This window comes from Coturnix japonica, chromosome 2, assembly GCF_054131305.1.
Source record: "Coturnix japonica strain WE chromosome 2, WE-NBRP24, whole genome shotgun sequence".
NCBI classification, from domain to species: Eukaryota; Metazoa; Chordata; class Aves; order Galliformes; family Phasianidae; genus Coturnix; species Coturnix japonica.
The window spans coordinates 136,286,801-136,400,739 of NC_140664.1; the positions used below are offsets into that span (position 1 = coordinate 136,286,801).

General features: G+C 41.4%; 1 protein-coding gene across 1 annotated transcript; it reads left to right on the forward strand.

The window, feature by feature from the left end:
- The first annotated feature begins 55,499 nt into the window (after positions 1–55,499).
- On the forward strand, positions 55,500–89,367 carry MYL3 (myosin light chain 3). Its single transcript, XM_015852988.2, has 7 exons — positions 55,500–55,692; positions 77,488–77,515; positions 81,628–81,777; positions 82,939–83,112; positions 84,693–84,770; positions 86,217–86,252; positions 88,770–89,367. The coding sequence occupies exons 1-6, from the start codon at positions 55,567–55,569 to the stop codon at positions 86,243–86,245; spliced, it is 585 nt and encodes a 194-aa protein (XP_015708474.1). The 5' UTR covers positions 55,500–55,566; the 3' UTR covers positions 86,246–86,252; positions 88,770–89,367.
- The last annotated feature ends 24,572 nt before the right edge of the window (positions 89,368–113,939 follow it).

A 113,939-nucleotide genomic window follows, 5' to 3' on the forward strand; every position in this document is an offset into this window, starting at 1 on the left:
GCCATGGAGATGTGGCACTGAGGGACATGGTCAGTGGGCATGGTGAGGGCGAGCTGGGGTTGGACTTGATGATCTCAGCAATCTTTTCCAACCTTAATGATTCTATGACTATGAGTCTGTGAAAGTGCTGTGTGGTATCTAACTAAGAAGTGTTTAAGTAGAGGACAACTATGCTACTGGTATCTTTCTTGGATCTAGCTGATATTTAGAGATGGGCAATAGCATTCTTATTTCTCCTTCCCCTTGTTCCCCTCATTTAGACTATTAAACAGTCCAAAATACAACATAAATTAATGATTATAAGAACTTCACTTTTATATGGGACATTGTGATTCTGGTCCTAGGAGCTGAGAATTTGAGTGCTTGAATTTTCCAAATCTCACCACACAAATGCCTGCCTTTATTACATTTAATTACCAAGGGCAGCAGTTTGTCATGCTGCAAAACAAACAAAAGCAAACAGAGAAAACCCCATGCTTATATTTTAACTCCCTGCTCTACGCCTACAATTGCTGTAATTACATAGATACAACCCTAGTGTCTTTTGGGAGTGTGGTTTTATGTGTGTGCGCTAGAAAATGCAAGGCTTGTGTCAGGGTTGTAGCACTGGAATCTGAGTCCCTAAAGAGCCATTAGGGAGGCTGGAATTGTGACATTCAGACATTCTCTATCCCCGCTTTTCTGCTGTGTTGGCTAAACCTCAGTCTTATCTACAGGGAAGGCTGTGCCTCATGTGGAGACCTACTTCTGTTTGCTCGACAAACCACCACATGCTATGCTGAGTCTTAAAGTGGATGCATCCATCACCACAGGGGAATGTTTCCTCTAATGCTAAGTTAGAAAATATCCATGGAAATTGACAGTAGCACTGTCATCAATTATGGTGGACTGAGCTTGCACAGAATCAGAAGTAATAAAATAATACCAATGTTTTCATTTGTCTGCTGTTCACTTGTTTTTCTGGAACCTCTCTTCTTACCCTCATAAGTGTAGATTTGAGTATGAAAGGAATGGCATCCTTTTTAGGCTTTACAGGAAAGGTATGCCTTCCTTTTGGCACCATAACTTTCATCCCATCCATCTTCTCTCATATGCAGTTACCTCCCAGCCTTGGGGAGGCAGAATTGAAATCAGGGCTTAGTCTGCCTTAATTCAGACATTTCACTTCTGCACCATCAGGAGACATTAATCTCTTTCACTCCACGTTTTGCAAAAATGTTTGCTCTTTCCTTCAAATGCTGCTGCTGTCCCTGCTCAATACTGACACACCATGCAGAACACCATGACGATCTCTGCTGGGTGCAGCATCGCTACCTCTATTTGTGCATGACATATGGTTGTTTATGTACTGACTGCTTCAGAGGATGCTTTTAATTCCATTTTGTAAGGGATCTCAACTCAGTTTTGCTCAGCCACACAGCTCAATTTGTGATTCGACACTCAGATTTCTTTCTTGGTGAAAAACAGCATTTAGTAAGAAAATCCTCTACATAATCAATCAGTTAAGATTTATTTCTTCCAGTGGATAGATTTTTGTTATCCTTAAAAACTTGTTCTTTTGTATGAATCATGTCTTATGACAGCCCTCTAGCAAGCACACTTCCATCCTCTGTCTAGTCTGCATCCCCTCTGAACCACGCATCAGTTCTTCCATTTCCAGCCCAGATGTCAGTTTGTCACACTTTGAGGTTTCCAGGTACACGCAGTTAATTACATCAGATACTCTAAGATCTTCTGTCTCATTGATACAAGATTAGTATGTGTTAGACAGTTAGGTCATGGCAGTTTTGTGTTGACCACTGTTTAGTTCTGAGTTTTTCACTCTTTCAAAGGTTACACAAACTTGTATTGAGAGCTTTACCTTGGCACAGGGAGACTGTGGACAGCTAATGAGAATTACTCTTTTGGTTCCTCCCAACATTCAAGTTGCACACATGGAGACAACCAGATGAGAAAGGTCTTGAGATATTAAGTATTTTTTTCTAGGTGTGCAACACGCCGTTGAAGAGACAGTAGGGCATGGTTATAACTTGCTGATAGATCACAATTACTCTAATTGGTCCAGCAAAGGGACTTTCTCTATCCCCAGCTCATCATTCTATCTCCTGTCAGGTAAACAAAGGATAGCAGATAAATTATGGAGAACATTTGTTTCCATATTTGACCTGAAACAGTTGCCTTGGGATGAATTGTTTCTTGTACTGCAATGGACACTGAGCTGTAGTCTAAACTTGATGGAAATACTCAGAAGCTTAAAATTTGGGAGGAATCCCATCGGAAGATGAAGTGTTGAGAATAACTTATCCACCAAGGAGTATTTTTTTGCCTGGGTTTGGATGACTTGTTGGAAAATCCTGACCTCATTCACAGCCTTGACAATCACTACAAGACAGTAGAGGTATCTAGGACAGGATAGGAGGAAATGACAAGGGCCATTTAGCTGAATGGTCTTTGTCATTTCAAGGATAACAACAAATACTTCCCTGGACATCCCCAGAGAGATCATTTTTTTTCTACCTGGGACATGTATTTGGAAGGATTTTTATATTTTTTACATTTTTCTAGGGGAGTTACTGGAAACTGGCCAGGTTTTGAGTTCCTGTTTCAGTCTTCACAGTTACTTTAAGGAAAAGTGTGTCAGTATCTCTTTTTCTTCTTCCTCCTTTTGCTTTTTATTTTTTTTTTTTTTAATGACTGTTCAGATTGCAGACTCTACCACCACGTTGGTTTGTGCTTTCTTTCCTGAGATGTGTCAGTCTACCTGCCACAGGTGTCGCATCCATTTCTCTCCAGTGATTCATAGGGAAATTAGGGTCTGTAAGTCTGGATTAGAAACTCAGTGATTTCTGACTACCTAACTTTATCTATGTAAACATTAACAGTTCAGTGTCAGGAAGAGGTCCTCCTGATGTGGTCAAAAGGAATAGATGATCTTCACAGAGGGATGGGTTCCACCTGGAGTAGTCATCACAATAGCATCCCCTGGATGTGCCTCCTCATTGACATTAGTGGGTAGTTGCTACAGCCTGTGGCTTCATTGTGGGCGACATCATGTGAAATTGTCACACTGTCTGAAGGATTCATTGCCTGTAAATGCCATAGTAACCAAACTGAATGTGCTGACCAGAATATGGTCCTTGCAGCTTGTCTGTTGCCTGGTAAAATGGGTCTTCTGTGAACTAAAACATTATTAGTTACCATAATACAAATATTAATGTGCATGTTCTCACTGTTGATTTAGGTCTGGGAACACATGGGAGCCATGCATGGGCTGTTTATTACTTCAGTGTTCACTGCTGGAAGCAATGAGTCTTACAGAAAGGAAAAAATGCTGCAGGATTTTTCTCCTTCTCATGCTACTGCTAGACTGCATTCAAACAAGTGTAAATCCACGGAGCAGAGTTGGTGTGATAAGAAAAAGAGAACAATTGGGAAAAGACAGTTCTCATAACTACCTTTGGGTTCTTTCATCGCAAAGACCAGCTTTTGGGGCTTCCCTATGCTCTGCCACCAGAATGCTCAGTGATTACATGAAATAAACTGCCAGCTAAAATAATCTTTAAGAGCTTGTGACTGCAGTAAAGGGGATGGCTCTTGGCTTGCAGGGAACTCTGTGGTCTGGCTGAAGCAATCAAAGAGATTTGTAATAAGCAGGTCTAGCTATCTGGGATTGGTGGGTAATGCAGAATTTTGTTAGCTGAAAATGGCCTTTATTTACATTTCCACTTAGCTAGGTAGTTTCCTCAAGGCTCCAAGAATTCAAGATGCAGATGTGCCATTAAGATATTTAAAGATCCCAGTGTTTAACAAAAACATCAGGAGGGCTTGAAAAATCTTTGGATTCTTTCTCTTCATCCCTTTATTAATAAGGAGCAAAAACAAATAAAAGCCTAAAGCTCTTGCACAACTGCTAAGTGTCTAATAAAGGATTTTATTCCAAGCAGCCTGTCAGCAGCCTGTACACATATATTTTTATTGTTGCTTTTTTAAAGGAAATAAATTAACTTCTGGATTTTAGGGATCAGCCTGTTTGAAGGCAGATATAACTGTAACCCTTGCTGATGTACAAATCTGCAAGGCAAAGAGAAAGGCTTTTAGGTGGGTTTTATAGGTGACTTCAGTTGATTCCATAAACTGCATCATTGTGTTTTTTGCTCTGAAGGACTTCTCCCCATTTTAGGTGTTTAGCTTCATTTCCTGGTACCTATGCACACATCAACCACTGGTTAGGCTGTCACTTGAGTTTCTGCAGCACTCAGGCAATGCAGCATCCATAAAACTTAAACAAAAGCTCCAGCACTTCCCAAAACCAAAGGATCGAGTTGCCATACAACATGTCCAAAATAGAAGGCAAACCAGAAACAAAACAAAACAAAACCCCAGCCTAAAACATTAAAGGAAACACCAGCTACCCAAAAATGCAGCCAGCAGCACAAAAAGGAAGCCACACTGTGCCTTCACTGACTTCTGCTCTGTAATTAAGTGAAAATGCTGAAGGTTTGGTATTTTTAAAGCTGTTCTCTGGTTTCCTTACTGGGGGAGGAGGGCAGAGAAAAAAAAAAGAAAAAGAAGAAAAAGAAAAACATTTTGTGTTCTTTTCCTAAGTAAACAGCAGAAATTCAGGGGTTTAATTCTCCCAGTTCAGACAGAGATGGATTCTTTATACTTTTCCTTTGTTCTTTCTTTCTTTTTTTTTTCTTTTCTTTTTTTTTTTTTTTTTTTTCTGTCTGTATCTTCTAATTTTGCCCCCAGTTTGCACAACATTTTGTAGTTCCAGAACTTGATGTGCCCACAAAGGGTGCCCACAAGTTTTAACTTGATCTGGAAATAAAAGCTTGGTGTGCTGGATGAGAAACCTCTCGAATTTAAGGGACAAGAAGGGAAGGGTTGTTCATTAATCATTCTGGGGCTTCTAGTCCTCAGGCACTGCTTGTGCTGAGGAATTTTCCTATTTAATTGGAGAAGAGTAAGGGAAAAAAAGAAGATTTTTTTTTTCTGTAGAGAGTTGTTAAGAACAACAGAACTTTTTTTTTCTTGGGAAAGTGAGAGGGGAAAATGGCATTCTGTTTTGTTTGTCAAGATTTCGAATGCTAAGAATGCATCCACCAAGAACCAAATGTGTTCATGGAAAGTGGGGGATACCAGAGCTCAGGTGTTCCTACTCTTCTCTGTGGGCTGCACCCACGGGATGATGCAATACATCACGGCCAAAAATGTAAATGAATACAGTTGGATATAGGGAATTGTAGTTTAGCTTTGGGACCTGATTATTGAGGAAGCCAAGACACATTTTCCATCGCCAGAAAGGATTTCGTCAACCTTCCTCCATGCATATCTTTTGGAGCTTGTCCTAATTAGTACTTTTATCACAAGTTAAATGTCTGGGGAAAAAAAAAATAATAATCTATATTTTGCACTAAAAAAATGGAAAGATTGCCTAAAAAGATGATTGATAGCACAACTTTCTTTTGATAAAACAGAGGGCAAGTCTGAAGATCTGCTTATACCATTCTTAGTTACTTTAAGGATCGTCTGTATACCATTACCTGGAGCCATTACCATGATAATGAGCTGCTGCAGTTGTTCTTTTAGAAATAGATAGACCATCCTTGATTACTCAAAATGTGCATATGAAGTTTGATTCTCTATAGGAGACAAAAGAAAAATGTTGGGGCGGGGGAAGTGACTGTGTGTGGATCTACATCCAAAGTATGAAGTGAGTCACTGCTGTGTATTAATGATTTCACCAAAAAGCCCTAGGAAGGACTTGGAATGAGCAGAGAGGAAAGCCAGGAATGCAGAAAAGACAGAGAAGATGTAGGTTGTCTCAATTCCTTTTTCCATGATTGGAGTTAATATCTTGCCTGCAGTGATAGCCCCAGCTCATTTTTGGATTCAGGGTGAGCACTTTGTTCCAGTGAACATGCTTGGAGTACTAAATAATTTGTTTAATGGTTGTATTTCACAGTCTTCTACTGAATTTTTTCACCAAGGACGTGGTGATGTTCTGGAGTGGGCTGCCCAGAGAAGTTGTGGATGCCCCATTCTTGGAAGTGTTTAAGGCCAGGTGAATGGGGCCTGGGGCAAATTGATCTAGAGCCTGATTTATGGGTTGGCAATCCTGCCCATGTTTGGGGGTTGGAACTAGATGGTCTTTGAGATACCTGCCATACCAAGCCATTCTATGGTTTTATGGTTCTATGACTATGATTCTGTTATGAAGATCTTCTCCAATCTAGATGTTTTTACAACTGTATCAGCTGAAGTCCCATACAGTTATGAGACAGCAGGGACATCTCCAAGATTCATTCTTCTGTATGGAGGATGGAGATATTAGCTGAAGGCCAGGAGGTTTTAGGGTCTTTGAATGACCTTGTTGCATCAGACTCTGTGAAAGGGAAGAACAGCAGAAGAAACTCCACACATGGATCACTGCTTCCTTTACTTAAGCTGTCTCTTTTTAGACTGAATATAAGGAAAACTTTTTTTACAGTAAAGGAGAAGAACTGGAACAGGTTGCTGGAAGGGGTGGTGGGTGGTGGGTGCCCCATCCCTGGAGACACTGAAGGTCAGGCTGAGCACCTGGTGGAGCTATAGGTGTCCATGTTCATTGCAGGGGGGTTGGACTGGATGGCCTCTAACAGACTCTCCCAACTCAAAACGATTCTATGATTCTTCCAGATGGTTCAGAAAAGGTATCACAAATACATTTTCTGACTTCCCTGGAGGCAAAGAACATCTGCACAGAGCTGTTAGATACTATATGGTATCTTTTGGAAAAGCAGCATGGAGATTGGGATAACACCTTCAAAATAGACAAAGACTGGGAAGGGAATCAGAAACATGGCTTGCATAGGTGTTCTCCAGAAAGGCAGCAGCAGAGAGAAGTCCCAGGGACTTTCCTGCTGTAGAAGCAGATTCTCTTCTCTCTAAGAACGTGAGAACTGATCTCCAAAGGTGCATTATCTTGTTCCTCTGAGTCATATTTTCTTTTAAGAAGCTCTTTCTTTTTCCCTCTTCTTTCAATAGCTGTGCCAATAGATCAAAGCATCTATTTCCATTGAACCCAACAACTGCTGGAGGATACTGAAAAATGGAAAGTAGGAAACAAGAAAATGGAACCAGTAAAACATGACTTACGTTTTGCAAGGAGTAACAATAACACATATTGCAGAAGAATAGATGCAGAACTTCATTGTACCACTATCTGAACTTCCTCCAAACAAACAGCAGAGACATAGATAATGACAGAAGCAGGGTGCAGTGCAATATTTGGCTTTGGAGTAACTGTATTGCTGCATATCCATGTAATTTAAATCAGATCAGCTCATGTGAGCCAAACGCTCATTAAGATCATAACCAGTGATTTCTGTTTGTTTGTTTTGACTTTGAGCATAGTGGAAATAGGAGGTTTATTTCAAAGCAGCTTACGTCCTTCAAGATATTAGTGTCTTAATTAACCATGAGTGAAACAATGTGGAGTTCACCATTGTCTGCTTTAGGGAAGCATCAGGAAAAAAAAAAAGAAAGAAAAAAAAAAGTATGTACATGTGTGTATAAACATATATTCATCCATGTGCATGCTTGTATATGCAAAGAGTTTTATTCAGAACTTGAACCATTTTCTCACCCTGCTGACAAGGAATGTATGTCATATACTGTAAGACTTTGGTATACTGTAAGGACCAGGGTTACAGCATCAGTTGAGCAAATCTGGTTTAGCCAGAAATTTGCACACAGAAGTAAATAACAAACACATGTCAGTGTGCACATACTCTCATACATCTGCCTACATTAATACATAATCCCTGTGAATGTAAAAATATATTACTAGGCCCATAGAAGCTGTGAAAACACCATCCCTGGAGATGCTCAAGGCCAGCTTGGATGGAGCCCTGGGCCAATCTACTGCCTGATTTAGTGGCTGGCAATGGAACTAGATGATCTTGGAGGTCCCTTCCAACCCAAGCCATTCTGTGTTTCTATGATTCTATGTGTGCTTGCATACACTTTCTAGTGTTAATATATTCCTGTTTGGCTTCACATCCCTGTGGACTTGCAAGACTGGACCAAACTCCCAGGCTGGTATTCACACTCACACACAGGCCAACATCATATATTTCATGTGCAACTAGAAGCAACTCTGGAATTACTGATGTGAGGCAGCCCTGAATTAAACCTCTCCTGGGCCTGATAATAAGTATCAAAATATGGCACTGAAGAGATCTTCTGTCATCTGCCATCATCAACATTCTATGGGGAAATGGGGTTATTTTCCTTCCATTTCCTTCTATATACAACTGTGGCTCCAGGTGTATTGTTCTTAAAAGCCTGTGAAAAGCATTCAAGCTATGTATTGAACTGGATATGGACTTTGAAGAAGAAGACATTGCATGTTTACTGGACCTTGGAGATGTAAGAGGGGCTCAGCTTCTTGCCAAAACCAGCAGGAAATAATTAGTGCTCCAAAGTGCAACTTGCACTTGCAGAAGCCACTTCTTCCCCAGATATCTGTGTCTCCTTTAGAACTGAGCACACGCACACACACATAGCCCATCTGCTTCGACTCTGCAGAGCTGGCACAGCTGCATCCTTATCTTCTGCATCAGCATCCCAGACCTTTTTACTGCTGACAAAAGAGAAATATTTATGCAAGGAGGCTGTGGGAACACAGCATTCTCACTGGCACGTTCTCCCATGCCTTGTTTTCAGTCACAAATAAATCACGGCATGGATAGCTTATCTGTGTTTCATAGGCAATGGCTACAAACAAAATTATCTGGATTGGGGAGGTCAGGCCTTGGGCTGCTAGTCATAGCTGGCAGAGAAAAGTGGAGAATCTATTCCAATAAACTTCTTACGTACCCAAATCCGTGCCTCCAGCTGTGGGTCTGGTGCTGGGCAAATGATGTGAGTGATGTATTGCTTAGCAGCTGGCATTAATTGGTATAGCAGCGTTAAGTGGTGTTATGTTATTTTAGATTGACTGTGACTGCAGTCTAGTTAATACAGAATTATTACTATATTCTCATTATCCCTAAGGCTTGTATTTCAATCATCACTGAAAGGTGTTTGCTGAGAACTGGTTTTTAGAAACTTCTGGAAAATCTATCCTAGAATTTGAAAAAAAAAAATAAAAAATCAAACATTGCCAGCCTGAATATGAAAAAAGAAAGAGGACAAATCACTTTGGAAAGTGCATCTGAAGTCTTTCTCCCTATCCTATCAAAGGGTGTGTTAAGCTTTCTGAAAATCTATTTGTCATACAGCATTCATTCCTTGGAGTTATTGCATCCACTTGAAATTTGACTCCTGCTGCTCTTGCTGTAGTTGTTAAATAAAACTGGATGCATTATCTTTCTTTTGTTTATTGCATGAGAGTATGGATTTGTCCTCAGTAAACACTTAGGGATGAAGATTTATGTCTGGGGTTAAGGAATAGATTCTGGTGTTTGTGGAGGGCATCACTTGAGCACTCCGATGTCCATTCTAGATACCTAGAAACAGCAGGCAAGTTTCATGCTGTTCTTTGATCATTCCTAAGTGTATATACAGATATATACAGTTTCCTTTTATCACACTTTGTAGCCGAGTAGCTAAAGAGCTTCTAAGTATTTGAATATTAAAGAGAACTCAGATTTGCAATGACTGTGAGGTTGAGATCATCACAGTTTGCCTTTCTTATGGCACACTTGAACAGGGTATGTTTATGTCCTGAATGTATATTTATCATCTGTAAGTACAGAAATACTTTTTGCTGACTCAATGCTCTGTTATATGCTCCCTGTACAGTAATATCCAAGAGCTACAGCATGGCATCATTGACCTCCAGACTTCCAGGTCCAGACTTTGTAGCTCACATGGTTCTAGGCTGTGATCACTACACTGCATTTCCCCTTGTTCTGTCACAACAAACCCTGAAAAAAGTTCTGTCCCTTTCTTCATTATAGCTACATTTCAGATACAGAAAGGTGGCTGATTTGCAGGGTTTCCTTGTGAAAAATGGGGCACTCAAGATAGATCCTCTGGTGACAACACCGTGCACCCTAAGCCATGTCCCTAGCATTGACCGGCTGCGTGTACTTATATCCAGGTATTTTTAAACCTCTTCTAGAAAGGGAGCTTTGTTTTGTTCCTTGTTTTTCTTGTGACTGTGTGTTCTTCTATATGACTGCAGGATTTGTTTTCAGACACATGGCTTTCATTTCACTGCTACACCAGTCCTTGGTAATTCTGTTTTATTTTAATCCCTGATCCAAGCTCTCGATTTCTTTCATCCATTCTTCCAATTCTACTCTTCTCCTTTTTGTTTTCATTTGAATTGAGTGTCAGTTACTACATCTGGATCCCCACAATGGAGCCATTGGCCAAAATAAACCCTTGTCTTGTGTTCACTGGAATAACGAGCTCTTAGGACCAGTGGCTGGTTTTTGTTCTCTATTTGTCCAGCACTTTGCATGGCAGAGACCTGGCTAATCCCCATGGCTTGAAGTTATACTGCAAAACAAAGGATGGCTCATAGTTATGTAGTGGAAATGGAATACCACTGTGAAGAATTACATCCATGATACTGCCAGCTCCATACAGCATCACCTTGTTAACACTGCTTGTTACTCCAGCACAGCATCACAATCATTATCAGTCTCCATGTGCCTTCTCTAAACCTGGTGGAAAATGTCTCCATCAGCTAACACCCTACTAAATGCAGAGGTTTATATCTGATTTAGTCATACCAGGCTACATTATAGTTTCTGGAGTCTTGATTTCTCTTCCTCTTGTCCTAAACTGGACAATGCCAAGAGTCTCAACTATGATGCAAAAATGCCCCCTTCTCTACTGTCTATGACTGAACCCGGATTTTCCAACCTGGATGGAGATGTCAGCATTAAATATAGATGAAATAAGGCTCACAGTATGTGATTTACCCTCAAACACTTCCTAGTCAAGGAAGAAAGTCACTTCTATGGTGAGAGCAGACCTGTGCCTAGGCACTTGTGACATGAGATTAATTGCATCCCTGGCTGGATGAGTAGATCTTCACTATAATGAGGTTCAAAATAACTAAATAAGATGGAGATGCCTAAGATAATCCCATTCATGATCACTTCTAAAACTGTTCTGCTCATCTCAGGTAGTATCTCTCCTACTTATTACAGCTTCATCAGCTAAACCCTCCATGCAAACACCTGTAAACCACATTGGTGCAAACTCAATTATGTCTCCCATTCAACTGTATTTTAAACTGGGCTGGGTATGTGCTAGGCAGTAGAGTAGGATTCCTTAATATCAGACAGCTGTGTAGCAGTACCTTGCAGCTGACAGAAGGATAGGAAACAGCTGGGAGTGATGGCACAGCCACATGCTCCTGCTAGATCCAAAGTACAGCTCTGCATATAATCACATTTGAAAGCACTGCAAGGATCACCTTAATTAGATTCTTATTAAGCTTCTGTTCTACCAGTTGAGGCCTCATTGCATTAAACTAAATTGCTGCAAGCCAGGTTTCAGTTAGCTTGAGAACAATTACACACTGTTCCATAGTAGTTTCCATTCACTCATGTATAAAAGGGACAAAATTACAGTCTGGGCCTTGAGCTCAGCTCAATAGTTTGGAATCAGGATCTATAAATTTAAAATCTAACATGTGAGTAAGGGTAGATCTTACTATGATCCCAAAGTGAGAACTGCAAGGTAGAGAGACTTTAGGGACTCTGAGGAAGCATGGATCCTTTCAAACCTGTCTGACTGCCGATGATGGAAATAATAGGGTGTGCAAAACAGGGTCAGCAGCAAATTGGAGGAATTCTGTAGGCTACACAGGAGCTGTGAAACAAGTTCATTGCTACCATCACTCTGCTGCTCAGGACACACAACACACTTTGATTGTAATTCCTTGTATACCTTTTAATTACAAAATAGAGAATCAAAATTAAAGCAAAACTGGAGCAAACATGGATCTGTCCTGGCAGAAAGGACAAGAAATCTTTCCAGACAGAGCTTAGGTTTGTCACAAAGAACGAAGTCCTCTTCACCATGTAGCCTAGATAGTCATTTTAAGTTTTTCAGTAGTTAAAGAAATAAGCATTTTTCAGATGTGACTCTCCTGACAAATCCTAGGCCATCCAGGATCACTTTGACTGAGATGAACTCTTTTCAAGAGTGATAATGCTCTGTTTTGCTCTGAATTTCAGTAGCAGGGACAAGCTTAGATGTCAAATAGTATGTTTATATGCCAGAGACCAGATTTACTGGGAAAACAAATTAAGGCAGTGAAAGTCTTCACCTGCTTCCATGAGCACCATCCAGATGATGAAGGACATCTGTATTGGAGTGACCTGGGCAAAGGGGGGGATACAATGAAATAGACTGAAATTACACTGTGGTTAAAATAGCATAAGAGAAAAGATGGATGACATAGCTTTGCTCCTCAAAGTATATTTTTGAAGAAGTACTGTACCTCCTACCTGTCTGAGGGAGTAAATAGGCAATATTTATCTTCTCCCAGAACGAGTGATTTTATGAGTAGATGATCCATGCTCTAGTGATAGAAATAACAGAGAAGATAATAAAAACATACATAGAATCATAAGCCAAAGGAAGCAACAATATTTCATGTTCCCTGCCAAGGCAATGAGTTCTTCATATGCCATTCAAACACAGTTTGTAGGTCATCCACCTCTACCCAGTCTCATATTTTCTCACTCTCCTTTGCAAAGCCAATACTAGGATTCTTCTAAGGCCAGTAAAATTTAAATAGCAAAAGGAAAAAAAATAAAAATGCAGGCTTATGTTTTGAGACCTGAAGATTCTTTGGTTTGGTCTTTGTCTTTGTCTTTGTCTTTGTCTTAAAGAGTGAACAGCAAAGAAGCAAAAGCAGAAGTTGCTCAGGACCTGGGACTGAGGTGTGAACAGAAGGGCTCAAGTTCAAAATATAGATCACTACAAAGTGTTAGAGAAATCTGGAAGCCACAGGAGTGTAAACATTGCTAGATTGCTCAAAAAACTAATGATCTCTGTGCCAATTAAAGTTGTTTCTCCTTTTATATTGCATTATATATATTTATATTTGTATTCATGCTGAAGGGAAAACAAAACACATGACAAATTTTGACTGTGTGGTTCTAAAACTGCCCAATTCTCATGCATCTCTGGTCGTAGAAAACCATTTCTGTGTCCTTCATGCTCCCCAATAACTTTCTCTTTCTGTGTGTATGTGTGTGTGTGTGTGTGTGTGAAAAGGGTGTAAAAAGATGCAAACAAGTAGGTGGACCTTCCATCTGCAGAAGAGAGGTTGTGTAGGGTTGTCCACTCGGGAGAATGTAACAAGTACAAATAATATTTTCTGGATCTAACCAGGTCACTTTTGTTATCAGATGAGCAATCTCTGGTTTGAAACGAAAGCAGAAATGGATAGGGAAAGTTTCAAAACAAGTCTGAATAAAAGCCAGTCACACAAGGTGGCAGTGCAGATTGTCAGCAGGGGCTTCTGGACATCAGCAAAAGGCCAAATATAGTTCTATTGAATCAGACACAACAGGAGAAATTAGACACCCATCAATGTTATAGATTCATTGTCTTTACTGGAGCTTTGGCTGTGTGACTCAGCTGTGTATAGGCCATAGGAAATCACAACACTCATTTAATAAGTTTTATCATGGTGATTCTGAGTTAGTCAGTTGATCCGACCTTTTTTTTAATCATTCCTCAAATACAGATATCTGGACCAGGCCATTGGCAATTGGTAACTCAAAGACCACAGATATCTTTTAATGTCTCTTCAAGTGAATGCTGTCTGACTTCATTGCTTTGGTTTGTCACCCAAGAGTACAAATAATGAGATCCACAGCTCTCTGGTAGGGGGAGAAAGCTTTCAGCCAGCTGCCTATCAATCAAAAATCCAAGACTGCATATATTTTAAAGATGAAAAGCACATAAACAGAAAGACTAAATCATTCCAGAGACTGGATTACTACTCAGGTAGTAGTGGTGGAGTCCGTGATATGGGCTCCTTCCTGACAAGAACTGGACTGAATATTCATTTCATGTAAGAAGCCAGTCTAATGCCATGTGGGAAACACTTCTGATTTCTTCCAATATCTGGAAGAATATCTCCTGCAATTTAGGATATGCTACCTCTAATTTATCAAGGCATTCTTTATGGGTGTACCAGAGAGCACTAAAATACTCTCTGTGGCTTTTCTGGTGAGTCTGGACTTCTAATGGAACAAGAGTATAAATGACTCCTTTAACCTTGTGTTGAGGATGCATTTACTGCAGAGTTCAGAATCATTCTGCAGTTCATGGAGAGAAGCAATGACATTTCCAACTGTGGATGAATCTGTTCCTTGCTTAGTCGTACTGTAACTGGTGTTAGGAGGCCCTGGGTTTAGAATTTAGACCCCACTGCAAGATATCCCTGTTGCATTAGGTTTCAATCAGGTTGCAGCTGAGATCAGCATAAAAGCCACTTTTCCCGGCTCATAGCCATTACTCCTCCATATCCCCAAGCAAAGCTGCACATGTGATCAGACCCTCACCCACTCATGCCAAAATTATCTAGGTTAACTTAGAAACTTTAGAAGAGAACTTTGTTATTTTTGCTGTGGTTTAAACCCAGACAATTATGTCAGGAGTTCATTTGGAAGCAATTAGCGCACAGTTATACCATCTCGTATGAAGATGTGGTCACTCCTGGTGAGGAGGAGGAGGAAGGATTCGTGGGCAGCTTGGAAGAAACTGGGAATGATAGCCTTGTAGGACAGATCAGATGCAGCCCAAGTAATAGTTGTGGCCACAGACCAGGTGGTGTGAGTATACTGTGAGGTTCTATGGAAAATCCTACGCACCTCATGTTTCAATGGCGTTGGTTGCTATAATGGTCATTTCAGCTCCTCTGGAGGTCCCCGAATGAAGAATCTTCCAACCCTGAGGGCCTCCTAAACACTGGAAGGAGGAACAAGGTCTAGGGTAATGACAAGGCATTGGGAGTGGCCTCTGTCAGGGATGTCTTGCTGATGCCATTGTTCTGTTGTACAACGTGGTTGAGACACTGCAGAGGCCATGAGCAGTAAGAAGGAGGTCTCCTCTTGGAGACAATTCCAGGAGCTTCTCTGTTCCATACAAGGCTCTTGAAAGTCATTAAAGTCATCAGACAACAACAACAACCACCAAAGAGCCAAAATACAGAGAAATTCCAATAGCGGGAAACCACCTTCCTTTCTTCTCTGATTTGTTCCAGCTTCTGAAATCAAGAGCCAGGCATTACCTTATGACTGAGTTCCTCAGATTCTTATTCCTGGGCTCTAAGAAGAAATCCCTAATTTGTTGAAAGGTAGACAGAAAAATTGGATCAGCAGCACAAGTTTAGAATTTGCTGAGGAGATTGTGAAACCTCAAACATCCCCAAGAGATTAAGATGTTTATGCTCAACTTCTTCAAGTGTAACTTAACTTTTGGTTACTTGCTCCTGGTTTTACTGCCAAAAAAACATAAGAAGAATAAGAAGCAAAACAACTTTTGCTTGCACTGCTTTCTGGCAACTAGTCCAATTTATTTAAACCTTTTTGATTCTGCATCATTCTTTGGTTTGGGGCCAAACTTTGTGCTCAGAGAAGGAGCTGAAAGCTGAAAATGCTTCTACAGCAGCGCCCTCTGAACAGCCAGTGTGGAGACTGCCACAGTGCCCAACAGAAAGCTGAATTTATTAGGAGAGCAGGCTGCTGAAAAGAAGGAAAACAGCATTTCAGTGAACTCTGATACTCTGCCAGCAAAGGAAGATGTTAATAGCAGAAAGAGCAGCCCTGGCCTTGGAGGTTTTAAGTACTCTTTTCCATCTGATAATAAACTAGAATAGAATAAAATGGCAGGTATTCTCACTGGTACTTGTGCTAAATAAAGCTCTGACACATTGCATCCTGGGGCTGCTGATCTACAAGGATGGATGAAGGAAACATTATGTGTAGAACAGCCCTCTGACTGCAAGATGTCCAGGACCATAAAGAGCTCATGGAAGGAGAAATAATCTGGAAAGGCTTGCTCAGCCTTGCAAAAGTACTCAACACTTGCTGTTTTCTCTCTCTCCTCACAGCGTGCAATGGCCTGGATTAAGTCTGTGCTCTTCTACATTATCACTTACTTGCATCACCACCATTGGGTGCTCTTCCAATGGGGCTACACAGCCATTTGTATGGCTTACATTTTCTACCAGGGTCATTCAGATCTACATTTAGAACTGAAATATGACAGGGACTGATCCCCTAGCATGGAGATCAATTGACAGCATCTGGCCACATCCATGACATCAGCCTCTTTTAGCCTCCAGGAGAGGATGACCACATCCAAAGTGCTTGGTGGAAATCCACCTAGAAATGTGTAGATGTGGCACTGAGAGATGTGGCTCAGTGAGCAGGGTGGTGATGCTTTGATGGTAGGACTAATGATCTTAGGAATTTTTTCTAATCTTAATGATTCCACAATCTTCCAAACAGTGCCCAGGAATCTATCAGAGTGACTGGGCCAAATTCATATCAAAGTTTGCTCATACAATTTGACAGTTTAAACAGTCAAAGTATAGCTCCTGAAATCACCCTTAGATCCTACTGAACCAAACTGTGTAGGTATCTGTTTACTGTCATACTGCATTCATACTATCCCTCAAACATCCCTTTGGAACAAATACACTGACCCTCTTGATATTTTACTCTAGGATTTCCTCTCTACAATCTGTAGGGTTTTGATTTCTGCAGTGAGGATGCAACTGCCTTTGGAGACCAGGCTTCCTGCTACGTGGACCACAAAGACAAAATTAGCAAATGAGCAGGGAAAAGAGAAAGGCTTCAGGCTCCAATCATCCTTGTCATTTATTCTTTTGAAAAGTTGTATTTCCAAAGATCCTTCCTTCCTTCCTTCCTTCCTTCCAGCCTTCCTTCCTTCCTTCCTTCCTTCCTTCCTTCCTTCCTTCCTTCCTTCCTTCCTTCCTTCCTTCCTTCCTTCCTTCCTTCCTTCCTTCCTTCCTTCCTTCCTTCCTTCCTTCCTTCCTTCCTTCCTTCCTTCCTTCCTTCCTTCCTTCCTTCCTTCCTTCCTTCCTTCCTTCCTTCCTTCCTTCCTTCCTTCCTTCCTTCCTTCCTTCCTTCCTTCCTTCCTTCCTTCCTTCCTTCCTCTCTCTCTCCCTTTATCCCTTTCTTTCTGCCTTCTTCTCTTTCTTTCTCTCTTTTTCAATTCCTTCCATCTACTCTTATTTATTTTCTTTATGTCCAGCCAAAAATCAGTATCCCTATTCGGTACCAAATGATACCCCCCAAATGAATTTGGCTTGAAACTCTCCAAATATGCAAGTGCAAGTTTTAATTTCCATTAAATAAATAAATAATAACAAAAAAGAATGTCCAAGGGTGTTCTAGGGCATTTAATTTAATTATTCAGTTCTCTCCAATCAGGAAGTACATTCCCTTCTGTTGGCCTCAAGTCCATTTTCCAATTGCATGTTTAATTGCTACTGGAGTGGTCTCCAGGGAGTCTAGATAAGATCAGGTGAAGCTGTTTGGTTCTTTTTTTCAGAAATTTCCAAATCAAGGTTGTATTGCTTCCACATTAGGCTCATGCCTGGAAGATAATGAATATTGTTAGCCATATAAGAATGACCTCAAGTGGCCTTTGTGCTTCATTCTGTAAATTTATATACAGGGGAGGAGATGGAAAATTATGGTGTGAACTCAGGGAAAACTAAGGAAGGATATTTTCCTCCTCCACCACTTTATAGGAGGCATTCCCAAGACCACCCAGAGGAGCTGTGTCAGTGCTGGGTACCAGCTCCAAAGCTCCCACGTTCCCCCACCCAGTGTTTTTGTCTCATTTCCCCACTTAAGTCATTTGTGATTGGCTCACAACAGTGTACATGATTCTGGCAGTAAGCGGCTCAGTTATGATTTGGTAGCAAAATATTTGGACAAAGGAGCTTCCAAGCAGAAAACTTTCCAGTGCAGAAACCCTTTTCATCCTTCTACGACACTGCCCCAAATGGGCTGGTTTGATGTCTCCCAGCCCCAGATCACAACAGAGCTGTGCTCCCGACTTCCATTAGCCTTTTCAAGATGGGGCTCTCCTTAATTGGCCCCGGCTTCCGCTTCAAATTGGGTAATGTCTGGTCCATTAATATTAATGGCAAGAGGAGCTGCTTCTGTTTGTTCTACTTTAAAGTGGTTTCTGGAGGCCATCTCGCCGATAGCCTAGCTTAAAACCACAGAGCTTGAAACACAGACAGCCCAGGCAGCACACACACCTGCTCAGCCATAGAGTTTTTCCAGATGTTGACTTCCCCATTGATGGTAATACTGTATTGACTTTATTCCTGGATAGTCCTTACAGTTCTGTTTTAGTTGCCCAAACTGAAAGCTGTTACCAGACATAGCTACATCTGACTTTGCTGAAAACGATCATCAGACGTGTTTCCAGAGCTCTGGCTGTGCTTTCTGGGATTGAGATATATTTTTGCAGGGATATTCCCAAGTAAAAATGTACACCGTAAGATGAAATCCCTTCACCTCAGCTGTAATCTCTGAAGATTTGCTTATTCCTTGTTGCTGCTGGAAGGGCTTTTACCAAGACTTAGTGCATTGTGGGAAACTCCCTGTCACATTCAGTGCAGCATCAGATAAACTTATTTGGGGATGTATATATCACACATAGAGATATGGATGGAATTAGAATTGGACTAGATGGTCTGAGTAGGTCTTAATGTTTCTATGATTCTACTGTGCAAGTAGGAAGGAAGAAAGAAGGGGGAAAAAAAAAGAAAACCCAGGAAAGGGTAACATCTTGAATGGGTAATTTCATTTCATTTCATTTCAAATCCCAGTGTAGAATCATAGAGTCATAGAATGGCCTGGGTTGAAAAGGACCATGATGATTATCCAGTTTCAACCCCCTGCTATGTGCAGGGTTGCCAACCACCAGACCAGGCTGCCCAGAGCCACATCCAGCCTGGCCTTGAATGCCTGCAGGGACGAGGTTGTGGATGCAGCAAGTCCTCTTCAACCCAGGCCATTCTATGATTCCACAGTGTACCTCGCTTCTCTTTGATCTCCAGCATACGTACTGAAGAGGAGATCTTCTGTCCTCAGGCAGTTCCCACAGGGCAAAAATGCATCATGTTCCTACAGATGAAACAACTTGCATTTCATCAGCGTGGGACTTGGGCTGACTGCAAAACCTCCAGTGTCTCCATCTATATACCCCTCCCTGACTGGACAAGTAATCTAGAGAAAAAAAAGAAACAACAAAAAACAAAATGAAAGCACAGCGAAGAGAAGAAATTTGTCTAAGGGATTTGCTGAAAGCATCTGACATTATTCCCACGCTTAGAGATAAGCTGGGGTTGAGCTGCTCTCCAGAAAAGAGCCATGGCTCAGTTAGGAATATCAGAGATTTGGGAGACTTTCCCTTCTCATTTATGCAGCGCTCATTTATGCAACAGCTGAAGCAGATGACATGCTGCCTCTAACATTTCCTCCTTCTTTCTCTCAACTGTGGCCTCTGACCCATGACATTCCCCCTGCCCCTGAGCTCTGCGGAGATACAATGCAATTTGCAGGAGTATGCTCCAGTATGGGTAAATCAGGGCACCATCCTACAGGTTATTTATGGAAAGTGGAGGTTTAATAATTACATGAAACGATCCCTCTGGGTCATATCCATTAACTACTTTTGACAAAAGAGGAAAATGGAAAAACTGTATTAACTGAAGCTGGTTAGCTCAAATGAAAATGAGGTTAAAAGACACATGATCCAATCACTCAGTTACTTGCAGCTGGTTAAAAAATGTCTTTGCATTGCTTACTTGTGGCACTGATGGAAAATAGGATTTTTGTCTGATTTATTAACGGGTCAAATACCTGAGGACATGCAAAAGCACAGACACCCATAAAGAAACTTCCACGTCTCAATTAATCAGGAAAAAATCAGTCCAGGCTGTTTGGAAATTAAAAAAAAAGTCAGGAAATATTTGACTGTTTCACCCTGTTCAGGATTGAGTGTACTGGCAACACCATTCAGTAGAGCTAGGAGGACAACTTCAAATGCGTTCCAAGATCCTGATGTCTTTTGTGTCTTCACATTCCACAGTGATTTTCAAGCAGAAAAAATACCAGGGCAAGTCTTGTGTCTTCACCATATCCTGCTTCTGATCATTGCTGTCTACCTACCAGAACTCCTCTTGAATGAATTTGACATTTAAATTTACTTCATGGTTTCCTTCTGTGCTATTTGTCTGTATTAGAAACACTCTACACATTCCTGGATGGGGCTGTGAGCAACCTGGTCTAGAGGGAGGTGTCCCTGCCTATAGCAGGGGGCTTGGAACTATTGATTTTAAAGGTACCTTCCAGTCCAAACCATTTGATGATTCTATGGTTCCTGCCTGGAGAAGGATGTGTGAAGATACAGCGAGCCTTCTAGACATGATCTGAAAGATGGGAAGATAAAACTAGGAAGGCTCAGTCTGTGTGCTTGTGGTGTTGAGTAAAACTCTTCCTTTTCTCTCTTTTTTTTTTCCCCCTCCCTTGCCATCTGACTGTAGGCACTGCTGAAGGCAAAACATTGAGCTAGAGGCTTTGATCTTGCTCCATGATGCTGGTCATGCTGTTATGTCCACCTCCTGCCAAGACCTAAGGCTACACCTCTAATCTAGTGCTCATCAAAGATCTTTCATGTGCTATTCAGAAAGGGTTGTTGGAGTATTTTCTCATATATCTCACTCTGGTGTGTGTTCTTGTTGCCTCTAAAACCAAGGGTGAGAATTAGGACTCGCAAGTCCTAATTTTCCCTTTGGTAGAAGCCACAAAGAGAGGAAGCACTGTCTGATTCTTCCACTTTGGTTCATCCTGGAAAATCCAGGCAATAAAACCTCTATGAAAATGAGAGAATTTGAAAGAGGCACTAGAATGAAAGAAGTGCTTTTGGATTTTGAAATTTAAGTAGTCAGAAAATGACACAGTAGATAACATGAGTCCAGAGGGAAAGACATTTTCCCTGCATATCCAGTCATTCGTTTCTCAGTTTCATTTCAGTGGTTTCTGTTCAATGCTCCCAACCAGAATTTGGGCAGTTTCTTGTCTGCTGGTAGGATTAAATGAATTTCCATGGTGGTAGAGTGGAGAGCAAAACCATTAGTTATATCCTCAACAGTATCAGAGAACGTGCCATCAAATGAGATATTTCTATGCAAGTCATAGAATCATTAAGATAGGAAAAGACCACCAAGATCACCAAGTCCAACCCCAACCTATCCCACCATGCCCACTGACCACATCCCTCAGTGTCACATCTCCATGGTTTTGGAGCATCTCCAGGGATGGTGACTCCACCACCTCCCTGGGCAGCCAGTTCCAATTATCACTGTTTTGGAGAAGAAAAAGAAACTATTTCTCATAAACACTTTTTCCTTTATTTTCTGTCTGTAATTCCACGTTGATGCTTCTGCAGATTCATCTGTGGGTCTTTTTGCCTGAGAACCTTGAGGATAGAAGAAATGTCAGATGCAAAACAGGGATCAGACAAGCTGATGAAAGAAAAAGCATCTGCTTGCTTAAAGCTGAGATACTGTAGAAAGAGAGGGTATCTTCAGCAAGAAGCAAGAAGAATATAAGGACAGAATGATCGTATTCCTAGACAAGATAAAAATGTATTTATGATGAAGCAGTTAAGAGCAATAAAGGAATGAGACACATAATGAAAATAAATAAATGTTGTCTGGGAAACTCAAATGTGCCGTTATTCTGTGGGTGCTGTCAGCTCCTGGACAGACCACAGACAGACCTGGCCTTGCAGAGAGACAGATGCAGAGTGACAGCACCACATCCCTGCCAGACGGTCACACAGGAGCACTCTGTGAATTCATGTTAGCACAGGAATGTACTTGGAAAGAGGTCTGGCCACTCAACTCCATGCCGATCTATTTAAAAAGGTACTCAATGGCCTGGTTTTTCTTACCCTCGTTGTTCCTTGTGTTTTCTTTTCATGTCTGAGGTGTTTATTAGGTTTGAGGGCTGTACAAACGAAAACAGACAAACAACCATCAGTTGGAAGCGGGGTTGTTTAGCCAAGCAGAGGCTATTTTGAAGATCCACCATTCTGTCATTCAACGTTGCCTGGAATACAGATGTGCAGGAGCTAAATTGCATGCTCCATTTTTAACTTGTCCTCTCAGTCCTGGGGGTTGTTTGCACAGGTGAAACACTGAGGCTTTGGAGATCTGTTAGCAGAAGGGCTAACAGATATTGTCCCACCCTCTGACCACTGAGAAGGGATTCAGTAGGGCTGTGTTTGGGGGGAGATGCTCTGTGTATTTCTGATTTCTGCTTCTAGAAAAGGTGTTGTGGGTACTGTTGAGCCTTGTGGAAAGGGATAATTAAGGGAAGCTGGTGATGGGGGTGGCCCATTCTGGTCTTACTGAGGGTATTTTGGGTCTGCTCAAAGGGTAGAGCAGAAGAAAATTCACAGAGTCAGATGGCATTTGAAATGTCTATGCCTTTTTCTCCTGATTCTACTACAATCTCTTAATCTTCTTAAGTTTCAGCTGATCTGCTCTGGTGGAAATTCTGTATTCAGAGGGTGGTGAGGCCCTTGCACTGCTGCCAGAGCTGTGAATGCCCCATCCCTGGAGGTGCCCAAAGTCAGACTGGATGGCTCAAGTATATAGTTTGCAATATTTAGGTGAAATATTTAGGTTGTGGATGCCCCATCTCTGGAGGTTCTCAAGGCCAGGCTGGGTAGGGCCCTGTGTATCCTCACCTAGTGCTTGATCTAGCAGTTGGCAACCCTGAGCATGGCAGGGGGGCTGGAAATTGATGATCTTTGAGGTCCCTTCTAATCTACACCATTCCATGATAAAAGCCCATTCTGTTATATTTCTGAGGGATGCCAACCTCCACAACTACCTGCAGGGACAACTATGAACCTCCTGGATGTGTAACATGGAATCCTGCAGCAGCAAGCCACACTCCTGAAAGTCTCCAGTCTTTTTCTTCTCATTCAAGGAGCAATCACTCCTTCCTCACCATTTAGCCACTGAGTGTCTGTTTGATGAGGGCTTTTTTTTTTTTTTTTTTTATTTTTAATTAGTGAGAGCCCAATCAGACAACAGATGAAAGAGGGGAGAAATAAGAAACTGGCAGAGTCACAAGGAAGCGATGTTTCTCATGGCCCAGAACTCAGCTCGGGATGGCAGGAGATAAGAATGCAACTCAGATGCTCTAGGGCTTTGCAAACCAATAATCCTTTGATGTATTCCTTTGAGATCAGGAAGACAGCATGGGGGAAGCTTTGTGACATGGACTCAGCTCCAGGCTCATCTTCACAACTCCTTGCCTCCTAAGGGACCACTTTTTAGTGTCACTTCATTAGTGGCCTCTTGGTTGGGAGAAAGATCCAAGGAGCAGCTTGCCTGAACGATTTAAGACTTGAAGGCATGAGTGGAGCTGACAGGAATGCAGAAGGGGAAAGGCAGAGAAGGGAACTCCAGTTTTCATTCCCATTTGTCTCTTGGAGCAGAAAACATCTCTTGGTATGCTGGAGTGGGAAGCAAGCCCATAATGGCTCGCTCTTTCATCTTACACCTTTCTGCTGACATTAGTTACCTGCCTGATTCTTGCTTCCCTCAGCATTTCCTCAAGATGATTTCTAAAAAATGCTATGTATTTCTAAAGAGATGTGCCCAGAAACTCCCTTTTCCTCAAACCAGCTTTGACATAAATCTCCAATAATACAATAGATCACATAAATAGCTGGCAAGATATCAGAGCGTAAGTTGTGGGCACTACTCAGCACTTGTGTAGTACCCAGGGGCAGAGCAATAAATATCTAAAATCTGGAGTATGTGAGCAGAGAGACGTGCTGAAATCTTGCAGATAGGCATAATGCATGCATATGCTCTGTATGTCTGCATAGCTCTGGGAGGGGGGTCTATATAGGAAATTCAAGAATTGGTCCATACAACATCTTCTCCATCCCTGAAGAAGCATGACTTTGGCTGGGGCCACTTCTATTTGAAGCTTGAGACAGGCCAGATAAAATACTTTTGAATTCACCTTTATGTGAGGGTGTTTTTAAGAGAGTCACTCTGCTGAGAGTAACCACAGGCTAAGGAGAAAGTTTACCCAGCCTAAATGGGAGGGCTGGGCCCTTGCTGGCTGTGAAGAGCAGGTACTGTTCCACACCAATGCTATTTCTGGAATGCCTTGTAAGCACCTTGGTTTGTGCTAAAATAGCGTGCAGGCCTTGACTTACATCATGTTGTGAAAAGAGGTGAGTGCTTTGAGGCCAGCCTTGAGAAAGGCTGTGGCAGAAGGCACACACGGCCCTTTTGATTCCCCAAAAATTAAATCAAGGGAGAAGATCCACAAGGCTGAAGGTGGATAAGTATGTGTGAATTGGTGCCTCTGCTCCAGGGGGAGGTCACCTGGATGAGAAGTCTTGTAGTGTCAAAGTGGTGCAGGAGAGCATTGGTGCCTCCTGGCACTGCACAGAGAAGTTGATGCTGTATGTCAGGGCTGTCTTGACTCCTTTTAGACTAAGTTGGGTGATATCACCTAGAAATTAAAGCCTCTGTTTTCTCTATCACTTTATCATATAGCCATACCTAGCATCAAGAAAGGATAAAAGCTAAAACCTTTACCCTAGACTCCCTCATCTCTGGATGAAAAGCATGATTGCACCATATGTCACTGCATATAGAACTATACACCTGCCCTTGCTGGTGTGTTGAATGGTCCAGCATGCATCCATGAAGTGTGTGATGCCAAAGGTGGGCTGGGGAGAAGGTCAGAGCTGCTAAACTCGGGGTATAATCCATCCTTGGACTCTTTCTGTACTATTTTGCAGCATGTTTTTTAAAAATAAGTCTAAAAATCAGACCAGCCTGTGGTGAGAAACTAGTGCTCATTTTGCTTCAGAAGAAGCAGTGTTCAATGGCTCTGCTGATATCTGGCTGGCATGTGGTGTCAATCAATGAATCTCCCAGGCATTACCCCAAGACATGGCTCCTATTGTCTACAGTGCTGAGGATTTATGAGCTATTGCTCTATGTATCAGCCCTCTGGATACTTTTTCTCCCTCCCTTATCCTGTTCTGTTGCAAAGAAATTCAGCTGCTTTTGGAGGGCTTGGGGGTGTGTGAGGAAAGCAGGGGATACCTTGTTTAAAAAGTTAAAGATGTAGCTTCAGTTGTTTGTCTAGGAATATATAGTGATGGGGCTGAAATAAAGGCTATTTTGGACAGCTTCACAGAGCCTTCATTCACACTCTTTGACTGGATCACATAAAGGGCTACTGAGCCGATAAACTTTTAACGAATGTGAATTCCTCTCTTAATTAAATTATAGGAAATTAAAAAAGACCTGTTTCATGGACTGTTGGGGGAGAAAAATAGTGTTATTTGTCTCCTGAAAAGCCATCAGGTTTCCAGTTTGTTTAGTTCTGGATTTCTCTCTCCTTCCTCCAGAGTGCACAGGGGAAACATGCAGACATCTCTGCTTGCTTGGAGCTCAAGAGAGAGGTCTGTTCTCTGTGGGACAGAAGCAATTCTCTCACCAGTGTTACAGGGTGTATTCCCCCAATGACTGTGAGTCAGGAAGGGCTGCTGTATATTTGAGTCCCTTTTGTATGGAAACCAATGGCCATCTCTACCAGATGGCTTTCAAAAGACAGAATTCATTAAGGTATCTACTGGAATTTTATCTGCTTGCTGTAAAAACATTACTTAGTAAGGAAGGAGATGTGATTTCTTAGAAGGCTTTGTGCTTCATCAGAAAAGCATTCAAAGTCTGAAGGTGCTTCTCTGGATGCAGATGAGGCATCACCCTTCCCAGTGTCATACATCTATGTGTCCTCTCCTATGCCCATATGTGCAGTTGGCTGTTTTAAGGAACGGATCCCTCTCCAGGTTCAGCACAGGAGATCTCTGGGAAGGTGAGTAGTGACTCCCATCCAAAACCAGCTTGACCTCATCCAAAGTTTGCAGTGTGTTGCGTCTTTCAGTACAGCTAATAGCTCCACGCTATGTGCTCTCATAGAATCATAGAATTCTTAGAGTTGGAATGGGCCCCTCCTTTGTAAGGAATGCATTTGAGAAAGGGGGAACAGCTGGTGAGGGTATCAAAACCTCCTGAAGAATCAGTTTGTTTTGGAGCCTACCGAGGTCAGGTTTGATCACCTCAAAGCAGGGCTTCAGCCCTGGATACAACACTGATTTTCTCTACTAGCTGAATGATGCCTTGATACTCAAAGGGAAATTGTCCTCTTCTAGTGCCTGAGATCAAGGACACAGCTCATCTCTCCAACCCATGCCGTGATATTTGAACAGGGAAAAAGAGCCATGGGCCATGGCTGGCTGAGAGGATCTGATGCTGACGTGACCATAAATAGGTCAATTATCTGATGGGAGATGATTGCAAAAATCCCACTTCATAGTGTCTGGTGCTCTGTCTAAACCGACATAGACATGTATAGCTGCAAGGAGGAAGTTTCTTTAATTATGTTTCTTCCTTTTCCTTTGCTACTTATATAGTTTTTGATGGATATTTTTCAGACAGAATAGTCAATCATTTTTATTTTGGGAAGCATCCTCCCAACATGTGTCAAATGAACCAGAAAGCCCAGCTAAGAGGAAGTCTTCTCTTACATTGCCTGGGGCACTTCTCATAGAATCACAGAATCATTAAAGTTGGAAATGACCACTGATATCACTGAATCCAACCCCAACCCATCCCACCATTCCCACTGACAACATCCCTCAGCGCCACATCTCCACAGTTCATGAACACCACCATGAAGAATGACCCCACCACTCTCCTTTTCTCAAAGATGTTACTGAATGTAGCCTTAACACTGCACCAGCAATGGGGCCAGGTCTTCCTAAGTTTGAGTTTACACTGCAAGCCGCTGAGCATACCAACCAAATTACCAATGCAAGATGTCAGTCAAGGAGTTTATTGATAGTCCTGCTGCGACTACTCAGAGATGATCCTTTTTCTTCTGGAATTAGTTACCTTGCTACATGCTTTATCATCAAACACTCTGGATTCTCTTTCATTTCTAAGGAGTGAAAAACATCTGTGATCCTTACATTTTTTTTTTATCTCCCCATAGAAATTTGCAACTAACACAGACTTGAAAGGCAGAAAAAATACCTCCCTTTCAACTGCTCAGTATTGACCGTAAATATCCTGCAATTGATGATGGAACAGAAGAGTTTACAACTTATTTGAAACTCCAATAACTATGTTCCATCTACCTCATTGTGCTCAATGTTGGTTGTTAATGGTAACAGCAACCCTGAGCTCATCATAAGCCACACTGGCAGCAGTAGCAATCCTATCAACTGTCTGGACCAGTCACTAGAGGGACATTATTCCATGTGATTAAAACTTGAATGTCAGCTCTTCAATGCCACTGTGAAAGCTCTGGAAAGGTTTATATCAAAGGAGGTTATGTGAACTCATTTTTCAACTAGGGGATATTATTATAATTTTACAAGCTGGTACATGTCTCAAAATAATGTGCTGAAGTATTTGATAGGTTAAGATGAAGACACACAAACAAAAATCTGTTTTTAAGTAATAATGAAGATTATAATTTTATGCTTTATATTACTTAATAGAGATGTGTGAATAATAAATAAATGAAAGAACAATCACAGGCCAGAGAAAAACAAAAACCATTTGTTTAAGGGTTGTCATGGTACAATGTGAATGAAAATATTACACATTTTGAAATTCTACAAACTGTTTTGTTACAAAATGGGAGCTTTAAAACCTTTTCTTAATCCTTGAGGTTTTTGGACTGAAAAGCTTAGGCTACAGAAGGGAATCTGACAGACTTGTTTGAATCTGTGGCAGAGATTCCTCTACACTGAGGCAAGAAGGACAAAATTACCATGCCAACTATCCATAGACTATGCATAAAGGTGACAAGGGATGGTAGGCAGAGATCTCATCTGTGTCTCACAACCAGAAAAAGTTTTGATACAGCACAGTATGTCAGTGTGGGTGAAACAGCATTGGTTGTGCCTTCAGAAAAGAGAATCTAGAGGGAGCAGAAACCCAATGTCTTAAACTCTCTACCTCTTTAGAACAATAAATACTGAGACAAGAACTGGGAAATGTTTGGAGATAGAGGCAAGGATTACCCAAACCAAGGAGGGAGGACTGTGTGAGGAAAGACGTTTCAAGCTCTTGGACTTCACTTTCGTTATTGATGTATTAACTCATAGAGTTCAGTATATCCTTGAAGAATCCCAAAGATGTAGTCAAGAAACATGGAAACTTTGGACTTTTGACTCAAAACTCAATGCATATGGATTGAAAGATGTTGCAAAGTACAACTTAGGATTTCCCTGATTTTGTGTAGGACATGGTGATATCTTGGGTAATCAATGGGCTGTGGGTTTGTTTTGAATGAGACAACTGTCTTCTGGTCAGTGTTATTTGATTTCAGTGTCCTGCTGGATTACACCTTGCTTCTTTGGGGCGCAGCTCATGGGATCATCCATTGCTTTGTGGGCCCCCCAGAGTAGGCAGAGATGATGGGAAGAACTTCAGGCTGATGGTGAGATGTGTTCACAGAATGAGAAGCCATCTGTGATGCTGCCCTCTTAACATGGAAGATGCTGGGCTGTCTATAGAGATGTGTGGTGTTCACCCTGGTGGCACACAAGACTGTGGAGGGCAATGAAGAATCTGAGCCCTCTTCTCATGGTCGCAGTAACTGGACTAGATGCAGATCCAAGCCCAGCTGCATGTTCACAAGATGTTTTGTTTTCAAGAACACATTTGCTAAGGATTAGTGGCAAAAATAAGCTTCTGTGCAGCCCTGGAGGAAAGTAACAGAGGAAAGACTGAGAGCTGTGGGTCTTAAATTAGGAAGGGGGAGAAAACCATATTACAAAGGGAAGAGGTTTTCTGCCTCCTCCTACCACTCCCTTGATGGGGGCAACCACATATTACTTTGAAGTCCTGTCCTTGAGGCTCACTGCCATCATTTGTGCTCAGCCCTTCCAACAAAAGCACACTCTTGGTGGCAAGAGACTTGGCCCAGGAGCAGAAGGCAGGCTTTTTGCATTAAGGAAAGGGCTGTGAATGATTTTGCCTTTATCACCACAAAAAGAACTGTAAATCCCTTGGAATTATAGATTTTGGTCCTGCAACTTGATCCCCCAAAACCAGTCATTTAACTTAGGGTAAATCTTCTCATCGTTATTATTATATGGTTTGTTGCTTTATTTTAAAAAAGAAAGAGGGAGGGAGAGGGAGAAATTGGCTCTAACAGGACCTGAAAATAACATTTGCAGCCAGAGAGTTACTTTATGTATATTGCTTTGCTTAACTGTACTCCATAAGGATATGAAACAACCAGAAGCCTCAAACCAGATTGCTCCATTAAGACATGGAGTTAATATGAATGCCCACTCCTTGGCACTGGTTAGAAAGTTAATATTTTTTCTTTCTTCTTTCCTGACCAAATTTGGTCTAGCAGAAGGTCTAAGTCCCAGATGCAAATTAAGATCCAGGCTGGCAGGACTGCACATTAGGTCCTGGCTGTTTCTAGCTCCTTCACACTCATTTGGTTCCTGCCTAATCTTGCTGCACAGGATTGATTACAGGATTTGTAGAGCTTGAAAGCTTGTACACTTGCATCATCTCCAGAATGTAAGGTACTATTGCAGCTGTGTAACCTGCTTTTACCAAGTACTTTATTGGTGTTAGCTCATCAAGATTGCAAATAACACAAAACTGGGAATGTCTCATGCACTAGAGGATCATTCTGACATCTACAGGCACCCGGACAGGCTGGAGAAATGAGCTGATAGGAAACTCTCAAAGTTCAATGAGAAGAATGGTAATATCTTGTCCCTCAGAAGGAACAACCCCAGGCACCAGGACATGCTGGGGACTACCCAGCTAGAAAGACAAAAAGGACCTGGTGGTCCTGGTGGACACCAAGTTGAACATCAGGCAGTTATGTGCTCTTACCATAAAGGAGGAGGATGGTATCCTGAGATGCACTAGGCAAAGCACTGGTGTCTTGGTCAAGAGAAGTGATCCTACCCCTTTGCTCAGCACTGGTGAGGCCACACCTGGAGTGCTGGGTCCAGTTCTGGATCCCCCAGAGCAGGGGAGACCTGAACACACTGGGAAGAGCTTGGTAAAGAACCACCAAGATGATGAAAGAACCAACTCTACTGGAAAAAGAGGGTGAGAATGCTGGGGATACTCCACATGGAGCAGAGGAGATTCAAGAGAATCCCACCCACCCATGGCCATAAAACCCTGCAGGTAGATGTAAGAGCACAGAGCCAGGCTTTGCTCAGTGGTTCCTAGTTCTCGGACAAGAACTGATCTAGATCTAGATCTTCTGGATCTTGAATTCCTGATGCCACATAGTCATGTGTCCATAGCCTCAAGCAGAGTAAAGTGCAGTGACTTTCTGAATGGCTGTAATTGGTCTACCTGCCTTTTTGGAGGAGCAGAAAGGATAAAGATCTGCACCTGGACAGCTGGAGCTGTTCTTTCTGAACACTTGGACTGACCCAAAGCCAGAAATAACTAAAAGCAAAACTAAAATCTTAATGTCCTCTCTTGGGTGCTGGGAGGATCTCATTCAAAACAACGGCCCATGCTTTGCCAAAAAATTAATAGTGTTTTGAATTAACTTGTAGTGACCAAAATCTACCAGAAGATAAAATGGGTATGCAGACAGACTTTGACTATGCCACCATGCAATGAACCAGAACCACAAAATATTTCACTTCCTAGAAGTACTATGTTGCAACCAGGCATGTATTTATGAATGAAATTAAGGAGGAATAATTTCCTCCATTTACCCTCTTTAGTCACCCTCCATAGTACTTGCCTCATGCCAGAGGATGAGGAGATGACAACCACAGCTGTATGGCCACAGGTACCATGGTATCCATCATACCTGTTAGGCTCTGAGTTGCCTTTTTTTCTGGAAGCACTCTGTGAGGCTCTTTAGCTGGGTCCTACTTAGTTCCGTATTTCCCTAACGCTGACCAATTTCAGCAAGGTGTTAGATTTCTGCAGTGGTGTAAGGACGGGCAGGAGCCCTGAATTACTGCTGAGTTTTGACACCCCTCAGGTATGCTCAGAATGAACCCATTTCTGTGCTGAGACTGCAGTCCCCATCTTCTGGACCAGCGATGGGCAGGACATCAGAGTGTGGGTCTCTCTATACCCACTTGTATTGGTTCCTCTTTACGTGTTCATCAGACCCACTCTAACACTCTTCAAGCTAATAGTGAGGATCTTGCCCTCCAACAGAAACGTCAGCCACTTACTTGCCCAAATGCTTCCATCTCATTAGATAGTCAATCCTTATCTCTATTTTTTGAGGGGAAAGAAAGTCATGATTTTAGCTGGGAGACAAAGCAAACAATGCCCAACGTGCTATAGCTTACCCTACCATGTAAGTATATCCTAAAAGAGAAAATTAGAACCCATTGGGGTTTGAGCCCCTATTAGGGCTTTAATTAGGGCCAACCACTAGGCACATCTCTGAAATGTCAGACAGACAAGATGGGAATCTATTTCAGTAGCATCTCTTTATTCCCACAAAACAAACTTCTCCATAGATGTCATTATCTATCCATCCATCACTGTCATGGTAAACACAGCACAGTTGTACACACCCAGACATGTAGAATTCAGTACCCTTCAATCATTTTCAACTCGTTCAACATGTTTACTCTCATGTTCAGTCATTTCCTATGTACATACTCACTTAGCGATGCTTTGCAGAAATGACATGTTTCTTCAAGACAACTCCTCTCTATTTATATTATTTACCTGGCAGTAAGTTCACTGCAATCATTTACAATGAAAAAAAGTTATTGAGATGGATGTCTATACAGATGGTAAGAATACTCCCAAATCATTGTACTGATGACACTCCAGGATATCTGCCAGCTCTAATAGATGAGGTCAAGAGGAAAGCAAGGGGAATAAGTTTTCTTCAGCTTGGTGGATGAAGTAGAAAAATTAGAATGGCAGGAAAAAGGGATTCATCTTATCTTCACCTAAAATACAGTATTTTGTCATTTTTCCTAGTTTAAGGGCATTTAGGAAAGGGTGTCCTGGAAAGAGTGCTGGAAAATGTATGAGGTAAGCCTGAAGCAAAGCATTTCATTAAACACTCAAGATACTAACACTTCTCTTTATCTTCACATTTCAAGCACAAAGGTCACACTACAGTTAACCATAGGCAACTTTTACTTTTAGTTACCATTTGATCAGACAAGTGTATTTTTTACCTTTCCTTAATATTTTACTCTTTCCAATCATTTAAAAAGCTTTTTTTTTTTTTTTTTTTTTTTTTTTTTTTTTTTTTTTTCCCACTCATCTTCAATAGCCATGTGGATCTGAGTAAGTTTGGAAATCATTTCTATTCTTTTAAATGCCTATTCCTTGGTAGAGGTGTTATTCTCATAGAACTGTCCAGGTTTCAGCCAAAATCCATACTTCCTCCACAGACAAATTATCTCCTCACATTTCAGCACAGCTTCAGGCAAGTTATTCCCAGAACAGCTGGCCATTACTAGAGAGAGTGCTGAAAAGTCATTGGAGATACACTAAACTCCTTGTTTTCTCATCTACAGTCATTGTCTTTCTCTGCCTAAAAACTATAAGCACATTCAAATGTTTTCTTTGGCCCATCTGTTAGCAGAAATGACTTTGTGTATTCCATGGGAACTTCCATTGATATATGTAGCTCTACGATCCAAGCCATGTTGATTATTTATTATTCATTGTTCAGATTTATAGTGGTGTTAATGGAACAAATATTTATTAAAAAGCCCCTGTTGTCTAGGACACAGTAGTAAATAAAGAAGAAAACAGCTTGAATGAAAGACCACCCTCCACCCCAAAAACTTGCCCTAATTGCGGTTGGATGCCATGTTCCTATCTCCTAATGGTGTGAAGACCATTATTATAACAGATTAATGTGGTGATTTGTAGTGAAAACAGAACTCTGGACTTCGTTGTAATTGACACTAGGGGGGAAAAAAGACAAAATGAATTAGAAAGTATTTCTGTTTTAGAAATCCCTAACAAGTTTCCTTCCATTTTTAGAGATGAGTTTACTGGGAATTGTAAGGAGCTGATGTCCCATTGTGTCCATAAGACAGAAAATGTATTACCACCAGAAAAGCTACCCACAGCTCATTGCAAGATGGGCAAAAGGCTAATGACAGTGTTCAGGAACTCATACAGATTGAGTCTGTCCGCTACCTGCATCAGATGGATGCAGAGACTGATGACCCTGAGAGGACTGGAAAGTCTGTCTGCTCAGCTGCCAAGGATAACTTTTATTCACTCTCAGTAGAAGTGCTCTGAACCAAGAAGCACATAACTGAACCAGAGACTGAACATCACCATTCCAAAGTGAACACCCTTGCACATTGACCCACATCTGTCTTCAGGCTTGTTTATCTCTTTAGAATAACAGAATCATTAAAATCCCAAAAGACCTCTATGATCCCCAAGTCCAAACCCAACCCACCCCCATCATGCCCGTTGACCACGTCCCTCAGTGTCACATCTCCACATTCCTTGAACACCCCCAGCAACAGTGACTCCACCACTTCCCTGGACAATGTGTATTTCTTTAAAATGGCTTGTTTATGTTATGGGCCTGGTCTGACATTTCTTGGTGTTGGCAGAAAAGCTCTCAGTGACAGCAGTCAACCCAGGCTATAGGATGCTTATGGAGGGCCCTGTATTTACTATCTGTACTAATCTTGCAGAGGAGTCAATCCAACTGGGCTGCTGGAAATTGCCAAGTAGGAAATAATGGTCTGTGTCTTTAAAGAAGCAAATCAGCCTTTATAGACCTCAAACTTCCATCAACTTATCTGTGTCTTCTTTCCTTAGTCTAAAGTCTCTCTCTTGTGCTACAGTTCATTAAGAAAGGCCCAGTATTGCTCTCCCTAGTGTTTGATATACTCAGAGGGAACTGGATCCAGATCCATGCTCTCATAACTTGCTGTTGTTAGAGTCACCATGACAGGTTGGGAAAGGAGCCTAGAGCAGAGAGGTCCTGGCAAGCAGGGCAGAACATCTCCTGGGCTGTGCTATGTAGGAACTCAAATCTTTTCAGAAGCACTTGTTTATTTCCCCTTAGCTCTAAGCTCTTTTGGCCTTTTGCTTTATTTTTATCCTGTCTCCATCTGGTGTTGGTTTTTTCGCCTACACCAAGCTGCCAGGAGGAGGGTCTATTTCCAAACCACATCCTTGCCCAGGCAGAAGTGATGAGCTAAGATGCAGGAACATTAAAGGGATGGCAAATTTTGTGAAAGTCAAATGAATCAATTCAGGATCTGTGGTCTAAAGAAGAGGACATAATTCTCTGTCCCAGCTATACTGATATCTCCATCACTCCACCACTGCTCTAACTGCATCATCTCCTCATCTTCCCCTTTCCCTCCATCATGGTGGATGCCCCATCCCTGAAGACATTCAGTCAGGCTGGTTGAGGCTCTGAGCGCCTGATGGAGCTGCAGGTGTCCCTGCTCATTGCAGGGGAATTGGACCAGATGGCCTTTAAGGGTCTCTTCCAACTCAAACTACGATTCTATAATTCTTTATTTTTCAAGATATTTCACCATTCCTCTGAATCATCTAGCCTTGTCTTCCCACATATCATTAACACACTGCCTTGGGCCTGCTACACACTGCTGGGCTTTTCTGCCCATCCCTCCCCTTCCCAATCCCTACACCTGGATCCAGCATCTGGATAGTGTCTAAAGGAACAGGACAGCTGCTCAACAGACCAGTGTTATGTGACCTGCTATTATGTAGCAGAACTTACACTTTCCTTTGTAAAGGAAGGGTAAATTTGTGTTAAACTACCATGGGAAGCAAAATGTGTTTAGAGGAAAACCACAGGCAAGGAAAGACAGATGCACAAGGATGAATCCAGGCTTAAGTGACACCGAATACTTTCATTTACCCATCTTGATAGGTATGAAAGTTGATAGGAAGAAAAGTAATGGCCTGAAGTTGCACCAGGGGAGGTTCAGATATTAGGAAACATTTCTCCTCCAAATGAATTGTAATGCGTTGTCACAAGCTGTCCAAAGAGATGGTGGGATCACCATCCCTGGAGGTGTTACAGAACCGTGGCACAGAGGGATGCGGTCAGTGGGCATGGTGGGAGTGACTTTAGTGGTCTTTTCCAACCTTAATGCTTTTATGATCTAATAATGATGGAGACTCCAGATTTTTAAAGGTGGCCAATACACAGGCAAATGTGGGGTCACAGATGAGTTGTGTGCAAATGTCTGTACCACTGATCTGTTCTTTACTGACTGGTTCTGCCTGGCTGCTCAGGGAAGGGGGCACAACCCTCTACAGTCCCTAGCCCGTCTCTGAGCATGTGCTTGTCTGAGGGAAGTGGAGAAGCATCTGCCAAAATGCTTGAAGGCATTGCTTTAAGCCAGATCACTGCTAAGAGGCTTTGTCGGAAGTTATTTGTTATGCAAATTCACTGAGAACAGTTGGAAAAGATACATCTACATATACATGTATTAAGAAGAGGTAATTCAGAGCAATATCCAGATCCAGTGTACTTCGAGATGGGAACAAACTCAAATCTCAGTTGAGGCAGCAATGAAATACAGAGGTTATAACATGGATATGGGTTCGGCCATGGAAAACTCGCTAGAATTTATCCTGAGATCTTTACCAGCTCGCATCCCCAGTTTATGAAATACTGCTTTGCACTTTAAGATTTGGTGAATCTTCTGAATTCTCCTTTTTTGAATTATTCGTGCATGTATGCATTATTTACATTTTTTCTGCTCAGACATTTTTGCCTTGAAACCACAAACATTCCACTCCTGTGGTATATGAGGTTGCAGGCCTTCAAATAGCCCTGGTTCACATCCCTCACTAGGTTCACCTATATTTGCATTCTGCTGATTGAGCCTTCATCTAAAATGCCACGTTTTCAGGGTTTTCCCACCAATATGGAGTAAGAAGCTTCTTTTTCTTTTTTTTCCCCTGCTTTTTAATGAAGCACGATATTTTAAGTAGTCACAGGAATCCAGAAGCTGGAACTACTGGGGAAAAAAGGAGGCAGACTTGCAATAATAAATTGGCAGTTATGGAAAAGCAGGCCTGTGGTTTGCTATTTATACTTGTGTCTGATCTGTTTGGCTCTTGTCTGAACTAGATCATTGAGGGGATTGCTGTTTTATTTGTAATGCACCAAACATATCATTGGTATGAAAATTATCATCATACAGATGTGTTCCTTGGGTTGCATCCTGCGCACACATACCTCATAGCAAATCAAAAACAGCTTCAAGAAATGAAGCAGATTCACATGGAAGCAAAATTAGAGTCTATTTTCGTGCCCGATGTGTGTATTTCTATCAGACTCTGAGATTTGTTTGACTTCCTATGACTGAACACCGAGCTAATGTTGATATTAGCAGTCGATGCAGATGAAGTATTGCCAGAGCCACTGTCAGCTCGTGTTTAACCAAAGCTGATGGATTGTTCTTGGGGTGGGATTCAGCTCAGGTAATTTCTGTGTTTGAGTCATTCAAACTCAGACTCAGAAGAGGATCTGCACTCCGTGCAGTGATACGAAGAGGGGAACAAGGGTTTCCAGTTTAATTTTTCTTCTCCCCTTTATCCTCCTGTCATTTCTTCTGATAAACTGAAAAGTTTGATTGGACTCTCAGAATTTTAGCACCTTCTCGTGCATGGGAACATGATTACACTAAGAAAAAATAAATAAAAATAGAAATGCATTGAATTCTATGTATGTGCCCATTCCTTCGGAATTAAGAGCTTTTTGTTCAGAAGAGTGACAGGAATTCTGAAGGTGGAAGCCTTATGTTCACCAGTGAGATCTGGGGAGTTTTTACTTGTTCCTTCCTCTCCTCTCCTCTCCTCTCCTCTCCTCTCCTCTCCTCTCCTCTCCTCTCCTCTCCTCTCCTCTCCTCTCCTCTCCTCTCCTCTCCTCTCCTCTCCTCTCCTCTCCTCTCCTCTCCTCTCCTCTCCTCTCCTCTCCTCTCCTCTCCTCTCCTCTCCTCTCCTCTCCTCTCCTCTCCTCTCCTCTCCTCTCCTCTCCTTTCTTTTTCAATCAAGTGACTGTCTGAAGAGATCGATTTCTAAGATTAGCCAGAATACAACATGACAGAAAACGGAAATATTTATACTCTCAAATCATCTTTGGAAATGCTTTTTTATTCCAGAAGTTGGGGCACCTGTGATATTTTGAGAACTTTGTATTATCATATGGAAATCACTAAATAAAGCTTTCTTGTTTTCTCCCTGCTCTTATGGGAAGATCAGTTTTTAGTGCAGTATTATGCACACTCTTTTTAATTAAAATAGCTGTTATCTCTAATTCTGATAAGAAAAACAGATCCCCTGCTCATTAGTTTTTCTATGTTTACAAGAAATACAGAGAAAGGAAATTCTTCATTAACTTTGGATAGACTTAATGAAATGTAGAAGAATCCTCTTGCTCTCATTAGCTCATGAACAGTGTATTCAACTTGTAAATTGACATGAACATACATAGCTTGAGCAATATGTTTTATCAACCTAGTTTTCATCACTTTTGAGCTCTGTTCCTTTCCATATCCTTCTGCTCCTTGCCACAGATTTCTTTTGTGTTTTTTTACCCCTCTGATCCTAGTAACCCTAAGGACATTAGAGAAAGCAGGTGGCTGAGGGACCCCAAGAAAGAGAAGATGGGTTCAAAGTGAAAGCAGGGTCAAGTTCTCACTCCTTTGAAGACTTTCATTTTTTAATTCTTCTCATGAGGGAAATTACTCTAGGTTTGTTGTTTTTCACAAGCCTTCATCTTAGTGAACAACCACCTGCTTCTCCCATTGACCTGAGTCTCCACTAAGCTTTGCTTCTTGAAATATCAAACTGGATTAAGGAGTGGCTAATCCCTAGAGATCCAGCAGCTTTGTGAACAGCAACAGGAGAACAGAAGCACCACCACATTATCTACACAGTGGGTCAGCTATTCAGCAGCTGAAGAAAGAGGACACGATGTCAACAACCCCTTGTAAACAGTTCATTAAGTTCTTTACATCTCGGTTTCCTTTTCCCACTGGCTTCTCCCAGTCTAGCTAATTACTTTTATCGAAGGCTAAGTATGCAGTCAAGGGGTTACAGTTGCCATCAGTTGTGCTTTTTAAGCCTTTGCAGCTGACTTGTCTTGTTTAGAATCAGGCCTGTTCACTCACATCCTTGGTGATGCACTGGAACAGGTTTCCCAAGGAGGTTGTGGATGCCCCATCCCTGCAGGCATTCAAGGCCAGGCTGGATGTGGCTCTGGGCAGCCTGGTCTGGTGGCTGGCAATCCTGCACATAGCAGGGGGGGTTGAAACTGGATGATCATTGTGGTCCTTTTCAACCCAGGCCACTCTATGATTCTATGATTCCATGATGACTTTGCATCACCTGTATCAGGGAGGCAAAAAGAAGGGGAAGAATCCCAGTAAAAAAGAATCAAGACCAGTGTGGATATGGGATGGCTCCAGTAGAGAGGGAAAAGTTCTGAAAACTTCACTTGAGCCACAGGAACTGAATTCGGCCTGGATTTGTCAAGGAAAAGAAGGGAAGGAATGGGGTCTAAGAATTTTCTGACTAAAATTAAGAGAATGGTAAATTTCTATGTAAGGAAAAACATGCTTCTGGTCTTCTCTTGTTCTTGTGCATGTACTTCTACCTCTCTGACTCTAACTCAGCCTCATGTTATGTCAAAGCATCAGAGCTGCCCTATCTCTGAGCAAAAACCCTGAGCAGCAGCCTGATACTTCCTCACACTTTCACATTCTCCCTGTTGTCCACCAAAATATTTATGGATTTATCTTTCCTTCTCTTTGCACTTTCTTGTGTTCCTGCCAAGGATACTTTGCAGCAGAAACATTTAAGCTCCTCTTCCTTAAACACTGTTTGTTCCTCTTTCCCTCCCTCCAATATATTTGTTCAGGTTTCTCCAGAATGAATATTATTTTTCCTCAAATATTCATTTTAGTGAAGTTCTCAACATATGCACATCTGTGCATCCTAACTTCAGATGTAATGTCTCCCTACTTCATTATGACACTGGGATACAACACAACGTCTGAGAGAGGTGCAGTCAACTTTGTCAAACCTTGGACTGCCTGTGCCAATGCACTGCTACTCATTTGGAGAAGAAATGTTTCCTAACACCCAACCTGAACCTCCCCTGGCACAACTTAAGGCCATTCTATTCAAATCAGTACATAAGCTTCTCAGGGAACAACCGATGCTGCTTGCAGCAGAAAGAATGCACCTTAAAAAAGCTAAATGTCATTCAAATAAACACTCGTAAGATTACAATAGCATCCATCAGAGACTTGTTTCCAAAAACTTCTAAAGAAAATGCTGAGGAACAAAAGAGAACAAAAACATGCTTGAAAGATGACCTTATGATAAATGTTAAAGTTTAATATTTTCAATTTTATTTCAATGGCTGAAGATATTACACAGGTGAAACTGTGCTGGCTAATTGTGTTTGCATCTTACCCATTCATTTTTTATCCTCTAGGATTTCCTTTCATTGGATTCTGGGGAATTTATGCTATGCTAAGTACTTCCTTGGTATAGAAAAAAAGGAATCCTGAGGGAGTGTGTTTTGTAAACAGGCTTTGCCTGTGGGAACAAAGTGAGCACATGAGCTCGATGAATTTCTGTGTGCAATAGACTTAGCACTTCTAAAATTCTTCCATGTGCAAATATGTGTGTTTCTGGGTGCTTGGAACTGCTTAAGATGACAAGAACAATCTGAAAGGATGACTTTCTTTAAGTGAAACACACTACACAGTAATAGCCTGGGGACATTTCATATGCAGCTGTTAACAGCAGAAAGCAGAACAAATGAATGCAATACCCCTGAACACTGTTTGCAAGGGGGGAGGAACAGAGTTTCCATATCCTCTGGATTTTCTTGTCTGTAGGGGCATCCCACATGTTACAACATACTGAAGGTATCCATAGTTGCTAAACTCCCTCCTTAGTTCACCTTTAAATAGGTACTTGTAGAAACTGATTTACCCCACAACAGAAGGCCAATCACGGTGAACCAAATCAGTTTTGGGCATTGATTGTAGAGTCATAGATAACCCCAAATTGGAAGGGATCCATAAGGATCAACAAGTCCATCATTTACTGCTCTAAGAATCCTGCTTATCCAGGGCAAAAAACATCACTTTTGCAAGGCATTTTTCCACACACATTATTTTCTATTGCACTTCTTAGAGGGAGATATCTGTCTTCACAATCTACTGGTCCTATCCACTTTCCAGTTATCAAAAACATAACTGTTATTTTCCTGATTGCAGGGGGTAGAATTCATGTAACTCCCAAATTAAGCATTTAGTCTATGTGGGTCTAAGGTGCTTAGTAAGGCAGAATGCTCTCACCTGGATTTGACTCTTAAATCAACATGTCTTGTGTCTTTCATAGACCCAACCCACTGTTCCTACAATGCTTGTATTTCACACATATTGTAGACAACAACACATCTCATTCAAAGCCCTCTCTTAAAGACCAGACACGCTGTGGTTTCAAAATTCCTATTTCTCCTTTATTTTTCTAGCCACTGTTAGGTGAGATAAATCCTAACCCATTTGTTTAGGTAGCTGAAGATAGTGGCTGTAGATCTCACCTTTCATATCCTGGTTCCAGATATAACTAGCCTATTTCATGCCTTCTTTTTCTCATAGAAAGAACTGTTTGTGTTTCCTAAACCACATGTGGTCTTCCTTTGAGCGGTAATGCGGTCCTCATGCCCAGCACACTTGTTCCATGTGATGCTCTGGGAGACTCTCCTTCAGGGATTCACAGAAGGGCTCCTTTGTTCATTGAACTGTTCAGACTACTGCTTCAGCACACCATTTTCCACCACAGCTCCTATCCTGGTGGACAGCAAAGGTTTTGCCATATTGACACAAGATGATCTTCCATAGCATTTGATTAACGTGTGACAGCTCTTTTACCTCTGAAGCAAAGGTGGGTACACAGTAGTGAAAATAGTCTTCCTGAGGGTCATGTTCAGGGCTGAACGACAATGAGAAATGTTATGATGTTGTCCTTGCAGGAGATAGTGAGCACTTTAGTGATGGCTTCCAGAAGGTCTTTTTTTCCCCCCTGATTTTATACCAGGAAAGCTAAAACACACGATATTTAATGGATTGCCTTCTTAACCTCCAAGCCTCCAAGCCATGGGTTTGTACTCATAGGAATTCATTTCTGCCCATAATTTGACAGAATGTAGAAACTTATTCTTCTTATTATTTTTAAATCAGAAATATTGATTTCTTTATATAAAAACATTGAGGTCTCTTCCAGTCTCAAGATGAAGATGCCTCAACCACTGGTCATCTAGCAGAGGCAACAAGCCTGCCACGCTCAGGCTCCCTGCAGTATGTATCTGTCACACTACAACACAGCAATCCTTGTTCATTCCAAGCAATTTCTTTCACTCACCCAACAAAATCTCCTATATAAGTGGGATGGTGGGACATGCTGTTAAATGTTTATTGCTGAAAATTTGAGGGAAACCACATGGATTTTCTAGACAAGACTTATGAAAACAAGTTGCAATAAATACTTTATAGCATCTCCCCCCAGCACCCAAACATAGACTTCCTTTTTGTTCATGAAACATTTGCACAAACTGATGGGCAGAATATGTCTCTCGTTCTACACTGCAAATATCAATTCCTAGCTGTGCTCATATCCACCAGATGAAGAATTTTCCTGTTCCCAGAGCACATGAAAAATTAGCATTCAACACGCAGCAGAGATCAGCACTGCATGGAGCACATTTGCAGCATAAAGCAGAGAGAAATACTATGCTTGAAGTACAAGCTCCTTGTATTTTATTTCACTTATATTCCCATCCACTTTGGGAACATTTACTTTAATTGGCTTATTATTGTTGTTACTATTTTTGTACGTGTACGGTACTGTATTCAGTGGAAGCAGTTTTTTTTCACATGGCCCGGTGCTATATAACCTCAAGGTAGCTGACAGTTCCCAAGAAGAACGGAGAAAATCTCCAGTGTAAAAATGACACAGTGACAAAAGGGTTAAAAGATACTTTCATCTTCTCAGTCCAATTCTGTTAGGCCAAATAGAGGGATAAACTGCAGCAAGGATGGATCAGTTTAGGCGTCTTTACAAAAATGAACAAAATCCCCCCCCCCCCCCCAAAAAATGTATGATGACTTAAGGGACCTTCTATGCATTACCTGGAAGACAGAGAATTTCCCATCCCTTCAGATTTTTGGCTCACCTCTGATAGAAATGACAGACTCAGATCTTTCCTGGTGGAGGAGATGTGAATGAGATATTTTTCCCAAGATTTCAACCAACTCTGCATTTTCAGAGCAAGGGTTAGTTTTGCAAATACTTTGTTAATTCTGCATTTGCTTTTCTTGGCATAGGCAAGAAAATAAAGCCTTGTTAGGATGAAGATTTATAAATAAGATTAGGATCGGGCCTAATGTAGCAAAAGGGGATTCTAGTAGCTTTGCTATTTGACAGGTCCCATGCAACTTCCTTCCATATGTCAAGTAATGACAACAAAGAGTTTCCTGTTGGAAGAGCACTCTCAGGAAGTGCTGCTTGAAATAAACCTAAACAGAATAAATTGATTTTGTCATTCTCTTGGGGAAGGATGACGTCTTATAAACACTTTCTAATCACAGGCAATCGCTTTCACTTCTGTGTTCACATGTGCAGCAGTCTGCCTTTTACCTGAAGTTAACCATCTCTTGTCCCCCTCTGTCTGTTGACTACAGGTCCTTCAATGGAGTTAGCTGTCTTCTCAGTTTGCTAAAGATGAGTTCATACAGGTGTTACCTTGACCACATAGTTACTCGTCCTTGTGCTCAAGCAGATTAAATGGGGTCCACCTGCCTGCATTATGATCACCATGAGTTGAGGGGGCTCTGTGGTGATAGGTTGATGGCTGGACTAGATAATCTTAGTGGTCTTTTCCAACCTTAACAATTCTGTGATTCTGTGATTTTGCTTGAGGTAAATAATCAATGTCAACATTGCCCTTTCTGCTAGTGGGTTGCAGGAATAACAAACTTCAGGATGGAGGATATAAACAGACAGCAGAAGGCAGTAATACTTTCGTCCAGATGAACAAGGTCTGGAAGAGATTGCCCAGTGAGATCCCCCAGGACATAAGGGCTATCTGGTGTCCCTTCTCTCTATCAGTTGTGAATCCTCTCTGGCCAATTGTGTAATGAAATACGAGCTGCATGCTCAAAAAATTGTTCAGTATAGGAAGGACTATGAGGAAATGTGATCTGACATGAGACTTCAGCCCTTAGAGTATGGAAATATCTCAAATCCTTTTTCAGAAAAGCAGAGTTATGGGACTTAAATGAAACAGCTGTCTACTTTCTGAGTTTGGCATTACACACGTGTAAAAATTTCTTTGACTTCAGCAGATTCTGGTTTGGCTCATCTCAGAAACCACCAGTAAAACCACTTCAAGTTAGAGCTGGAAGAAATCTTGAGGTCGCACGACATCCATAACCATACCTCAGTGCAGAATAGGGCTGGCTCTAAGATAGTCTTCCAAGATGATTGAGTAGTGAAGGGGGTGGCAGAGCAATTCTTCATTTACCATTTTTCTGGCTTATGAGTCTTGCCATGTTTTCATAACCTGCTTAATCAGTAACAACTCTGGTCAAGAAAGCTGTTCAACACGAAGAGTCAAAAGCCATCTGTATGAAAGCTTCCCAGGGAATGTGAACAACCAACAACTTACCTGCCTGAATAGCAGATGCTATTTGCTGGCACACTGGGCTTATATGATCTGCATCATAACCGAGGTGATCAACAATAGGAAGAACCTGGAAGAGCCTTCAGACATATCACAAGTATGATTTACTACCCCATGTGTAATCCCTATTCAACATGCTGGAGGTCACCTTGAATATGGAGCCCATCTAGGTTTAACATGATCCTGAGCCCCAGGATCAGATGATGGACTGATCCCACTGCATCTAAAACACTGTGTCTCAGCAGAGAAATATGTTTGGAATGCACCATCATTGTATTACAGATGGATGGGATTTTGCTGCAGGGCATACAATAAGCCCCTCAAAGATTTTGGCTGATTGACAGGTCATGCCATAGAACTTTGCTTGGATTTCTTTTGGTGTGGCTGCACTGAGACAATTGTAACTAAAGCCAGCTGGCTTTAACTATATTTAGTGATATTTATTTGGATTTTGTTCCTCCTTTTATTTTATTTTTTTTTTTTTCCTGTTTAATTCATATGGCTGTAAGAAATTTCTAATCTTGCACGAATAAGCAACAGTTGATGTTTATTGGCTAATAAGAAAAAAGAAATGAGTGAAAAGTGTGGCAAACCTAAATGAAAGGCACAGTATAGCAGTGAACTGGCTATACTCAATATTGCTGTCAAGATTCATTTGTTGTAGGGCTGCGATTGGAAACCTAAGCAGCTAATTGTCTTGCCTGCATGAGAGAAAGAGTGGGGTTAGCATTGATTCCTAGAGGGAATCTCAGTGTCCTGGCAGATCCTGAATGACCATCCAGTCCCAAAACAGGAACAATTATGTCTATACTCTTCCTGACAGCCATTTATTTAAACTCACCTTAAAGCTTTCCAGCAGACAAAACTTTTCCATAACACCAATTCCTGCACACTGCATTCATCTTGACACAGAGTTTCTCCAAACATTTAAGCAGAAATATTGACTGTCCTGCAGTTTAAACTCTTGGTTGTCACAGTCACTGAGTATTTTTGTATGCGCTGAAGTATTTTTTGACATGCTTAAAGGCTGTCAACTTTTTACATTGTCTTCCCCTGTTTCCACCCTTCTTTAGTCAAGACAACACAAGTTCGTTCATTCTGTCCTCATAGTTAATATTTCCTGGATTTATGCTTTGTGGCAGCTTGTAGAGGAATCTCCCCTTTGACTGCACACAAACAACAAACTTACTTCTGTGTCTCTGTTGGTTTGCCGACAGGATTCAATAGGCTTGTCTACAGGATTTGATAGGCCGCCATGTGGGTGAGATGGATGTGCTGCACAGCACGTGGCTCTCCTCACTTCACAAAAAGAGAAGCTTGCCCCTTACCAACCAGTAATCATCAGATGATGATTTACACAACTGGAAGCCCCTTCCCTTCCTCCCTCCCTTTAAATCAACTTCTGAGCTACTGTAGCAACAGGTCAGGTGCTCGTATGGTTCCTATTACTCTAGGGTCTGAGCAGCACCCATCACTTCATCTAACACGTTGCACGTGGTGTCCAGGGGCTGATGTTTTGTGAAACCATGAGCATTGCAGCTGATGAACCAGAAGGGAAAATCTGGTAGACTTTGTGTTTTATGGGAATGGGTAGAACAATACTGTCATCATATTGCACTTAATCTTTCTCTCTCGGAAGACCAGATGTGAATGAGGGTGACGTGCTGCTTTATTTCAGCCTGTGCAGCGCTGTTGTGAGTATGACCATTCTCACTGCAGTTGTCATTCAACCTAACAGAAGTGGGAATAAACCTCAATGAGACTTGGAAAACTCACCTGGCAGGCATTCCATCTGACTAGTTTATCCTTCTCACAGCAGTTTTTCTCTGGTTTTGGTGGGTTTTTTTGTTTTTTTGTTTTTTTTAATTTTTTAATTTTATTTTCTATGCTATCTGTTGTGTACTATTGCCGCTAACACTGACTAAACAAAGTACGTGAATCTCAGAGGCACACGCAGTTGCAGGCTGTTCTCTTTCTATATAGATCTTTCTACCTCCTGAGGGTAGAGAACGCGATATAGCAGCACCCACTTCCATGCAGTACTCCGCATTCGTTTCATTAGGTTTACCTTGCACGGTTAGTTGAACCTCAGAAAACAATCATCATTACTTACCTTCTTCTTAACCAGAAGAATGGTAGACAATTCTCTTCCATTCCTTCTCTGCCAGGAATTTCAGGAATATTGCCTCTATTCTGTGTTCCTGGAAGAAAAATAAAGCATAAAATCCCTCTACTAAGTGAACAGAAATATTGACAGACAAACTTCAAATTATTTTTTTTAATTGACAATATAATTAATGCTTTTAAATTGATTGAGGCATTCAAGGCCAGGTTGGATGGGGCCTTGGGCAGCCTGGTCTAGTATTAGATCTGGAGGTTGGTGGCCCTGAATGTGGCAGGGGGGTTAGGGCTCTGTGATCCTTAAGGTCCCTTCCAACCCAAGTTGTTCTATGATTATACAATTCTGTAATTTGCACATATTTATGTATATGTATGTTCATAAATGTAAATGTTTCCATGACATTTTGGATTTTGGAAATACTTTAAAACTGTCAAGTATATCGCTGGCTTATTAATGTCAACAAGTGTGAATCTCAGTCGTTCTTTCCAGGAACCATCCTCTTATATTTTAAGCAGTGAAATAGGCTCCCCAGGGAGACAGTTGAGTCACCATCCCTGGATGTGTTTAAAAACCATTTGGATGTGGTGCTCAGGGACATGATTTAGTGGTGGGTTGTTAGAGTTAAGGCAGTATGGTTGGGTTGTGGTTGGACTTGAGGACCTTGAAGGTCTTTTCCAACCTGAACAATTCTATTATTCAATGTTTCTATGTTATTTCCTTGCATTATGTTGTAAACCTCAGATATGACTGTATTGGGCTACTGGGGATCCAGTGTCTCTTATACCATGAGCTGGAGTCCAAGACCTGCTTGAATGCTCAGTCTTAGCATACACATTTCTTTGGAATCTTTGAAAGGGATACCCAACATGTCTTCAACTGATGTCAGGTGTTATTCACTGATTAAAAATATATATATATACTTTTACTGGGGTCAAAGGCATTGTCTGTCATTGTGCTGGATGTAGGATTTCCCATGAACAATACATATTAGCTGCTTCTTTAATGGATTGACATGTCCTGTGGGTATCATAGCACAAAGAGAGACCAACCCATGACACCTTTTGGCCTTCTTCAGTACAGCATCATCTCTGGAATAATTCTTGGAGCAGAAAATGGGCGATATCAGGCTGATTTTATTTTTACACAAAAAAATGCAATCACATACACAGCAGGCATCCCCGGTATTGCTTTAAACAGAAAGTTAGAGGATTAAAAATTTTAAGACCACAACACCAATCGTGTTTTTCACATGCCTTTTAATAACCCAGTCAAAGAATGCTTGCAATACATAATCTATGCATATTGTCTTCCAACTACAAAGTAGTCATTTTGGTTTCATAGGCAAAGTCAGATGGACAGGCTTGGCAGATGTGTCTAGTCACTCTGAACAAGTGCATGAGGGTTATGGAGAAAGGAGAAATGAGTCTTGTGGTTGTACTCCCCATGCAGAAGGATATTCATTAGTAGACCTTTTCTGTGACCAACAGAGTCAATGGAAAAATCTTCAGTCTAAACACTCCAGAGATCATTGATATTACTGGCTTACCCAGTGAAAAATACATATAAAATAGAACTGACTCATGATACAGAGCTTTTCAGATCCCCAAAAGTTTGACTTTCCTACCTCATATGGTATCCACTGACTTTTACCTGTGTATCAGCTGGTCAACCATAGAGCTTGTTCAGTCTTTAATCATTAGATATTTGTTCAGATTGTATTCCAGCTTCTTCAGCCTGTATGTGGGGAATCTGTTAATTCAATTTTAAATAAATAAATAAATAAATAAATAGGAAGAAAAGGGAAGAGTACACAGAAAAAGGGGAAAAAGGGTAGTTTATGTAAACCAATACAAATGTCAGCACCTATGCATGGTGGAAACCTGTATTAAAAATGTCTCAAGCTCCTTAAGAAATGTGCCAACAAAGAAGTAATAAACAAGGGGACCAGAGAACAGCTAAGGCAGCGAAAGAAATGTTGCTAGAAATACACTTGAAGGCAAATCCTGGGTATGAATGCTGTAGGGTTAGCCTGGGATCATATTCCCTGTTCACAGGCTGAACTGTTACCTATGTAACACACTGATATAATTCCACAGTTCACATGTATTTCAGCTCCTTTCACACCTTTGTGGCTTCTTCAGGCAAGCAGTGCCTGAGGATACTTGTCAGGATTTCGAGAGTGCAGAGCAGAGCCAGCCCTGGAGTCCTTCATCGCAGGGCATTCCGGGCATTCCTCCTCCAATCCTCACTATGTGGCCATTGTTCCCATGTTGTTGGTACAGATTAGGTTACAGCTCTTCATGGTGGGGGTTGAGTTTCACAGTCAGGCCAGAAATTCCAGGGCATGAAATAGAAAGCTGAGTATTTTGGGAACTAGCATTAATGTTACACGTGTGACATCACAATAAAAGACTCCCTGTTCCCTTTTGATACCCCAACTATTTAGTAAAACAAATAACAACAAAAAAGAGTATTACCACCAATGAAACTGTTTACTCTTAACACATTGCTGCACAAGAGTATGTCCCCATCACAGGGGCTCTGTGCATAGAATAACATTCCTTCTTAGTATCTCATGTTGTGCTGATATATTCTGAATTGTTGCATTTTTAATTTATATATCTTATATAATATTTCTACATGCTTTCATTCTCCATATTGGTAACTAGAAGTCTGGGATTGTGGTTTTTGCTGAGGCCTCAAGACCTGGGAATCAAATGAAAAATCATAGACCACGTGACTCAAATTATAACCAAAAGTGGTTATAAGATGTAAAATATTTTAATCATTGCTGCAAAAGTTTCCTTTTTTCTTTGGTTATTGCCCAGAATTTAAGTTACTCTCAGAATAAAAAAAGAAATGGATAATGAGTGGCAGGTCCTGATCATGAGTCTTTATGGTTCATTTGAAGTTGACAGTTCTCATCTCTAAGCAGAGTTTGGCCTATAGGAAATAGAAATGAGATAAGCTGAGTATGTCTGTTTTTGGTGTTGTACAGAAAGTTCCAGCATAGTCCTGGCTTGCTGAAGGCTCTTTCCTGTGATGTGGGATTTCTGTCTTCATCTCATCACATCAAGGGATAACAAAAGCTCAGAGCTTCTCAAAGATGTACATGATTGCTATAGTTATGTACATCCAGGAAACTTCGTTTGATGGAGTCTATGTTGGGTATTGATAATTATTGGGGTAGAAAAAACTCTCTGCAAAATTAATGTGCACTGTTGGTGCGGTCACTCTGAGAGTGTTGGAACAGAGCTGTGGGGATCTAATGTAGGAACCTAATAAAAAAAAAATAATAAAGAGTATGTCTATCTAGAGGCAAGGAGAAAGGAAGGCAAGGTGACTTGTAGACACAGTGCGGAAGCAAGCTTGGCTTTCATGATAATGCACCACGATTTGGTGTCCTCCTACAAGCAAACAGTTAATTTCAGGCCCCAGTGAGTTGTTCCCTTTTAAATTATTTTATGAGCTTGAGTCTTAATTACTTGAAGTGGGTAACAGTAGCTGGCTATCAGAGATGACCTGCCATGGTGGTTCTTCTGCTGTAAGACAAAGGCACAGAGAGGAGTGAGATGGTACAGATGAAGGGTGAATTATTATCTTTGGTGCTCAGAGAAGTCTCCTGTGATGTCCTTTTCTGAGATGGTTGTGATGAATCTGGATAAATCCCTATACTTCTCTATCCAAAACAAGACTCACTGTCATTTCTCTAATACAGAGGTAGATCCTGTTAATGCATTTCAGGTTTCTAGAAGCTTCAGTTTAATGGTCTCTGGGGTGTTTTTTCAGCTAGTGTCCCTGAAGACAGCACTGCACAGGAGAAAGGAAGAAATCCACCTTTGCCCATCCCTTGTCTTGCAGCTGTCTCTGATAGTGGTTTAGAAACAACTTGAAACACTCGGCTTTGAAATTTACAGCAGCCACACTGCAGTACAAGTGGGGACAGTGAAGGCAGTAAAAATAGTTGCAATGCCATATGAGCTGCTGATCTCACCCAGCACCAAAAAGAGAGGGTGAAAGATCAGAAAGGAAGACAGCAAAACGCCACAGCTCCACTGAATCCAGTTGTGTACGTGTGGTTCTCCTCATAATAGGTTTTGTAAAGTTGAAAACACAAAGTAATGATGAAACAGTTGTGGTGGGTGGAATTTCTGGATAACTCAGTTTCCATCTACCTCTTCTGCCCTCAGGATCCATTCTAGGATCTGCAAAGTCACCTTGAGAAGAAGAATTTACTTGCCCACTAAGTAACCAGTGATCAGAGTATGGGTGGAAACGTGCTGCCAACCTGTCAATCTCTGAGGCTGATTAATTTACTCTGTCCCTGAGAAGACCATCAGTTGAATTGCTCATAGCCCATAAGTATCCCGAGTTCTCAGAATACCTATGGGCTGCTTAGCCACTGAGATAAAGGCAGAAAAGCCTGTGATGGATGGGGGCTGATATAGACACATTCCCTTTAGATTCCCTTTTAAGGACTGCATTATTATTATTTTTTTCTTTACTAGAAGAAAACTGAAAATTGCAATATCCCTGTGAATGAAATGAGATGGATAATAAGAGTATGAAAATGTGGAATTTCCTCAGTTTAAACATCTGAAAGCTAAGCTTCCCGTCTGAACTGGTGCGACTTCCTTTGTTGATATATATAGAGATAGACAAGTCATGAAGGACACTCATACTACTTGTTTTAAAGAACAAAAGTTGGAAAGAAATCACCATCTGGAAGTATTTCTTCAGTCTGAAGAAGAAAAGGTGCTCATCTAAAAGCTAGGCATGTATTTGATGCTAAAATTAAATGACATCACTGTTCCCTAATGTTTCTAACAGAAACTAGGTGATCTTCTGAAGAAAAGATATCTATTGTTTAAAAAAAGTGACTGATCATGAAGCATGAATAATAGCTGCTAATTCATACTATTAACTGCCTCTCCTCTCCTCTCCTCTCCTCTCCTCTCCTCTCCTCTCCTCTCCTCTCCTCTCCTCTCCTCTCCTCTCCTCTCCTCTCCTCTCCTCTCCTCTCCTCTCCTCTCCTCTCCTCTCCTCTCCTCTCCTCTCCTCTCCTCTCCTCTCCTCTCCTCTCCTCTCCTCTTCTCTCCTCTCCTCCTCTTTATAATTTCTTTTTTAAAATGAACAGCAAACATATGTTCTCCTGATCCTAATAGTCAGAAAGTAACTGATGGTTACTGCCAGACAATCTACTATTCTGGTCCATATCCCCAGCTGGTATAAATCAGCATAGTTTCCTTGAAGTCAGTGGAACTCACTGATTTATAGCAGCTGAAGAGTAGGTCCAAAGGCAGGCATCTGCTTGTCTCTCAAGCTGATGTTCCTATTGGGAACAGCAGTAATATAGGTTGGATGATTCACCCAAGAAGAAGTGGGAGCAGCAGCTGTAATGTCAGGAAACAATCTTATTTTACCTTAATTTCCATCCTCTTCCACCTTTGCTTGCATCAACTTCCCATTGGATACACACCCTTTCATTTTCCACTACATCCTTCTCTTTCCAAACAGACACAACCCACTCTGCAGCATCTTCTTGTCTTGTTTTAATCACTCAGGTCTTAAGGCACAAGTGCAAAAACTCTATAATTGACCAAAAAAACCCAAAAACCAACTATGTTTAAAGTATCACTGCCATTTGAAACAATCTGACTTACTGTTTATAACTTGTTTGTATTAGAGTACAGATGTTGAGTAGCATATGAGCAGATGTGGTTTAGGGCTTTCTTTCTTTGTCCAACAGCTGACAACACATCTGCTGGGCTGGGGAATGAAGAAGCAGAAAAATCATATTTTTGGTTGCAAATATTCTAAAAACACGTATCGTCGGTTCTCTGGGGAAGACACTCAAGCTGTGGCCATCTTACAACTCTAAGGACAGCATTCTTTATTGGGAAGAGTTGCACAATCACTTTTGGTTGGAGAGAGAACATCCTTGACGTGCTCTCACTTAAAGATGTCTGGAGGGTTTCCATCAATAATTGCTTTTCAAGAGAGAATTAAAGGTTAAGCTCAAAGATTTATTTTATTTTTATTTTGAATTGAGGGAGAAAAAATATAAAAAGCCTATACGAGGTTGAAGGGAAGTTAAGAAACCAAATGTCTGAAAACTGATGCTGTTTGGCCCTAAATAGTTCAGTTCTAACATTCCGCAAGAATATTTCATGAAAATTGTTAGCTTTTCTCCTCATTTTTCTCTGAAAAAAGAAATTTACATCAACTGAACAGTGTCCTCCATTTGGTCTGAGGAGGTGTGTGGCAAATTACTGTAAATGTAGCAAGACCTGAGGGGTGGGCTTATCAAGAGCAAGAAAATCATAAGGTGATGTAGTAGGTTTCCAAAATTTAAATTATGCATATTTTGGCCAAAATATTTCATTTTTATTTTATATATATATATCTTTTTTTCTTGTTCTAAAGTTATTTTCTTATTCTGTGGGAAATTTCTTGGTGATCTTTGTTCTCTTTGAGGATGATCCCAGTCCATCTCTCAAGAGAAACTTACCATATCCCAACGATCAAGATAATTTTACAAAATTCACAGCCAGCCCAGCCCCTTCTGTTGGACTCCAGGGCAACTCTGAAACTGCTTTCTGGCACTGAGATCTGCCACTAACATCTGCTGTGAGCACGACTGAAAAACTGAAGAGCACATTCCCCTCTCTTCAAATCCTATTAATAGGAAAAAGAATTTTTGGTCAAGGATTTAGGGTTTGGTTGTTTTTTTTTTTGCAGCTGCTGGGACTCTAGGGATCTTCATGGAAGAGATGAATGGAGAATTTAGAGCAAGATTAGTTGCTTTGATTTACAGAAAGATTTGCAGGGCATTGGAGTATATTTAATCCGCACAATTGATCCAAGACCTCCACCCAGCAGTAGTCAGCCAAGCCTGTAGGTATTTAAAACTCATAAAATCTCCTTGCTTTGCCTTAGCATTGTATATTCAAACAAATATTTGCATACATATGTGTAGAAAGCACATAGATGAGGCTGTTGCCTTCCATTTTTGCTGCATTGCTGTGAGGAAGGAAAGGGATGTCTTGTGGTGAGAGAAATACCCTAATCTGTTAGGGCATTCAGGTCACTGATAGACCTGTTTGTCCAGTGACCCAGTCCAACCGTCCACCTACCACTAGTATTTCCCCACTAAGCCACATTCTTTAAATCATTGTATCATGAACATATACCAAACATACTCAGCTAATCACTATAGGACTGTACGATTCCTTAATTTTACAAGCTTTGGCTGAGGATCCAAACATGGTGATGCTTTCAGACATTATTCTGGGTCTTCTTTACTGTAGCCCTGCAGGTTTAATTAAGTAGAACCCTGAATTTCCTGGGTCTGTGCTGCCTACTGCAATGTTAAAAAAGAAATCTGTAGTGGGTGAACATGAAGCTCTTCCCTGGTGTTTCTTCCAGAGGAAAGAATGTACTGTCCTCCAGATATTATTCAATTCAGTGCAGAAAAATAAGTAGAAAAGCCTTTTACAAGGCATGAAAACCATCCAGGATCTTATTTATTACTTTGCAGAAACATCTATATCTTAGAAAGTTTGCAGAGATCACTTAGTCTGGTCAGTGGGGTACCTCAATATTTTCTGCACTTAGTTCTTATTTCTATTGGACAGAATAGGAGCAGAATGTGAATGAGAAATAGAAACTTAAAGGCAAACCTCTGCTCTAGGTCTTTGCAATGTGAAGGAAACCTCTGAAGGTTGAAGTCAACACTGGTAGGGTTCATCTTATCTGGTTTGGGTGTCTGCAATAAAAATGTCTCTACGTGAGCTGGGTAGCTCTGCTTCATCCACAGTCTGTCCACGGTTAACAGGGAAGATGAACCACCTATCTGAAATTATGATAAATTGCTGCCAGACACTTCTTTCTCAGGTGACTATGCAAAAATACGCATTGGGACTGTTGGGCTCCATCAGAGAGCTGTGGTGAACTGAAAAGAATTGGCAGAACCAGGTCTGTGTAAACCTTCTCGTGGAAAGAAATGCCTTCTCTATTATCATCTCCATGTAGGGGCTGGCCTCTTCTCTGAGATAACAGCAATAAGACGAAAGAAATAATGTCCATAAGTTGTGCCAGGGGAGGTTCAGGTTGGATATTAGGAGGACTTTCTGCTCTGAAAGAGTGGTCGTGCATTGGCACAGGCTGCCCAGGGAAGTGATGGAGTCACCATCCCTGGAGGTGTTCAAGAACCACGGAGATGTGGCACTTAGGAACGTGGTCAGTGGGAATGGTGGGGGTGGGCTGGGGTTGCACTTGATCTTACAGCTCTTTTCCGACCTTTATGATTCTGTGCTTCTATGTACCAGGATCTGGGGGCAGCGTGACAGGATGAAGCCCAAGCAGATCCATACGAAGAAATGAGGAGTGCAGATAGGCAGGCACTGGGATTTCAAGCTCACTGTGAAGTCAGAGTAGATCTCCAAAGGGTTTGAATGATGGATTATCAAGATGGCACAGAAACTTAGTAAAAGAGATATATAATTCAACAGATATCTGCTTGAAACACCAGCATATACTCCCCATTTCAAACACATTTGCGATTTGGAAGGTAGCTGTCTTATTCTGGGGCTAAGAAAGAGAAGTCTATGCAATGGGGAAATGACTGGGTGAACTGGGGAAATGACTAAGCATGAACTCTTGATTTAGAAAAATAATGTACTTAAATACAAATCTGAAGATTGTTAATTCTGTTTGGCTTTGAAGGAGTTACTTAAATCAAAGTAAGGCTGAGATTAGGAAAAGCTTTTAATAGATACCCTTATCTTAGTTATTTTAATGGGAATTTGGCATTCAAGTCTTTAAAATGGTCTGGAAAATCTCAGCCATGAGGCTGTACTTACAGAGACACCCAATGCAACCCCAGAGTGTGTGTGTATGTGCATGTACGTATTCCTGCTTGGTAGATGCACTCTGCTTTTAGCAATGCTCATTCTTTTCTCCTTCCCGGGAAAAGAGCATTATGTGATCTGGGATATGAATTCTTCCCTGCACCAGCTGTTATGATGATGGTTGACCTCCCATACCACTCCATCCTCATATCTAAATATAAGCCAGTGCTTGCCATTCAATGGGCAGTGTCACAACAAAGGCCAGGGGTTCCATCCAGCCTGAAAGAGAGACAGTCTGCAGCAGGTGAGCTGGGAAGGTGTCAGCAGAGCCCTGGGAGGTTTTAACCCATCGCTGGGCCCTGTACTGTAACCCAACCTCCTCAGTGCACATGTACATATGTGCACACCCGGACTAAAAATGCTTGAGCCTGTGCCAGCTAGCCCTAAAACCCCCAATCCCTTCTTCCATTTAAGTGCTAATTCATAACAATGCCCTATCGGATGGCTTTAAAATAGCCAGGCAAGTGTCTTGTCCTTTTATAGCAGTGGCCCCATTGTAAGCTCTGGCATGTGACAGGTCTGAGAGTGACACATCATGACTTCAAGAGACTGGACAGGGATAAAGACCTGTGTGCACTGGTGACTTTTCCTGCAGCAGCCACCTCCAGCCTGTCTGTCTCCTTCTCTTCCTTCCAAAAGCATCCCGCCAGCAAGCACCATGCCTCCGAAGAAGCCTGAACCTAAGAAGGCACCTGAACCCAAGAAGGAAGAACCCAAACCAGCACCTAAACCAGCAGAACCAGAGCCCAAAAAAGAGGTTGAATTTAACCCAGCTTCTATCAAAGTATGTATCTTTTAACACTGTAAGGGGAGGAAGCAGCCAGGGCTGGTGGGGCTTGGGTTGGTGGTGTTTCTGGTGTTGACGTGGTGTTTGATTTTGGGCAAAAAGTGAGCAGAAAAGATGATTGCCACAGGTGGAATCAATGCAAATTCCTTGAGGAATCTGCTAAATAGATAAGCTAAAAGCCTAATCTTGTTTGATCTAAGATATCTAGACCTGTTTGACCCCTTTAATAACCAAAGCAGCAAATTTAGCTGCTTTGAGGTTTCACTGACCTTAATGGGCCTTAAAGCTCCTCTGTAGGGAATATTATAGGAAGATGCCAAGAAAGACGGACTATACTCAGGACTTGGCACTGATTAGTCAATGGCTAAGGCCACTTGGGGCGGGCTGAGATCATTCAGTAGACTCATTGCTGTCCTTCTGCAATGCACCATGGTTGACATCACCAGCATGGAACTTCCTTAGAGTGAGCCAGGAGAAATTCCTGCAGTTTCCCAGAAAAGACCAATTGAATGATAAAGAAACATTGTGTTTGTGTATGTGTGTATTTTGGAAGGCAGAGAGAAACTCCATCAAAAAGAAAAGGTTTCCTGAATGTTCTGCTATTTTCAGAGTTCATCCCATTGATCCCTGACAAGACATGAGCCTGCTCCAACCTCTGTCTCTTTAGAGCAATCTCTGCCGATCTCAGTTGGGATTGCTCAAGTCTTGCTCATGTGAGCTGAGACAAAATCAATTGTATTTCTGAAATGAGTTTTGAGAGAATTTGTGCCACTGCTCTTGTTCATGTGAATCAGTCTCTCAGCTGCCTGACTAACATCATCATTGTCCTTGCAGTAAACCACCCCTTTGATGGGGAGCTACCAACACTTAGGAAATGCTACAGGTTATGAAGCTGGGAAGTAGGGAATTCCAGTGAAATGAGGCTGGAGATCTGTTTTTCACTCAGATGCTTTTAAAACATGATAATGGTCTAATCAGCAGGTAAGTCAGTGTCAGTATTTTTTTTAAAGAAAATTTCCCACAAAGAGTGATGGGGGAAAAAAAAAGAAAAAGAAACACATTCCTCCAGAAATAATGATGAAAAAAGTGTCAAAAAAATGGCATCTTGAGTTATAGAAATGAAACAGGCAAAGAAAAATCTGAAAATAACTAGTTCCCCCTTGTTCTTTCCACATCAACCACGTTCATAGGCAACGTCAGAAATCTCTGTACCCATCTTTGGGAATGGCTTTAATATATGCTTTACACAGTAAATACCACACAGTATATGGACACTGCAAGGCATGGAAAGATTTTCTTTTGTAAAGCATTGTCCTTTAAGTTGCAGAAAAGAGAAGCTCTGAAGCACTTCACAGGTTTCATCCTTGTGCCAGGTGATGACTGCATAAAATGAGAATTATGTTGTTAATTAGTTTAAAACAACCAAATAAATTCCTCTTTCCTGCAAGAAATTGGAGAACTAACATCATGGAATCATGGAATCATAGAATGGCCTGGGTTGAAAAGGGCCACAATGCTCATCCAGTTCCAACCCCCTGCTGTGTGCAGGGTCACCAACCAGCAGCCCAGGCTGCCCAGAGCCACATCCAGCCTGGCCTTGAATGTCTGCAGGGATGGGGCATCCACAGCCTCCTTGGGCAACCTGTTCCAGTGTGTCACCACCCTCTGGGTGAAAAACTTCCTCCTAATATCCAACCTAAACCTCTCCTGTCTGAATTTAAAATCATTCCCCCTTGTCCTATCACTGTTCACCCTTGTAAACAGCCATTACCCCTCCTGTTTATGTGGGAGACCAGTAACATGGGAGGTCTAGTGATCACCTGTGATTATGGTGAGCCACGAGAGACAAAACAAGACTAGATCATGACAATGAAAAGAAATCACAGAGCCCCAATGTCCTCCATAGACCAGCTAGGGTGAGGGATGGATATCTCTGGTACCCTGTGGTTCTGAGGACCCCACAGAAGGTCTCATGGGTGGCTCATGAACTGTGGGCTGTTATAACTGCATTGTCTCCTATAGCTGGGAATTCTAACCAGCGATTTTCTGCCTTAAATCAAAACAACCTTGCAAACCTTCCAGTTTAAATACTGGTGTAAAAAAAGCAAACAAACAACCCACGAACAAACTATATCAAGAAGAATTCTCACTGCAAGGAATTCAGTTTTGGCCAGTGTTAGAGTCACGGCAACAGTGCTGTGAGCAGGACTTTGCTGTGACCTTGGGCAAACAGTACATGAGGGTATCCATATATCTCTGTTGCTGCCTCTGTACTTAACATTCCTGCATTGTAAAGGGAGGGAGGGGGGGTAGCTGTGACAACTTCTTTTAGGGGGCATTCGTACCTTCAGTCAGGATACCATAACATTATGGTAATATGGTTCTGGGATACTGTGACACTGTGGTATGAAGGGCACCTAAGTCCAGTATAAAGTTGAGCTGCAACAATAATAATAATAAAATAGCATCACTCAAAGAAACAGACATGTATCTTTGTAGTCACAGTGACTGAAAAGTCATCAAATGCATTTTCAGCCAAGCTGGATCTGAAATTGATTCATGTCTGCATTTTTTTGAAACTACTCATCCTATACACTTACCCATCCAGATTATTATTTCTCCCTTCAGTGCAATTTGAAGTTATGAACTCTTCTAATGGTTTTTAAAGTACTAAAAAACATGCACTGAGTTTCTAAACCCCCCCTGATAATATCTCTTCGTCTTTGCAGAGAGTATCCCGTTATCTACTATATACGAAACAGGGAAGGCATTGACAGACAAACTATTTGGGCCTAGGGTAGTTTGTTTCCCAATACTCATAGCAATGGGAGATGATGTTCTCTAGAGATATTTTCCTGGGAATTTTTCAATTAAGTGTTTATAATCAGAAATATTTTTTTGTTAAAATTGAAGCCGTTCGCACGCAAGGGCTGGGTCTGGCAAATATACTGCTTCCTGTTCCATAAACCTAGCTCTGGTGGAGCTCAGGCCATCTGGTGTAGATCAGAATACCTCCCCAGATCATTGTACAACATTTGAAAGAATGCTTTAATGAGTTCTGAAATTCTCCCAGTTCTGCATTCCAGGGTGAAACTGGTTCTTCTATTTTTTATGCTTCATGCATAAGATAATCTATAGCTAAAAGAACCAAACTCGTATCAAAACGAACTGTTGGAAATGATCAAAATGTATGCTTTAATTGGAACATCTTGAATTATTGATATCTGTTACATGGGATTTATTGTACAGTTGTATTACTGGAGTTTGTTTCCATGGAGCAAAAAGCATTGAAACTACAATATTTCTGTGGAAGGAAAAATAATTATTATTACTTCTTCTTTTCTGATACAATATATGGCCATAATAATGGTCCATCAATATGATTCTGCAGTCCAGAGTCACAGAAGTTTTCCTGCTGCTTTTCTTACTGCTTCTTGGTCAAGATCAAGGCCTGAACTGGGATCTCAGTCATCCTGAATGTGAGTTACATCATTTTAAGTACGCAGAAATATTCCAGAGTTTTATTGTGAAGACTTTGACTTCTATACTTATATAGCCCTATAGGATCAGACCCCAAAGTTAAATTTTATGAAGTAGATTGTGTGCTATTTAATGTTGCTCGAAACTCAGAGAAAAGAGGTTTGATTTTTTGGTAGGTTGGTTGGATGGTTGGTTTTGGCTTTTTGTACTTTTTTCTTTCATCTCTTTGTTTCTCTGAAATAGTTTGGCTGTTCATGCTTTTTTAAGAAAGTATTTCAGTTTCCCTAAGCTTAGTTTGGAGAACAGATTTTCTTTAGGAGATTATGTAGCAAGGAGGTTGTCCTTTCTGTATTTCTTTCTTCATTCCCATCTGAAAGATCTCTTTTAGCAGAAGGGGGAAGTATTGCCAGAAATAAATTCTACTTTCCTGAAAAATAAGGACTGATGCAAAACAGGAGTCATCTTTCATTGATACAGAAAAGGGAAATGACCATTAGAAAGTGGATTGCTGACCCTAAACAGATCACTGACAACCAGCAGAGAAAAGCTCTCTGGGGGGTTGTTCTTTGTGTAGATGCTTGATGCCCATATCAGGATGATGGCAATTCATGAAGGAGGGGATGAGGCAGGTATTTAGGTTCCGACATTTCAGCTCCTAAAATTAGCAGAAGTTGACGTGTACCCAATGTCCTGGGTATAAAAAGGTCATGCAGAGACAGCTGGTCTATGTGGGGACCTGGAAGGGACACAGTTTGCCATACGCAATTATACTTCATAATCACATTTTCCTGTGCCAGTACTTGATGCGCTTATCGTAGCTGCATGCACTGATATTGGTGCCTGGGGAAAAAAACAGAACTTATTTTTGTGGAGCACTGTGATCTTGGGGCCCTGTGAAGCCTGTTCTCCTTGAGAAGCCCTGGAGGGCTTCAGAACATCTGCAGGAACCCTCAGAAATAAAGGCTTTTTCTGCATGAAGAGATGAAAGGGCTTCCCACAGGGAAAACAGGCAAACACATCCTGCTTCAGCAATGAAAGCCCTGCTAGGTGAGATTGTCAGAGATCAGTTGTCAGAGGAATTTGTTTTGGGCTAAAGTAACTGCATTGACTGTATTTCAGGGTAGCTTGAATGTGGGAGAAATTTATGAACTAACAGTAGGCATAAGTGTGAGAGGTGCATTGAGATGAGAGAAATTAAAAATAAAAAGCAGAAGCTACTTGTGTTTTATTGCTGTGCACGAGGAAGAAAAAGAAGACTAAAAAATGTTATTACTAAATTAATTCGGTTCATGGGAGTAAAGAATGTCTGAATCTAAGTATGAGTGATGGCAAGTATTTTATCTGGATGCGTGATGGAAACAGTATGAGGGTACTTTTGTAGTCAGTGGCAGGAGTGCATGGTTCTTTGCAACACAGACCCTTGGAAAGCATGATACAGTAAGACTTGCATAGGAAAGAGGTGACCTTTTCTGCCTCCCTTTTCTTGGGACAAATGTGATTGAAATCTCAGCATAATGATGAACCCCTTTGCTCTGATGCAGAGGAAACAGAAGTGGGAAGCATTCATTGGCACAATTAATCAGTTTATTCTAATTTACACCAGGAAAGTTATGTCAACAGCTCATCAGGTAGAATGTGGCACAAAGCTGTCCCCACCATACCCACAGATCACATCCCTCAGTGCCACATCTCCATGGTTCTGAAACACCTCCAGGGATGGTGACCCCAACACCTCCCTGGGCAGCCTGTGCCAATGTATCACCAGTCTTTTAGAGCAGAAATTTTTCCTAATATTCAACACATCAGTGGGATGATTTCTACTAGTCTCTGAGTAAATGATGCTCCAAGACATATTGAAGGCATCCAATTATTAAGAACATGTTTAATTCAGGAGAAAGTCTGTCTGGATTCTCCTTGCACCACATCCAGCTTGAAATAATAAATAGTGCAGTGTTTCAGTAAGACATGGTGGAGATGCAGGTCTTTGCCCACTTTACAACCTTCCAGGGTGTTAGAAGACCTCAGCAAGAATTTGGACAAGTCTTCCTGGAGAATGAAGTGGGAGCTTTTTACGCATATATGCTGGAGCCTCCAAGATCAGACTTCAAGTCAGCTGTACTTGGCCACCACATGGGTTCAACCACCCAACACCCTCTCATCTTTCTCTCTCTCCAACTTACGTTTCCTCTTGGTTTCATTCCTCGCAGGTGTTACATGTTCCCATTGTCATCACCACTGTTGTTATTGGCCCACAGTGCATTTCAGTAGAAACACTTTTAGAAAGCAATTTCCCTCCTGTGCTCACATATTTGAAAGTTTCTGAAGTGGGCAGTCACCTGCCAGGCTAAACTTAGTCCATGCTGGGCCTCTTCCACTCCCAGCGGTTTCTTCCTGCGCTTGAAAGCACAGGGAAATTCGAGCAGGCAGTCTTGAAGAGGCCCCAGGCAAAAACAACTGAAAGTTAAGTAAAGACAAAAGACCCCATTGCAAACTCATGGAAATCAGAGAGAATTTTTTTACTTTTCAGTTCTTATAGGATTTACCTCTGACTCACCACTCTTGCTGTGAGCTGTTGCTCCTACAAGGTGTGACAACTTCAGTAAGTTTATCAGGATTTATTTCTAATTTAGTGTGTTGCAAATGCCTCTTAGTGCTCAAAAATTGCATTGATATGGCACAGTATATTCAGATGCAGATTGTTGAACTCCTCTAATTCCAGAGGAAGATTTTGGATGGATGGATGGATGGATGGATGGATGGATGGATGGATGGATGGATGGATGGATGGGAAGCAGGGAGGAAGGAAGGAAGGAAGGAAGGAAGGAAGGAAGGAAGGAAGGAAGGAAGGAAGGAAGGAAGGAAGGAAGGAAGGAAGGAAGGAAGGAAGGAAGGAAGGAAGGAAGGAAGGAAGGAAGGAAGGAAGGAAGAAGTGGGGGAGGGAGGGAGGGAGGGAGGAAAGAAAGAAAAATAAGAAAAAAGAAAAGAAAAAGAAAATTCACTTGCTATGTCTCAGTCACCTACAGGTTAGATACATGAGACTCAGCAAATATCTTCAGGTTCCCAGTAAAGATAAGCAAGTACTTTCAAAAGTTTGTTCATTTCACCCTAAGACGAGAGTCTTAGGTGGATCAGATAAGATGGTGGTAGAGAAGAGAGCCCATTGAATTGCAGGGACCATGATCTGGTTGCAGCAGAAGAGCCCTACTAGCTTCTTTCCATGCTCCAGCTTACAAGAACTGCAAACATTTAGTACTCACCAGTAGAGCACTGCCAGAGCTGAGCTGTACCTGGATGCAAGCCAGTAGAACTGTGTGGTGTGTATAACACCATATGGCTCAAAAGATACGAGTTTCTACTAGTTTGGGGATTTTTCCATGATACAGGCATTGGCTGCTGAATGTTAGTGCCCGTGGCACTAGTCTAGAAGAAATGTTGGACCTACTCCAAATTCTTGTCTCTGGGCTGCCTGTGAAAGAGAACAGATCCTCAGGATCCCAAATTTGAGCTATTTTTATCATGTCTGAAAGAAAATCCTACAACCTTCCCATTCACCATCCCCATGAAACTGTGGGGAATCAAACTTCAGTGACCAACAGTCCTTCCCAGGAGAGATCTGAGCTGAGGATTGCAGCTTATATTGGGCAGCAGTTCCTTCAGGTGGGAGCTGGAAGGGGATCATCCTCCTGGAGTGGTTCCTCTCCAAATCTGGGACATCTGAGGTTCATAGCTGAGCACCTCCCTTAATAAATGGTGCTTTCTCACACTCTATCATGACCCTGTTGTGTAAAGGGAAGCTCAAAGGTGTGATCTTGCAGACTGCACACATGATCATATGCAAGGAGATACAAAGGATGCTGTCAGGGCTGTCAGCACAGTCTTTGTCCCCTTTCCTGAACTTCTTCAGCTGTGAGGTTCAGTTGGTTGCAGCTCCCAAAGGTTTTTTCTCATGAATTCATGGCTGAGGTGCCCTGCCAGGGTGTTGGATATTAGATATTTTCATTTTTATTTTTCAGAAAGTGTGGCAGTACTTTGTCATAGGCTGCCAGAGACATGGTGGAATCACCATCCCCGGAGTTGTTCGAGGAGGTTTGGCATGGAGGGACGTGGCATGGTGGGGATGGGTTGGGCTTGGACTTGGTGACCTGAGAGCTCTTTTCCAACCTGAACGGTCCCATGATTCTACAAAATCTTCTTATAATGTTTATATTTATTATGTTCCATTAGTAGATTGCTTCAGCATTCCTGGATGGACCCCATAGGTAAGCTTAGCTAGAATGTTATGCTGCCATAGCACGCTTCTAAAGACAACTCTGCTCCCTTATTCTCTTTATTTATTTATCACAGTCTGTGTCATTCTGAAAGCATGGGACATGCTCAGCCAGGCTGGCTGCTGTGGGGAAGTTTTAAATAGCAGAGAGAGCACCTTTCTCCCTCCTGTCCTTCCCTTTGGAGCAGCTGGTCTGGGCTGACATGAATTTGGCAGCTTGTTCTTCAGAAGCGAATCGGTGTCTGAAAGGGTAAAGGGTATTTCAAGGTTAGGAGACAATTTACAGCCCTGACCTGGTGAAATGTGACATTGCATGCGGGGTGTGGGATGACTCCAGTTGCTGGGACTGGGAACACGTTTCCAAAGGGGAAATGTAGGCAAGGATGTAGGACTGTGCAATGGCATGCAATGGGAAAACAAAGGGTAGGGAATTGGATCATGTGGAGAAAGAGACCAACAAGTACAGAGGGACAGTGGTTTTGAGGAGAGAGACTTGTCTGACCTTCCTGTAGACCATGGGTTTGACCCGTGTGATGGGTTAATGGTTGGGTGACAGGTTGATGGTAGGACCAGGTGATCTTAGTGGTCTTTTCCAACCTTACTGATTCTATGATTCTATGACTATCGTTTGTTCATCCAATATCTGCTTTTGCCTTGATTCCCCTGGAATGAAACCGAGGGTGATTATCACAATTAGTCTCTTTTGGTCAATCAGACTGCAAAAAGGAGACGTTCCCTACCAGCTGCTAGCACAATGCTGTCTCAAGCTAGAATGGGGTAGAAATAGAAAGGTGTTGAGCAAACGTGCATTCAAACACAGCAAAAGGGATTCTTTGTAGTATATTCCACTCATTCCCAGGGCCAAAACCAAAAAGCTCTGGAAATTGAAAGTGCTTTCCAGATGGATTTTCTGGGCCAGCAAAAGTCTGGCTATCTCTGTGTATCTGTCTTGTTCTCAGAGCTGGGCGATGTTTCTCGTAAAAATGCTTTTCTGGGAGATTTGGCAAATGCAGCTTGGTGGCACTGGAGTGTTTTGCAAACACACAGAGATTTTTGCAAATGGTTTTCAAAAAATCTGAAAAGGATAATGAAAATTACCAGCTTCAGCTTCTGAAGCGGATTCTAATTTTGGAGAGTTCTCTCATTCTTTTATATATATATAAAAAAAATACCCAGAGATCTTTAATGATTGAAATTACTACAGTTTGGGCAAAAAGGAACATTTTGACCAATCTGGGATAATCTTTCTCCTCTGTTTCCAACTAAAACTGTCATCAAGTAAAACACAAAACCCAAACCTGTTTTCGTTCATCATGAAAAAGACTTTTCCCTCTAAAATCAGGAAATTACTCAGTGGCACTCTAAAATACATAGTAGCATGATTAAAAAAAAAAAGTATATATATACATATACATGCATATATATACATACATATACATATATATATATATACATATATATACATATATATGTATTGGTTTCCTCTTCTAAGTCTTTGTTGTGCAGCTGCCAAACAATAAACTTTCTGTAGTGTCTGATGCCTGTGGCACGGGCATGTGCAAAGCCCAACATGTAAACAGCTCAGTCTGGGCTGAGGGCTGTCCAGATGAAAATGTTTCAAATTTCATAAGCTTTTTTTTCTTTTTTTTTTTCTTCAATATTCGAAATAACTTGCAGCAAGGCTGAATCTTCAGGTCGAGCAGCAAAATGTGCAGCCTGTGTATAAATTGCAAATGGATTTTCTTCACATGGCTTTGCTGGGTCACTCATAGGATGGGGATGATCTTTGTTGTGAGTCTTAAATTTAAAGTCAACTTTTGTGCAAGCGTGCATAGAGATTGTTTTCCCACTACACTCTGCATTTCCCCTCGTGCCCCTCCATGTTTCACATCATTTGTTTGTCTGTCCCCATCTCTCTACATTATTTCCCACTCTGCTTTTCACATCTGTGCAAGGCATGCAAGTGGCCCTTGGAGTTGTGCAAAGTGGAGTGCTGGTTGGAAAGGATTCTCACTGACCTCAGCAGGGCTGCTGGGATGCAGCTATTATTTTTCTGGTTCATTTTCTCTTCACAGTCATTATCTCAGACCATCTAGAACACAAGAGCTGTTGATTTCTGCTTTGCCACCAAATGAACTTTGCAGCTTCTCGAAAAGATGGGTTGAGAGAATAATAAATAAGCCCATTATTTTGGACAGTTTCTGGTTTTTTCAAGCATCTCTGCAGCAGGTCCTGACCTAGAAAGCCCTCATGGCAACATATCCTGCCACAGAAATTTATCATCTGAAATCTCCGCCAGTTTGCTTGCCTGCTTCTCCAGCACGTGGTGGAGGCCCCTGTATGCTTGTTTTCATGTCTATAACTGTGCAGATCTCATGCTACAGGTGTGTTGGCCCATGTTGGGAACCGAGTGATGGCCACCTGACCCCACAGCCTGACTGTTTTCCCTCTTGACTGTGCCTCCCAGCCTTCCCTTCTGCTCCGTGCTCCTTTTCCTCTCCAATCTGTCCCTGGATGTGTTATTAACAGCACTGTCTGGATAAGGAGCAGCTCTGTAATAAGATCTGCATTTCTTGCATAGCTGCTAAACCTCAATCAATATGGTTTTAATCGCCATTTGTGTAACGTGCAATAACTATTAAATTTAAATTAAATGCACAGCTCAGAGCATGCAGAAGGCCCTGGCCAAAGTGCTAACTTTTCCCAAGTTGCTGTAAAGCTGGGCTGTAGAGAAAAAATATTTCTTTCTCTCGTAAACTAGTTAAATCCTGACTTGGAGAAGGGAGGAGAGTGGCTCCTAATAGAAACAGAAGCTTTGAGTTAGGAACTTTTGCAAAGATGCTAGTTTTTTTTGGGAAGACGTGTCTGGGTGGACTTTGCCCTGGTACTGAGAGGATGCAAAACATCATTAGTGTGTGTTCACTGCTGGAAGTAGTGCCACACATGTCATGAGCTGGGCTGGGGACGTGACTAAGTGCTGGGCTGACAATTTGCTGCTTTGCTCTTGGTCACACACCCCAGATCTTCCCAGGTGACACAATTCAAAGTGTCTCCAAGTCCCTGCCATGCTAGCCTAGGGCAATGCATCTCCAGAGGTGCCTACAGATGAGCCTCAGCTAAACCTGCTGCAGTGTGGGTGGCTAAAATGCAGCTTCCGAAATGAAAGAGCCCTTTGGCTTTGCTGTGTAAGTTGCAGTGGTGACCTTCGGAACAGTCACCTTGAGTGAAGAGCTTGCATGCTCCAGCAACAAAATGCAGATAGTGATAATTATAGCTCCAAGCTGGACTTCTGTGAAGGGTTTAAGGTGTTAGAAGAGTGAAGCTGATATAAATACCTAAAAGCTATTGCAAAGCAGTTCCCCATGGTAGTAGAATAAGACAAAGTGAATCCCAGAGGAGGTTTGAGTTTGCAATTCAGAAATATTTCTTCTTAGATATAGTGGTGATGCATTGGTACAGGCTGCCCTGGAAGGTGGTGGAGTCACCATTCCTGGAAGTGTTCCAGAACCATAGAGATGTGGCACTGAGGGGGCATGGTGGGGTGGGTTGGGTTTGGACATGGTGACCTTGGTGGTCTTTTCCAAACTTGATGATACACCAGTTCTCAGGCAGAGTTGTGTGTTGGGTACCTGACTGGCTCAAAGAGGGGGAACCACTTAACTGTGCACCAAAATCAGAAGAATGAGAAATGCTGCTTCTCTGTGCACGGAGCTTCAGACTGAGAGACCTGCCAACACAATGCACACACACTGGCAGATTGGGTCCCAAAGCATTCCAGCCCCTCCTAAAGCTGTAGTGGTTCTGAATAGCTTCAGACTATGGAGCTTTTTGGTGTTAGACTCATAGTGAGCTCCTCCACATCCTTCCTCTTTCCTCCCCCAGCCCATGGATTAACTTGTTTGCTTTGACTAAGTTGTAAGTTTTCCAAGTGGCAAAAGGATTTGTTAAAGCTCAGGTATTAATAAAAACAGGAATAACAAAGCAATTTCAAAGCATATTTCCCAACAATATTTCATTATAAATCTATATGTATAGAATTATATGCTGGCAGTGTGAAGAAGTGGAAAGAAATATGGGAAAGAAAGTGGATGTAATATTAGTAGAGGGATGATGCCAATATAATCTCCAGATTTTTATTTATTTATTTATTTTTTCTTCTAAGAAAATTTCCTTCTTGAATTTATATATGCACGATATGCATTCATCTTATATGGCATTGTTCCTTCCCCCATCCTATCTGCAGTCTGAATCCTAAAAAAGCAGACATGGAGGAGAGAGACTCAAGTAAATTTGAACTGAAAGCATCGTGCTGCGCTGAGGGTGTGCGGTCAGCTTCCAGCCCAGCTCCCTTTGATGAGATAGCTGCTTCCCAGAACCCCTACCATAGCTGGGAACGGGGCTTTATTGCCACTAATAACAGGGTTTTGGAGAGCTTTAGTGGCTTTTGCTTGTGAATGCTGTTCCCACTATGGGCTGATTCCCAGTGGGGTCAATCAACATAGTCCCCTCCAGCCAGCCATACCCTCCACACTGATTTATCCCATATCAATACCTACGTTGTGAAAGATTTGTGTTGGCTTCCATCAGCTGAGAGCATGAGCACATTCTTTTTAAGCACAATTGAAACAGAACATGGCAAGGGAGATCCTCACCTCTGTATCGATCAACTCTCACTTCTAGTTTCTGTGGCTGGCATGGGGGTTAATGGGTGTGTATGGTTGTGAAATTCTCTCTCTATATATGTAATATAATATAGGTATATATATGCATACACACATACTATACACATTAGTGTATATGTATATATATGCATACATATGTATATACTAAATGTGCATAGACATAGGAAAGATTAGTGTGTGTATATCCCTATATATATCCCTATGTATTTTCATATGTACAGATAAATGAATGTGCACATGTATGCAAACATTGATGTGGAGGAGCCAATCTTTACATCCACGTATGCTCTTGTGCAATTCTTTTTCTTTATCAGAAGGCTTACACACATACCATACCCTTGTGAGATACTTGCTTGGACAATCTAGGGGCCACTGTCCCCTCCCCAGATCTGAACTCTGAGACTCACTTCAACTTTGCTTAAAGCTGCTCTGCTCCAGCAAACACATGCATTCAAAGCCCAGAATAGAAACAGCAGCGATCCATCGATTGTGTTTTCTGGGAAGTGACAGAACATCTCCACGACTGGGCAGACACGGCTGAAAGACTGGCGAAAAACAAACCGGTTAATGAACCACCCACCCTTAACAAAACAGCAGCGGGGAGCACGGAGATTAAAAAAAGGCTCAAAGAGAACCCAGCTATGGTTAAGAGCAGCCTGACTATAACCACTGAATATGTGGGGGGAAAAAATGGAGAGAAAAAATGTCAGTAAGGAAAAGAGCTTTTCAGAATCTGTGACTGGTGTTGACTTATAGGTACACTAACAAGGGGGAAAAGCATTCTTTCTCTTTGATTTAGGGACTGCAAAAATAAACTGCCCCAAGCTCACCCCCCTCTATCTGGAGACGGACTGTCATCGCGTGCCATGCTGCTTGGTGACAGCGCTTTATAAACACTGCTTCTTGCTGCAATCTGCTTTCAACGTCATTGCGTACGGAGGACAGCAGGCAGGGGTTGACTTTAATGAGTCTGAAAGGGCATTTGGGAGTGATGTGCGCAGATCTCATGAGTTTTGAGTGAAACTGATGCAAAGCCTCAAGAAAACAGCCGTAGTTCAGAGCAATTGTTAATTGTGATCAAGTTTTGGACCTTGACACTGTTGTAAGTGGAACAAGAAATAAGCAAAACAAAATTCTTAAAGCATCAGCTCCATCCATGATTGCCAGAAAGTTCAGATTTGACTTCTTTCTGCATAGACTAATAAACTTCTAAATCAAGTAACCCCAGCAGACTGCAGTGAATTGAAAGGAAAACAACTTATGGTGAGAGGGAGAGGGAAAGGGTTTCTCCTTCTTCCTTTTCTCTTTCAATCAGGATTTATTGGAAGGGTAGGATTCATTATTTCCATCCTCTTGACCAGCCCCCATCTGGAGCTTAGCTTTTGAGTCTTGATCTCACTGTCAGTGCTGGAGACAGGCAGGCCACCACTCCAAGCTTGAAGCCAAGTGGATCCCAATGATGGATTAGTTTGTGCTTATTGATTTGCTAAAGGGTAGTTTGGGTCCATTTGAATGTGGGGCTGAGTTACAGTGTGGTTGCTTTGGGAGCATTATGTACACCATTTCTGCCAGATTTGAGAAACAAAAGCCAAGCTTTCCCCACTGCCAGCACTCTATCACAATGACCCTCTGTCACAGAAGGCTTACCTCTTCTCTTTGTTGTCTCAGCACAGTTGCAGGGTAAAGGGTTGTGACATTTGAAAGGGCTCCAGCTGCTGTTTGGCTGCAAGTACATGGAGATGGAGTGCATTTCTAGGGGCTGGAGGCTGGTGCCATCCCATCCCTGGAAAGGTTTGGGGGTGGTGATGACCGCAGTGTCAGTGATGGAGAGAAAAATAAGCACCTTGATATAGAGTGAAGTTTGCAGCATGTGGTTCCCTATGGTCTGAAGCATTTGTATAGGTAGTTTCAGGCTACATCTGGGGAAAGCTTAACATTTTCTACTCAAGAAAAAAAAAAAAGGTTTTCTGAGAGCACCATTGGGCTGCAAAATCTTACCAGTCTATATCTCAGAGGAGGAAAAACGTGGTAGATGGTTGTGGTGGCCAGTGCTATTGGCAAAGGTACTTTGCCAAAGAATTTTGTTTCCAGGGGACCTCACTGAGTAAGAGCAAGAGTTTCAGCTACCACATTCAAAACTGACTCTGGTGCATCCAGATGTTGCCTTAAGCGCCCTTCTGCTACATCTTGTCTGAGACCCATCAAGTTCATGTCAGCAAGGCCAAATAAATGCCTCACATGGGCTTATTCACTGTAAGCATGACTGGCATGTCAATCAGCAGCCCAGAGGGTTACACAACCATGTCATCTGAGATGAAAATTAGTCCAGAAAAGAGTAGTTGTTTTCAGGCTTGGTGGGGGAATTAAAATATAAGAAGAAAACAGCTTGGATTTTCAGGAGGAGGTTTCAGGGACACAAGAAAGCCACAAAAATTCTTATTTGGAAACCTGAAATGGGTTTGTTCAGTTTGAAAGGAATAGGTTTGGTAGGGTTTGGAATATTATAGTGTGGAGGAGTGAGATTCTTTAGGTCAATTTTATGTGAAATATGCCACTTCAATATAAAAATTCTTGAATTAAAAAAGAACAAGAAAACACCTGCCAGAATTTACAAGAGAAGAATATTTGATTTGAAAAAGAAAGTCGAAGAGGAAGGCTTTAAGTTGAAATAGTAAAAGCAACAATAATGGCTATGATAATTATATATATTTTTTTCTTACTCAAGATATCTACAAAATTAAATACCAAAGTTTTTCATTCTTCCTGGACTTTTTGCCAGCATGTTGTATCTGCCAAATGAATCACCTGCTGACTGCTTCCCTCTGCCCCGTCTGGGGCCTTTCATCTTATGATGGTCTAAAAGCAAGGGGCACAAATGCAGTGCTGACCCTCACTTCAGTGTGGGATGGTGGGGTCCATCCACCTTTAAGTATGTTGGGTTGAGAGATCAGCTTTTTTCCCACTGCCAGAAGGTTTGAAGGTCTGAAGCTTCAGGAAATGTTTTAATGATGTCCACATTCTTGGGGATCTTCTCTTCCCCATCAGACACCGAACCCAGGGGCTGCTGTCTCAACCCAAGAGCAGACAGTACAGGCAGCGTCTCATGTTCCTTACACCCAAGGCTCCACTCCAGGATTTAACAAAGTGTATTTTTGAGGTTTTATAATTTCTTCCACAGTTACAAACATCTGAACAAACATCTGCTGGTGAGGCTGGTGAAGGGGGGCTGCAGAGAGGAGAGAAGGAGGGAAGCCAGCCATCAGTAAACTGTTGGAGAATCCAAAACTATGAAGCTACAGGCAGAACAGTCAGTTTACAAAGTATTTTATATTTCTGGTGCTTCTTGTTGCCAGAAGTTGTCTTTGTTCTTCAGAACAGCTGTGTCATTCTCTTGTCAAGGCTCTGGAATTTCTCCTCGTGCTCTGGAAAACTGTGACAACACATTCCCCATTCTAAAAAAGAGAGCTATTGATTTATAGGCTACTGCCAGAATTGGAAAAGAACAGTGATTGAAAAGTGCACTGTTACTTTAATGGATTTGGACTCAATGATCTTTATGGATCTCTTTCAATTTGGGACATTTCTCTTCCCTTCCCTTCCCTTCCCTTCCCTTCCCTTCCCTTCCCTTCCCTTCCCTTCCCTTCCCTTCCCTTCCCTTCCCTTCCCTTCCCTTCCCTTCCCTTCCCTTCCCTTCCCTTCCCTTCCCTTCTCCTCTACTCTATTCTGCACTGCTCTGCTCTGCTCTTCAGAGAGAAACTTAATGGGTTCTCCAAATCTACTTCTCAGTATGGCTGTAAAACTCATCCACTTACCTTGAAACCATAAAGTATAGTGGCAGAGGTGGTGACACACTCTTACATTTTTTTTCAACTCTTAGGAGACCCAGATAAACAAAAAAATCCAAGGTGACCATTTTCCTGTAGGTAAGAGTGTGTGCTGGAAACAAAATGTTTTTTATTTTCCTTATGTGGCTGCACCTTCTACATGATTTTGACTAAGGTTTTTCCCCATTTTCCTGATTTAAAGCATATTCAAGTCAACTTGAACTCTGCAGAGTTTTATGGTTGGGCTTCTAGCTGGTAATATGTTCAGTGTAAGCTGTTCCCCATAAAGACCAGGTGGAACATCTCATGCTGTATTGAGTCACAGCTCATGTTCTAGTCTAGTGTCCATACGTACTGTTCCTCCTGACTCATCCTTAGCACAACCCTGGGAACTAAATGTAGATGTACCAAAAGAATTTCAGTATCCAGAGATCATGAGAACACAAGAATGACTACAAATAGTCAAGGAATGAGAGTTGACTGTGTGCCAATGTTTGCCCATGGGCAGTGGAGGAGTTTCTGTATACCCTAATTGCTTTACGCAGAAAGTGAACAGGGAGAGGACAATGGAGATGATGAGTATTAATAGATTTTAAAAGGTCTTAGTGGAGAAAAGAAAACATGTTTGTGAAATACAAACGTAGCCTCAACACCATTATACTGATCTTTATGGCATTTTGGGCTCCTTTCCATCTGCTGCATGTCTGCTTCCTAAATTGGCCCCCAAGAGCAAAATAAGTTCCTTTTCCTTCTCCAAAACTAGTTCTGTCACAGCTAAGTGAAAAACCTTGCTGTTTGTATTACTGTTCCTCAGAGTACTATGAAACCAGAAGAAAATGGTATTATTATTAGTTTTTTTTCTGGAGGGGCTCCTTTCTTGCATTGTCTAAATATTTCTCCCCAGATAACCTCCTGGATGCTGGTTAGCGACAGTTTTATTAATAGGACTTCTTTCAGGCTTAGCTATGACCGACTTAGCATGCATAGAATTATGTGCTTGATTGAGATACTGTGGGTTCACAAATGAAGTCCCTGAGATAAGAGGCTGTGAATGACGTTCAAAGCACAAAAGGGTGCGTACATCTCTCCTGGTCAATCTGGGACAAAAGCAGTTTAATGCAATCCTTTACGCAGAGAGGACAGTCACATTTGGACCACAGTTTGTGGCATGGGTAACCAGGTAATTAGAACAAGATTGCTAAAACTTCAGGGAAGCTGGCATAACACTTGGTCGAAAAGGCTTTAATTCATATGCCTGGTGTCTGTGATGGATATTCAGCACAGCCCACACATCAGGGCAGAGGAAATTGATTAGGAGTCAGCAGCTCTGTCTCATAGGGGTTTGTACCAAGTAACAACACTGTAAGCCTTAGTGTTATGGGTCCTTGGCATTCATAGGGATGTCCTTGAGTTGAAACCACACTGGCCAGGGTAAATTTAAATCTAAAATGTCAGTATTTTAAAAGCAAACAAACAAATAAAACCCCAAGGGAAATTATACTAGTTAACCCAAGGAACTTAAGAATGTAAAGGCCATCTGGGAAAGCAAAGTCACATTAAACCTTTAAGTATGCTCTGTAGCTTTGGGTGAAGAAGGGTGCTCTGTTGACTGAGTTCAGCAAAATGTGGAGTGATGCTGGTGAGAAGCTGGGTAAGTGTCTGTGCATTGGAGTTGGTCTGGGCATCAGAATTACTGCTGAGGGCTTTCAATCCCTTGGAAGCTGATGCAGTAGATCTGGAGAAGTATGGGCATGGAACCACTGTATGTAGATGCAAGCATTGGGACCACTTTATTTGCTGCTTGCCTTATCCTGACCTTTTTTATCAGCCAGTCCAGTCCTCTGGATCCCTTCTGCCTAGGGTCCTGTTGTCCTCATGGATAGCTGCACCTTTCCTTTAACTACATAGAGATGGCATTGGTCTTGAGTGTTCCATACCACTCTGAGAGAGAACGGGGGGAAGGGGATGGGGGGAAGGGAACAAAACCCCAATCATCTTCAATCTAAATATAGCCTAAATTTGTTTCATTCATTTTCAGTGATACCTTGTGGCTGGGTAAATGATGGTTTGCCTTTCCCTTCAACTCCATGGTGGCATGTGCTGAGAGAGGAGAAAATAGCCATAGACACCACCCACACATCTCTGAAGCTTTCCTGAGAGGAAACCATGCCTGGGTGGTAGGGCTGGTCAAACTGTCTGCCACAGCCTTGTCAGCTGTCATGCACAGCCCTCCAGTTCTGGGTGGTGTTTTTATAGGGCCATGATTAGAGGTGAGGCATGCTCAGCCTTTCAGCCCAGTCCTTCCCTTTGATCTGGCCGTGGGAATTTGCAGTCATCCTTTCTTTTTTTGTTCTGGCACAGTTTCTCCTGGCCTGCAGTCTGCCAGAGGGCCAGCTCAGGCTTTCTGGGTGGGATTCACCGGATCAAGAAAAGGCATCTACATCTGCATGAGTCACCCAGGCTCTTTATATCATCATTGTAAAACTGATTGATCCACTCTGTGGAAATCAAAGCAATTAATCTCTTCCTTAAGCACAGAAACAAAGTCAGTTAAACAAAGTCAAATCACACCCTAGAAGTGTCCCTTCCACTTTGCTGGTATAAATGGAATGAGAGATGGCTGACACATCTGGCTGCCTACATCTAAGTGTAGCTGAGATAAATTCTTTCCCAAGAACAATCCATCAAAGTGATTTAAGTATGAGTTGCAAGCAGCTCTGGCCTTATTTCACCCACACTTGCTATTGATGCCTAAATAAACTCAATAGGCAATTACTTTCAGTCAGATTCACAAAGCTTTATGTATTTAGACACATTGACTGTAAGGATGTCTGCTGACAATGTGCCTGTGTAAATGTGTTCCCTGATGAATATTTACCTCTAATTTAGATGAAATAGGCAGATTTGGGATAGAACCTAATCTAGATATTATAATCTTCATGACAAAGATATGTTTGGATCTGTCAAAGAACATTGCTATTCTTGTGTTGGTTCCTTAACTTATGTTCTCTACATACTTCCTTCCAGACAGTCTCCTGGCTGCCACTTAGGCAACTGTTTTATTAATTGGACTTTGTTCAAGGTAAACTATGACTGAGAATTACAAACAAAGTGATAATCCCCTGAATGAACTAATTCAGATAAGGGCTGAACAGGGTGGACACAAAAACAGTGGCCTGGTTTTCAGCAGCTGCAGGATTAGTTGTGATTCTTCTCTTCCAAGTCCACCAGATGTTTTCTTGTTCTTCCTTCTCCTAAGCCAGAAGATGCTCAGAAATAGTATGGTAGGAAGAAAAAGACAGGGCATTGGTAGGATATGTATGTAGGGGAAGGATTCATCCATAGGATTAGGGATGATTAAATGAGGTACCTAGTAAAATATGATCTTTTGATGTTTTCTACCAAGAGAGATTAAACCAGTGGGTGGAAGGAACAAGATATTGGTGGTGTCATTCCATGTCACAGATGTTTGTGCTGCAGGGTTAGGGGCTTAGAATGGCTTCAACCCTTAAGAGCATGAAAATCTCAACTAGGTGGTAAGGGTTGTGTCATACTGCATTTCACTTTGAAGGAATTAAGGAGTTTGTGTGTAAGGTGTTAACTATGTCTCATCTCCACTCAGCTGCTTTGCTGCCAAAGATTAAAATATAATCTTAAGCAACGAGAGATGGTCAGCTTCACAAGGGAAATTTGACCCCAAATATGCAGTGTTATGCTCATGCTGGAGAGAGAAGAGGCTGAATATGTTGAGAGCAGAATACTTCCAAGGGTGTATGTTTGTATACTGTCAGGTCTGCATCAAGGGCACTGTTTGCACATATATATTTACATGCAAATTTATTCATAACAAATAGGCTTCTCTTCATTTATGTGTTCACCATAAGGTCAGTCCAACAATCTTCCTGCTTTACAGGAACGTTTCCATCCACAGAGATGCTAATTATTATTACTGTTATTATACTGCATTAGTATTTCCTGAGAGGCTGATTCCCTCATTGAAGGTAGAGAACAAAACTATCTAATGGTGTGAAAGCTATAATCTGCTCTTGGTGTATCTTAGGACATCAGACTCCCTGCTTATCTGACAAATGCTTTTGAAAGGAGCTAAAGACTACACCAAAGGAGACTGTAAAATGAAGTTAAGCCTACGCCCACAAGCAAGGAGCTAGATAAAGGAGATACTCCCAAGGACTGGATATCTTCTGTGGGCAAATCTCCTCATCCTTACACAAAGGGTGCTAATATCTCATCTTCTTAAACAACAACAACAAAAATATATAATAAGCATCCTCCAGCCCTCTTAGTGTGCAATTTCCTGCAATTATATGTGGTAAGCTGTGTCTTGTCTCATCTGTCAGCAGCATACTGGTTATAGCAATGGATCGCCACTTTGAATTTGTGGGTTTGAATCCCATTTTCAATGCAGACCATCATGCTTTGTCTCAAAACAAACCCAATAGAAGTCTGTGAGGCAGTCTGCAATCTGGTGTGCAATCACTTTGCTGGTCTACGCTTATTCATTCAGAAGCTTGGACGTCACATTCTGATACTGTGTTTTCTTCTTTTGCGTTCAAGCTCAGCGTCATCCCAGAGGCTTCATAGAATGGAATCCAGAGTGGCAAAAAGGGCATCGCCATGTAAAAACAGAGAGCAGAACAATCCTAGAAGTTAGGGAGCAGTGGGAAATAGGACGTGATGCACAAGAAGCAGATGGTAGAACAAGGTCCTGAGAAATGTCCATACAGGCCGGCAGTGGTTTTCAGAAGTTGCTTTAGGAAAAGATATAAAAACAGGGCAAAACACCCCTAAACCCTCTCCTAAACCTCAGAGGCTTCCTGAGTTAAGCATTTCTGCGTATTTGGTAAACCTCAATGGCTCTCACCTCCGAGAAGTGGTCCAGTGACCCTTTACACACACACAGATTGTGAGTTTCCACAGTATCACAGATTTTCATGATTAAACTGCAAGAACAAAGAACCATAGAATGGCCTGGGTAGAAAAAGACCACCTTGCTCATCCAGTTTCAACCCCCCTGGCATGGGCAGGGTCACCAACCAGCAGACCAGGCTGCCCAGGGCCACATCCAGCCTGGCCTTGAATGCCTGCAGGTATGGGGCATCCACAACCTCCTTGGGCAACCTTCCTTTGCTTTCCTCTGAGCCCAATTAGCTCTTACACTATGGATTTTATATTCCCAACAGCCTACAGATGAAACCCTTTTAGGACAGAGGCCTGGGACTATCCACAGTGCTGCTGTAATCATTTAGAGGGCATCAGTGGTAGGGGAGAACTTGAGATACACAAAAGACACTACAGGAGGAACACAGAAGCAGCAGAAGAACAAACAAAGGACATCTGAAGCCTTTTGGTGCTAAAGGAGGGGCTGACTAATATGGGGAAATGGAGGATGTAAGAAGAAATATCTACAGGCTATACAAAATTGTTTTATTGGACGTTTGATTCAATGACTTTCATAGACCTCAAAGGCACCCATGGCATGGTTTTCTTGTTTTAATCTGGCTGTTATCATCTCTTTCAGGTTGAATTCACCCCTGATCAGATTGAAGGTGAGAAAGATGTGTTTCTCTTCTTTGCACCACTGGGAGGCAAGTGCTGGGGTGAAATATTGGTGGATATTGGAGTAGATATTGGAGCTCCCTTGAGAGAATCATGTGTTCATGGTTCTACCTCTGCCTCATCCCTCCTCCAAATCTTCCATTGAGTTGTTCAAGGGAAAAGGGGAAAAATCATGCACCATGCAAATTAGGCATATATTTGGTCAAAGAAAACATCATTTCCTCTGCCTATGAAGCAAAAACAAAGAAGAAATAACCCACTCCTCCAAACCACAGTACAAAAATATGCCTTTTAGCTAAGAAAACCCATCAATAAAAAAATCAGTCCTTTCAAGAGAAAATCTCCTAACCCCACTTTTGAGAGCTCTTCTCTGTATTTAATCAGAAATTAATTTATTACAGTTTTGTGACATCTCTCCAGAAACCATCAAATAATGACAGCAATGATGGTTTTTCTTTCAAAGGAAAACATCAGCATTAGTTTTGGAACCTTTTGTCCCAGCCTAAGAAAATGATACTGAAACCTCACATACAAAGTCTTGGGAATAGTATCTGTTGCAGCTGTCCACTTTTTCCTCAACAAGTATCTGCTTTGTACTTAAACGATAATTGATAGATTGAACTGAACATCTGGCAGAGCTTTGCTTTGGTCTCTAAACCTTTGGAAGAGCTTGATAGAGCCTAAGAAAAATGGTATCATAAAATGAATTAATAAACGCAGATGAGAAAATTATGGGCCATACATTCAGAGTGGTTCAGAGAGATATAGAAGGAAGGATTTTCTGAACTGGAACCAAATGCCTCAGAAATTGAGGCATTGCTATAAACTTCCAAAATTACCTTCAGATTTTCAAGCTGCCCTTCACAGTTTTAGTTTCTGTATTTTAACAGCAGGTCAAAAAATCTTGTGAATGGAGGCAACTACTAGTTTCTAGGAAAGTGCCCCTATTCTAGTCCCAAAGCTATGGGAAATCCAATGAAGAGGCCCAGTTCTGGACCATGAATCTTCAAGCTATTCCAGAAACATGAAACAGCTGAATCAGTTAATGCCTTCTGGATTGAATAGTACCCCACTAGTTTCTATGCCTTGTTTCTGTGTTCTTAAGGAGAATAAGCTCTAGAGGCTCTATCAGAGAGTGGGAAAAGCACAGTTAAAAATAAAAAATAACATATATCTGGGCATATCTGACTTTCAGCTTGTCTCAGTGGCTAGAAAAAGCAAATCTGGAGCAACACCATGGCTGCCATGAAAGGTACCAGGTCTGGAGCAGATGTAGACTATACCTAGAAACTGAATTTTCTCTCTTTATAGCAGCCTCTGCTGCCTTCTAGTCTATCTGTGCACACTGAGCAAAGCTGGGGACCTGGGACTTGTGAAACAGGATGTCCTTGTAGCATCAAAGGAAAAGCCATGGGGCAGGAAGCTGATAACAATCTCTGTGAGCAAAGCTACGAGACCTGTATGTAAGGCACAGCAGGATAACGGAAAGTCATCTGTGATTCTGTGGTTCTGTGATTCTGTGGAAGTTTTACTGTGTACCAGCATTAGGAAAAACACCAAATGAACCTACCATTATTCCCACATCTGTTCATCGGTTCTATCATGAATGGCTGGAAAGAGTGCCTAACAGCTTGAATGTCACTTGGGGAGCAAGTTGAAAAGCTCTGCTTCACAGAATCACAGAGTCATAGAATGGCTTAGGCTAGAAAGGAGGTCAAAGATCATCCAGTTCTAAACGTGATGCCATGAGTTGGTTCCCACCAATTAGATTACACTGCCCAGTTCTCTGTTCAATCCAGCTGTACCTGGATTGCCCCTAGCATGCACTGTCCTCAATACCAGTGTGCACAGGTGAAAACGTTGCCAAGATGTATGCTACCAGTTCGACAACAAGGACAGCTGGTGTTTCAGTGTTTGTGACTATTATTTTGTGTTAAAAACATGGGTCAGGAAATGAACAACACCTGGCATAACTTTCAGCTGTTACACTAGAAGGACTTGAGTGATGGGGCTGATAGAAGCTGTCTGTCAACCTATTGACCAACTGACCCCAGCTGTCTTTTTGACGGCTGATTTTGTGTTGAGGTGATGGGGGAAAAAGAGACAACAAAGTTTCTTTAAGTTTTTCAAGCCATATTGAACCACACCTCCTTGCTAAGGAAAAGCTGTTGCTGTAGCAGACATACTTCCTTGCAAAGGGTCACTGTTATGGTAGCTCCCAAAAATGTTACTCTCAGAGGAGGAAGAATGTTCTAGGGGTGAAGCCCTGTGTTATACATCCATCCTCACATGTCCTCCTGCCTGCACTGCCAGTGAAAGTCAGCAGTTGTGGCAATGTGTCATTATGAAACTGGATTCCTGGCCTTTTTACAGACGAGAAAAATATGAGCTATCCAACATGAGAAAATAGGTAGCAATTAGGCGTATGAAAATATAAACTGCTCCTGCCAGTGGTTTAATGGCTAGCAAGGGGACAAAGGAGACCATAGCCATGCTGGTTTCATTGCTTTGATGGAAAGTTGCATTAAGCCAGAAAATGTAAAAGCAAATAATAACCCTCCCCCCCCAAAGAAAGCTTCTGTATGTTGACAGAATGGTGCTTCCAAACCCACAGGCCAATGCTCTGATCAGAGGTGGTTACATCTGAATTTGAATTGAGAGAGATGTGAGTTGTCAGCCACTGATGGATTGTGGGCCTTTAGGAGCTGGTGCAAAGGGTGCTCCAGAAAGTGGTCTTAGGGGCAGGGAGATGAGCAGCTTGGGGAGGCACCTGTGTTTCCCATTCTCCTTGGCTACTTAGACCCCCCAGGAAAGGACACATCATGGAATGGGGCTTTGACCCCCTTCTCCTGTCAGCAACGAGCCCACGAAAATCCACTATTGCCCTCTGCTGGAGTGAGGGATGCTGATGGGACCCGGGCTTCAGCTGGTAACAGAGGTAAAGACTGGAGAGAGAGGAGGGAAGAGAAAGTAAGGGAAAGCAAAGAGGAGAATGCAAAGAAAGAAACAGGAGTGTTAATTAGTCCAAAGTGAGAAAAAAGGCATCATTGTTTGAAAGCACTGGATGAGGAAGGAAGTGAGTAAGATAGGAATGGAACAAAAGGAAAAGGAGGAAGAAAGGAGGAGAGGAAAAAGAGCAGCACTGGAAGAAGAAAGGAGAAAGAGAAATAAGTAAAAGTAAAGTGAAGTGAAGAAAAGTGAAGGGGGTAGGAGTGACGAGGAGAGGAGAGGAGAGGAGAGGAGAGGAGAGGAGAGGAGAGGAGAGGAGAGGAGAGGAGAGGAGAGGAGAGGAGAGGAGAGGAGAGGAGCAGTGGTGGAGATGTTCACAAAGATGTGAGAGGAGTGGAGGAGAGTTGGCTGCTTTAGGGGAAGGGCTCTGTCTGGGGAAGCAGACAGGTGTAGAGTCACTGGAGTGGTTGCATCTCCAGAAATGGGATCTGGTCTGGCCTCAGGAACTGACGGCATAGCAAATCTGACTTCTCCAGACACGGCTGGATTGGCTGCTAGAAAATAGAGAAATCAGAGGATTCTTTTAGAGATGTCCACTGACACTATCAAACATAACAAGTGATTAATGATAAGGTTTTTCTCATATACTCACCATACCCCAGCACGGGGCTGTTGTGTGATTATTTCAGTGGGTTATCATGGCGTATCTAATTACCTGCTCATGTAGAGGCTCTTCCATCTGTGGGCTGTCAATGTTCTGTAAAGGTATAAATGCTAAATGCAACTTCCAGTTAGCAAATGAGCATAATGGCTACAGAATTCTGTGCTGCCCTGAGCATTCTTGCTGAGCTGGAAAGATCTCAAGGCCAACCATTCCTGTGAGGTTTTCCACACTTTCTGATGATAGCTGAGCCAGAAATACCATAAGAAAAGCATTTGACCTCTTCAATTCCATCCCCTGCTTGAACCAGGAAGTGCAGCAGAGGAACAACGCAAACATTTCAGATAACACCACCAACAAAGCTCATCAAATTTGTTCCCAGACTGCAAAATAAAATGGTCATGCTGAGTTAATTAGGGGGAAGGGCTGGGCTGGTTTGACTTTATCTGTGGGGGCATGGCATGCATTTCTTTCTATCTTGTTGTCTTCCAGAATTTAAGGAAGCATTCTCACTTTTCGACCGTACTCCCAAATCTGAGATGAAGATCACATATGCACAGTGTGGAGATGTCTTGAGAGCTCTGGGGCAGAATCCAACCCAGGCTGAGGTCATGAAGGTGCTTGGCAGACCCAAACAAGAAGGTTGGTGTCCTCTTCAGTGTTCATTTTGAAAAACATCTCTTGAAGAATTAGTGATGAAGGAGATGAAGCTGCCTTTTTTCTGATGGAAAGACTAATTGTGAAACAGTGAAGGGTACAAAACAGCTTCTGCAAATCTCTAGCAGAAAAGTAACCAAGGATGAAACCGATCTGACTGTCAGTATAATTGTCTCAAATTTTGGGAGACTAATTTAATGGCCATGTGTCAATATGTTTACAGTGATAAGATGTTAACTTTTAAAATTGCTTTGAGGGCAGGCATTCACTTGTATTTACTAAAAACTCAGACATTTGAAATCATCTAAAGGAGCAAGAGGATAGGCTGAAAGAAAAGTTACAGCTTGTTCTACAAGTGTGTGTGCTAGATGCTTTGTAATAATTGCAGTTATATCAGCCTTCAGCATGCACTGCTTACAGAATATTGTTTATAACAAAGGAAATCTCACGTGGACTGCATATTTGATTCAGGGACTTTCCAGGTGATTTCTTTGTTCTTTTTGCTGAGGTTAATGGAAACAGACCTTTGGGCCCTCATTCAAAAGAGGTGATACCTTTTGATATGGCAAAGACACAGTGCAGGATGGGACAAGTAGTCCTAAGGGACTGTAGTGTCCAATGATACTTTTGAAAGACAAAGAATGAGGAAAATGGGATGCACAACTGTCGTCTTTCAACCCCCTGTTCACACTGAAGCTCCTCTCCCATTATGGTTTTACACAGCTCTGCGATATAGGGCTGCAAAGCAAATCTGACTTCATGTCAGGAACAAGATTCTTTTCTATTGTCTTCTGTTTAGTTTTGTATTTTTATTGCATCAGAAACCTTGGGATTCAAAGTGTGCTTGCTTTCCATTCTATTCGCATATGACAGACACATGATATCTGATGTGATAACTAAGTGATATCTGTTTATTATTTGGTCTATTAAAAACACCCTTTTCTTTTTGGTAGGCTTCTTTTTCCAACTTCGACTATCCATTCCTCTGCCTACACTCACCGTATTCCTGCATACCTGCATCCTCTGTAGCCAGGATTTATTTCTATGGTTCTACTCTCACCACTTACCCTTGCTCCATGCCCTGGCACAAGTCCTCAGCACTCCCAAAATTCACTAAAACTTTCATTTTTATCTGTGCCTTTGCAGACATGAATTCCAAGATGATTGACTTTGAGACCTTCCTGCCCATGCTCCAGCATATTGCCAAGACAAAAGACACAGGCACCTATGAGGACTTTGTGGAGGGTCTGCGTGTGTTTGACAAGGAGGGAAATGGAACAGTGATGGGGGCTGAACTCCGCCATGTTTTGGCTACACTGGGTAAGGTGAACTTTTCCTTATACGTTTTCCTCACTGAGGTCTTTCCCGTGCAGATTGTATTAAGTTGGGTGATTTGACGGGGAAAATGACCATGCAAGTCTTCAGTCATCACATTGTCCTCAGATATAAAGACAAAAAGAAAAGCTTCTTAACAATGAAGCATATGATCACTGGCCTGCAGCTCAAACTCTTGGTTTTCCTTCTTTCCTCCCCTTCCTTTCTTTCTTCCTTCCTTGTTCTAGCGTCATATTTCTCCTATAAATATCATGTTTTTACAAAAAACTGTTAAAAAACCTTGAAAACTCATCTATTCCTACAATATTTGCCCCCATTTTTTTTTTCTTCCCTTTCAAAAAAGTTCCAGGATGAAGTACTTTTTAATCAGTCATCTGCATAACAGAATTGTCTCTGAAATGGAAAAGCTCTTTTTAAAGCAGGATTTAGTGTTTCTCTTTCCTCTCAAATCTTGAGTTCATTAGCTTAGCTTTTCACAAGGGGAGATGACAGCAGCATGAGTACCAGATAGAAAATTTCTCTGTAACTTAATGACAGGTTTTGAATTTGGATTAGAAGGTATTTTTCTCAAAATCAGCCTTTTCTACTGAGGTTTGCTGACTATTTTTTTTAAAAAGAATGAGTAATTACAAGAGAGATTTTATTTAGATCGAAGAATTCCAATCATATGTTTTGAGCTGTGATATTGATTTAAAAAAACGATGTTTTTTAATGATGCTCAGGTGCTTCCATTCTACAACACATCAATTTCTATTAACGATTCAGGGAATAATAATAATTAAAAAAAGCAATGTTATTTTCACTTGCATCCTGGATATTCATTGATAAGTTTGGGAACCAAAATCATTGATGAAAAAGAAACTGCTACTATCACCACTGAGGACTTGTTCCTAAGTGTCAGAGAACAATGATGTGTACATAGAACAACAGAAGTAACAGGGCATGTCCAATTATTTTATTTTAATTTCTACAATTTCAGCTCATATCATCCTAGAATTTATCCCACATGTTTCTGGAAGCCATTTTATATCATCCTAAAACCAGTGCCTAATACTACAGTGGGGAGTCCTATCTAATGGATTCATCTGTTTAATACAGAATGAAGCCTTATGGACATATATGACCCCAGTACTTAGATAATTAAATAAGCAGAATGGATCACTGGTTCAGTTCAGAGATCTCCTAAATGATGTTGGAATCTCCCTGAACCTCAAAGCCATAGGCATACCAGAGAGTGAAATTTCTGAGAGTTTGTCCAGTGAGGACCTGGTTAAGGACTGAATAAAACCTTCAAGATTTGGCATTTAGAGAAAACTTATTCTTAAAAGAAGGAGGATGTGAACAGGATGTCATGTGGCTTTCCGTATTTATTCTGTCTCTTTGGTTTTCAGATCAAATTTTCGGTTTGCATGGGTAAGACTAGCTTTCCTAGCAGTCAGCACCACAAATTAGCAGAGGAGAAAATCTCCCACTCTTCTCTCTTTCTTATTCTTGGATTCTTTAAATTGTTTTTCATAAATTCTCAGGGATGGTTCAGCTAATAAAGCACTTTGCTTTCCACTCAGGTGAAAGGTTGACTGAAGAGGAAGTTGATAAGCTAATGGCTGGCCAGGAAGATGCCAATGGTTGTATCAACTATGAAGGTAGGTATGACTGTTCCAGTCTGAGCAGTGGTCATGTACTTGAAGGCTTTTGTACAATTTTTTTCTGTGAAGGCTTAAATCCAAGGAAGATCTTACTCCCAAAAATCAGAATGTCGTTTTCCAAATTTGAGACAAATCAAATTATCTTGATATAACCAATACAAGTAAACTTGTTTTACTCTTTTTTTTTCTACCTGAACCCAACATCTCTTTGTCCTCTAAAAACAAGATAAAGATCTCTTTTGAGAGCTCCTTACAGAAAATCACTAGATTTTCTTTCAAAAATCCAACAAAATATGTTTTCCTTAGGATCCTCTTTCATCCTTTGACCTAAGAATTCTACAAGACATTCCGAAGACTTCCCTGTTTATTCCATTGTTGGTAGACAGCCAGAAAAAAAGAGATTTGGTCCTGAGTAAATGGACTGTGTTTCTCCCACTCATCTTGCCAGCCTATATGCTTCAACCTTCAGTAAAACAGTGTTTTAGTAGAGATCAAAGACATGCTACTGTGCACATTTGAGTCCTTTTCTGAAGGTTAACTGGTGGCTGTTGTATTATTTTGGTGACTTAACTGGTCTATAATCCTCACTGAGTCTTTTATGAATATTCTGGCTGGTAGACTTTTCTGACTCACAAATGCTAGTGATCTGACCTCAGGGAAATCTTTCTTGTAAGGAGCCAGTAAACAGAAATTTGTAGATTTAGACAGCCCAAATGTCTCGTGAACTTACAGTAAACTCAGAGAAATTACTAGGAAGGAAAAAGATATTTTCTTGCTGCAATGAATTTCTCCTTTCCATTTTGAATTGTAGAGTCATGACCGCTTCTTAATGATGGGTGATTTTTTATTTATTTATTTATTTATTTTAATGGAGAAAAATGAAACCCAAAGCCTTCCATTAAAAAACAAACAACAACAACAAAAACCAATAACTTAACTTGGATTTGACACATCTTGTCTGTTTTTAAATCTGAATTCACCAAAGAGATATAGTCATGACACCTGGCTAGGTGATCTGCTGTGGATCCTGGAGGTTTAGTCCAGAGGTTCTTTTAGTTCCTCTACCTGAATCCTAAAGCACTGAAACCTTACATAATAATGACCCAGAGTTTCTCATGGTTGTATACTTTGGAAAGGCAGTTTCATTTGGTAGCCAGGGGTAAGGGATTAAGCAAGCTATAGACTGACTAATATTGGTGTTATTTCCACTGGCCAGCCAGACTCCTGGCTACCTTGCACTGTAATATATATTATCTTAAGGATTTACAACTCATTTAGCACCAGGGCATCTGGAATCTCATTTACAAAGTGATATAGCGTTCATTACATCAGAGGAAGCAAGAGGAATTAATTTAAATAACAATTAAGATGAAATATGTGGGACCTTACTGAGTTTAATGTAGGAGAATTGATAAATGATCCTTCCCTTTCTCTTCTTTTCAGCTTTTGTGAAACATATCATGGCTAACTGAACACCAGGTAAGTCTCTTCTGTCCTCTTAGAATATCTTATTATTTTAGTTAGGACATCTGAGATAGGCAAGGCCTGGGGAATATATACGGGAATGGTTGGCCAACCTTGTGATTCTATGATTCTATGTTATGTTTGGGGTATGTGAAAGCAAATTGATTGGTTTTCCAAGAAAAGAGCTTTGTCCAACATATCTTCTGACTTTATTCAGTAATGTCTCTAAACCGCAGTGCCTTTTAGGGAATCTCAGTCTCGCCATTGCAAATGAGTTGAAATTCATTTCCAGTATTGCCTCATCATCTTGTTTATAATTTATTTATTTATTGGGGGGTGGAGGGTGGGGGGTGTGTGGGGGGGGTGGTATTCCTGTAAAATGTGCCAGCTGGATAGAACTGGCATTTGTCACTATTTACCTTGGGTCAGCTCTTGAGGAAGGTCTGATCTGACAGTTAACCAACTCCATCTATTTTGCAAAGTATCTGATAGATTGGGAAAGGCAGTGGCTTCCTTCAGATTCGTTCTGGGTTATTTTTCTTCTTCTTTGGTTTATTTTTCTACTCAGTCCTGACCAGACCTGGCTTTGTTTTGCTTTTGGGGCTGACATTATCCCAGCCCACTGAGACCTGTCTGCCATGTGGTGACTTTTCATTATGCACTCTGGCACCCTGGGGAGTGAGTTGAGTAGGAGTTAAATCCAAGACTTAGGGACTTCTGTTCCAAGATATGATTGACCAAAATGTAAACTGTCTTAAAAGCTGACCACTTTTCCTTATTGCGGTCCATTTGCCTTACTTGCAGGCTTTCTGTTCTCTGAACATGCACACATTTTTCCAACACTGGCTCCCAGTTTTGAATTCCAAAGATCTGGACTGGGCCTACAGCCATATTGGGTATTCCTACAGCATTATCCAGGCTTGTTGTTTAGAGATGTTTTCAGTTCTTATTCCTTTCCTAAATCCACTGCCATGGGAAATTCTCCTTCTGATGCCCTAAGTCCTTCTAATCACCTAAAAGATGGAGATAGCCACTTAAGAAGACAAGTGAGTGTGGGTAAGCTGTAAAGCTGGCAAGAGGCTGTTTCTTGTCTTATGATGGGTTTAAAAAGGGAGCTGAGAGCTCCCTGGCTCACAGAGAGCCAACAACTGATTTGTCAATAATGGATCTTTCAGGGGTGGCATCTTCAATTTCTTGCAGTGCTGCTGTTGGCACGTTTAGGGGAAAAGAACTGCAGTCTTTACTCTTAAAAGGCTGACCTTTGCCATAGAGCACACAACAAACAAATTCCCAAACTCTGGATTTGAACTCAATGGGAATCTGGATCACATTCCAAAAATAAAGTAGTGCCTCATATTTCTAGGTCATTTCCATATACCGGTGGAAGTCTTGATCTGTATCCTAATACAGGAGCTGAATTATATCTTTCCCTCTATTTTCTGAGCATAACGATTGTGACAACACAGTTTACTTCCATACAATCAATAAAAATACCCTAGTTTCAACATGTAACCTCAAGTAGCAGAGATATACAGTTCACAGGGGCTCATCAGTGTCCCACACATAAGATCTTGGTAGTACTTGAGATGTTCCTAGTGTCTCAAATACGGTCTCACAGATATGATGCAGAGCCTGCAGAAGCCCTGTATCTCTGGTACTCTGGAATATCTCAAGTATCTTTAGGTGCCAGTATGTCAGGGAGTGGATTTTACCCCATGTCTTGAACTTGTGTGACCACAGGAGAAATGCTAGAGTGCATATGTGTTTGGCTGACATAATATTCCTTGGCTCCCATCAGAGCAAGATGCTTACATGAAAGCTGGGCATCTCAGTTTCGAAATGTAAAGGAGGTCAAGTCTGATGGAGCATGCAAAGTGACAAATTTCACTCAAATAAGGGATATAAATAGAGTCCAAATGCCAGTGCAAAGTGGGAAAAATCTCCATGAACACCAAGTTCTGTGCTATCTGCACAGGGATGTTCTCAACAGAAGGAGAAACTGCAGCAGCTCAATAACTGGAGATTTTATTATTATTATTATTATTATTATTATTATTATTATTATTATTATTTAATAATATTATTATAATAATAAACATAAATATTTAAAATATAAATTTAATTTTTTATTTAAAATTTAAAATATATTTAAAATATTTAAAATAAAAATAAATGTTATTATTACAATAATGAATTATATAATAATTTAATAATATTATTAAATTATAATTTTTATTTTTACTTCTTAAAGCTGGGCCTTTACCCTAGTCTAGCCATGGCATGGCTCTATCACCCTTTTATATCACTGCTTACTACATTTTGTCCACCATTTGTATGTTGAGTGTAAGATTGTAGGGTTCAGATGGAGTCTAAGCATTTTTTGTCTTTTTGCATGAAATCTGATGTCACTTGGGATCTTCATAGGGCCTCACTGACCCTAGGATGAGTATTCTATTTGGATAACTGGGACTGATTCTTGATGGTATTGTTTATTTCTGCCTTCTTCCTCTAATGTTTAACAATTATTTTTAGGACAAGACAGGCGTGGAGAAGCCCAGAATGTGGCCTTGGATTTTGATTTATGTGATGTCTTCTCATTTTTCAGCCCAGATTCCCACTACAGAGCTTTAAAACATACCACCCCTGGAGTTATTTGGATAAATGTTTATTGTTTGTTTTGTCTTGTTTCCTCATGGGAAGAAAACAGGAAACTGAACAAACAGAACCAGAACCATGAATACCTGGGCTTTTGTAAATGCAATAAGAGAAAAGAAACTAAGCCAACTGCATGAATCTCATGTGTGCAAGGAATATTCTTAGTCTTTGGTGAAAAACAGCAAAAATAGAATTCCCAGCAATCAGCAACAAATGCAAGATTGTTTTATATGTTTCTCAGCTTTGGAAGACACCACCTTTAACATGTGAGATGTAAAGGATGAAAAACACAAAACAAAGGCTTTACTGCTAGAATGCATCTCTTTTTCTGTGTTCTCCATAAGGATATGTTCTCATTTTAACAGTCTGTTTTATGAAACAAATGAAATGTTTTTCCCAATGAAGACTTTGAAATTGTTCCATTATGCATTTCTTGGTCCTGTTTTTCTTGCAGTAAAACATGGGATTCTTTGTCTCTTGGTTTCATTGTGTCTGTGTAAATGATGGGGAAATGGGAAATAAATGCTTTACCTTAATAGTGAGAAAGGAAAGCTGGGGAGGATGAAAAAGCACAGATTGAGGTGCCTCATTTTCTGAGGAAAAAAGATCATTCAAGCACTACATCCTTTGGTGGGGAAAAAGAAGATAGAAGCTGATACATCTCGTTAGGTGATACAAAAAGAAATCTAAGTGAACAGTACTCCATTTAAGCAAGAGACACTGTGGACAAAAAGGACAACTTAGAAACTTAGTGGAGAAAGGACTGTTATTGGAACACTATCATACCAGAGTACTGGTATTCTGTAGATTGATATTATACAGTGATATTATACTGCTTAGAAATGACAGCATGGGTCATCTCTATGAAGAAGAGCTGCCATCGAGGAGAGAACACAGAACAATCAAACTACACCAATATACCAGCTGTAACAAAATGTACCATTGAGTAATCACAAGAGAAAATCACCAGTTATAGAAATAATGTAAGCTGATAGCAATAACAGTTAAATGCTAAAGGAAATTTAGAATGATAATGGAGATGGAGGAGAAGAAATTCAAAAACATATTATATTATATCCAGCCTGGCTTAACTGAGCATGAAGATGCAATAAAAAAACACCACTGTGCATGACTGATTATGGAGAATCTCTGGAGCATCAGTCATGAACAGAGAAATGCATTGAAAAGGCCACAGATGAGCTCATGAGAGCAATAACTAGATCTTCACTAGCATGCAGAAATCAGACACCAGAGATAGCCACCACCAATGAGCCATCTCCTCAGGGCAGCCCTTTGGGGATATCCCTTTCTTTTCTCACTGTCTCCTGGCAGTTCCTAAGTCCTAGTTTGTCTTGGGGCAAACACTATTCCAAAAACGTCTTGCATTTGCTCTCATAGTAGACCCTAATGATAGCTTATTTTTGTTTTGAATTAAAGGAACGCAGCAGCTGAAATATGTAATTCTGCCTTTCCTGCTGGTGTAGGGTATCACCTGGAAATGTTTCCCATCTCCTGCAAGGGATACATCCAGTAGAAAAAACACTTGAGTTCTGGGACTTGTGTGCTTAACAGCATTATGAGAGCTTGGTGAAAACTCTGCTAGCAGGTACCGTTATAAATTTATTGGCTCGTTATGACTCTCTCCTCTTGTTCTTCCATACTTTGTTTTACAGTCACTAAAACTCAACTCCCAGCTGGGCTATTTTCATTAGACAGAGTCCCATACCACCTATTCCAGGCCCAGACCTGTGAAAAGGTGTCAATGTCAAAACAAGTGTGTTTGTTCTGAATTCTCTCCAGAGAGGTGAAATTACTACATCAGGTGCAGTTCAGGTGTGGTATACAAATCCTAATTTCTCCATTGAGCCATCAACTGCTTTATTTCTCAGCTACTAAACACAGTGCAACCAGCTTATCTGCCTCCCAGACCCCCAGGAAACAGACACCTTGAGGTATTACACTGAAATCTTGCAGAATGTTTCACCTTACACTCCCAAAATAACATCTGTTCACATCCACAGATGCAAGTGAGCTTTTTGTCAGGGTAAGGGGGTGAATTTCACCCATACAAGAGACAATACTTGTGCAGTTGGTGCTCCTGTCTGTCCTATGTTTGTGTTGTATTCAATGGTTATCTTACCAGCACAGGTGGCATCTGTACAGCAAGGCTTACACATTATTAGGTATTATTACTTTGTGTTGACCCACAGAGTCACAAGATTCCAGCTTTTGGGAGTACGTGCGGCTCTCAGGTATTCCAGGAAGACTTTAAGGGCTGCTAGTGTTCAAAATGGGTGAACAAGTCCTGTGATGGAGCAACAAGAGACGTGAAGACCATCAAGCTAAGCATCCATTTGAGTTAAAGTGCACCATGCAAGCATACTAGGGAAGAGAACTGCCAAAGTGCAGCACAGGAGGCAAGCAAGGCTTACTAGCAGCAGAACAGAGTAAAATAACAGCTGATATTTCACCCCAAGAGCACTGGCAGGGCTCCTCATGGAAGGAAACACAGGTCAGCCCAAGGTGCATAAGCAAAGCTGTGTGTGGGCGAAGGCTGGATCAGTGCCTATTGCCTTCTGTGTCTCAGGACATGCTATCACTGGATTTTGTTTTCAGAAGCATGAGATTCACACACAAGCTAACCGGAATAAATAAGCAATGTTTCTTTCCCCTTCCCTTCTTCTTCTCCTCTCAACCCCTAACCTTGAATTAAGAAAAATAACCTATCTGGAGAATTATTTTTTATTATTATTATTTTTCTAAATGTGGCCAGGAGACATGCCAAGTTTCTTGAAGATCTTTTTATAGCAGTAGCATCTGGCTCTCTGGGAGTCTCCGTAGGGAGTTCTCTTGGTGACTTTACATCTGCTGTGGTTAAGCAGCTAATGGACTGGCTGTCTGGGCTGCTCCCTGCTCCACTGATTTCTTAGTACCATGTTTTGGTTGTTTAAGGAGCTTGAGCCTATTGACTCCTTGCCAGAATTACATCGTACATTCCAGCAGCAACTTGCATTGCAACACCCAGTCATGCAGAAGGGGTTTCAGATGGAGTAAGGATATTGGCTGGCATTTCATCACTCTTTCCTTGAACTCACACAAGCCTGGATCAGAGCACAGTATTAAGCGTGGTGGTTATTGATCAGGAAGCCGAAGAGAAAGCAAATCCTGTAATACTTTTTCAATGATGCCAACAAGCTAATAAACAAATTAATGCATCAGAAGTTTCATCTGGGGACTCAATCAAAAATACCCTGCCCCCTAGTGATGTGATGCAGCTCAATTTTATTCTATTTTTTGCCATGTTCAACACTCTCTAAATCATTTTTAACATAGATAATTACTACTTTGTGGTGAAAAATCAAAATGCCCCATCTGTAGAATTTTAAAGTGAAACAGTTTTACGTTTTCAACATTATTTTTTGTGTGACCCAGATTTTTACTTTGTCCAAATGTTGTGAAAACTACACCTCATTTTAAGCACAAATTTCCTGCGTAATAATGTCATTGCCCAAAGACAGTGCAATTTTTTTTTTTTTCCTGGCATTTTATCCAGGGTTCAGTTTTCACAGTTGATCTATTTGATTTTCATAGATTTGTTCTTCATTGCCACTAAGAAACACTTTTCTCTTCCCCAAGAATAAAATGACCCCAAACAACTGCTTCAGGAAGAGGCTTGTTGAACTTGGCTTAACTAGAGGTGTGCTTTGTCATTTGAAATGTTCTAGATCATTCCCACTGGTTCTAGCTGTTGCTTAGATATAAATGCATATCTTCTGAATATTTTGATTTGATCTGTTATAGATAAATCATAGAATCACAGAATCACAGAATGGCTTGGGTTGAAAGGGACATCAAGGATCATGAAGCTCCATCCCTTCTGCCACAGGTAGGGCCACCAACCTCCTTATCTAACACCAGACCAGGCTGACCAGGGTCCCATCCAACCTGGCCTTGAATACCTCCAGGGATGGGGCATCCACAGCCTCTCTGGGCAGCTGTTCCAGCACCTCAACACTCTCATAGTAAAGAACTTCCCCCTGAAATCCAACCTGAATCTTCCCTCCCTCAACTTAAAACCAGTTCCCCTCATCCTGCTGCTATCCACAGTCTATGAGACTCCTTTTGGTCAATTTGTAAGCCTGGTTAATTGCTCAAAGAGAGAAATTATTTCCTCATAGACCTTTCATAACACCTTCACACCACTTCACCCCCTTCTCACTCAAGTTAGGATAATAGGTTTCTTTATTTGATTGTTGTAGCAGCATTTTTGTAAGAGTAATGATGTGAAAATATCTGCAGTTTCAAATTTACAAGTAGATTTAATATCCAACATCATACTACTAACCTTAAGTATATGTGCATGTATGCCTAGTCTTGTAGCTACATAGCACAATGTAGACCACATGATCTTAAAATACACCAAATGCCTTGTGATAGAACATATAGTTATTGATTCTTCCAGTTTCATTTAACATGAAAAATTCTTTGGATTTCCTGAAGTTTGCTATGTAGCCTGTGTTCTTCTATCCTTCTTCTCACACTTATCCAGCAATGTCTCTGAAATATGTCAAAAGTCCAGCAGAACAGTAAAATGAATGTTTTCATTTATAAACCCAAAAGTGCCAGTTTTCTGTATTAGCTGTACTATGAATTCCTTCGTTTTCCTGTAATAAAAGTGTCACGGGAGAGTTATGATGTATGCCAAACATAAAAGACAGGAGAAATGAAGAAAGAAAAGTACAGATGTGTGTAGGTAGATCTATATTGAACTGAGGTAAAGACATGTCATTTGGGGCAGTGCTAGCATTTGAAGCTGGATTTCTGTTCCTACCAGATGGAACCCATGGGTGTACGGGAGTACGTGCAAAAAACAACAGTCTCTCATGATGTGGTTTGACACTTCTGCAAAGAAGTTTCTTGTTTGATAATACTCAGATTTTGGGAGCCTAGTAACAGATTAAAAAATAACACAAAGGAATACAATAATCATGCAACACAGAGTACTCCAGTATAAACTCCTTGTGTGTCTTCAATTCTGCTCAAAACTTCTGAAAAAGTTCACAAAACCATAAAGTTGGAAGGAGCCTGTAAGGATCGTTGAGTCCAACCCCTGGCTCCACACAAAACCACCCAAAAATCAGATCACATGACTGAGAGTTTTGTCCAAATGCTTCTTGAAGTCCACTAATCTCAGTGCCACGACCTTTTGTTAGCCTGCATTCCAGAAGGCACCTCTTGTTCATAGGTCATCTCTCTTCACATTTGACCCGTCCTTCAGACCTTCAGTCTGTGTGGGGATTCACCTGTGCACAGAACAAATTCAGTATTAATAGGAATAGATCAGACATAGGGAAGCACCAGCCAGAAGAAATAAGAATACATTCTCATTATAGAGAAATTGAAAAAGGTAAATTTTAAGACAAAAAGGAGCCACTCTTAGGTCTGTGGTACAGTCTGGAGGCTACTGTCCTGATCTATAGACATATCCTGAATCCATCCCTGATCCCATCAAAGGAAAGGGAAGGGAGGGGAAGGGAAGGGAGGGGAAGGGAAGGGAGGGGAAGGGAGGGGAAGGGAAGGGAAGGGAAGGGAAGGGAAGGGAAGGGAAGGGAAGGGAAGGGAAGGGAAGGGAAGGGAAGGGAAGGGAAGGGAAGGGAAGGGAAGGGAAGGGAAGGGAAGGGAAGGGAAGGGAAGGGAAGGGAAGGGAAGGGAAGGGAAGGGAAGGGAGAAAAAAAGTGTGATACCAAAGATGCATCAACTTATCTATGCTCACCAACTTGAAAGCTTAGAGAGTGATGCTGATCACTTTGACTTTGAGGAGCTAATTATCTGATGATGCTTAGTCATACCTTCTTCCTACTGAACTGCCGGTGTTTTAGCACATAACCCAGCAATGAACCCTTTTCAGAAAGAAGAAAAAAAGCAAACAAAACCACCTTTAATCAAGTTAACTCAGCCAGAGAAAACATTCTTCAGAAGGGACTGAGCTCATGAGCAGTTCTTCTCCACTGCTGTTTGTAAATGAGCTAGTTTGCAAGCAACGGGAACAAAGATATTTGGGATGTGCCAGTGAATTTCAAGAATACATAAACATTCACAGAGTTAACTTCATGCAAAACCTATCTCTGAGAATCAAGCATTTCTTGAATGGAAATGTTCATGGTGTGTAGAAAACAATATGATTATCTTTTGAACTTCCTCAAGTCCATCTCACATCTCTGTGCTGTTAGTGGGGTTCTGACATGATATTGCTGAATTTAATTGCCGTGTGTTGAGTCCACAGCCATCTCCCCAAGAAACACATATGCATATGTTTTTAAAGTGCACAAATAGTTCAAGACTATAAGACCCCCAAAAGAATTTACAGCACAGGGCCTTTCCCAGATCCCAAATATATAACATCTCTAATATTCCCACAAGCAAAAGCCCTGTAGGTTGCTAAGGTGTTCTGCTGACTTTTTGGCCTTGTGAACATGGTACAAGATACTGAGGGCCTAGTGTGGTCTTTCCTGCTGAGGGGAAACTGGGTCTTGGAAGTGTGTCTCCTTATGTCAGTGTGTGTGAGGCCCAAGTTTAAAAGGCAAATTTTACAGCAATGTTACAACTATTTGCATAAAAGTGGATCTTCAGATAAGTTGAGTAGCCCTGGGATAATGCAGTAAGACTGTATTCAGCCTGTTGCCTGTGGGAATTTCTGGAGTGAAAGCAGTAGGAATATGAAGTTAACAAAATGTAGGCAGACATCTACAGAGACATCATGGCAGTGGGCTGCAGAGATCTGCCTTTCTCCAGTCTTCTTGAAAGACTTACTTATTTATCTTCTTCAGTTCAGCAATCTTCTCCAAAAGACCATGAAGGATCCCTTTTCTTTGTCTATAAAATGGAGTTTCATGCATTTTAGAAAAAAAAAGGAAAGTAGAGAGAGAAAAATGATGAATGCATATGAGAGGCAACCAGTAAAGATAAAATATTTCATTGCTAATTTCCAGTACCACATGCACGATAGGCAAATCCCAAAATGAACAAAAGCAACTTCTGACCGTCGTGAATTTCTATTAATTTTTAAATTCCTAATAATCATGATTCTTGGCAAGGATTGCAGCCATTGACTGGGACCACAGTGTACTTGATGCTAGACTGACAGAACAAAGATGGCTTCTTCACAGAGATATTTACAGTCTAGTTTCTTTCAAAACTATTATTTTCATCTGAATGCATGTTTATGGTGTTTATCCAGTGATTCATGGTACTGTCACACAGAAAAGCGAGCAACTGACAAAAATACAACACTTTAAGCAGCAGAAACGTGTGCAGGAACTGCATGAAAAATGACCGAGGAGAATTCTTCAAAGTGAAGTCCAAGTTTCCACGGCTATTTGTGTCTAAGCTGTTAATGACAAATGGCAGAGCAGAACATGGATGAATTCTAGTGTGAGAAAAGTTCTCAAAAGCTCCCCATAAGCCGGAGTTTTGCTTTCTGGAACTTCTCATTGCATCTCTCCTGTACTCACATTGCAGCTGACTTACACTGTCACATAGGGCTCTGCAGCTAAGTGTGGGCACATAGGCCAAGAAATAATTCCATCACTCAAGGAAACGTTGCATGAAAGGCTAAAAAGTGCACAGTCTTCAAATAGATATTCAAAGTCCTTGTTTAGAAGCATTCCCAGGGGACAGCGTTATTCCTCTGAAGCACTCTGATGTAAACCCATAGATTGGGATGCTATCTCTTAGACAAATAGAGCCTGTACCACAGGCTCAGTACCACACAGACTGCAGAGGTTTTCAGGCTTGGTTCAAATGAAATAATGGAGAATTTCACCCTCCAGAATAAGCATGACCACTGGGCTAAAGGGATTTGCGTTATACTCAGAACTGGTGAGATAAATTGCTTCACTTTTCTCTCTTTATATAAGCTGCTTGATAGCACAAATAGGTGAGACCATTGCTTGGTGCAGCTGTGCCAGCAGGAGATGTGAGAGTAATCACATAAGAAAAAATGATTTGTATTTTTCTAAATTGGTAAGAAATCCAGACCAGAGGATATTTTATTCCCATTAATTATATCACATGTAACCAGGATGGCATTGCATCCCTCCCCCTGTAGGGAATGGGAAAGGTTTGCATCAGGTACCCTGTTACTACATGGTAGACCTTTCCAGCACATTAATTCAGTGATGACTTCACAAGAGATGTGATGTATCTCTGTGTTGTGGTCTGTGCCTCTCTTCAAACTAAGACATGCAGGAATGAGAGTTTGTTGATAACTACTACAAGCATGATTACAGGGCACAAATCAACATGTGATCATATGTGTGTGTGTGTACCCCATCAGTCTCTCTACTATGTTGGTAAGAGATGGCAGAGCCAACAGTGGTATATGATCCCCAAAGTACCTTCTGAACAAGATCTGCTTTCTGAAAACCAGCGTGGCAAAACAGGTTTTAGGAAGTAATCAGCCCAGCCACAGTGCTCAGCAAAGCAAGAGCTTTGCATCTCAGGCCTCTTTTCCCATTTCATACAGTTGATCTGTACCAAAGGTGGTCCTAGGACCTCCCTCCTTCAAAAGTGAAGGTGTTTGGCCAAAAGAAGGCAGATGGGTCTCGGGGAAGGCTACATATTTAGGGATGGAAAACCTAAAAATAAAAATAAATAAATAAATAAATAAATACCAATCGAAATAATTTATCTGTAATTTGTAAGGGCTCATCTGTTCCAGAAACTGCTCTGGGGAAAGACTGCTCTGGAGGTATCACAGAGCGGTGTTTAGCTGTGATAAGGAGCCTGAGATTCTCTTTTTCTCCATCCTTTTCTCTTTTCCTGACTGTTGCAAAAGCAGATTTCCCAGATGGGAAGGAAGAGTGAACTCCAATCAGACACAGATAATCCATAAACTAACAAAACTTCAGAAAGACAAGGAGTGTCTAGAGACAGGGCAGCACTGACAAAGACAAGAGATCTGAAGACATCCAAAAATGTTCCACCACCCCCTTTCAGTGCCACCATAAAACATATGTTGGCTCCATTTTGGCTAAGTTTGTTTTTGACAATGCAAGATATTCAGATTGTCCCCAGCCTGCCTGGACTGGACATTGCATGAACAAAAGGCAGCCCCTCCTTCTCCTCCCCAGGGCGTGAGCTCTCTCACAAATCCCTCCAGGAGTAAAAGGAGCAAACAAAAAAGAACCATAGAATCATAGATTCATAGAATGGCATGGGTTGGAAGGGACACCAAGGATCAACAAGCTCCAACCCCCCTGCCAAAGGCAGGGCCACCATCCTCCACATTTAATACTAGACAAGAAGAGAAAACAAAAGGAAAAACAAAAAGGAAAAAGAAAGCTTGCCTTGCCTTGCTTTGCATTCCCTCGCCTCACCTCCTCTTCCTTTCCTTCCATTCCCTCTCCTTTCCTTTTAGAATTGAGCACATACTGAGTGGTTACCTGGACTGTGATTAAGAATCAGATGCCATAAGAATCCATTCCTACCTATGAAGTCTTCCAAAGGCTTCATCTCAGTGATACAAATAAAAATCCAAATATACACCATTATTGACTTAGTAACAAGTGTAAATTAGTGCAATTGAAAATTCTGACTTCTTACTGGCTTTCATATAGGGACTATGTTGATAAAGGTCTGAGGGAATGTGAGATGGACATTTTGTACTGGAAACCAGTTTATAGTCATGTCCTCCATTGCCATATTCTTTCCAAGTATGCTTCTTTCTTCAACTCACATCTCTGAGTTTCATTAGATGCTGGTTGATTTAAAGGCTTGATAATTGTTCAGTGACTCCCAATTATCTGCCTCTGGGCAATGAAAGATGCAGACAGGAATTGTAATCAGCACCTTGCAAACAATCAGGTGAGCGACAGGGATGCAATGAGAATCACTGAAGGACTGCTCTGCCAGCTAAACCTGCAGCAATGAATCTCCCCCTGCAACACATGTGGCAGTTTCTGAGAATAATATCCCTTAATACTCTGCAGATTTCATTTGTCAGATCTGATATGGGATTGCAAAATAAAGAATAGATTTCTTTGGACAGAATCCTGCAGAACAGCAGGACGTGATATCTTCCATGAAGTATTTGCTGGGGAATTTCCACGACTAAGTGTCAACATTTCCACCTGAGCTGATAGCTTGAATGTTTTCTTACTGTTGTCTGAGAAGCAGTCAATACAGTTAATAAACTGGAGTCTGATTCTTCTCATCTTAAAGTCTGTGCTGAAGGTAGACCTGATTAGTTATTCCCTCCAATCCTTACTTTGCTCTGCTGCTAAAGAGAAGAGAGACTAGCTCAGCTGTGCGTATTGACACTGCAGGCATGAGGGCTCCATTCACCGTCTGCTGCTATTTGAGGGCTTAATATGGGCATGTTTATCCCCCAAAAGCCAGGTGGGTTTGGCAGCTGGCATTGATCTGCATTGCAGAAAGCCATGGGTAGCAGCCAGAAGTTATTTACATCTAGCTCATGCTGACCTCTTACATTGCTTTCTCCCTCATGTTTTTGTGGTTCTGCAGGCTGGGTTGTATCCCTGGTAGGACATGGGATGATGAAATTCCTTTCTTCTGCCATTGCACCATGTTGTCACAGCTTCTCTCAGCTCTTTGACCCCACAAACAAGGCAGAGCTGCGTGGTTACGTATAAATAGCAGAAATGATATGCTGAATCTCTCCAAACTGCTGAGCCATTTCCACTGCCTTTGGCCACCCAGCGCTTACCTACTTGACCTCTGAAAAACCCCCGTGTCTGAGCATGCCAGTACTTTCTCAGTCTTATTTGGCTTGTTTCCAGAAATAACTCTGCTATTTTACTCTGCTTTTAAAAATAAATGCATAAATAAATAAATAAAACATGTACCGAAGGCTAAAATTGTTTTAGGTACACACTCGTATATATCCACGTTAATACGCATATTCAGTACAATCTGTAAAAAGGCCAATTTGTCAATAGGAAGAAAGTCATTCAGAAATGTGAGAGAGCAGGAGATGTACAAATCCTCCATTCTTTAGCTCTGAATGAAATAACCAGCTCTTTCATGAGTTCAGATGTACAGTGTGTTGCTTTGGTGGAGTTCACCCCCTTTGCTCATTGAACTTTTCTGCTTTCTCCAGAAGGAACTAAGAGGGAAAGGATGGAATGGAATGAGGTTGGCAGGCATGAATCTCAATTCATATTTGAGAGCCCATTCATTTTAATGTAATTGGCATATAAGTGTATTTTTCTGCAGATCCCTAGACTTTTCAGTTTGCCATAGGGCTGCAGGGTAGCATTATCTACAGACAGTGTTGTAACTTCTTGTGGAGGCTGGAGCATTTATTGCAGCAAAGCACTGCCTTCTCCTTGTTCCTTAGTATTTATAGGTGGTTGTGATGCTGTAAAAAAAGGTTTATAGTTAGTAACTTCAGACTGCTAAAAGCAATCTGCCTTCATCTGATTCACTTCATCCTAAGAGATATCCAGATACGGTTCAAATAAATCACTAGAAGGGAGACTGGAGGGTAGGGGCTGGTAGTTGAGAAAGGCAAGCGAAGGAAAGCTTTGTCATTGTCTCCAGAGAGCAGAGATCTGTGCCTGCCTCTCCACTCCCCTGTGAGGAGCTGCAGATGGTGGAATCAGGCGCTGTATCTGTCTCATATATCAACGGCCTCCTCAGCTGTTGATATACCCCTTGTCCTCAGACCCTTTCCTATCTCTGCAGCCCTTATTTGGACACCCTCTAGCAGCTTTATGCCCCTACGCTGTGGCATTCAATTTGTACCCACTGCTTGAAGTGAGTCCACAGCACAGAGCAGAGGGGACAGTCCCTAAAGCATACCAGGAGATGGGGGTCCTTTTGGCTTTAGGGCACACTGCTGGCTCACATCCAATGTGAATCATAGGATCACCATGGTTGGAAAAGACCTCCAAGATCATCCAGTCCAACCATCCACCTAAACCTCAGTTCCACTTCTGTGGGGCTGCTCTTCAGCCTCTCATACCTCTACATGCAGAGCCAGGGCTGCCCTGTTTCAGGTTGTAAAATCCAGCACTTGCTCTTGTTAAACTTCATGCAGTTGGTGATTGCTCAGCCCTCCAGTCCACCAGGATGTCTTTGCAAGGTCTTTCTACAACCTCTCCCATTTTAGTGTTGAAGGCAGAAGGATGAGATAAAGCAGGCATGGTTGAGACTGGTTATAAGGAGTAGTTTTTTATTGTGATGAGCATAGCCCAGTGGTGGAACAGGCTATATTAGAAGGTTGTGCAATCTCTATCCATTGTTGTTTTCAAGACCAGACTGAATAAAACAACCTGTCCTATTCGAGAGCTGACCCCACCTTGAGCTGAAGGCTTAGAGAACTCCTGAAGTGAAGTAGGATCACAAACAACCTTGATGTTTATGCTCTCACTGTAGTAGCCTTGAGTGACTTCTGCGGTCTGATGGACCCTTTCAGTTGTCTTTCTCTCACTTGATCTTCCTTTGCTGTGTCTCCTTGCCCTTTGGAATATATAGAACACTCAAAGCTCAGAATGGGTAGCTCCTTTTCAAAGAGGCCATTGCTGTCCTCTCAACCTCTGCCATCAGCTCTGGTTTAGAGTCTGTGGTACTGATGTCTGCAGAGAGGTGTATTTGTGGAGAAGAGCTGTGCTTTGGATTTCACAGCTGCACCAGTTAGTGAGTGGGGAGGATGAGGAGAAATGTTGTACAGATTTCTTGTGGTTTGTTACTTTGGGTTTTTCAGGGAAAAAAATGGAGGAAAAAGAAAAAAAAGAGAAAACCTCACAGTTGTATATTTATCCTGAAACCACTAAATTCAAGCCTGGAAGTGTATTAGGCCATTTCAATGCACACAGGAAAGCTATTGTTGAACGAAATTATTCCTTGGTTTTACTACTGTAATATAGGGGCATGTGTTGGAGTTTTGAGACTCCCTAAAGAGCAGCTGTTGGCCCGTAGCAATTTAATTGAGAATGTAGCTATGGCAAGCTGATTGTATTTCTAAATCTGACTTTGGCTATCTTCCCCTTTGTCTTTGATCTTGTAGGCCTCATCCAAGGGCCACCTCAATCAGGACGAGTGTGCCTTAAAGATTGATGAGGTTTGGATCAGTCTTGGATAGCGCAGAGGTTACAGCCAAGCATGTTTTATACCTCATCCTTGACGTGAGTGAGAACAAACCTAAAATAAGAACAGAACTTTCCATTCCCCAGGGAGGGAAGCTGGTGGAGGCTTTCCTAAGCACGTATGCATCAACTAGGATATGTACTACTACAGCTGTAATGCCATAAAAGTCAGGCACCTAAATTAGAGTAGCGTTAGGAGCCCACATACCCTGTAGTCAATGGAAGTGTACAGGTTTGATTGAAGTGTGATTTAGAGGAAGGATACAATTTGCTGTTCTTAACTGTCTTTTCATGGAAAATTTTCTCTGTCAATTATAGAAGGAGCTCAGAAAGATTAAACTCCTAATGTGGATACCTGGGTTAGATTTAGATCCAAATCTAGACACTCAGTTTGTGCACTGGGTGTCCTACCTCCCCTCACAGCACAAGAAAAATCTCATGCCAGTTGAGTTTCCTCTCTGCAGGTATGTGATGTCCTACAATATTCCCTACACTAAGTATCTTACCTTCTAGGATACAAATGACAGGGAACAAAGGAAAAATTCAGGTAACCCCGTGTGCCAGAAATGGCAGTAGCTGCCTCTGCTTTGTCAGTTGATTTTAATCCCAGGTTTGCTTAAGCCATAATAGGATGCAAGACATCCCATTTGTATGAACAGACTGCATATAGATACTTGAATTCAGATGATTGAAATCCACATAGTAGGGTTAATACTCCACTCCAGCCCCTGGAACTATCAAAGTCCCAGAATATTGCCCTAAGAGTGAGAAAAAAATAGACCCTATCTGGATGTCAACTGATGACCAAAAACATAACTGACTGTAGAAGAAAATGGAGCAGCACAATGCTGAGCTGGTTTCATTTAAATCTAGTTATCAGGCACGTCATTAGCATAAAGATTGCCTGAAGTGACTCTCAGATTCACATCGATACAGTGTGGAGCTTGGAGGAGATAATGATCTGCATCCCCAAACACTGCAGTTATATTATCTCAGAATTTTTTACAAACAAGTAAGTCTGAATTTCATATAAACAGACAGGGCTTTTAAGTGTAAACCCAGTACTTCTCTTTATTTTTAAGGCAGTTTTCCCTAGGCTCTACTGATGGCAGTCTCTAGTGGAGGCTGTTTCAGAGTGTTCAAGATGCATTTGAAATATATATATATGCATTTTATTCTCAGTTTATTGTGTTCCCTATTGTACCATATCTCTTTGTTCTTACCTCTATTAAAACCACAGATGCTAAATAGAGAATAAGTCACAATAGTACCTCATTCCTCATAGGTAGTGTTTATCTGGGTGGTTAATGCCTTGTCTAACTACTAGGCAGATACCCTAGGAAATCTGTCTTTAGAACTGAGCCTCATCAAGACAGACAAATCAACTTTTAATGACTGACTCCTTGCTATAGCTTTTAATAAGAAAGAGGTCAGGAAAGGGAGGTGAGGCAGCAAGCAAATCATTTAGAACAGCTCTCTTTATAAAGAACATGAGAAAACATAGGTCAGGATGCCAAAATCAGCAACAGGAAAGTTTTACACAGTGGTCCCTATTAAAACATCTACAAATGCCTTTGCAATTACCCTGGCAACACTGTTTCCAGATATTTCTGAAGCTAAATGTGTATTTGATTCTAATTACAGGGAACAGTATAAGGAAAGTTAATTGCTAACCCCAAAATCAGAGTGACCCACATGAACTTCACCATAAAGGGGATAAGCAAGATTTATGTAGGATGTATTAGTCAAGCTGTGAGCAGTAATACATTTTCAGGCCACTTACCATGGAACTGAAGGTAAATTTAGGCACCTGTCTTACTATCTTAGGTTTTGGAAGGGGATTCTTGGCTTTGTCTCATGATCAATTTCCCTCACTCTGATCCCTGCGCAAGCAACAGAGGAAACAATGGTGAGGCATAAGGCAGTTACAGAACCAGACTGAACATGACCCTTTTTTCTGAGTAGAAATGAGGTTCTGTTGCCAGTGACCTGAGCGCAAATTGTTGTGTTCGGGATACACAATTCAGCCTCAAAACCTTGGCCAAACCACAACTGAGAGACTCCAGTGCTCTGCTTTTGACACCTGACTTTACCAGAAAATTCATTACTTGTGCTGGATGTGGCATTTCCCTTGGCCTTTCCTCTCCATCTACAAAACACAAGCTGTAACAATTTCTTCATCTACTCAGAAATGACTCATCTGTCTTGTCATAGAAATCTAATTACATTTTATATGACTGAAGCTCTCCCGCTAGGTCTCCAGTTACAAAGTTAGATGATCATGTGTTTCCTGTTGGTTTCATGTCACATCTTTCAGACTTGTGCAGATATCCTTGGTACCTAAAGGTGCCTCCATTGTCAGTAGATACTCAATTTTAGATGTACAAATTGTTCCTTGTGTGTCTTATCAGATCTAACAATAAATATGGCATAAAACTTCTAAGAATCTGGTGTTCCTGTCCATGTTCATTGCAGGGGAGTTGGACTAGATGGCCTTTTAAGGTCTCTTTCAAATCAAAATATAGTATGATTCTCTGAACCCACTGGAGGAAGGAAAAGAAGTTATTGGCTTTCTTACATTAAAAAAAAAAACAAACTTTGGTTTTTAGTACTGAGATATAGGTAAGCAGTAGTCTAATCTACTTAAAGGTGTCATGGATTCCCTTCTAACAAAATGACTTGAGAATTCTTAGGGAAATACCAGGAAAAGTATGAATATCCTCAGTCAATTATGTGAGTTATCTTCAATACATGCATTGCTGGGACTTCTTTGGTTACATATCAAATACCTTAGGGATGTACAAATGTCCTTTTCCTACAAAAGCACAGCTTATTTTGCTCTGTTAAGTCTTCAGCTCTGTATATTCTTCTCTTTGCAGGTGCTGATCCCTAGCTGATCATGAGTTGCAAGTCCATTTAGATGATGGCCTTGTATTTGAATAACTGGCTATGAAGACTTTAAATTGCAGCTCAGAGAGCTCTCTCATCAGTGATACTAGACAACAGTCTTTGAAAGGGAAAGAAATCTTGGAGAACTTGGAAAGGGATAAACTTATGGTTATTGCTGCTTTACTTAATGCTTAGCACTGGCTTTAAACATCATTGCATCCATGCTGGGCTGTCAGACATGGCACAGGATCCAGAGGAGAGCTATGCATTTCTCATACTTCAGGTGGAGATCAGACAAGAGAACATGTGGTATCTTCAATTGCAGTAAATGCTTTGTGTTAAGGGAATTATTCCTTCTGGCACTAATTCATTTTGAAGATGTGTGTGTTCATGTCTAGGGAGCAACCTGTGGGACAAGTGTGAAAACTGATGTCATTGTATGTGGAAATCTTGAGCTTCAACATGCAGAAACTTTATTTGAGATGCCCAGGAAGGTCCCAACATTTCCCATTGCCCTGTTTTTTCCCTGCTAGCTTCTGAATTTCACTGGCAACATTGCCTGGTTTTCTGCTAACTGAAATGAGATCTTACACCTTACACAACCATGTCACATGCAGACATGTTCCCGTAACACTTGAGTTTGAATCTGCAAGCTGAAACTACCCCGAGTTCTGCATATTACTCAGTTAATCGTTTGGTGCATGTGGTTAACATTTCTCAGAAGCTCTGCAGTATCTCACAAGAGGCACACTTCTAAGCTGTACCTCCCTAGCACTGAGTAAATTGCCTTAAGCAATGGCCTTGCATTGAAATAGACACTAATGTAGAGTCTCAGAGTTTCAGAGCTGGGACAGGTTAAGAGCTCACGTGACTTTTACCATGGATCAATCAGAAAGGGTAAATTGATAAAGTGTAATCTGATTAAGAACTTGAGCATTTGCTATTCAGGAATCTTTCTCAGTGCATCATTTTGTTCCCTCTACTGCAAACTTAAAGCTGAGTGCAACACGGTGCTGCAGCACTTGGTTTTGAGTGTGTGATAAAGTAAACCCTGTGAACCCATTCACTGCTTGCTGAGTTTTATGTTGTCTCCTATCATTTTGTTTCCACATTTTGCTTACTCGTTTTTGCAGTGGAAAACAACTCTGAAAACACTGTTCAAGAAAGCAACGTCAATGAAAAGTCCAACAGTTTCCACGCGTGTAGTTTGACAACCTTTAGTTTGAAGGGAAATCCAATAACAGCTAAACTAAAAACTGCTTCATCCTTACCAGGGGCCATTAAGGGCAGTATTCAAAAACAAAGGGCATAATCCACTTACGAAAGTTAATGGAGCAGGATGTTCATTTTAGTTCCGAGTTATATTCATGTCTAGTTCTGGAATGCTTGTAGAGTTTGAGTTTTTAATGCAGAGCAGGTGCTAGAAGGAGAAAATGAAGAACAAATTGGCCAGACAGATGTCTTGTCAGGAACCGAAATAGACCATCAAAGCAGGAGGTGGAAGAGAGCAGGTTGCAAAATGCATCTCATTTAGGGGAAGACTGATGCTATTGTTTGTGTGATTGAGGGAATGTGTGTTTATGACTTCCCGAGCAGATTCTGAGGTTTGTAACCAACTGGTTTTAGACTCTCTTTGGACATGACTATCGCTCACCGGAATTAATGTGTTTTTCTTCCTTACAAACAACTGTAAAAATGAATATGCCCTTCTTTTAAAGTGCAGTATTTCAGCACCATTTTATTCACACCCTTCTTTATTATTATTTATATCTCAAGCAAAAATACAGTCTTTCTTCTCCATTTGTTTTTTTCTGTTTTCCTTTATTTACTTTTTATTTTTATTTTATTTTATTTTTTGTTTCCAGTGAAAGTAAAAGAAACTAGTGGCAGCAAAAAGAGACTGAGAAATAGACACAGAGGTACAAAATATATTTTCAAAGCATTAAGTTTTATTGTTTTCAATAAAAAAGCTTGGTAAGTTCCTTTGAAAGGCAGAAGAAGGACTGCTGTGCTAGAAATAAAAAATCACTGCATTACAAATTCCAACCAGCAAATCACGTAAAGTAGGCTTGGAATGACTATCTGTAGCTTTCCACTGTTTCTGTCAGTGCTTCACTTGGAGTCAGCATTGCAGGTGCCATATCACAGTTGTGCTGAATACTTTTCCACCATTTGCAATGTAATTACATGTAATTTGGAGAAAGCCAAGTCTGAGACGTACATCCTGGCATGTGTTTCCAAGTCTGAGTATCCCAAACCAATTAATATTTAACAGATTTGCTATAGAAATTTAAGCAACACTTCAGATAACAAACCCATGGATAACCCAAGTTAAGCATATTGTACAGATCCTGATGTAGTCCTTTTGTCTAAAAAGGTGTAGCTTCGGGTATAAGCATTTGTGCTGAATCTGATTTAGTGATTGAATGATCAGACTAAATATGAAGAAAAAGTTATTTACAATAAGGTTGATGAGACAGTGACACAGGTTGTACTAAGATGGTGGATGTCCCACCCCTGGAGACATCCAAGATCAGGCTGGATGGAGCTCTGAGCACCTGATGGATCTGTGGGTGTCCCTGTTCGTTGCATTGGGGTTGGACCAGATGGCCTTCAAGGGTTCCTTCCAACTCAAATGATTCTGACTCTTTGATTCCAATTTGTGCTTCTTTTACTGCAGTCTCTACAAAGAGACATACTGACTTAATTAACCTGTTCTTTCTTTATCCTTCTTAACCCTTCCCCGTGACTGCCACTCTTTGTCTCACCCCTTGAATTTATGACACTAATGTGGTAAAAGAATCTCACTTCAGAGCCTTTGCCAATGGGTTGAACTAATTCTGTTTTAAGTTGCAAATGGTTCCTGTTGCCAGAGATTAAGCTAGTTTCCATCTCCACTGAAGACAGAAAAAAAGGTCCTGGACTATAACTGCTGCTAGGGAGATTTAGTTGGATGCCATGATAAAAATACTAAGGATAATGAAGTACTAAAAGTACTCTATTGGGGTTGTAAAAAGCCTGCAGTTTTGAGGGTATGCAAGAGAAAGGAAGATATGCATCCTTTATACACATTCAGGTAGTCCACTTCTCTACTGATAAGAAACACAGAACTATTCTCTATTTTGAAACCAAAATCAAGGAATCGTAAGCTTTGGGGAAAAAAGAAAAAAACAAAAAACCAACACCTTAGAGATCATTATAGAACAGTTCTTATGCCAAAATCCAGGTTTCTTTTAAGTTGAGAACAACTTATGGAAAGACATAAGATTATTCAGGTTGCCCCACTATTGTACCCTTGGTTATGAAGTGGTCTGAGGGTCCTGAGCTGGGCAAGTCTGCATCTGTAGCAGATTCAGTATTATAGAACTCCAAACACTGATTCATACTTCATCTAGTGCCAGACAACACTTAAGAAACCAGACCTCACATTGGTCCTTTCCTTATCTATACTTCATATAAATGCAGTTGGATTGGCTTAGGTGAAGAAATTCAGGAGATGATTTCCAACTGCAAATCTGATACAGAAGGAGGCTTTTCCCACAAGCCTCAAATTTTGTGTTTCAGCCCTTTTGTGCATTCAGATCAGCACTGGCATTCAATGTTTCTGATGATCTACCTCAGCTGGAAGCACAGCAAGACAGCTCTGCAAAACCTCATCTGGAGCACTTCACAAGAAAGCTGATATTCAGACCCAACAACACAGAGGAGTTGCCATGACTTTTGCATCTGTAGGATCAAGAGAGAATTCAATATGTTCTTGTTCTGTGAGATGTGAATCTTTATGTCTTCTTCATAGATTTTTCTATATCAAAGTCAGAGTAACTTCAGCATGGCTGTGCCCCAGCCTCAGCCAAATTCATTAAAACAAAGAGGATAATCTCTGCTTAGAAATGAGAAGGGCTTCACAGTGTGAAGCTGGGAACTGAATTGGAAGTTATGGAATGGCAACAAATCACTATATTGTACCTATTTAAATAGAAATGACAGCTTAAAGTAACAAAGCTTTTCAAACGGTTTGAGACATACCACAAACTCTTGAAGGAATAAATTCTTTTACTAAATCTGTTTTGTGACTCAATATTTAAGAGTATTACTGATCAAATACCACAAAAGACATGAAGAAAGCCTAAATTCTAAAAGTTTTTTTTCCCCCATTAAGTTGTATAAATACTTATATCTATGAAAAATACCCATATGTAATCAAGAAAAAAATAAATATTCTCTAGGACTCCTACTTGCCTGATAGTTGAACTGTAGCTGGATAGTGCACAGATTACTCTTGTGCAGCTAGATTTTCTTTTTGCTGAAGTCAGGATGTCTGTATAGAAAATTAAACAGAGCCAAACCATGGATGTAGGCAACGTCCAACAGTTGCCCACACCATTATATTGTTAGCATAGACCCTGGCATAGCTTTGACTTGTGTCCGAGATCAAATGCTCAGACAATGCTTGAGAACAGCTGGAGAAGCACAGATTTGCTTGCACCCAACAGGAAGATCACTTGTGGCTGCTTATTTTAAGGTTTTGTGGGAGGGAAATTATTTGTATCAGCCAGTGTCCAAGAATAGGTTAATATTGTCTACTAGTGTAGAGTCCTGTTTGTTGGCCTTATTGGGATTAAATTCATAACATTCAGCTTTTTCCAGAGCATAATCAGTGTCATCATGAGGAATGAGTAGAGCTTAGCAGTGCTTCAGTCCTAGAACCTATACACACACATGGCTGCATGGCTACATGAACACACTCCCTGCCAATGGAGAAAGACAACAAAGTTCCCAGTGGAAATCTTCCTCATGGGACATAACAGTGCAGTGGTTGGGCACTGGGTCATGCAAAAGACAGAGCATGGATTAGTGGTGAAGAAAGCAGGGAAGGAACAAAATATGCAAAATATAACAAAATACAGTTTCTTTCTATTTTTTCTATTATTTCAGTGTCTGCTCACCTTGCTTCAATGCACTGGCATTTACAACTATGGAATTACATTAGTAGAAAGAGAAAAATGAAAAACACCATGGGAAAGCAGTGTGAGATAAGTGTAAGAGACTTTCCATCTGCTAACAAGGACAACTGTGGCTGAATAAGATAACAGGTCTTTTAAAGATTAAAAGCATTATCTTTTATGGTAAGATAATGAAAGATAGCCCCTAGTAGGGCATTTTCTTTTATTCTTGGAATAAATTCATGTCAAAGAGAAGACTCTCAGAAGCAATGCTCAGAAACCTTTTCTCGAATGCAAGTTCCAACACACAGAAAAATTCCCTCCACAAGTGAACTTTAAATTCCAGATCTGGATCTTTCACTTTCTTCAATCTTCCATCTCCAATTTTCTGGCTGTAAATTAATATGTACTCAACTGTGGTGCCATGAGAGTGCATTATGCACAGGTCTTCATGTATTTACACTGTAATTTTAATATGAACAAACAAACCAATCAATAAAAAGCAATTATTATTATTGTTATTATTTTGAAAGCTACATGTACAAGAGCCTATTTTCCAAGGGTGGCCCTCCTGAAAGGTTTTTGTACTCTGAATGTTCTGCTGGGACTTTTTAGGGATCATGCTGGGTGTTGTGTTTTAATGGGACTCCAGTCCCATTAAGACCCAGCAAGATTCTAGAGGGATCCTTTATGTGCAAGGCTCTCTATAGTCTTCCATGTCCCATTGGTGTGTTTCCACTCACAGCACTTCTCACCTTCAAAGGACACAGCATCTTAGAAAATGTTTCTGGTTTAATTTCCTTTTATCTCAGTGACATACAGCCAAACAGCTCAGCCATGGTGTTAAATCTTCAAGAGCTGTAAACAGCACGCAGAGGAGTTCATTAACTGGTGACTTTTTGTGATTTAAGGTCATCATGAGTGAATAAATCAAAAAGTTCACAGAGCAGCGGAAGCTAAAGGTGAGAGTAAAATGCTATTTGGCTATGTGCTTTTTTCCCCCCCTTCATTCCTCTTTCTGTTATGCTAAAGATGTGTTGGACAAGGGGCTATAGATGTCACTACTAAAATACAAGAACAGGTTCTCAATGAGTAAGGTGTTCATGTAGAAACATCTTCCTTTAGGGTGAGTGGTCTGAACCCTTATACCTCTACATTTCATAGGGATTAGCTGCTCAGCTACAGAGATAACATTGCTCTTCAAGTCTCCATGACATCTGTATATCATGCACCAACAAATAACTCAGAGCATTCACATCATAGGAGTTACAAGCCTGTCTGCAGACGTTTTCATACTCTGGTACTTTCAGTATGTGATAAAGAAATGATTTGCTTTATAAGGAAATGATATAGATGCAGAGGAAGAAGAGAAATGGGATTTTTTAGCCTACCCAGCTTTTCTGGTGGGTTCCAGTGTTTTTCTCCAATCTGGAAGGTATACCAATTTGGTTTCAGGGAATATACTTCTGACAAACATAAAACACAAATCATATAAAAACAAGATGTGGATGCAAGCCAAGTTAGAATTAAAGGGATAACTTCCCAGGAGTCTGATGTTCAATCAGGTAATTGTGTATGTAAATAGACCATCTACTTACTCTTGGACTTCCCAGCCTACATAACCCACAGACCAGTTGGGTGGAGTTAGTTAGGTTGGCATCCAGAACAAGAATTGAATCAATTTCTCTGGGATCATAGCAAAATAACTGATGCTTTGGCCACAACACCTCCCCATGTTGCATAAGCATCACTGTAGGATGGAGCCTGCATTGATCTGGAGGCTTTAGATACGTTTCTACCAGGAATCTGGAGAAAAAAGGTCAGAGCACTTCTTGGAAATGTTTTTTTCCATTCACAGTTCACAAATGAATTTTTGATGGTAAAAGGACAGGCAAGACAGTTTTGGCAATGCAAATCATTATAGGTTACTTGAATTCTTTGAACTTAGTTCTTTCATTAAATATCATTAAGTTCAAAGAATTGTGACATTTGGAATTAAAAGAACAATTAAAAAAAAACAAAATCAAATCAAATCACCCCTCTACCACCCCCCCCCCCCCCCCAAACAAACAAACAAACAACGCCCTGCAACTAAATTAAATGGCAACACCAAAAACCTATTAAAAATCACTTTAATTTCCTCAAATTTAAGAGTTCTTCCAGGCTCAGCAAATTCTTTCTATCCCCTGCAACTTATTAACTGAATGAATATTAATGTTACATCTGCTGATTGGGGTTCTTTCTTTAGTCTTACAGATGCATATTCAGCCTTCATTGTCTTCTGCTTCCTCCAGGAAACTCTTCAGTGAGTGTGTATTGTGTATGAAGCACTGTCTGGTTGTAGTATTTCTTACCTACACCCAATCTAAGCATCCAAAATGTAGAACAGATGACAACTTTCCAGCTTTCCTTTGGAAAGGAGGAGCTCTGTACGCACTGTCTGTGATGCAGCCTAATAAATTACAGCTTGGGAAATAACCAAGACTAATTTCTTTAGCTCATCCTGTCCCTTCAAAATATCAGGAGTCAATGGATGACGTCAAGTCTGCGTGCTAGCTTTCAGCTTGGCTCACTGAGCTGCTGCGGCCAGTCATACCTTGGCTCCTCCAGGAGCTTTCACACCTTTATGCACTTGACCTTTTCTTTGTAAGACTTAGCCTCAACATTTTTACTTTATTTTATTTTTTACACTCTGCTCATTGTATGAAAATAAGCCCTAGTGCCAAGAAGCTGCCACAGAAGGATTTGGGTAGAATACAGTTTGTATAAAAAAAGATACTTCTTACAAGCTCTGAGCATTCTTGGGATCTTTGGAAGTTCCCTCTGTGTTGGGAAGCAGATGTTTCAGAACATCTGCTGCACACAAATGCAACAGGACTGTCAACAACTCTGCTGCTATTATCCTGCAAAAGGAGAGTAAGATCACAGATAAACAAGAAAAGGATTGCATTAAAAAAAGCAATTGTTCATATGAAAGCTTCCAGCGTGGTTCAGGAACTGTGCAGGAGATCATGATTCCTCTGCACCCAGCTCAATGATGGATGGTTATTTTCTATGAGGGATCCAAGATAATTGGCTCAGGAGCAAGCCACATCCTTGCCCTGCATCCTGCTGGCACAGCATGCAGTTCAGCATGCCTTGGCCCTTGTAGCCCATCTGGCTGGTTGGTTGCTCCCTTCAGACATTTGACTAAACTAAATGGTCTTGCTAGGACCAGTCAAGAAGGAAGTAACATCCTGAAATTGCACATTAGCCAAATGAGCGTTTTTGACTTTCCTTCCTTCCTTCCTTCCTTCCCTTCCTTCCTTCCTTCCTTCCTTCCTTCCTTCCTTCCTTCCTTCCTTCCTTCCTTCCTTCCCTTCCTTCCTTCCTTCCTTCCTTCCTTCCTTCCTTCCTTCCTTCCTTCCTTCCTTCCTTCCTTCCTTCCTTCCTTCCTTCCTTCCTTCCTTCCTTCCTTCCTTCCTTCCTTCCTTCCTTCCTTCCTTCCTTCCTTCCTTCCTTCCTTCCTTCCTTCCTTCCTTCCTTCCTTCCTTCCTTCCTTCCTTCCTTCCTTCCTTCCTTCCTTCCTTCCTTCCTTCCTTCCTTCCTTCCTTCCTTCCTTCCTTCCTCCCTTCCCTTCCCTTCCTTCCCCTTCCCTTCCCTTCCCTTCCCCTTCCCTTCCCCTTCCCTTCCCCTTCCCTTCCCCTTCCCTTCCCCTTCCCTTCCCCTTCCCTTCCCCTTCCCTTCCCCTTCCCTTCCCCCTTCCCTTCCCCTTCCCCCCTTCCCCCTTCCCTTCCCCCTTCCTTCCCCTTCCCTTCCCCCTTCCCTTCCCCCTTCCCTTCCCCCTTCCCTTCCCCCTTCCTTCCCCCTTCCCTTCCCCCTTCCCTTCCCCCTTCCCTTCCCCCTTCCCTTCCCCCTTCCCTTCCCCCTTCCCTTCCCCCTTCCCTTCCCCTTCCCTTCCCCCTTCCCTTCCCCCTTCCCTTCCCCTTCCCTTCCCCCTTCCCTTCCCCTTCCCCTTCCCCTTCCCCTTCCCCTTCCCCTTCCCCTTCCCCTTCCCCTTCCCCTTCCCCTTCCCCTTCCCCTTCCCCTTCCCCTTCCCCTTCCCCTTCCCCTTCCCCTTCCCCTTC

Excerpts from the sequence above, each read along its gene's own strand:
- MYL3 (XM_015852988.2), top strand. The coding sequence starts at position 55,567 with ATGCCTCCGAAGAAGCCTGAACCTAAGAAGGCACCTGAACCCAAGAAG. Across the intron at positions 77,516-81,627 it reads CACCCCTGATCAGATTGAAG|AATTTAAGGAAGCATTCTCA; the intron begins GTGAGAAAGATG and ends GTTGTCTTCCAG. Across the intron at positions 83,113-84,692 it reads CCATGTTTTGGCTACACTGG|GTGAAAGGTTGACTGAAGAG; the intron begins GTAAGGTGAACT and ends CTTTCCACTCAG.